Source organism: Macrobrachium rosenbergii, chromosome 8, assembly GCF_040412425.1.
Source record: "Macrobrachium rosenbergii isolate ZJJX-2024 chromosome 8, ASM4041242v1, whole genome shotgun sequence".
Lineage (NCBI taxonomy): Eukaryota > Metazoa > Arthropoda > Malacostraca > Decapoda > Palaemonidae > Macrobrachium > Macrobrachium rosenbergii.
The window spans coordinates 52,917,548-53,061,726 of record NC_089748.1 but is presented as its reverse complement, the minus strand read 5'-3'; the positions used below and the strand labels follow the sequence as shown (position 1 = coordinate 53,061,726).

The 144,179-nt window shown below is 36.1% G+C and overlaps 4 protein-coding genes and 2 long non-coding RNA genes across 7 annotated transcripts in view; 5 read left to right on the top strand and 1 right to left on the bottom strand.

The window, feature by feature from the left end:
• The first annotated feature begins 3,149 nt into the window (after positions 1-3,149).
• sad (Cytochrome P450 family protein sad) lies at positions 3,150-13,177 on the top strand. The gene is made up of 6 exons (XM_067107807.1): positions 3,150-3,750; positions 7,308-7,495; positions 10,082-10,304; positions 10,610-10,778; positions 11,854-12,099; positions 12,602-13,177. Exons 1-6 carry the CDS (start codon positions 3,293-3,295, stop codon positions 13,034-13,036), a joined length of 1,719 nt encoding a protein of 572 aa, XP_066963908.1. The 5' UTR covers positions 3,150-3,292; the 3' UTR covers positions 13,037-13,177.
• A 15,124-nt stretch (positions 13,178-28,301) lies between these two features.
• Positions 28,302-42,776, top strand: LOC136840860 (uncharacterized). 2 transcript variants are annotated; one of them, XR_010853759.1, is made up of 4 exons: positions 28,302-28,425; positions 38,416-38,594; positions 42,197-42,299; positions 42,641-42,776. It is a non-coding gene; the product is annotated as an uncharacterized lncRNA (long non-coding RNA). The 2 variants fall into 2 exon arrangements; XR_010853758.1 differs by lacking the exon at positions 28,302-28,425 and adding an exon at positions 33,578-33,726.
• LOC136840858 (ATPase family gene 2 protein homolog A-like) lies at positions 42,513-72,448 on the bottom strand. The gene is given in 14 exon segments (XM_067107806.1): positions 42,513-42,799; positions 48,362-48,526; positions 49,374-49,613; positions 51,592-51,732; positions 52,631-52,747; positions 53,004-53,276; positions 54,606-54,656; positions 54,658-54,724; positions 54,872-55,064; positions 55,822-56,655; positions 59,200-59,385; positions 60,153-60,335; positions 61,028-61,161; positions 72,430-72,448. Coding segments are annotated over 13 exon segments (2,787 nt in total). The 5' UTR covers positions 61,152-61,161; positions 72,430-72,448; the 3' UTR covers positions 42,513-42,586.
• LOC136840859 (uncharacterized) lies at positions 68,503-70,571 on the top strand. The gene is made up of 2 exons (XR_010853757.1): positions 68,503-69,510; positions 70,107-70,571. It is a non-coding gene; the product is annotated as an uncharacterized lncRNA (long non-coding RNA).
• A 1,701-nt stretch (positions 72,449-74,149) lies between the features above and the next one.
• eIF1A (eukaryotic translation initiation factor 1A) lies at positions 74,150-96,157 on the top strand. The gene is made up of 6 exons (XM_067107805.1): positions 74,150-74,294; positions 82,681-82,775; positions 83,873-83,968; positions 87,455-87,587; positions 89,300-89,406; positions 95,531-96,157. Exons 1-6 carry the CDS (start codon positions 74,279-74,281, stop codon positions 95,534-95,536), a joined length of 453 nt encoding a protein of 150 aa, XP_066963906.1. The 5' UTR covers positions 74,150-74,278; the 3' UTR covers positions 95,537-96,157.
• A 29,554-nt stretch (positions 96,158-125,711) lies between these two features.
• The window catches only part of LOC136840856 (facilitated trehalose transporter Tret1-2 homolog), a 203,411-nt gene continuing 184,943 nt past the window's right edge, over positions 125,712-144,179 (top strand). Inside the window, exon 1 of the mRNA XM_067107804.1 lies at positions 125,712-128,644. The gene's annotated coding sequence lies outside the window, so the exon portion shown is untranslated. The remainder of the gene's footprint in view (positions 128,645-144,179) is intronic.

Sequence of the window (144,179 nt, the reverse complement as noted above, 5' to 3'; positions counted from 1 at the left end):
CAATACTTATGAAGCACAGGTTTGATAATGTTGTACAACTCTTGTAGAACTCTTAGTCTACACACTTAAAGGCCTTTAATAAAGATCCAAGTAAAAGTTATGTACTGTGAACTGACAATCATTCAGTGTGAGTGATTTTACTGAACGCCAACGTAGATCTTTTGTCATTCCAAAACAAATAATGAAAATCCGGCTGGCATAAGCCTTAGACTTATCATTTTTGTTTTCGTTCGGTGCACCCCCTGAAAATGCACACACATTTTCATCATTTATAGCATTATTTTAATCGCTATTACAGTGCTATGTTGTGTGTGCATACATGTATCAAAGCTTTCCAGTTTCCTCTCTTCCAAAAAGCTATTTCTAAATTAGATTGGCTTTTCAGAACTTGTGCAGTTTCCAGAAACCCGTCTCGAAAGGCTCTGGCCTACGAGAGCGACGTGGATTCCGGTTCTTGCTTGAAAGGGCTCATCTTGACAGCTTATTGCAAAACGTCAAAATCGTGGCCCTCTGGGATGTCTCTGCGAACCTTTCAAAAATCTCTTAACAAAATATTACTAATGCCTTTATTTATTTATTTATCTATTTATTTATTTATTTATTTATTTATTTTATTTGTTTATTTATCTATAAACTGCTAACATTCGGTACGTGAGAAGTGTATAATAATAATAATAATAATAATAATAATAATAATAATAATAATAATAATAATAATAATAATAATAATAATAATAATAATCATATTAAAATTCCACAATGAAATCAATAAATTGCATTGATCATAAAAGATTTTTATCTTTCATAAATAATACATTTTAATGATTTAACTGTGGATTTTTAACATACAACAATTTAATCGTGATACTGTGAATTTCTTAGTAATAATACAATAATAATAATAATAATAATAATAATAATAATAATAATAATAATAATAATAATAACGAGCAAATATTCATGGAAATTTACGACTTGATAAAGGTAAATTATTAATTAAGAGAGATGATGGTAGCAGGTAAACAATAAATGGTATTACAGCTGACTGAAATTAAGAATCAAATAACGTTTAAAAAGGAAAAGAAGAAATAATCCACCGGCAATGAATTAAACAAGTAAAAAATACACCGAAGTCTCTTCGGCGCAATTGAGTTTTCTGTACAGCCGCTACAGCGTATAATCAAGGCCACCGAAAGTAGATCTATCTTTCAGTGGTCTCGGTATAATCCTGTATGAGCCGCGGCCCATGAAACTTTAACTACGGCACGGTGGTGGCCTATCCTACGTCGTTGCCAGAAGCACGATTATGGCTAATTTTAACCTTAATAAATAAAATAAAAAAAAACCACTGAAGCTAGAGGGCTGGAATTTGGTGTGTTTGATGATTGGAGAGTGGATGATCAACATACAAATTTGCAGCCCTCTAGCATCAGTAGATTTTAAGATCTGAGGGCGAACAGAAAAGTACGGACGGACAGACAAAGCCGGCACAACAGTTTTCTTTCACAGAGAACTAAAAAAGAAATAAGAAAATACCTTGCTGTTTTCGCATTTAGTTTTTTAATTTTGCCATTTCTCATTCATCCCCCTTTTTTCCTTCTTCTGTATCTTCTTCCTTTTGTTCTCCTTCCTTGCCCTAGATACAATTCCATCATCCAGAATTAAATTAAACGGCATTAAGGAACCCAAGGTACGATAAACCTAATCAGAAGTCGCTTGAAGGGGAATCTGCCATCATTACCAGAGGAAAAGGGGAAAGGTTAAAGTTTCAGTCACATCCGATGTCCCATTTTAGTCAAGGCCATAATTAGGACGTCTGGGGCAACAGAGACTTGTCCCTTCTTGTACAGAAAAGAATCAAAACAAGGTCACGGATGATGAATTTATATTCAGAACAGCGCAAGTTTCGTCTTTCCATCTTGTTTAGCAAAATGGAAAGTCGAAATATTGCATGTTAGTTTCACTATTAAGGGCGGAGCTGCGAACCTCAAGACTTTCATAAGTCTGAAATATTAAAAGGCACTTTTTCGTAGTGCAATAATGGTCATATTCATAGTAATTGAGGTGTTTTCCACGAAACTTATCTGAAACATCTTCACTGATGACAGCCACGGGGTCCATTGTATGGAAATAGTCGTACCCTGAATATTTTCTCCAAATTTCATTGGTTCTTCAGATGTCACCCACACAGACAATGACAGGAAAAAAAGAGATCTCCTTCTAGAGCCAGCCGTTGTAATACGTTGTACCTTTGGTTGTTCCGGGAACACGCTTTCAGCTACTGTAGTAATAAATTTACTCAGCCCTTTCATGTCCGCTTTACGCAGTCTGCGCATAAATGTAAGAATTTTTATTTTTCTGCATACCGTCACGGTTCATTGTATGGCAACGTGCTAAAAAATGATGCATGCTGATATTACGATAAAATACTTATATCCAATAATGAATATGTGTATATATATAGTATATATATGTGTGTGAGTCTCATTTTCTTTTGTACATATATACATGTTTATTGATATTTATATATATATCTGTTGTATCATGTATATATATATATATATATATATATATATATATATATATATCTGTAGTATGTATATATATATATATATATATATATATATATATATATATATATATATATATATATATATATATGCAGGTACGTGTATATGAAAGCGTTTGCGTTGTGAAATATTTTTCTTCTGCATTCCCAGCGCTTAAACCTTTTGCTGGAGTTGGCACCAAACGTAACCTGGTATTCAGAAACTTATCCGAGTTCCCTTTAGCGGTTGTGTAACCTGTTGATGTATTTTGCGCTTAGCCCCCCAACCCCGGGCCCCCGCCCCCTCAAAAAATGTTAGAAGGTCGATAATTACATATACAAATGTATTTAAAGATAGAGAGTGTTCTTGGCAAAACGGTCATCATTTAAAAAAAAAGGTAAGTCAATGCGATTTTTCCACGATCGGAGTGAGAAAATAGGCCAGTGGGCGGAGTTGGCGAGGGGGAGAGCTTGTCGTCAGGGGCGGGGTGAGGGGCGTTCTCCACACACATCGTTTATAAGCACAGGACGTCGTAGCATATTCGCTCAGTCGGCCTTCCAGACCATCAAGAGAAGCATCGCCGACGTGGGCAGGAGACGACGGTCAACCACGAGTCCTCAAGTGCGCTCCTTCCTCTCGCTCGCTCTAGTACGAACTTTTCGAAAACTCTTCGCCATCTGTCCTAGACGAACAAACACCTTTCTTCTGAAACTACCGAACCACAAAGCACAGTGAACGCCAACATGTCAACTGCTGTTATATCCTTGTTTCGCCGTCAACTGCGCCGGGCAGGCAGCTACCTGAAGGTGCTGCAGCAGAGGAGACAGAGAGCCACTCTCGCCACCCCTTTCGAGGACTTCCAGCCAACCCTCGCCCCGGGCGGCGTCGTCAACGGACTCGCATCTCCGAAAACCTACAAGGAGATGCCCTCGTCTGCCGGCATGCCCATCCTCGGTACCCTGCCGGAGTTCGTCGCCTCCGGAGGGGTACAGAACCAGCACAACTACATCGCCAAAAGACACCGAGAACTGGGCAGTGTCTTCAAGGAGTCTTTGGCTGGGCATGAGCTGGTGTACGTCTCCGACCCAAGTGTAGTGAGGGACGTGTTCGCCAACGAGGGCCAGTACCCAAAACATTACATTCCGGAGGCCTGGCTCCTGTACAACGAGGACAGACAAGCTAACAGAGGACTCTTCTTCATGTGAGTTATTCTATGCTATGTTTCTTCATTATTTCATTATTTCTTTTTGAATAACGCGTCACATAAATATACCCTCTAAGCATTCCAGACTGTTGACAACCTTGTAAAATATAAGAAGAAAAGTAAGTTCACATTTAATCTATAGTTTTGTTAGACTGCCATCGAATAGTTTGTTGTGTAAATCTTTTAGCAACATTATTTCAGAGTGACATTTATTCCTTCAGAGAAATTGTGCCCTAAATTGTATGCATTATAATGCATATATACATACATATATATATATATATATATATATATATATATATATATATATATATATATATATATATATATATATATATTATATTTATATTTATATATATATATATATGTATATATAGTCCTATAGTGTGTGTCTGGATATATATATATATATATATATATATATATATATATATATATATATATATATATATATATATACGTGTGTATATATGCAGGTTTGTGTACATGATTATCACTGCCTCTCTGCAATAACTTAAGTTATTTGAAATGTCAATCTTGAAACAAATGACTTCAGTTTCGAAACTGTGAATGAATCCCAAAATTACACTATTCCCGCGTTAAAGTTTAGGATTTCGTTGTTTATATAATTTTTTCCCATTTTTTCCATGGCAGTTGTGTTTGTTATCAATTATTACATTTACAAGCTAATGTTTTACGTACAACAATAAATAAAGTTACAGGAAAAGAATGCATCAAAAGTAAAGTAACTGTAAAAACCGCATTGTTCAAGGTACCGGAAGTGAATGCAGCGAAAGAGCTTTTACGAGCACAGGTTCACTGTCAGGTTAGAAAGCTGAGTCAGTCAGACAACAAAACCGAACTCAAACCCAGCAGACAGCGAGGCTCCTCGTAGAAAACGAGATTCAATGTCAAGTACAAGGTCGAGAGCCGATTCAATTCTGTTTAGCAACATAAAATTCCCGCGGATTCCAGCATCTTTTCTGTTACTTTCAGCAAGACTCTCAGAAGAAGAGAAAAGATTTTATAATTACTTGGAAAAGAACCGGGAAGGGATGCAAGAGCTCTCGGAAACAATGCGCGTTAAACTGATTAGTATCAAGAGGCGCCGTCATAAAGGCAAAACCATCCCGAGCGTCCTTGTTTTGTAATTAAATACCTGGCGTAAGTGAATAACAGGCACAACCAAAGGTAAAATTAGAACGATTAAAGGGGCCGTTTCAAAGGCTATTCCCGAATGCTACTACTCCTACACACTACTACTATTATGCGCGCTCGGACTGCATATAGCAGGAGCCGTTTCAAAGGAAATCACGCTTATTACTACTACTACTATTGCTACTAGACGCTTTCATTTAAAAAGCCCTGAGTGTTCCTTCCTCCTTTTCTCTCTCTCCCCAAAGTAAAGGAAACTGCAGTGGACCGTTTCACGCAGACCCTTTTTCTCTCTTCCCTGTACGTTATCTTGCCACACTTGTCATGCTCAAGGTGCTGTGTAGTCTCCTTACTCTATCTCTTTACCTTATCTGTTTTTCTTTCAGCTATTGTTAGCTCTTTTTCTTCTTTTCATTTCGTCATGTGAGTAAGCAGAAAGGAGTTATATACCAGTTGCTAGGGAACTCTTCCCCCCAACCCTGGGTGGTTCCTATTATATATATATATATATATATATATATATATATATATATATATATATATATATATATATACATATATATATACATATATATATACATATATGTATATATAAATTATAAAATATGACTCAATATCTACATTTAAAATCTAAATTTTGTATTGTCAGAAGTCTGATTATTTAGATAAAATTATTGAAATACTCTCTGACAATACAAAAATTTAGGATTTTAAATTTTATATATATATATATATATATATATATATATATATATATATATATAAATAAATAAATATATATATATATATATATATATATATATATATATATATATATATGAATGTGCCTGTTGTAAGAGGGAGACTGAGAGGAAATATGACTTAGGATGGAATACAAGGCAAATGAAATTTAAGAGGAAATTTAGATCGAAACAAAAGACGAAAAGGTGACAAATAATATGTACACATCTTCGGAAACTCAACGAAAGACAAACATACTCGTATACGATAAACAAGCAATCCCCTACGTTTCACGTCAGCTATTACGTATGTTTACTCGTCTTGGTAGTTAAGGATATGTGACATGATGATATAAGGCGACTCCTTGTGTGTGCTCGTGTGTTTGTAGGGAGCGGGGGTGGGAGGGATCGTGTGGCGGGTGTTGAGGAGATAGGAAATACAATGTAGCCAGTGGCTGGAAACTCAAAACCTTCCTTCTTTCGGAGTAAGAGTAATCGACTTTTACATCAGGAATGTTTTCATATATATATATATGTATATATATACAGTATATATATATATATATATATATATATATATATATATTATGTATATATGTGTGTGTGTTATGTATGTATGTATGTATACATATATATATATATATATATATATATATATATATATATATATATATATATATATATGTGTGTATATATATATATATATATATATATATATATATGTGTGTGTGTGTATATATTATGCGCATAGCGAGAATTGGATCTATTCATTTATTGATTTTCATTTCATCTGTGTGGAAAATATAAGTAAATAGAAAGCTTCTATTAATTTGACGTTTGTTTACAGCAAACAGTAAACCGTATAACCGATAAAATACACAAGCCTTCAAAACAATTAACAATATATTCCTAGCCACTCTCCAAGAGGAGAATGTCAGCGAAAAGGTCACATTTCTCTTATTATTTATTTATTTATTTATTTATTTTTGCGATATGACAGGACCAGCTTTACATTCATCAAAATTTTTGTTCAGGTTTATATTCAAGTTTTATCAAATGGATTGTTGCTGCATCTAACCTAAGTAACGACGCATGAATCAGCATTTCCTTTTAAATTTCGACGCCTTTCGTCATCGAAGCGTGGAAATTGCATATCCTTCGCCGAGACCACCTCGGGAAGTGTCAAAGAACCTACATTAATGAAATTAAGCCCTGCCTGGAATTTCCAGCCGAGTATCGACGCCATTAGCTTAACGAAGTTCCCATCTCTTGGATTGTTGTTATTCGAAATCACTTTCTCTCTTTTCAGTGCATTTTGAATTTGTAAAGTGATGTTATTTATTTTTAACGTGAATCGGATTCCTGTTATATGATTATACATCAACAGTTTTCCCTAACTCTCGAAATTTTCCCAAGAACATGAAGCTCTCTAAACAGAAATTTTCAACGTAATTAAAGTATCTAATATTGTCGACATGAAAAATTAGCCCCCAAATCATTCTTCACGTTTATTCTTCGATTTTTATAAATTTTACGCTGCTGACTTTATATTTTTAGAAACTTTATGTGATCACTCGCAAATCAGGAATATTATTGGAACTTCCTTTCTGTCTTTCTCGCTTGGCGATCTCTTGCAAATCAGGAATATTATTGGAACCCCCTTTCCATCTTTCATAACAGGGAGGGAGAAGAATGGAAGACCAACCGCAGCATCCTAAATCGCCGACTTCTGCGTCCAGACTCCATAAAACCCCACTTCGACAACTTCGGAGAAGTGAGCGACTCGCTGGTGCAACACTGGTCGGCTTCCTATGCTGGGGGAGTCGTCACGAACCTGGAGAAGGAGCTGTACCGCTGGGGAATTGAATGTAAGTGGTCTGATTTACTCATTTTTTTTTTTTTTTTTCTTGCACCTCAGTTTACCGTTATCATGTCCTACTTTTGTCGGTGCTCTCACCTTACTCGGTCGGTCTTATGGTCTGCCAATAAGCTGAACCAAAAGAACTGATGGTATTAAAAGGGACTATATCTATTTTACAGGAACCTGTTTTCCCTTTGAGGAATCTTATAGAAGGAAATAGATGAAAATGAATGAATTACCCGCTATTTATTCACTGCTATAAAGTCTGTTCCGTGCCATTACAGATGAAGAAATCTCTCTACAACTACGACGAATTGTTATAGGCGTGCTTCCTTATACTAAACTGAAGTGTCGCTCGTTCCGTGCAGTTAATTTCCTCTTGTAATGTATATGTGATTCTTTATAACATGAAACAGAAGTTTTCTTTCTTCTATCGGACACAGATAATACAACATTAAAAGATCAATAGTTCATTTAGTCATAGACTCTTTGTTAAAGGAATTTATTCTCAAGCGAAGTCAGTTAATCAGTATTCTTAATCTAACGGTAAAGTCATCCAGTGAAACGGGTTGTTCAAGAATGAACTTATTCAGAGATAAAAACAAAAGCTCAGTTACAAATTCAATAATAAAAAAGTCATTACATACGACGGATCATTCCAAACAGCGCAGATAATTCATTTGAAGATAAATGCAATATTCATCCATTTACCCCAAATCTAGATCTCCCTTAGAAATTCCGTCAACTTTCCCCCCTTTCTACTCTTGTTCTCTCTTTGATGGCCGTGACGTCAACACCGCGTCCAGAAGGAATCCATCATTTCCCTTTGAAGCTGAAGAAAAAATAGAAAACGTTCGACTAAATCTAGAATTGCAACACAGCGTCCGCGTACTGGCCTACTTGATCCCGGAATGCGGACTGAGCTGCAAAGCTTCACACGCTATGTTTATATAAACTCTGAACAAACAGATCGTTTTCATCGAGTTCAGTAATTGCTGGGTTCAAGGTAAAGGCTAAAATAAGCGGCTGAAAACATCGTTTGCGTTAATATATCTGAATAATGAGAATGATAAGCGCCCACTGTGAACTTCGCTACTCCAATTAGTTTATGATTATTATATGAAAGCTCTTAAAAACATCAGTTATTGTAATCAAATTAAAGAAGAATTGTGCGAGCAACGTGACCTCTTAATTACGCGTCATTAATTTTAATGGACGCTTTGAGTGTAACGAGAGATTTGCAGGAACGAGAAATCGCTAATTATTAAAAAACAAGTAAAAACTGCGCCGAAGTTTCTTTGGAGCAATCGAGTTTTCCGTACAGCCGCTACGGCGTATATCAAGGCCACCGAAAATAGATCTCTATCTTTCGGTGGTCTCGGTATAATGCTGTGTGAGCCGCGGCCCATGAAACTTTAACCACGGCACGGTGGTGGCATATCCTATATCGCTGCCAGAAGCACGATTATGGCTTTTTAACCTAAATAAATTACTGAGGCTGAGGGCTGCAATTTGGAATGTTTGATAATTTGAGGGTGAATGATCAACATACCACCCCAGCCCTCTAGCCTCAGTACTTTTTAAGATCTGAGGCGGACAGAATAAAGCGCGGACGGACAGACAAAGCCGGCGCAATAGTTTTCTTTTACGAAAAAAAAATTAAAAAGGGAATTAAATTGCAATGACACATCTTGAGTAAAATAGTAAAATCTATCATTTCTGATTAAACTTGTCAACGAAGGCCTTCATGACTAAATAAAATTTTGTTTCCTCACACTTGTTAGAGGTCGCTCAGGGATCTGTTTATTAGCTGATATTACAAAGAAATAAACTCTCGCGGAAACAGTCTGTATTGAAGGTTCTTTAATAAGCTACGAGTTTCTGAAATGCTGTCAACATGGCAGTGTCTCTCTCGTCATGAGCTATTGCTCATTTTATAATTTTGGAAATAAACAGATGCACTGGGAACATTAACAATAACTGTAATTTTATATATATATATATATATATAATATATATATATATATATATATATATATATATATTATATATATATATATATATATATATATATATTCGTATTTCACGAACTGCCGCTTTATGTCACAGATATGCTTTCAAGTAATCGAAGATTATTTTCATATCGAAATCGAAAACCTCTTTGATTTCTTAAGACATGTCTTCGACAGTCTTTTGTTTCCGCGCTAACATATCAATGGTTTCCATGTTCCGCTTTGATCATTCGTGATTTGAGAGATATTTCAGACAGCCAGTTCTCTCACGCCTCCTATGAACGGCCATTGGAATAGCAGAATTCACCTTTGAAGAAATATAGACTCAGACTTTTGAAAATTGAATATTATAAAAGAAATTTGCAAATTACAAATGTTTAAGCCCATTTGCATAGTATTTAATCCAGTTACGTCATGCAGTAGAAGACATCAAGTTTACTGGTACAGCAATCGTTTTCTATGGTTTTATTATGTCTGAGCTCATACTAAAAAAACAAATGAAGAGAACACCCCATTTATTTTAGTAAGGACATCATCTTAAAAACAGAATTTCTCACGGAAAATTGTTTTCTTCTCCGCAGCTCTGGGCGTGATGGTTTTCGGTAACAGATTAGGCTTCCTCAATAACAAAAGGTCTCCGCCGGACGCCTCTTCAGAAGATAACATGGAGATGGAGAAATTCATCTCCGCCATTCATGGCATCTTCAAGGAGACGAGTGCCATGGGCATGTTCCCTCCGGCCTTAGCCAGGGCCCTGAAGCTACCCATGTGGACCAGATTTGCCGAGGCTGTTGATCGGGCCTTTAGATATTGGTAAGGAAGCTGAGCAGCTTTTCAAGAAAGAGTAACACATTAGGTTTAAACAAATACTAGGCAATGTTAGACATTTTTAGGCTTATAAAATTTTTAAATAACTCTCGGAATCAAAGAAGTACCGCCAAATGAAACCTTTAATCTACGTGCTTCTACAATTTTGAAGATATTTGCTAATATTTAAGGGGAAACGCTTGTTTATCGTTCAAGGAAACCAAAATTTAAATCAGGCCAAACCGTTGAGCAACATATCGATAAATAGCTTGTTATTTTCATTTCATCTCATCTCCGCTTTCGTCTGCAGGCCAAGAAATGGTACTAAAAGGCCTGCACGACTCCAAGACCCGCCTAGAGAAAGGAGGGGCTCCTAACAGCCTCCTGGACCAGCTGCTCATTACAGAGAAACTAGACGAAGAAAACATCGTGAGACTCCTGACAGATCTCTTCCTCGCGGCAGCTGACACGGTGAGTAGATATCTTCTTGTTCTTTTAGGTTATTGACGCCGTTCTTTTAGGTTAAAGCTAGGTATCTGCAAAGGTAAAGATATGTAACGCTGAAGATCAGCAAAGAGGAAAGTTTGAAAGACTAAGGGTGTGCAAGCTATAAATCCCTACGCTTAAAAATATAAAAAGCTGTTGAGCCTAACGCCTACAAAATTAAAGATTCTGGCTAAAGACTATTAGACACAAACGTCTATAGAGTTTTAGCTTTGCGATGATAGAATTATGGTAACGCATTATTTGAAAAGATAAAGAAATTCCAAGATTAATAGCTAGTCAAGTTAAGCACCTGTAGAGCTGACAATGTGCAAAACGAAACATGTGCACTGCTAAGCATCTGAAGCAAACATAACGGTAATAGTACCAGAGAATCTATATAATGCTTAACGCTCTAGAGAGAGAGAGAGAGAGAGAGAGAGAGAGAGAGAGAGAGAGAGAGAGAGAGAGAGAGAGAGAGAGATAATCAGAGGTCATCTGTGACAGGCGCAGAATAGTTTTGCGACTTGCGGCTTATTCCAACAACACTTATCATACCTGAAGCTTCGCCTTTCTTCCTTTTGAATGTCACGTCCCATATTTCTATTTTTCCATTGCACCACGCGGACTTCAGCTTCAGCTATCTTGTTTTGCCTTTTCTCGTTCTGAAATGGTGCTTGCTTGCATGGAAATCAAATAAATTCTGAAACTTCTGCACTCGTAACATCGTAACTTGGACACTTGATGTGGAGTTGCATTCACTGTTGAAGAAGAATCTTCGTAAAGCTTAAAATGTCGTTAACAACAATGGAAAAGGAAAAGATAAGGTTTTCCTTTGTCGATTCTCTCTGATTATTCATCGCATTCTTTCCCTCTGCAATTTTTTTAACCAAAACTTGCACCCTTTTAGTCGACTCAGTTCACGTATCTTCTGCGAGCGGAGCTAACATTGCACATAGAGCTGAACTTCCCAGCGTATAATTTGAAACAATTTATCTTACGATACGACAATAGACGGCTCGTTTATTTTCAACTCTTCTTCTTCTTGTTTCTTTTCATGAAGACTTCACACACTGCCATCTGGTCCCTCTACCTCCTTGGGCGCCACCCAGAAGTCGTGAGTAGAGTCCGGCAGGAGATTCACAAGGCCGCAGGAAGCTCGAAGGTAGTCAAAGGAGAGCATCTCTCTTCCATGCCATACCTCAAGGGCGTGGTCAAGGAGTCCCTAAGACTGTATCCCGTAGCCCCGTTCCTGACCAGAGCCCTCGACAGAGATACGGTGCTCGGAGGATATTTAGTGCCAGGAGGGGTGAGTATCCTAACACTTAGGATTTTGATTGATTCTCTGTTATCTTTATATTTATTTTCTTTCGTTTCGATATTTCATTAGACCCTAAGCAAAAATTTAACTGTCATGAAAGATGTCATCGATGACTCATTAAATCTTAACATTAATCAATAGTTTACTAGTTTTTAAGCTACTTACATCATTTGATCTTAAAAAAATTCATGATTTAATTCTTTCGTCAGACTACCCGGTCCTTTTGAGTTGCATTTAAATAGTTATTTTCATCCACTAATAACAAATATGTATATATTCAAATATGTTTATATTTAATGCACAAACACATAAACACATACACACACGCATATATATATATATATATATATATATATATATATATATATATATATATATATATATAGTGTACAGTACATATCGATACCGTTTACTTAGCTATGTTTATCCCTTCATCATATCGCATTTAAAACCATCAAACTCAAGGACACGTATTTGTTACCTTCCGCAGACGATGGTGATTCTCTCCGTGTACTCAACCGGCCGGGACCCGTCCTACTTCCCCAATCCAGACGCCTTCGCCCCGCAGAGATGGGTGAGAGACGCCGCCGCAGACAGCAGCACAGGTGGTCCCCCGAGCAGGCAAGCAATTTCTTCGTCTTCCCCGGCGTCCTCCGCTTCCTGTCCCTTCGCCGCGGCCGCCAAGAGGGGCAGTAACAACGCCTCCGGAAAACTTCACTCCTACGCCTTTATTCCCTTCGGCATAGGGGCCAGATCTTGCATCGGGAGGAGGATCGCCGAGACGCAGCTACACCTCATGCTGGCCAAACTCGTCCAAAATTTCGACATTCACGCACAGAACGAAGTCGATATGGTCATGAGGATGGTGGGAGTCACTTCACAGCCCCTCGAACTGGAGATTACTCCGGTTTCTAAATGCAGATAGACAGGAAAAATAACAACAACAACAGTCACAAGAGTTACAACAACAACACTTGACAATCAGACGTCTTGAACAACACTTCAAGATGAGAAGTCTTGCAAGAAAAACTATTCACACTACACGAACGAGACGCAGGAAAGGCTGGCGAGAAGAGATGAAATGTCTTAAAGCATAATGCTTGAGAAACTTGCTTAATATTCGCTGATTCATTAATCCTGAACTCTGATTTCCAAACAATGATGTATTCTCTGTATGACCTTGACATTTAGTCTCGTACTGAGAAGACATTCGACTCTAAGTACCTGTTTAATTGTGATCTCATACATCAGAATCTTATTAAATGGAATAAGATTAATGTATATTTTTTAGGTTACTTTCCCCATCAGTGATGGCTATTTTGTACATAGAGTAATAATGAACAAAAAAATCGTATATTACTGATTATAGACTATAAAAAACCAAGAGAAATATATATTCACTGCTAAGCACTGTACATAAACCCAAAACCTTCATGATCATTTAATGTTGAAACGTTATTGAAATTAAAACCTTGACACAATTGTATTTGTTATTTGCCTTTTTTTTATCTCAGGAAGAGAAGATTATAAACTATATTTTGCTCCAGAAATAAAAGCTTGGCAGATCTAGTCGGAATAATTCAGTAAAATATCTTATTTTGCCTGAGGAAAGGCTTTGAGAGGAAAAGAGCATCAAGCATTATTATAATGTGAAACCCCATTGTATTAAAACGGATAATATCACAATCCCTGTTTCAAATTAACCTGTATGAGCATACATACTGTTTATGCTTAATACTGTTAATGCTGATTTATGTATACACACCTACATCGACACAGGCATCGATAAGACAAAATTAAAGTATGTTTATGTACATATAAACTGGAGATAAGCACAGAAACAAGACGAGGACTTATCCAAGTTTAACCTATTTAACCCATTGGTTAACTGATGTTATTTTCTCTATTTTTCAAAGAAAATCTCGTGGCAAATTGACCTGACCGAAACAGGAGAAACAAACCCCTTAGGGGGTAGTGCCGTCAGTGCACCTCATGTGGTGCACTGTAGGCAGTACTTAAGGTTCTTTGCAGTGTGCCTTCGGCCCCTAGCTGCAACCCTTTTCGTTCCTGTTACTGTACCTCCCTTTCTTCCATGTTACGTTCCACCCTCTCCTAACAACTGACTCATAGTGCAACTGCTAGAGGTTTTCCTCCTGTTACACCTTTCAAACCTTTTACTGCCAATTTCCGTTTCAGCGTGAATGGCCTCATAGGTCCCAGTGCTTGGCCTTTGGCCTAAATTCTACATTCAATTCAAGTAGAAACAAACCACATACGAACTGTTTATTATATGTTCGTAAATCCGTTTCAAATCTCACTTTACGGAAAATGCTAAACCCGACGGATCTATGAGAATTTAAGACTGGAAATACCTATATTAGTTCAGCCTGGTAACTGCAGCCAAAACTGTGATAAAGATATGAGCAAAAACTTTTGAACTATCACGATCTTATCATCAAGGGATTTAGAGGCTTGATAAGACTTTTGAACCCATTTCTGTCGTTTTATCTGTTAGCGTATTATGCACTTGTCGCACAGAAGTATGGAGGTGCGTGTGGGATTCTAACTACGAAAAACTTCATAAATATCCTTGAAGTTTTATTTTCATTTATTATATGTATTCACAAAGTTCCTGAAATTTCTATTAAAACCAAGCCCGTTGTTTTTCTCTTAATGTATGTATGTACGTACGTATGTAAATATGTATGTATGCATGTATGTACGTATGCAAATATTTATGTATGTATGTATGCATAAAGCATCAAATGTCCAAGACATAAAAAGGAAAATCTAGAATATATTCCAAGTTGTATTTACCTCGCAGTCAAGTAAGAAATATATCATGCTAAAGCCTAGCTGATTCTTTGACATTTACTAATCGATTAGCAATGTAACAGTTATTCAGGATGCAATTTTTAAAAATTTTAACTCTGAATGACATTTCCAGGATTTCACTGCAACCTTTTTTTTCAAGTATGAATAATAAAAACCGATGAATTAAGATTTTATTGTAGCGTTGCTTTCCAAGAAAAATATCTGAAACTGTATTCGCCTCTACCCACGAATATAATATCAGTAAATCCTTCTATGAAAATTTGGTGTACGTAGGTGCGCTTAAGTTCAAGTAAAGTTTTTCAGTCTATATTTCTTCAGGAGGAAAGTTTACCATCACCTGGAGAGAGTGATCTGCTTATACATTTACATTTCCTTATACCGAGTTTTCTACTGAACCTTCAGGTTGTATTAGCTATGATTTGTGATATCCTTGTCATGTGTAAATTATCTCAGCATATTAACTTCATATTTATATTTGAGGATAATTTTATTTTATAATATTTTATGCAAATTCGGCAGATTACTCACCGGAAGGGGCAAAAGAAAAATATTAAATGAAAGAAATTCATTATGTGACATCACAGAATTATAAAACGACTGTGTGGAACAGTAACCAATATGACCTGATAAATGCGAGATTCTGACCTAGTCCTACGCAGCAAGAATTTTATTGAGTATTTTACAATGTGGGAATCGATAGGCCGGCTAACTTTATGCCCTTTTGTAGCCCAGATTTGGTTTAAACAAGGAAAATAATGTAGAAACAAAAATGGGGGAGCGATAGACTATCTTCTTGGAAGACAGTCTAAATTCAGTTTTGCTGAAATCGTTAGAAACTGCAAGAAAAGTCTGAAAAGAAAGCTGCCACCCAAGATTAAATAAATATCTGACCTATGACCTTGTTCTTTACACTGCACATCAAGTTTAATAGTGGATCATGTTTGGTAAATTTGACATCTGTCTCGAATATTTCAAAAGTTGTGGGCTTAGTCAAATTCCTGTTATTCTTTGACCTCTGAGCATGATCTGATACTTGACCTTACTGTAATGCATCGTAAACAATTCTTCGTTAAAAGTTGCTTGAATGCACAAATTTGCAACTTGCTGGGTGCAGCTGTTTTGAAAGAAGAGAAGTATATCTTAGTTTAACCAGACCACTGAGCTGATTAACAGCTCTCCTAGGGCTGGCCTGAAGGATTAGACTTATTTTACGTGACTAAGAACCAACTGGTTACTTTAGCGACGGGACCTACAGCTTATTGTGGAATCCGAACCACATTATACCGAAAAGTTAAGTATATCTTAGTTTAACCAGACCACTGAGCTGATTAACAGCTCTCCTAGGGCTGGCCCGAAGGATTAAATTTATTTTACGTGGCTAAGACCCAACTGGTTACCTAGCAACGGGACCTACAACTTATTGTGGAATCCGAACCACATTATGGCGAGAAATGAATTTCTATCACCAGAAATAAATTCCTCTAACATTATACCGAGAAATGAATTTCTATCACCAGAAATAAATTCCTCTAATTCTTCATTAGCCGGCCGGAGACTCGAACTCGGGCCTAGCGAGTGCTAGCCGACAACTCTACCGACTCTCCCAACGAGGAACTGAAGAGAGACATAAACATACACACATACAGACTCACGCACCAGCGTTCTCAGTTACATAATGAAGAAAATAAGCAAACATTCTCTTCAGTAGATAAAAGAGTAGTGATAATAATTTACAAAACCATGATTTCGTACCGAAAAGATAATGATTGCCAATAATTTGCGAATTCAAAATATTCGAGAGATCACTCAACTCTTGCTTGTAACCCAGAAGGTCAAAGCTACCGCGGAATGTGCGTACGTGTGCGTGTGTGTGCATCCGTATAAATATGTATATCACTGCTAATTGCCTTTCAGACTTTTCAAGAGTTAGTCTCATCAAGCTTTGGCCTGGGTATAATTACCGAGCAGAGAGTCTGAGGCACAAAAAAAAAAGAAGTGTCACCACCAGAAAGATAAAAGATGAGATTAAATGAACAACCGCCAACTTCAAAGGAAAGATTTAAAAAGCCAGGTTCGACATCCTTCGAGAAGGTAAAGAGCTTCGCTTGCAGCAACAGAGCAGCAACAGCAGCAGCAGCAGCAACAGCAGAAAGCTGGGCGGACGAGCAGACAGAGACAACAGCTCAGAGGACGGAGGATGACTTCCATAATCATGCAACTTCCACCACCACGGTCTATGTATACACAGACCGTAGCCACCGCCGCTGCCAAAGACCTCAGATCACCGCTCGCGCCTCGTTGGGCGTTTTACAGACAAGATCCCATTCTCCTCTAATTGCTCGTCATCGTGATTAACGCCACCATCCCCGGCAGCAGCAGCAACAGCAGCAGCAACACCATCTTCATGAGCATTTCGTTATGAGTTATTTAGTCGTTTCGCGGAAGGCTGAAATGACAACGCTCGCTATGATGAGCCTTCAAGGTGAGGGACATCTCCGTGTCAATTACCGCTCATCGTTAGACTGTCATCAATTTCATGTTTGTCTGCTTCGTCTAATGGTCTTGGCGAACTGCGTAACAAAATAGAGATTACAGAGAAATTTGAGATTCCTTCTGAGTTTAAAGTACGTCTGTATCACAGATTTACTAACAAATTCTGATAAAGTTCTGTTAGTATCATCACGCTAACACACATTTATACTTATACTCGTATATTCGTATGTGTGTGTGTGTGTGTGTGTGTGCGTTTGAGAGAAAAAGAGAGACAGACAGACAGAGAGAAGAGGGGTATATGAAAGGTAGAAAAAACGAAACTAATGGAACAAGGTGAAACGTTTTTGGAAAAATGATCACGTCAGAAAGTAAACAGATCGAGGCAAAACCAATTGCACTCTTTTTATTATCTATTTTCCTTTCGGAAATTGTTTACTACAAACTTTAATCTCACTTCCTCTCAAGTTCTCTCTTTCATTATAATTTGTCAAGACATTGTTTAATTAATATTCTATCTTGGAAGTAATTACTTGTCCATGGGTTATTTGGTGATGGTTTTCTCTTTTTTTTTTAATCTTTCATTTTTATAACCATAACAAGAGATAATGAAAACCTCTTTATCTCTAAGGAGAGAGAAAACCAAATTACCGGGAAAGTGACATCCAAGCTGGCTAAAAAAAATTTCGTTATTCGATTGTCTAAGTTACATTTGCTGTTGAACAGCTTACGTTCAAGATGAATCACTTTATCCATTCGTTTTATAATCTTAGAACATTCTGACAGACAGACACAAAAACTGGGTTTTCAAGTCGTTGCGTAAAGGTTCCATTACGTAAGAAAACGCAGAGAGAGAGAGAGAGAGAGAGAGAGAGAGAGAGAGAGAGAGAGAGAGAGAGCTGAATACTAAGTCAACGCTAATGGCGCCAAGGTCGCTCTTAGTATTTTCAACAATTATCATTATGCCGCTAATTCATCTATTCTAGAGGCAAGTGAATGAATGGATAAAGATAGAAATGAAAGCCTGCAATCGCTTTACGACTTGATAACTTAAATAATAATAACAAATTATGTACAGCGGACAATTACCCTTTTGGGTCGACATTCGCGATCGTCGAATTCAGATCAAAAGCCAATATTTCGTCCCCTTTGGCTCGGGGAAAGAAGACCATCAAACGCCTATCGGCTAAAACTGGAGGTGCGAAAAACAGAAGCCAAAGGCTGGCGTTATTTCTCGCTATATTCCCTCCTGCTGAACTTTTCTGGCGACTTTTTTCTACATGGAAATAGCTTCCATGACGGAATTCCGCGAGATTAAACTTGTAAAAGAACATCTATCGACGCTCTCACCTTTCGCAACGGCGAAAGAGTGTTCAGCGATCTATTTCTGTTCAGCCTCGGCGACGCTTTTTTACGCTGTGAGGTTTTTATGAACCAGGAGGTTTTCTTGCAATAGACTGGAAGAGGGGTAATGTATTTTCCTGTTACCAACGAATGTTTACTTTGAAGTGCGATCAAGATCGCTTGAGCTTGCGCTTTAAGTAACTCATATGTCAAGGTGAACTAAAGAATAACCCATTTTATTCGGTGGAAAACAAATGGATCTTTTCATAATGATAATGTTACCAGCTCATAATTTCATTTTTGCTTAGTTCATGAAATCATTTGGAATTATAATAATAACACAGTGAAGATGTTTTTTCATAAGCCATGTTCAAAAAATCCATCAGGATGATAATTACTTAAAAAGTGCAAATATGTTTCATAACACATTTTCACAATGTCCATCTAAATGATAATTCCCTAACGTCAACTCCAATGTGCTTTACAGATTTTGTTTAACTTTCATTAGACGATTTTGCTGCAGGTAACTGTGACAAAATTCCTTTGAAGATAAGGCTGCTGCGGGAATGAAAGTGCTGAAGTCAAACTAAAATGGCTTTTAGATATATTTTGGGGCCATTGATAGTCTCCTCCCTCCCCCTCAACCTCACTCGGCCTGACCCTTCCCCCCCCCAAAAAAAAAAAATGAAAATGAGACTGGATATTGAAAACGAACAAGAAATGCCAATTTTTGTTAAGCATGCACTTCCAACTGAAATAGAAAACGAGGTTAAAACGGGGTAAGTGATTGTACGCTCTTGAGTTCCTGGAGTTAATGACTGAAGTATTATTCGTTCATGCCGGAAACGATAGCAGAAGAGATTAGAGGTGAGGTATTTACAGACGGTAATCTTGACCTCTTCCACAGATGTGTGAATTACATGCGCCAAGTGGCTGGATGATAAGTATGCCTAGATACCGAACTGCACTTCCTGAATGTGAGCGCTGATACGGAAACATCAAGAAGAAGAAAAAGTGGAAAGAAAAGAAGAATGAATTATGTCAACAGCAACTGCTACTGCTACATCGAAGATTATTGAAAGACACTGAAATATTCTCTCTCTCTCTCTCTCTCTCTCTCTCTCTCTCTCTCTCTCTCTCTCTCTCTCTCTCTCTCCTTTCACACATGCATACATGTGCAATTGCGCGCGCCCTCATTTACGCACATTTGTACCTAACTAAATTATGCAATATCCAGTTGAAATTTCAGGTGTTTGGAAAAGCACTAAATGCTCTAGTATTCCAGATGATTTTACTCCAATGTTTGTCGAAGATCTGATGAAAATGGTAGGGAATATAATATATTTTAAGGCTCCGTGTATGTGTGTGTGTATGAGAGAGAGAGAGAGAGAGAGAGAGAGAGAGAGAGAGAGAGAGAGAGAGAGAGAGAGAGAGAGAGAGAGAGAGCAAAATCGGTCACGCAAATCTGTTACTATTATGCCATGTTTGTTACAAGCGACGTGGGAAGGAGAATGTGTTGTCTTTCGTGTCTTGTTCTTACATTTTCGAACAACAAGTCAATATAACCCGCGAAAGACTCACTTCACTTACGCAATACTTTCACTTGCGGTCTGTGGAAACATATAAAGGGTTTATGTTCCAAACAAACCGTGTAAACAATCATTAATTTGCACGGTACAGACATTTCCTGCTCGTTACAAAATTGACTTTAACCTACTTTATTTTCAAAACATAGGCACGCCCCCCCCCCAAAAAAAAAATGTAGATGAGAAAGAAATAGTTATCTTGTGCTTCAGTGATAAGCCTTTTTCGATGGATTCAAGCCAAGCTATATAATGCATTTTTAAGCATAGCAAAACCTGCTTAACCGTTCATGGATGTAGTTCGGACCCGGTCCTGGTCGTTTCGGCCGTAAGTCACTTTAGGCCGTAACATCCAAAACCATGTAAGACGTTATGTTTATGGTATTTACCGTTATGTTTACGGTATTTACCATTATTATTTCATGTTTTACGTACATCCACAAGGGGCTGGTACTAAACACGGCTTCCATTTTGCACGTAAACGTGCTTACGGCCGAAACGACCCGAATGCGTTCGGACCAAAACAATCGACAGCTCTTTGATAGTGTAGTGCTCAATAATTGTTCACTGGAAAATTAGTTACTCGCAGAATCAATAAGCTTTTGTGCCACTGGGAAGCAAATCCCGCCTGCAATACGCGAAACTCTGGGATGCGTCTATATGCTCAAGTTATCCTTGATGACATAACAAAGAATTTTCCCGCATTAGTACACTGGCCGCCACGGTGGCAGAATTCCATGAAACCAAAGCTTCGGGGCCTGGAGGCCATTTAGTTGGTCGTAAGACTGGTTTCTCAGTCATGACTTCTCAAGCAATTGTGGTAAGGCAGTAAGTGTTGTAGTTTCTGTAACAGTTACGGCAAGCAGTCCTATACTGCTATGTAACCGAGGGTTTTGAATAGCCAGCACTTCTTCGCCGTTTCACTTTCGGTAGAGATACCCTTAAACCTTTGATTAGATTACTAACCAGCCTTCTGAATCCCCAGGGCGTTCTAAGCATAAGGCGCTGGCCATGCCTTATGCATAAAATTGTCATATAACATCTCTTTATAAAATGCCATAAATAATTGCTCAAGTAGATCCTTTAATTTGTTATTCACTGTAAATCCAATACAGTAATATTTAGTACCTATTACCCATTGGAGTAATTTACTCATATAACCGGTTCATCAGCAAAAAGCATTATAATTAGCATTAAATCACACAATCTCAGCACAGTACACTACGATACATGTTATCGTAAAGAGCTTAGGCAGTGAGGTGGGGCTAGCTCCTCCACTGGCGCATTGGAACAGGTATCGTCACAATCGTACCGCTCTGTAATAGCCATTTAAACCCAATGCCAGTCTAGGTAATGTAGTTCAGTCGTTTAGTAACGTCTTATTGTGAAGGGTGTGTTCACATTCCACTGTTTCAGTGCTCTGGTGCGGCGTTCAGTGGATGCTATAGGAATACTGTCGTGCTAAAGCTTACGGACATTTTAAAATTTTCACAGGTCGAGGCCAAGTCTATTTTCAATATGGTGAAATTTCGCGTGAAACTAAACTCCGTCTTGGAAAATTGATTGTCACTGTACCTGCCACAAGTGCAACAACAGGAAAGAATTTTTCTGCTTTGTAAATAATTAAAACCAACTGCAGAAGCATACAGGGACAAGAAAGGTGTGACCCTGACGTCTACTGAAAAACTCTTCTCGGGCTGTTGAAAATGAGACGCACATTTTCTGATAAAGTGACGGAGAAGTTTACAGGAAAAAAACAAGCGGGTAGGATTCAGCTTTAAATAAAATCCTGAGAGAGAAGAATAAAAAAAAACAACATACCGAGTGGAAGGTAAGTAATGTGCATTTTTATAAGTGGCTGATACCGGTATATTGTATTTTCACGCCGTCAAGTACTAAAATACAATTAAACGTTTTACAGCTTTATTTCAAGTTTCGTATATTATTTGATTATTATTTTTACGACTTCTTAACCTGATATAAAGAATAGGTAGTAGACTAATTTATTAATCCAATGATCTGCGCAGGACTAATTGAATAAAATAGTTTACACAACGATAGTAATTTTGCAAATCTTTGTGCTGATAATTTAAAAGAACATGTTCATATATTTTCTGCAATTGCATCATACCCCGCTCTAATAAGCAAAGAGCATGCCCAAGACCTTAGGTCAGGAGTCACAACTGAGCTATCATTTTGTATACATTAAAAGTATCCCGATCACACTGTACGAAAAAAAATTCAGTTGCTATCAGAAAGTTCGGCATCGATTACCTGTTTGACACCAGATGTATAACAAATCAATACAACAAAACACCGCCTGAAGTGAAGATTATACAAGAAGAAAGCAAATTTAAGTAAGAACTAAAGACTCTCCTCTTCTGCAGGAGCTAAGATACTGACGGGAAAACTAAGACAATTATAAAATATGAGAAGCGCCTTATTTTGAAGACGTACAAGGGCCCGCCAGAGAGGGAATCATCCCTGTGGAGGGCTGTACATAAAACCAAACAAAGTGAAAGTGAATTAGCTTTTTGTTATAGAATGTTGGTGGAAAATATTCTTAGACATATACCCGTTAACAGCATGACATATTTGTCTCCCTAAGAAGTAATTTCGATTCTTTTTTTTTTTTTTAGTTTTCATGAACGTAAAATCAAAACTCATTAAATGTATTATTAAAAAATTTTAAATGTTCCTCATTCTTAAAGACTTGGAGAAAGTAACTCAGCTGACAAAAAATCTTATGAATCCGTTGTCAAATAAACTCTCTATTTTTCGAGAAATTAAGTCATTTAATCTTACCGTTAACCTCATGCGGTTAAACCTTTGATTTACGATCTTTGCTGAGCACAAAGCATAAAGTAGATAGATATAAAGGAGGTAAATCTAAAGGCCAGGTTGTCATGGAAACGGAGTGTGGTAACTTCTGTGTTGGGGGAAGACAGTACAACTTCTTTTCATTTTCTCTGCCTCTGAAGGACTTTACGTCCCGCGTGGTCCAGTGGTTAGGAAATACACCGTAGGGCGCGGATTCGATATCTGAACTCGGGATTGCAATTTCCTGTGGTTCTCGTTGTATGCAGCTTTCGTTTCATAAATGACGAACTTGCGTTCAGTGTCATGAAGGACAAATCACAGAAAGCCTCTGTCAGCCTAAGCGGTGACTTATGCACTGGTTGTTAGTAGACTGTTGTGAGCTGCAGCTGGTCAAGAAGAGCGACAGACAGACAAACTACAGACGGAGAAAATGTTAAAAAGATAGAAGAATAACGGAAAAGAATAATCACTACTCCGTCTTTGTGTATACCATCGTATTATGATTAAAAGAAATGGGTGGGACTTAACGATATAGTCCTCACCCAACCGGGGTTAAACCGTTTATCAGATACTCTCTCTCTCTCTCTCTCTCTCTCTCTCTCTCTCTCTCTCTCTCTCTCTCTCTCTCTCTCTAGAACACTGAACCTAGGTTAGAGTAAAAGGTTAATGTCTTCGTATTATAATAAATTAGTCTTTTGGCTCCTGTTATTAATCATATATTGAGAAAAGAGAAAGGTTTTCTCGAGAGACGAGGGGAATTGATCAGGCTCGACAAGTTTGTCATTCATGACAACAATTGAATGTTTTGGCAAACACCCTCTGTGGCGTGATATCCAATGTATTTCGTAAGCGCTGGTAATAATGAGATTTCTATTGAACTGGCATAAGGTTGATTGGTAGCCTAGCTATCCTCCTTTGTTAAAAATATTCAAGAACCATTTATGTATTTTGCTAGGGGTCAGAAAAAAGCGTACGTGATAGAAAAATATAGATAATTGTATAAGCAAATGATTAATTACATTATAATAGCGGTCAGAAAAATTCATACATGATAGAAAATATAGATAATTGTATAAGCAAGTGATTAATTATAATAGCGGTCAGAAAAAAGCGTACGTGATAGAAAAATATAGATAATTGTATAAGCAAGTGATTAATTATATTGTAATAGCGGTCAGAAAAAACGCATACATGACAGAAAAATATAAATAATTGTATATGCAGAAGATCACTCATGTTATATTAGCGGTCAGAAAACAAATATGATTGGAAATATTATAGATAACTGTATATGTAAAGACGTTCTGCATAAGAAAAGCTGAAAGAGAGAAAGATGGGTCAAGGAAAAAGGAAAGCTGTCTTAACGCAGAATATCATGGACAAAGCTCTTTTAATTCTTGACGATGCCAAACCAAACAGAATAGACTGGTAGCTCAGTTTTTATGTATTTGCTGAATATTCATCCACATTCACACACAATGTTTATGTATCTGCTGAATATTCACCCTCTTCCACACACAAAGTTATTGGTTCCTGAATATTCATCCACACTTACACACGAATTTTATATATTTGCTGAATATTCATCCACATTTACGAACAAACTTTGTGTTTGATAGGTATTCATTCACATTCACGCACAAATTTTCTGTTTGCTGAGTGAATGTGGATGAATATTCATCAAACAAAAAGTTTGTTCGTAAATATGGATGAATATTCAGCAACTATATAAAATTTGTGTGTGAGTCTGGATGAATATTCAGTAAACAATAACTTTGTGTGGAAGAGGATGAATATTCATTTCATTTATTTGCTGAATATCCATCCACATCCACATGAACAAATCCGGTTCCTCTGATAAATGAGGCAGTCGGTGAAAATCCCTGCTACCTGGCCAAGAGCCTATGAACTTCGCCTCCTCTCACCTATCTTATCTCACTTCATGCTGAGCAAACGCGAAATTATCATATAAGGGAAGGAGAGAGCTCTTCTCTCCATTCAGAACACGGACGCTGACAGACAACAAAACGACGCAAACGCGCGCCTACGCTCGCGCATTCGCGAGTGAATCTGACACACTAACCGACATACATAAGCAGGCTTTAATGCCAAAACTACTAAATGCGCGCCTCATGCATGATTTGCTGTGCGCTCACAGGTGAAAGTCTACTCACGAGTGCGCGTATACATACACACACACATGTATGTATGTATGTATGTATATATATATATTATATATATATACATATATATATATATATATATATATATATATATATATATATATACATATATATATTTATATATATAAATATATATATATGTATACACGTATGTACTGTAGGTATATGTATATATATGCATATACAGTATATACACACATATACAGTATATCACAAGACCGTTAGGGAATTTCATTTCAAATTAACCCCGTATAACCACTCAAGATCACCGGGGGATTAAACACGGAGGTTAATTTCATTGCACCTCCCATCTTTTTTTTTTTTTTTTGTAATACAAATCCTCATCTAAATTCACATCAAACAATCCCATCTCTGATTGGACCATTCTCATGTCGTGTTGATATAACAAGCACTTGGTCCGAACGATTTTTGAGGAAGTTAACTACGCTCTGATAATACTGAATTCTACACGATGAGTTTCAATGAAGTTTCCTTTTCTTCAGATTCCCCTTAGAAGAATTTCGCGTTTTAAATCACACGATTTAATGAAAGTAATAATAATGATGTGTTTATGAGATCTTATTCTTTTTTATCTTAGCTATTTTGTAGCATTTTGTGCTGAACTTATAATTTTTCCATTGAGTGAGCAAGTAACCAGACCTTTGTGGTCATAGTACCTTTGCAGTTAAGATATAACTCCAAACAATTTTATGATTAATCATTTGGTCTTCAGCGCAAAACTTTATGTGAATTTTTACTATTAAGTAGCTGTGAAAGAATAAGACTTTGTACAGTTGTAAACAACAGATTCTCTCTCTCTCTCTCTCTCCTCTCTCTCTCTCTCTCTCTCTCTCTCTCTCTCTCTCTCTCTCATACAAAATTGTACGTGAATTAAATAGCAGTGGAAGAATAAAACCTCGTACAATTGTAAATTAATCTCTCTCTCTCTCTCTCTCTCTCTCTCTCTCTCTCTCTCTCTCTCTCTCTCTCTCTCTCTCTCTCGTATAGTTCAGATCATAAAGCAGTATACGCCCTTGGCGAGTGTTTTCTCAAAGACAAACTGTACCAATAAAATTCCGAACAAAATGACGAGGTGTTTTTTAAACTTTCAGATACAAAGGGTTCATTGTTCGAACAATGAAAACACCAGCAAGCTTTTTCACTTTCTTTTTATATCAGGCTGAAGTCATTGACGCTATGTTATGAACAAAGATAACCGTTTCCAGAGGCCACGACGAAATTCGTGATCAGTCCCCTTTCTCTGAAATAAATAAATAAATAAATGAATATAATAAAATAAAAAATTATTTTAGGCGTGAAGTTTAGCTAGAGACAAGGACTTGTTGGGGCAGGTGATTGCTAGTATTACTGTTTTGCAGAACTTTCTCCTTCCATTTTTAGGATTTTGATGTTTTTATTTCATTGATTTTGTGATTCATGATAATGCAAAAGCAAAAACATACATATACACACATACATCCATATATATATATATACTTATATATATATATATATATATATATATATATATATATATATATATATACATATATATATATATATATATATATATATATACTATATATATGAGCCCTATAGTGTATACTTTCACAAACACACACACACACACACACACACACACACACATTATTATATATATATATATATATATATATATATATATATATATATATATATATATATATATATATATATATATATATATATATAACTCATGAGTATGAGTGTAGTGTAACCTATTTCGTATTATCGAGGAGTCATGTGTCAATGAAATAAAAACAACATCAAAATACTAAAAATGGAAGGAGAAAGTTCTACAAAACAGCAATGAAAGTAATCCCATGTCGCCACAAATTCACGTCTTTTGCTAAACTTCACATAAAAACAATTGTTTTATTTTATTCACTTATTTCAGAAGAAAGGGGATTGATTGCAATTCTATCGTGTCTCTGAAACGGTATCTTTGTTCATGTCGTACGCCAGCCAATGACTTCAGCGTGATCCTTTTCTTCTTCTCCTGTAAAAAGCAAAGAAGTGAAAAGGCTTTGCTTTAATATTTTGTTGTTCGGCAACAGAGCCCTTTGGCCATCTGAAAGTTTCGCCTCTTCCATTATTCGGAATTTGTGGTGCAGTTGTCTTTGAACACTCGCCAGGGGCTTATACTTACTTTTCATCTATACTGAAGAAGAAGAAGAAAGAAAGAAAGAAGAAGAAAGAAGAAGAAGAAGAAGAAAAAACATATTACTATTTATGTTTAACATGCATACATATATATTATATTATATATATATATATATATATATATATATATATATATATATATATATATACATACAGTAAATGAAATATTCAGCAGAGTCATTCTATGTCATCTCAGTCATGTTTTATTTAACGTGGAAAATCCAATAACAAGTATAATGAAACTTAAAACACCGTGATAATCGGATTTTTATTCTCAGTTTTGTTGATCCCTAGCAATCCTTAGAGCTGAAAAAGCAGAGCTGTGTATTCAATCAGTGTAATATTTACCAAAACGCGGACCGCTGCCCTCATTTTGTTTACAGTTTTTTTACAAGTTAGCCGAATCTTAATTTTACACAGAAAACGTAACCCAGACAAACCAAAGATAAGCGGGTATAAATCTAAATGCGATAAGCCACCAGGAACCTTTAATGTAAGATCTAAGTTAATAAGTAGGGATGAAAGACTCGAGGGTAAGAACATTTACATGAAAAAGCTTGCCACTGGAAAGTCTTTGATCCTAAGAAATATTGTAAGATTAATGAACATTAATGCATCCATATAATTCACACTAAAAAGCAAGGCGATATGTGATGATAAAAGGAGATGAAGGGAATTTCCTCATTTTAATGTCAAAGACTGGAAACAAATTAGTAAATCAATCTAATATTACAGGTGACAAAAGCGCAATGAAACAAGAGGCTGTGGGTCAGTACTATGAAGAGGCAATTCTACGCAGTAGACCAGTGTATACAAGAGCACGAGATGACCAAAATTGGCCCACAGACTTTGATGAGGTAAGTCGTTTTCTGTCATACCTGTTAATAGTGACCTTCATGGGCCATTCTTTCTCGTTAAGACACTGAACGCTTTCACTTAAACCTAATACAGCCTTCAGGCCGTTAAAGGCCTTGTCTTGTTCTGATCTGTAGATAAGGATACAATCTCACTGAGGGCATCGTCCACAGAGATGTACTGTTGCTACTAATTAAAGATACTTCTAATAAACAGCAATGGTCAGAATTATGCTCAGTCAAACATTTACAGGAAAAGATAAACTCTTCAAAGAACTATGCTAAACGCCAACGCAGATTCTCCAGGTGTACAATAATGCGTTTTGTTGGCCATGTTCTATACTTCATAAGTTGCAGAATGTTTCGTCCTTAAAATAGTTTTCAGATTTTCTTTAGGACAAGGTTGTGAGCCTCTTGCTCTTTTCCACAGTCGACCTGCTACACATCTCTTATGTATCAGTTTTAACCGTCATGTTTCGAACTTACCTTTAAAATTCGTAACACAATTATCACATTTTCAAGGCGGAGGGGATATTACGTCATACGACTTTTAACTCGTGTCAGTGTATGTTTAACAAATATATAAAACTAAAAAAGGAGAAAAGAAAATCTTAAGAATCATGGTCCAGCGCATACAGGTAAAAAAATCTCCTTAAGACTGTCCCAGAAAAAATGTTTTATATTACTAAAGTTGCTCAAAAAAGCAGAAACCTGTCTTGAGGGAAAGCAGCTTAATGTAACAACAATCATTTCGGGTTCGCCGTCAAACTCCTGTGAAATTCCCTCAAAATCGACTCGCAAACATATCTAAATCCTCCAAAACCTCACGAGAAATAGCGAAATTTCCCCTAAATCGACTGGCAAACAAAGTCCGTTTACCGCTTCCTTCCGTGTTTCCTCCAGGGGTGAAATGACCTTTGGGTATGTTTCATCGTACTAGTCCTCGGAGCACGAAGAAGGGCTCCTGAATGCGCAATAACTAAGTAAATATAATTTTTTTCCTAAGTAAATCTAAGTCTTTATAGTGTGGGATTGATCCGATATTTTCATCAGTTACTTCACATGGTTATCTAACCGTTATTGCGTGACTGGTCATCAAAAGCTAATTGAAGAAATAATTATTATATACCGTAACCAGGCATTTTCAGTGATGTTTCATGTTCACTGACAAAAAAGTAAAGAAGAGCGAACTCATCATTTTTCTTCTTTTATGAACAGATTTATACGGTAGAATGATATCAGAAGGCTTTCAACAGCACTCCCTCTTACTCCAAACTCCACCAAACACACACACACACACACACATACACACAACACAACACAACACACACACAACACACACACACGTTACCTTCACCACATTCCTGGAAAAAGAACGACTCAATCTGGTTGCAAAACGAGTTGTGTACTTGTTGACGCAGCTGCACTTGGTGACCCCGCCGAAGTACTCGACGTGGAACTTTAGATCGAACCGGGATTACTGGCCAGAAAAAAAAATGGAAAAGACGTAGAATAAATACAAAACAATACGCATAAGTTTACCTCAAGACTCGCTTTGAGTTTTACTGTAGTCGTCACCAATCAGTATCGGATAACGTGAATTGTACTACAGAAAACCAATACAGAAAACAATGCAATAAATTTAATGGAATTTATGAAATTAGAGCAATTTTCAAGGCGAAATCGCAACAGACAAAACAGTGTTGGTGCAAATGTTAGGATACGCACAGTCAGTTTCGTCTTGACACAGCAACATTTTATACGTTTGCTTGAAAAACACCCGGGTGTTATTCTTTGGTGACCGTGGTGTGTTTAGCTGTTCTTGTGCTTTTTTTTTCGTCGTTGTAGAATTTATTTTAAAGTCAGAATAATTGTGTTTATACGTACATCGTAACCCCGTAAATGGCAGAAAATTCTCATAATTTATGGATATTTTAGCATGGTTGTCATGTAGTAGTTCCTTGAGTTTTATTGGCAGAGAAAGAAGAAATTAAGAAGGCAATGGGTTTTGTTGTCCTTTCTTTTTGTTATTTTGTAACATACGCTGAAACAGTTGAACTGTATGGTGTTGTCGTTATGTCAAAAGGCTAATCTTTGAATCTTCTCCAACGCTGCACATTGGTAACTTGTCCCTAACGATAGTTGTTCCCAGACAAATCTTAGGACTTTTACTGCCACGTTTCACACAGTAAAGCTCTGTATAAAGTTAAGTAAACCTTAGTTTAACCAGACCACTGAGCTGATTAACAGCTCTCCTAGGGCTGGCCCTAAGGATTAGACTTATTTTACGTGGCTAGGAACCAATTGGTTACCTAGCAACGGGGCCTACAGCTTATTGTGGAATCCGAACCACATTATATCGAGAAATGAATTTTCTATCACCAGAAATAAATTCCTCTAATTCTTCATTGGCCGGCCGGAGGATCGAACGCGGGCCCAGCGGAGTGCTAGCCGAGGGCGATATCGACCCGTCTAATGAGCTCTGTATAACCGTAGGGATAGCAGTGCCGCCAATGCACCTCACGAAGTGCACTGTAAGTATTACTAAGGGATGTTTGCAGCCTTCCTGCGGCCCTGAGCTGCACCAACTTTTTAGCTTTTTACTTTACCTTCGTTCCCGCTTCCTTTCTTCAGTCTTGCTGTCCAGCCTCTCTAACTGTTACTTCTCAGTGCAACTATGGGTTTTTCTCCCAGTTCCACCTTCAGAGGCCTATATTCCGTCTCCTTTACTTGCTGTCCAACCACTCCACCTCCTACTTTTCACTTTCTTAGCGTGGAATGGCCGAAAGTGCCGCAGTGTTTTGCTTGGCAGCCTAAATTTCATACATAAAATCAAAGTAAAATTCCGTAAACACACATGAATGCATAGAAATATTTTGTAAGAAATACTATGCAGATATTTAGCTATAAGTGAATAAAGTACTGGAACTTAAAGTAGGTAATTGCTACTTACAGCTAACTGAATTTTAACGAGGAAGGTCAATCACAATTCCGACCCAACAGTAAGAGAACACTGATCTGTAATATTTTTACTGAAAGTCTTATCTTTCTTAAGAGATCACCATAAACACTCCAGAGATCCCCACAAAAAATGTCAAAGCACTTGTATGGAGGAGTTCAGGAGTACACGACGTGGGAGGAACAGCGGGTGTCACTCCAACAGGAACCACAACAGCAAAATGAGTGTCAACATTAGTGACCTGTAGAGCATGAGCAGCAGGAGATCCATTAGCCAGCTAAATGGCCCAGAAAGGTGGAGAACAAAATATCCCTGAGAATGGCCGGGGAAGGTCATAATCCTTCAAGTACTCTATAATATAGACTCAATAAGAACCCCAGAACTGCCGGCATTACGGGAGCAGAAGGCATAGGCTTACAGTTAGAGATCACACTGAGAGAGATCACTAAGCAAGCACCTGTCTTTCCACAAACAAAGAGCACAAGCTGGAAATTCTCCTCACAGGAATTAGAAGAGTAAAGCAGATAAAACATCTAAGTATTTCAATCGATAACTCAGAAGACTGTTTCAGATAATAGCTGAAAAGGACCTTATCAAGTCAAAGCAAATGGCAAACAATGCTAACTCGCAACCAAAGTTGTAGCATGGTAACGATAAACTGTATTAGGAAAAGACTGACAATGCCAGTTTCATGAATACCATGGAAATAATGAAGTTCAGCCAAAGAAAAACAAAATGAAACAAATGCATTGCAAAATATAGATAACCAAGTTTACAGGAAAGTACTGACATCAAGGACATGGCAAGTTGTGCTTTACGGTCTGAAATAGGGCCTTCGTCCTGCCGCTCAAGGGATATGAAAAACAAACTATTTTGTCAAAATAGTTTGACAGTAAAAACAAGAACACATATTGCAAATTGAAGAGTACATTAAGGAGATACGTTTAGATTCAAACAAAACTGGGTGGTTTAAAGAAGACCAGTTAAATGAATGCTGAAAAAATTGAAAAAAAAAACATGGAAAAGAGACAAATAAAAAGTCAGCATTATAAATCCACACGAAATTTAAGGAAAATATGAGAGAAGAACTTTGGTATGATGACACCGAAAATACTATGCTGATTGATATAGCTACAACGAACACCCTAGAACTAAGTAGCAGTGTTCAGATTGTGAAGAAGTAATTGAAAACCTAGGAAATATCTTTCGTTGTTGCCCAGCTTACAGCATTTTAGGAACAGATTTAGACTCGTGCAGATGCCAAGTCAGATTAAGAGGAACTAATATGTAGCATCTAACTATTCACACATTTGTCTATAGAGTAGACTGAAAATAGTAAAGAATGTATCAAAAACATATGGTACCATAAGAAAATATACGTAAACATAAAACGAGCAAGGGAGAGGTTTTATAAGTTATTGTATATCCAACTACTACTACTATCATGTACTGGCCCTTTTATATTTTATTTCTAAACGAGCAACTGATGCCAACAGAGTTGCCATTCCAGCTCTTTACTCGCTATATTTAGCGTTTTATGAGATAGTCGGTAGGAAAATTTGGCGTTTAGCGCGGTTGCGCTTTTCTACGCTTTTTTATCAGTCTTGCGCCAAACCTACTACGCTACTAGTACTGTAGCTCTCTTTTCAATAGGAATGATAACTAAACAGTACACGAAATTTGTATTTTATATTCATATTTCACGGCTTAGATATAGGTTTCATTTGTCATTTAGTTTAATTCGTGTTGCAGATTTGTGAAGTTCCTCTTTCGTATTATGTAATCCATATTTTTAAACTTCTAAGCACCGTTGGCCGTTTTGCCTTCCCCCATTGGTTAGAAAGTATGCCATTCTCTGGTAATTTATGTTCGCTGTTACAAATTTCAGTGAGAAAGGAAACTACATATTAGCAACGAGAGAATAAAATTTTGGCTGAATAAACTGTTGAAGATTTTTGCTGTTAAGAATAGACCAACATGTGAGAAATATAAAACTTAGTGTAAACTAGAAGTTGCAATAAAACAAGGAAGTATATCAGTACACTTAATATATTTCATGTCTGTCATTAATTAAGTTTTCATAATTCTGGTGATGCATAGTTCAAATTTTCCAAAAATAATGGTAATTTACTATGCTATTCCAAAAGTATCCTCCGTTTTCTTAGGTATATCAAGCGCTTTATGAAAATGTAAGGTGGCAATACTGATAAGTGCCGTTGCAAAGACAAAGCCTCCTCCAACCCTGAAAGTTGTTCTATTATGTTACCCAGAGTTTTGGAGAGATGTTGAAACTGGAATTGCTTGAATGGAGATGGTGTATTGGTCCTTGGATGCGCGCTGAACAGGTATTGTTTTTCTAGTGATCATTAAGAAGAAGAAAAGGCTTCTGGATTGATTTTTAGGTAGTTGTTTAGGGCAGCGTAATAGCTACCCTATAGGCTAGGCCTAGGTTAGGACTACCCTGGTCGGGGAACTTTTGAGTAGTTAGCTTACCCAGGCTGTTCTGCCATAGGCTTTGGCTAGTCAGAGATTGCTTGGGTAGATTGGCCGGTAAGGTACCAATATATATTTAAAATTTTGTCATTTTTCCACGGGGGAAAATAGGCTAATCATGTATAATGAAGGCCGAAAGTAGCAGCATCGTTCGTGAATGTCTTGTAGGTTAGATTCCATTGAAATCTATATGAGGTAATTCTAAGCCGGCTGTCTGCGGTGAGTTAGACTATGGCAATTGACGTTTTCTATGTTTACTTGCTTTACAAGAGTTTAAAGTAATATTTTGTCAGCCGGCTGTAACTGAACTGTAATTGACCTTTGAAGCTACACAGCTTGAATTACCTGGCAGGGTAGGTCTAAGGCATCCCATGGCGGGCCCACCACCCCCTCCATAGCTAAGCGGCAAATTGGCAAGCAGTAAACACCCCTCTGGTGCATTAGGTTGGCATTTTTATGGGTGTTTGCACTGGATTTACAATTTTGCCGGTATTGCTATGGAGGTGAAGTGGCTCAGCTGCAGAATGCCAACAGATCTACCCTGTTGATAGTGCGGTCTTCAGATCGTTTGCAGTTGGTTACAACCCGGCTGACAAAAATATGACTTTAAATTCTTGTAAGGCAAAAAATAAAATAAAAGAAACGTCGAATTTATGATCTTTCTACCGCTGGACAGCCGACTAAATGCCCTATATGAATGAATTTTGCTTGGGTAAGTAAAATCCAGAGGCTATGGTAACGAATTAAGCCTTAACAAGGCTAGGTAATTCTATATATTAGCTCCACACCTGTTTTTACCTTTTCAACTGGTTTTCTACACTTTTAGGGGTTCTGATACTGGCAGTGCATCTGTTTGTTGTCGGCCAAATGGAATGTCCCTTCGCGATGTTTAGTACTGGCCAGGGGGTTGGATACCCTCGTTAACAAGTTATTGCACTTGCTGGAGCGGGATATGAACTGTTGAAACAGATGTACCCGATGCTCTGTCTTGTGAAGATCGCTTATGAAACCCCTTGTTGGATGGACTTCGGGGGTTACTTACAGGTTAAGTGACTCGGCGCCAATAATGAAAGATAAATTCATAATTAGCAACCAAAACTGAAAAAGTCAAGTTATAGTGCCGTCGGCTGACGAACTACCTATGGTTGTACCCAAGGCTATGGTAACAGATTAACAAATAAACATAATGTATGTTTATTTGGGACTATAGGCCTAAACTATATATGCAAGTTAGGTTTTAAATGAGAATAAATATTCATTATGGCAAAATAACATAAAACAAGAATAGGCCTATAATGTGCCTGTTCATGATTATGCATCATATATGCAATTCATTTTTAAAATGAGAACAAAATAATATTCTACTTTCTGATGAAAAAACAAAACAGTAGTAGACTAGGCCTATGCATGATTATTCTTTGCTCACATCCCATGTAAGCCAGTTTTTAAATGAAATTAGACTAATAAACACACAAATGAAACAGAGGAATGGTAATAAACTGTGGATGTCCATTCATTGTAACACATCATAATAAAGTCATTCTTAAAATGAAAATAAATCAGTATTAAGCATTTTAATGAGATAGAGAAAAACAATATTAGACCTATATATGTCAGTTTTGAAATTAAAAACAATTACTAACTTAACTAACACAGTTTTTTGAAATGGAACTCTTCCTTCATTCGTAAAACATTCAATAAACATTACGAAAGTCCTTGGGGCCAAACTTAAACTCTTTTAACAAATTTGCATGGGAGTATTGAATTAGTTTTTTACACCATTTTACACCACTTTCACTGGACGTCTTACTTGACGTTTATGAAATTTTTTTATGATATTAGCAAGGCAATTACAGCCAGAGAATCATGTGTTGATGCCATGGCTGCTAAGGAGGACTGAGGAAAAAGACTGCATCATTAGTGGTGAAGATTTGCCTGCACAGGCCGATTGTGCAGGCATAACTGCGCGGGTATAACTGAATGTTAGTGGTGGCCTGTAAAGAGGATGAGATGGGCTGGGTTGCAGGTTGACATTTTGACAAGATGTTCAGAGACTAGCCAGATTTACAGGGGAAGGGTTTAAGAAAATTAAACTGGCATTTGTGATTGGTTTTCCCAGTCGTGTATGATAGCACTGCAACAGATATTGAAGATTGGTTCCATACTTGCATTGATTTGGTAGGCAGGATTAGGAGAGAGAGAGAGAGATGTTTACAATTGTATGAGGTTTTATTCCACTGCTACTTGAGTCACGTATGTTTTGCATGAGAGAGAGAAAGAGACCGAAGGGTGTAGCTGCAGCTACTGTAAAGGGGAAAGGCATGAAACAGCAAACTGTGTCAAGAGAGGAACTGAGGGGGTGAAGTGAGGAGATGGGGATGTTCAAGGGTCAGCAGTTCAGGCACAGTAGGCTTTTTTATGGTTTGCCTTAACAAAACAGGCCACATAGCAAGTTCTTGTGAACAGGGAAATGATGGAGATCGGCAGTTGTATTAAATAAAAATATTCCCTGCTAGTAAAAAGGGTTCATTTTGGGGGAGGGGTCTGAGGGCCTTTATTGATACAGGCTGTTTAACTAAATTCCAGATTCTACAACTGATGGGCGATTACAGTGGAAAATGTTGCTTAATGGCAATTGTCTGGGAGAGATGTTAGATGTGAGTTACTAGTAATTTAGAACTGGTGATGTATAGGTCACATTTCAGAGTCCTTACTTTGGTAGATGACAGCATCACTGAAAGTATTGATGTAATAATGAGTGTGAATTGATCAGCCAACTCGTGGGATTTTAGTTACTGAGGATGGAGTGGTGTTTTAAACGTCTGTGGGCCATAACCTCTATTAGAGCACCAGGAGGTAGACTTAGTCCTTAAGGAAATGCCTGATGTCTTGTTGCACACACAGTTTGATGGTCAGTATTGGACAGTCAAGTGGTTTTAGAAAAAAAGAGGCACCTCCAATGTTAAAAAAGACAAGTTATGGTGAATGGTCAATAAAAAGAGGGATGAGAGAAAAGTATGGGATTGAAAATGGCAGACTTGTAACTAGTTGGAGGCAGTAGGAAGTGGAGTGCTGTCACAGATGGCAGTCATTCACTCCTGAAATGGTCAAGTTTGTTCAGTGTTGGATTTTTATGGGCTGAACACTCATGACGAGTATCTCATAAGTTTAATCTAATGGGTGCGTATAATGAGTCTTGTGTGTGTGTGTGGATTGTGTAGGTGACTGGGTCCATGACAGTTAATTCAAAGTCAGACTACCTACTGCTCTGTATAGATAAGCTGTGGAGATATCAGTTGAGCATGAAGTATTGCCTAGTGAGGTTGGGGTTCAGGTGGAATTCAACATTTCTGATCATTGCAGCTGTCCTCAAAATTATTTTGGGGAAGGTAAAAGAGTGAAGGCTGGTACTGACGTACATTGATGATGTGTCAGTTGCTGAAATAGTGGTAACAGCAGAAGAGGTCGTAGTACTTTGGTGAATTTTGGGCTTACTACAAAGCCAATAGAGCCACTTGAAAGGGGAGCTACTTTGGTATTCATGTTGAAGACTGATGTAAATAGTTTGTGGTGATCGAGCTAATGGTAGTGGCCTGGTATCTGAGCTGCTGTCATTAATGTCAGAAAATGCACTGCATGGGAATAGTCTAGTTATTGGAGCTACTAACAGACCACATGCCTTAGATGAGGTAAGAGATATTGTTCAGTTAATGTTGGGTACAAAAGTATCAAACTGAAGTCATCCAGAACTTGAATCATTAATGGTAAAAATTGTGAATGCAGAGTTATGTGAATTTTTCTTAATTTTTTATTCCTTGACTTATTGTACTGTATACCCTACCAGTAGTATGATTTGTGAATTCTTCCTTGCAGCTGACTATTGTGAATTCTTCCTTGGAGCTGACTATAGAGCCAGGCATATAACATCTGTTTATGTGGTAGTACTGTACTACTCTGTATATCAGTCAAATTTCTGTACTATTTATTACTATTGCTGTTATATATTAGTTTGTTTCTTTTATATTTAACATTGAGAATAGTTTTTAAGTGTTACCACAGTTTTCAGACAGGAAGATTAGACTCAAAATATTACTAAGTCCATCTGAAGATTAATTACTAGTATCATAGTAGATAGAATTTTTATTTTAAGTACTATTAGCTTTTATGCTGTTAATAAGACTACAGTACTACAGTTAACCTAGAAAATTATTGCTATAAGATTTAGGATGAAATTGCATCATTTTTAAAAGTTTCTGTGTACTTTCTCCAGTTCTATGAAGGATGATAGTTGGTCATTGTTGTGAGCTAAGATGGAAGACCTTATCTGGAAGTTTTAATCTTTTCCTTGCTCTTTCTAAAATTTGTCAATTTCTATATAAAATGGTATTTTTGAAAACAATGCTGTGGGTTCTGTATTCATGAAAATGTATTTGTATGTCTTGTACTTAAATAATTGTTCTTGATTTGAATATGTATCCATATACAATTATACATACTGTACATACATATACTATGTATTTAAATTAGAATTGCATCAACAGGCACTTTTAAAACCTGGATGCCTTGAACAAGTCATCCACATAGATTTACCTGACTTACCCGACTATGACTGTCGTTGTGCAATGTGGACCGGTATACTCAAGGATGTACAGTACCTTGCTCTGGTGAGGTTGATACAGCAGAACTAAACCAAGCCAGTGAAGGGTATTCTGGAGCAGAGGTAAGTTGAGCAATTTTTTAAAACAAAGATTGAAAGTAGGCAGAGGGGACAGTATATAACCGGCCATTTGTTAAAATATTGCTGTATTTGTCACCATACTTAATGTCACTCTTCCAGTATTTATGATAAACAGTAATTTTATGATTAGATTTACATTGATAATCTTTTAGCAAACAGTAAATATGTTTGTAATTATAGTTTCATTTCTTTATGAAAAATGTATTCACTACATACATAAATCCTCACTTTTTATATTATTTTTAAAGTTTGCCTTATTATATCATTTTTACATTCCATTTTTGTTTAATTGTATATCTAGCTCAGCCTTGTATATGCATCAGAAGGAGAAAGAGAAGAGGTCCCAGTTAGTCAGGTGTACATTAGGGCTCCAAAGCATCTCTGGTGGCTGTAAATGTTATTCTTTGTCTGATTTTCAAAACTTTCATTTGTATTTTGGCATTTTTCTTCTTATATATAGGGTATATATTAAAATTGGTACAGATTCTGCAGCAATTCATTTTGCTGAATGGGCTTTCTCAAATGGTTGGGTTAACCAGTGATTGTCATATATTGTTGATATTCTAGACTCCTGTAAATTACACTTGTCTGTCTTGAATAGCTACTCAGTTTTCTCTGTGGTATTTAGTGTTGTTATTGTTAATTTGCTAAAGAATTAATATTATTCAGTCATGTCTTGTGTATACTTATCAGTTTTGGTACTGGGTATAATGTCAGGGTTTGGCACAATTAAATCTGCTTCTTGCTTAATGTCTTTTGCTGTTATGCAGAATTGAGCACTACCTCCATCTTTCCTTTTTCATTACTTCAATAGTTATTTTTAACTACTTATTTTTATGGCAGGTTCTTTTACCATTTTCTTTCTAGTACTTTGCATTAGTGATTAACTGTCATGTCTTTTGTAAGATTACCTTTAGCTTGATTTCTTAAGTAATTTTTTACTTTTTCATTCTGATTATATTGTTATTCTCTTGTTCAGTCATTATATTGTTACTCTCTTGTTCATTCAGTCACCTATGGGCATTGCCTCTGATTTATCTATTGCTTTGATTAAAAGTTCATTCAGCACCTACTTCTTCGAAGCATGCCTTATGTGATATCCATGCTCAAAGCTCTAGTAGCTCTTCGAGGCATGGACATTCCTCAAGACAATCTTGCAGCTCAATTCATGCCTGAGAGATAAGTGATTCCTCTGCTACTAGAGGTGCTTCTGCACAGTCATTCTCATGAATCAAGGTCCAGCAAACATAAAACACCAAGGCATAAGTCTTCCTCATATAGCAGAGCCTTGCATTATCCTCACCAGTGCCATGTTTCCAGTAGCTTGCCAGGCTCTAGTGGCTGCTCAACACCTATGTAGGCCTCCTTTGCTATTGTTACTAGGGCTTAGGATTCATCTTTTGATTGTGGTCCTTATAACATCTAGTCTCCTAAAAGATCACAGAGCCTCTGGAAAGTCTACACTGTTGTTCACCTGCAATGTCTAGCTGTGACTCTATATGCTCATGCAGAACATGGCTGTACCTGTTCGTGAAGCTGCTTGTAATGTAGTGTTAGGTCAGAGTGCAATGTTTGGATTTAAAGAGGCAACTTGAGTCTCCTTGTGGGTTCTGCTTCTCAGCCAAGATCTGGCCTGATAATGGAGAAGCTGTGCACAGGTTCTGAACTTTGGTTAAGAAGGTTTAGATTTGGTTGCGAGAAACTCAAAGTGACGGCTATACAGAAACACTGAAAGAACGTGAGTTAATATCAAGTACGTGACAATTGAAATATATAGTACTACTATAAAAATAAGCTTATGATACTTGCAAGAAGCTGGCAGTAACAACACCAATTGTAATGAATAAAAGTTACTCAAATGTTACAATCCATATAAAGAAAATAAGATAAAAGTTTGGGTAATCTCTCTCTGTCTGCTATTAGACAGCAGATCCTTTACTTTATCAACAGGCTAACCTGACTCAGTCCCAAGAGTTCATGATATTAGAGCTGTGGCCACCTCCAGTTAATTACTTTCCATTACATAGATTTCACGGATCTTACCAGGTACGGTTGGAAGTCACCTTGGTTTCAAATGTCACTATTTGAAATCCTTGGAAGCTCTTAAATTCTCAGCAGTCGCGGCAGGGGAACGTTGTTCCTCCCTCTGGTTCCTTTCTGATTCCTAGTCATTTCCTCCTCCACTGCCTCAGTTATCCCCTTACGGTCATTTCAGTCGGCTGCCTTGACTTCTCACCTAACTGTGTTATCTATGTGTTTGTCTAAATGACACATTTAAGTTATAAGGTTTTCAATATTGTATAGTTATTTTGTTTATGTATATTTTTCATATTGTCATGTTAATTTTAGCTAACATCAGTTTCTTTTGGCCTTATTGTTGTGTTACTAGTGATTAAAATTTCTTTGGACCTTCGGTCTTCTGTTCCCCCTTAGAATTATTATCTCTTTAGTTTAGAATGATATTTATTTCTCTGTTAATTTTTCACCCGGCTGACACGGGACCCGATCAGAAAGGGATTTTGACAGGAAAAATCTATTTCTGGAGAGGGACCGGCGTGTCTTGATGACCACCTCCATCATGTGTCATGTCCCTCCCATAGTAAACATCATTCTGGTGAATTGATGCTTTCATGGAATCATTAGCGGTGTTTTGTGTGCTGTCCATGAGTGGTGCATGGGTTTATGTGGCACCTCATAATGGGACTTTGACTTTGGGATCTCTATAGGATAAGGTTCCGTGTTTTGTAGTTCACCCTTTTCCTGACTCCATCTGATGGGCTCGCTCTGAAGTAGTAACTCCAGCATTTCATTTAGCTTTCTCTGGTATCTAACGGAATTACCTAGAAATAAGTGCTGAATGGACTTTTTCACGGGTGACACGGTCCCTCTCCACCAAATTTTCCTTCGTCAAAATCCCTTAAAAGATGTGATTAGTTATGAAAGAGAGATTTATAGTGGCAGTGAGAATTTGTTGAAGATTGCAAGCAAAAATGGGAAATTCCAGAAGGCGCTGCTGTTGACAGTAATATAGAATGTAAGACTATGAGGAAGATAATTTGCACCTATGAATTAGGTCCACATAGTCTGTAGAGAGATAGTTGCTCTTCAGTCTGGAAGAGACAAAAGATGGACTGAGGACTGGAATACAAATATGATTTACGATATGATTGATTTGATATGTAATCTTTTTACTACAGGTAACTTTAAATAATTATTTGGTGTTTTGATGCTGCATATATTATTTGCAGAATGAATAACAAAATTAGATATCCTTTTTCAAGAAGTGTGTGCATCATAGGCAATTTTTATTTTTTATTTTATTACCTTATCTGCCTGGCAGGCCATTGTTTGCTCTCCTTGTACTGTAGTATATATATGTAGCTTACAAATTTTATTTGAACCATTAGATAGGACTATTGTTGCACCTTTTTGGAGTAACTTAAAGTCTTCTTTGCTAACATTGTTTTGTTGAAATTTTGTGTTATGGATTATTTGTACATTTGTTAACACTCCAGCCTTATTTATACTTGTGTAAAGTATCATGTTATGTACTAGTGTGGTTCAGTATGTTTGTTGTCTTCCAGGGAATGCCTTATTTTCAATGGCATAACCTCATCCAGTACCACATTACTGTACAAAGTGTAAAGACTAGTTCTCCAGGGACAGCAAGAGACTTTATATGACAATGTAAGGAAATCCTCAAAAGTCTTAATGGTGTAGGTGATAATTATAACAGTATAAACAAAAACTTTGATATCTTGTTGAAATAAGCTGACAGCTGTTAAAGTATACAGTAATATTACCAAAGCATTATAAGTTCCTGAATATTAAAACTTCTGGTACAAGAACTTCCTTAATTTCACTATTATCTGATATATAGGAGGTATAAAATAAAAAACATTCAAAGGGTATACTTTTATTGTTTATAACAAAATAAATTTCTTAATTAATATTCTTAAATAAAAAGTGCTTTGTCATCTAGTTGACAAGGAGTTTCGACTGACTGAAAATCCTTTAATTTTTTCAAGCAAAGTTACTGGAGTTCGAGGTGGCAGAGCTGCTATGGATTCCAAGATGCAGTTTTCACTCATGGTAACACAATGAGTATCACCAACTTTTTCTTGTTCTTTTCTTAAGGCCAAACATGATATGATGGACTGTGCTGCATGCTGGTAAACTCCTCTTATCTGTTTTAAATGTTACTTATTAACAATCGGAAATTTTAAAGTAAATAAATATTATACTTCTATAACAATGCAACTGATTATAAGACGTGTTAAATGTTTGGTAATTATGGTCAAAAGCACCATAATCTGTATCAAGTAAAAGAGTGTACTGCACATACGTTTTTATACTACCTATAAACTGTAGTATAAAAAACAATTACTCTAACAAAGTTGATGAACTGATGTTTTAATACTGAAAACATACGTACCAATCCTAATCTGAGTCTAAAGCAACACTTATGATTACGCTAAAAACATAAAAAGTTCTAATTTATTTAATTTATTACAGAAATATTTTGACTGCAAGCCTCCAGCTCTACCTTACATAACAAGACTGCTAAATGCTTCACCTATGAAAGGCAAGTTTCAGAGTACATACTAGGTGGTAAAAATGATAAACAAGGTTCTTAGGCTCTGGTATTCCAAATTTGGCAACTACTTGATCATTACTAAAAGTAGTTTCATCTGCTGTAATGTTAAAAAAAAAAAAAAGTATGTATGGCAGTACATTGGAAATACAGTATATGGTACTTCCTAAAATATGCTGCAGTAAAAAGTTCTTAAAACTAAAATTGATAATATTCATAAAAGCATTACTCATAATAAAACCTCTTTTCATGATCATGATCATGAAAACAGAAAATCCCAGCTATATCAGTCACCTGTAGAAGAAAAAGTAAGATCAGCAGCAACTTGTAGCTCAGCACATGACCATAAGGATTTCCAGGTCCCAAGTGACTAGCTGTCTAATTTATTGTACAGATTGATCCAGATAAGAAATCAGAAGGGTTGGGTAAAGAGCAATTGCATTATATGTGCTGTAATAGGTTTGTATTTAAAATTTAATTTGTTTTTAAAACAGATTTATTTCACCACAAGCCAATGACTCTTATCCATAACAGAGATTCGTGGAAGAAAACGAGAAAAACCACAACTAATACGTGGGGACAGGCAGTTCCTGGCTAAGGGGTGGGGGGGGATTCCGTTCCTGGCCGAGCGCCACTAACCGAAAATCGGTGATAATAGCAGTGTTGACCTGCTTAATGGCGCATAATAGCACTAATGAAATGCTTAACAGTGCTGCTAGCCGGAGATCAGTGCCAAAAATCCAGTGAATAAATAACACAAAGTTTCATTTCAGGTGCATAAAAACACATTAAAATGTTGAAATCCAGCCTGTTTATCTCCTTAACCATGGGCTGGAAACAAATATCAGTTGATAACATCTGCTATTCTTTAACTTATCAAAGTATAAGGAAGATGGCATGAGAGGACCTCAAGATCACATCCCTCTTCAGGTCAGTGTTTGCTAATGAATACATCATCATACATATATTTAAAACACATGGACGGCCTAGTGAAACTACAAATCTCGTCATACCATGGCCAAGTTGTTGGGTTATCGGTTGCATCATCAAGCAGTTCACTCATGACTTCCAAAGCTTACTCTTGCCACAAACATATTTCTGAAAAACTTATCATGAGTTCATGACTACTGGTCTCAGGCCAGTGAATCTATTCAAGGATGGGACTGATGAGCATGGATCAAGCACTCAGCACATTTACTGTATATACTTGTGTAATGCGCAATCTTGTGTATCGTGCGACCCCAAATTTTCACCCGTAAAAGATTATTTTATCTTGTGTCTTGTGCATCGTGAGTTCCTTTTATGAGACCAAATTACAATAGACTAACCTCTTTTTCTCCATCTCTTTATCCCATCTTGTTAAATAAGTTGAAAAAGTAATAGAGAATGATAAAAGTATCTTTGGTAACACTATACTCGTTGCATGAATGTGCACAGCCATAAACAACCGAACAAGAAACAGCTGTTTTACTATGAACAGCTGAATTGGATAACAACAGCTGTTTTGCTTGCATTTCAACCACTGTATGATAGTAAATAATTGCTGTAGTTATGTTACAAATGACGTTAAGTAGAATAGAACTGATATTTTTACATTATACCCTTATTTACTATGGAGAAAAGATCGGCAAGGAAATATACTGCTTAATTTAGGCTGCAAGCTGTAGCTGAAGCTGAGAAAACAATGTTCAAGCTGCTACGCTGTTTGGCATCAGGGAAAGCTTTGTCCAAAGCTGGAGAAAACAAAAAAAATATTAGTGGTTACTCCTTATAAATGTGCAAATCGTGTATCTAAATGTAAACGGCCACATTTAGAAGATAAAGTGGCAAAGTGGGTGTCCGAAAACCGAGAAAATGGTTTTATAATACAATCTAATATAAGACTTTATGCATTCAAGAAGCAAGAAAAATGGGCATTCCTCAGTTTATAGCAAGTGCGGGATGGTGTACTCAATTTATGTAAAGGCATAAATTCATCCTAAGAAGAAAAACCAAAATTTCACAAATACTTCCTAAAGAATTGGAAGAAAAAATAATTTCCCAAGTTTTTTGTAATCAAGCACCACAAAGTTAATGACTATAAATTATCATGCATCGGCAACATGAATGAAACACCCCTAAACCTCAATATGCCATCAATCAACTGTAAATAAAATTGGAGAGAAAAGTATTTTAATCAAAACTACTGGGCATGAAAGAATGCATTTTACTCGTTTTAACACATGGGGCAGATAGGACAAACCTTTCCTCCATGGTTATCTTTTAAACGGAAATTGATGCCTAAACAAAAATTTCTGAATGGTATCATTGTCCATGTTCACGGAAAAGGATGGATGAACAACGATGGCTGCAAGAGTGTTTGGGCATCAAGGCCAGGTGGTTTATGGCAGGAAAAAATTTTACTTGTTTGGGATATGGTTAGGTCACATGTAGTGGACTCAGTTTTAAAAGCTGTTCGAGAGACAAACACCCGATATAGCGGTTATTCTGGTGGTTTGACTAGTGTTGTTCAACCTCTTGAAGTATCCATCAATATGCCATTTAAAGACAACATCTGAAAGAAATGGAATGAATGGATGTTGGAAAGGAGAAAACATTTACAAAAGGAGGGAGGATGAAAGCTCTGGGTTTGCCTCTACAGTAGAACCCTGGTCCTCGACACTAATCCGTTCCAGAAGCAGCGTCGATATGTGATTCAGCAAAAATCCGAATCAATTTTTCCCATAAGAATTAACTGAAAATGGATTAATCCGTTCTTGACCACTAGTCATTACCCTAAACTTGCCTTTTTATACAAAACATTGCACATAAATTACAATTGAATAAGTTCAGATTTAAATAACTTACCATATTAAACACACTTTTTCCATTTTTAAGTGTATACTGTATCAAAAAAACTGGCCTATGTCCAATGTGGCCGTATTACCAATGGTTGACCGAGCGCCATGGCCTACGCTAGACGAGGTACCAGTATGTATTGTAACGGGTAAGCACAAAAACTGTTGTTAATATAATAAAACATTTTAAAACAAGCTTAATTGTTACCATAAATTAATAAAATATTAAAATAAGCCGAATTATGTCTTATCACAAACTTTAAAAAATTGCTTAAGTTACGTCTGCTGCTTGTGGCATGAGCGGATATAAACAAACCAAAACGCCAACCTGGTGGCCTATCATGGTAATACAGAAACATTGTTTACGTTCAGTATTAATTTATGGTAAATTTCATACAGAGAGTACTGGAATGGTGTAAACAAAATCACTTTAAAATATCTTTCAACAAAGCAGGCTTTAAACGACGTGTGGGAAAAATGCCAACTAGTGGCGGCTTACCGAAACACTTTTGTTTACAAACATCATATGATTTCATCGGGCTGGATTCCCGTGGTTGTTCGAGCTCCGATGCAAAATTTACTTGAAATTTCAGGTCGAAATCCAATTATGTCGAGTTCTGATAAGGTCGAGAACTGGGAATCTACTGTAATGTGTTTGGGCTGAAAGAATCATGGACTGAGATAGATACAAATTTGATAGTTAAAGCATTTAAAAAATGTGGGATAGCAAATGTTTTGGATGGTAGTGAAGACGATGCCTTGGTGACAAAAAATTCAAAGCCTTATTTAACGATTTGGACACAGAGAGCGACTTTGGAGAATCTTAATTTAATAACTTTATATGTTTTTCACTTTACCTTTGTATGCTAAAATAAAAATAATATTTTTCAAGCAATAATTGCTTATTTTAGCAAGTAAAAAAAATCCTTCGGCAGGTTGCCGCAATCAACTGATTTGGAAATTATAGATGGTTAGCTAGTCTAGAACATCTAAACACCTTGTAAACCTACACAATGCAAATGGCATGTGATCACTATGTTTGTATTTCATAATACAATAGTAATATGAGAATACACACAATATTATTGGATACAGTGAAGAAAAAGCATAACTTTTTAAAAGATCTACTGTTTTCCTTCGGTAGTTTACCGCAAAAGTCAATTTGGAAAGCATAGACGGTAGTCTCGATCAGTTAAATATCTTAACGTAAACAATGGAAGAGATAGAGTACATCTGCTAATTTTTATATCTTGTGAATGATGCAACCCCCTTAAAATTGGCTCCAAAATTAGGTCTTCAAAAGTCATATGATACACGAGTATATACAGTATAACATTGACTGAGAAGCAGACCCCACAAGGAGACTTAAGTTGCCCTTCAAACCCAAACACTGCGCTCTGACCTGACTACATTAAAAGTAGCTTCACAAACAGGTACGGCCATGTTTTGCACAAGCATATCAAGAGTCACAGCTAGATGTTGCAGGTGAACAACACTAGAATTTCCGGGGGCTCTGTGATATTTTGGGAAACTAAACATAAAAACCACAATCACAAGTCGAATCCTGAGCCCTAGTAGCAATAGCAGACGAGGCCTACATAGGTGTTGGGCAGCCACTAACGCTTGGCAAGCTACTGGAAACATGACACTGGTGAGGATAATGCAAGGCTCTGCTATATGAGGAAGACTTATGCCTTGGTGATTTATGTTTGCTGGACTTGCAGTAACACCTTGATTCTCATCACCTTGATTCATGAGAATGACTATGCTAAGAAGCACCTCTAAAATAACTATTGAAGTGATGAAAAAGGAAAAGCACAATATAAATGAAAGTTTTGGAAAGCAGACAAAAATAACATTTACAGCCACCGGAGATGCTTTGAAGCCCTGATATACAGCCGACTAACGGGGATCTCTTCTTTTTCTCCTTCTGAAGCATATATAAGACTGAGATTGATGTACAATTAGGTTACCATAAAGTGATGGGTTTGTGAGAAAACAAATGGATAGTTAAAAGAAAATGGAATGTAAAAATGATTAAATATGGCAATCTTTGAAAATAATATAAAAAGTCTGAGGATTTATGTAAGCAGTGAATAGATTTTTCATAAAGAAATGAGACTAAATACAAACATATTTACTGTTTGCTGAAAGGTTACGAATGTAAATCTAATAAAACTACTGTTTATCATAAATACTGGAAGAGTGACATTAAGTATGGTGACAAATACAGCAAATTTTAACAAATGGCCAATGGTTATATATCTGACCCCCCCCACCTACTTTCAATCTTTGTTTTAAAAAATTACTTAACTTACCTCTGCTCCAGAATACCCTTCAGTGGCTTGGCTTAACTTTGCTATATCAACTTCACCAGAGCAGGGTACATCCTTGAGCATTCCAGACCACACTGCACAGCGACAGTCATAGTCAGGTAAATCTATGTGGATGACTTGTTCAAGACATCCAGGTTTTAAAAGTGCCTGTTGATACAATTCTAATTTAAATACATAACACAGTATATGTATGCATGTATATATTGTATAAGTATACATATTCAAATCAAGAACAATTATAAAAGTACAAGACATACATTTACATGAATACAGAACCCACAGCATTATCTTCACAAATACTGTTATATATTGACAAATTTTAGAAAGAGCAAGGAAAAGATTAAAACTTCCAGATAAGGTCTTCCATCTTGGTTCAGAACCATGAGCAACTATCATCCTTCATAAAACTGGAGAAAGTATACAGAAACTATAAAACATGATGCAATTTCATCCTAAATCTTACAGCAATATCCTTCAAGGTTAACGATAGTAGTCTTATTAAAAGCATAAAAGCTAATAGTATTTAAAATAAAAATTCTATCTACCATAATACAGTACTAGTAATTAATCAACAATATACTGTTCAGATGAACAGTAATATTTTGAGAGTCTAATCTTCCTGCCTGAAAACTGTGGTAACACTTAAAAAATATTCTCAATGTTAAATATAAGAGAAACACTAATATATAACAGTAATAGTAATAAATAGTACAGCATTTTGACAGTGATATACTGAGTATTACTACCACATAAACAGATGTTATATGCCTGGCTCTATAGTCAGCTCCAAAGAAGAATTCACAAATCATACTACTAGTAGAGGTATACAATAAATCAAGGAATCAAAAATGATTAGAAACTACAAGGATATCTTTGGTGACCAAGAAAAATTCATATAACTGCAATACACAACTTTTACCGTTAATGATTCAAGTTCTGGATGACTTCAGCTCATACTATTGTACCGTAACATTAACTGAACAACACTTCTTACCTCATCTAAGGCATGTGGTCTGTTAGTAGCTCCAATAACTAGAATATTCCCAGGCAGTGCACTTTCTGACATTAATGACAACAGCTCAGATACCAGGCCACTACCACCAGCTCGATCACCACATAAACTATCTACTTCATCCATAAAGATAATGGATGGACAAGCCTGTCTTGCTCGTTCAAAAACTTTAACTAGTGATTTTTCTGTTTCTCCAACATATTTGGACAGGAGATCTGAACACTGAAATTATAAAGCAAAATACAGTTAACCATTTACAAATGCCTAAATGATTATACGAAAAAAAAAAGCTTGAAACAATGTGTATAGTTACCCTGAAAACAATTTAAGGAAGCCTAATACTGTAATAGAGTTAATAATATTTCTATTATTCGTAAAGTAATAAAACTTGCTTATACAATTTTTTTTATAATATTGTTGTTAATAGCCCTGATAGTACTAAAATTGTACCAGAAGAAATGTATCCAAATTTTAATAATCTTCTACAAGAAATCATTGAAGCAGTTTAACTAAGTAATTTAAGCAGTTATATTTGAGTGAAATCCTGGGATTAAAACATTCCAAAATTTAGGCTGATGCTACTAATAAATTAAATTTTGAGTACAGTCTTTTATATATATGATTTGGTAATGAATTTATAACAAAACTGGCCTTTAAATGTGGGTACAGTATTACTGTATTAATAAATTTTGTACATATTTTGTTTTGCATTTTTACCATAAATATAATAATTCTCTAGCAGTTTTATGCTATTCAGTTCTTCAACTGCAGAAACAACCTGCAGCCTAAGTTTAGAGGTATACAGTACTTTCTTAAGACCTCCTCCACTATGTGAAGTATGAATAAAAATTCATTTTATTTTTACTTTTAAAAAACATCATTGAGAATTAGCAAGTTTTTAACTAGTAAACAACTGTAACGCAACTCTTAATGTGTAACAGTTACAGTAACCAACAACTGAAGACATCTGTTTTTCGATTCAGTTGTTTATGTTTTGCATGAAATACTAAATGGTTGTTAATTATACAAAACAGCTATGAATTATTAGACAAGCTGTAAGTTTGTTTGGTAAGCGTGGTTGAATGTATGAAAATTTGCATTTACGTAAGCCTATTACATAATCAAAAGCTAACTTAAATGTAATATGCATTATCAAAGGAATCTACTGAAAATGAGACAGGCTCAGTAAGCTTAGCCTTGTATAATCTACCAAAATTGAAACAAATTAAGCATAGCCTAGAAAAAACTACCGGAAATGCAACTTGCACAATACATTAGCTATGAAAGGAAATCATGTTTTGGGGACAAAATTCTAAATCGCATGATACACTAGTAGTATATGTGGTAACTACGGTTCTACTGATGCTATACATTTTTGAGTTTTACAGAATGTTCTTGTTAAAAATAAAATGTTTCTGCTAGAAATAAAATGTGTTAGTGTATTTAAGGTGCAAGCTTCAGTTCAGAAATCTGAAAACTGAAACATAGCTGGCCTTAAGTCAGAGACTTTATTATCATGAAGGGTATAGCTTTTTACTCAGATGCTGGAGTATAGTGAAGTGGCTGAGTTAATGTAACAAATACTGATCATAACAGATTCACTTATGTTTTATATTTTACAATATGTTTTATTTGTATTTTTATAAATTGTTTTTAATTATTTTACAATCAGTTATTTATTCATTTATTCTCTCATTTACTAGAATTTCAGGTTATTTGGAGTGAGTACCTGTGTGACCCTTTCAGGTATTAAAGGCAGTCCTTGTAAAGGACGAGAAAGGCCTTTTATGGCACCTCTATTCTAAGTCAATAAACCCAATAAAATATATGCAACTGAGAGATAATTCCTACTTTGCATAGAAGTCTCATACAGATCTCAAAGAAATCTGTACCACTTTATGAATAGTAACTTTTTTCTAATTCAACACTAGCTATTCTATGCCAATGCTACAGAGAGATATGGCCACTTTAAACTACAGATGACGACAACACTTATGGACGAATCCCTCATTTTCAATGCACCAAAAGCTACTTAACTGAAATGTACAAAACAAGAATGTAAACTAATCAAGTCATTAAGGTAATGCCATCCCTTACCTTACATAATGCATAGAAACTATTACAGAATGGGCTATGGTGCTTTAAGAAATAGATAACTCTGTCAGCAACTGTCAACTAAGAGATCACTCTTGATACATACCTTCACAGGGAAGAAGCTGAAGCTGGTTTCAGTTACCAAGGCTTTCACAAACATTGTCTTAGAACATCCTGGGGGCCCGTAAAGCAATACTCCCCTTAATGGATAATTCTCTGGTTCTGCAATGTGCAACTGCATCACTGTCTGAAAATACAAGATGGCAATGTTAGTAAGCTTTTCATGTTATTCATCTCATATTAAGTCATGTCAGCCATATGATTCCAAGATTATTCTGAATCCTAGACCATCTTACACCTACAATGAAACTACAGAGATTCATTGCAGTGTCACTCCACCCTGCAGCAGATGTAAAAAGAAAAAAACATTAATTGTGCAATGAATTTTGAAAGAATTAAGGCTGTATTTCTGTATGATACTTTCAACAAGAAACCCACCTGAACTGTTGTTATATGATATTCCAATATTATAACAAAATCTGAACTTTACAAAGCCTGTATATTTCATTGTAATAAAATATGTACATGTAAAAATAACTATAAAATAGTGCAAAAACATTCAACGTATCAACATTGTAAAATGCTACTTAAAATGTATGTTATGTCATCACATTTCTAGGTCAAAGAGCAACTTGTCAGCTACAAATTTACGAGTTGTATTAGTACCTTCATTCACTTTACCAATAGAATATAAGACTCTTTGCACTGCTTTCTGTGTGTCTAGATATCACATACTGTACATAGGTGAAAGTCCAATAGTACCATTAGATTTCTCTTTTCTTCTTTTACATTGGGCCACCCAACCAGAGATGGGTTATTTTCCCAATCTCAAGTTTTCACTTGAAAGAAATATTCACAATGAACATCCAATAAAGACCTGCAACATACTGTAAAGTACATATGTAGGTAGTACAATAACACCTCCTCAAACCAATGCCAGTAGTTACTGAAATTAAATATTTTATGTTCATGAGTTATCATTAAAAGCACATCTACCACTGACATTTCAATTCCAATCTCTTTTAGGAACATGGGTTGTTTACATTGAGGTAAAAACATATACAGCACAGGGTTAAAGTTATTACCAAAGAAATAGCTTGGTAGTTTTGTCTCAGTACTGTAGGCGAAACTCCTGCCATCCCTGCTTGAAGATCCTCTTTACTCAAAACAAAATCCACTTCTTCATCCTCATTCTTCTTATTCTGGTGGGAAAATATTGAGATAATATCTGCATTGTATGTCTAATGAATCTTGACTAAATACATCAATCATAAAATAATTTTTAAGATGCACTAATCATTCCTGTAATATCTTAACAGACAACTGATTTTGAAAACCATAATAATTTTTTAAAATACTTTCACATTTCATATGAAAAAGCTATCTTATGAGTCTAGAAATGTGACTTAGTTGTCTTGTTGAACTACTGAATAATTACTAATAATAACTTTCTTTTACCTTTTGGACACATCTAAACCAAGCACATTTCAACAGTAAATTAAGATCTGCCCCTGAAAAACCATATGCTTGTCTTGCTATAGAGGTGATGTCTTCTGGGAGCACATCATGACGATGAGATGATATTAGCTTATGCAGTATTTGAGATCTTTGCTGAGCAGTGGGTAGAGGCACCAATATTTCTTTATCAAATCTTCCAGAGCAGCGTAGTTTCTGAGAAACTCCTTCAATCCGACTTGTTGCAGCAATTAAGAATACAGGATTATCTGCAGTCTGAAATGCAAGAGCATCCTTGAAACACATTAAAGAAGAAAAATAAAATTCTACATGTGACGCTAGGATCAACACACAATAAATGCAAAAGCAAGGACCATTGTAAAATTTGACAAGATTCTACAATAAGCATATAAAATATAAAATTTAAGAAATTTATGTACTGGGTTTTTTCTGTAATACTAAAAAGTTGTTACATATCACTTTGCAAATGCACATAAAAATATTTGTAACACCTGACCAATTTTCTTTCAGAGAATGAGATATAAACATTGTGCTATTAAAGAACTGCTTTATTTTAAACCCTGACAATGTTTATCATGTAAAAAGCAAATCTGGCTCCAAGTTCTATTTCAGCACCAATTACGATTCCCTTTGCAATGTTAATGATTGCATTCTAGTTTAGCAACAATTACAATTCCCTTTACAATGTTAATGATTGCAAAGTCCAGAATTGTTCAAATTAATTGTTGTGTTAATTCTGACCTTGGTTTCAAGGGCATTTTGTCTTCAAGTCAAAGATTTCTGTTTTGGTAGAACTTTAATTCATATTATATAATGCTGTCAAAACTAAATAATGAATTGATTTTAGGTTCCTATATCTCCAAGAGACGATATTATTACCACATGCTCCAGATATTTTGATGTATCACTGTAAAATTTTGTTCTACTGTATTTAAATGTTAGGAATATGCTGGTAATTTTATTTTTAAGGCACTACTACTACAAAAAAATAGTAGGTTCCTTTATTCATCAATGGTAATTAGAATTTAGATCACTATCCACTAGCTTAGTTTAATACACAACTTTCCCCGGTAGTGGGGTATAGTGCCACCAGTGCAACTCATGCAGTACACTGTAGGCATTATTTAAGGTTCTTTGCAGCATGCCTTTAGCCCCTAGCTGCAATCCTTTCATTCCTTTTACTGTACCTCCATTCACATTCCTTTTCTTCCTTCTTACTTTCCACCCTCTCCTAACAATTGATTCATAGTGCAACTGTGAGTTTTTTCTCCTGTTACACCTTTCAAACCTTTTACTGTTTTTAATTTCCGTTTCAGTGCTGAATGACCTCATAAGTCCCAGCGCTTGGCATTTGGCCTAAATTCTATATTCTATATACTAATACACACCTTTCACTCTTTTAGATCCTAAGCCACTATAACTCATGCATGCTATGTACTCTGTACTCACTGCTCCACTGAAGTACAGTACCTTCTCAACATATGTCCATGTATCCAAATGTTACATAGACCTCAAAAATGATATGCACAATATTTTAAAAATGGTTTCACTTTCCCATGCAACATAACTGTCATATAGACTTACCTTTAAAAGCTGAAATGCATTAATCACTGCTCTAGTTAGATCTTTATCTCCGAGAAATCCTGTGATCCCCTACTGGACATAATGAGTCAATCTCATCAATGAACAAGAAGGATGGTGCCCTAGGAAAAGAAAGGTTTTTGATAATTAAAGCATAAAGAATTAACAAAACAATAAAAAGTTTGTAACAAGTACCTTACCAGATTGATGAAACCATACTGAATGGCAGTTATAATCATAAGTATTGGTTGTAGAAAACTAAAGATTACCTTTCAACAGCCAATCTGAATTTTTGCCGCACACTCTCACTTCCTCCACTAGATGACCCAACAACATCGGCTAAAGAAAGTGCCACAACAGGAACATTCATGTCATGTGCTATTTCACCAACAAGGAGAGTCTTCCCCGTACCTGGTGGACCATACAGAAGAACCCCATTCCATCCACTTAAAAATGGATTGTCTGGAAAGTCATTCCAAAAATAAAATTTCAATTATGATTTTCTTAGTACAAAACAATTACAGTATCATTAAAACAAGAATAAAAAACTATCCACCCATCCTCTATATTTTCAAACTCCTGTCTAAAAGACACATCAGATTGGTAAGATTACTGTTATTAATATTAAACAATTTAATAAGACCATTTAGTCATATTTCTTGAGTCTCATAACACTCAAAAATGATTTGTACTTTAATGAGAATTAAAAATTGGAGCAAGGTAAAGCCAACTAAGAAGTGACAGGAGGGCCAGATGAACAACAAGAGGCTGAAAGCAAAGCAGCTGGTGCTTCATAAAGTGGTGACACTTACACACCAATTTGTGTAGCACAATAATAGTTGTAGTATAGGTTCCCTTCAGACTTTGCTGCTTTACTTACTGCCTTTTACTTTAATCCATTCACCTTGGTTATTGACGTTAATAGAGCAACAACAATAAAAATTACACCTAAGAGCATCACCTATCTTCCAGTGCCTTGAAAAGGTATTCAAGCCTTACAAGATTATTTTGCTATGACTAGTATTTATGCAAGATTAAATTACACCAAAATTCTTAACCAATTTCTTTCATCGAAACCTCCTACCTCACAATGGAAGATAGATGGTATTGTTACTGTTTACTGAACCTTACACGACAAAATAAAAATTGAAATTTCAAGAACATTTTCATGGCAGTTTTTAAGCTTTTACTTTAAAACAACAAAATTACACATAATTACCTGTCTCTGAATTTTTCAACTTATTTTCCACAAATTTTTTCAACATGAAGTAAAGGTTATCTTTGCAGTATGTATCCCTCTTTAAAGTTTGTTGAGGAACTGGAGAGTCACTTTTGAAACTTCTTTCGACAGCAATCTTGGTGTCTCTTCCAACTCTTAACCAAAAATTTTCTGCAGACTCTTTAGGTCTTTTTGAAGCCACATCTTTTGACACTGGCTCAAGGCAAGTCACATTTGCAGAACTCTTTGAAGACAGAAGGGTTTTGCAAATATTAGTTGTATCCTTACTAAATTTTCTGTTAGGAGTAGAAGTCACAAAACATTCATCATCCACTTTTACTTCATCTAATGAATCACCTTCCTTATATTCATCTATGGTGATATATGCAGCCTGAGATAATGAGCTTCCATCATGGTCTTCATCATTTCTGTCGGCAAACAGAGATGGTTCTGATACAGAACTTTCTACATCTATGACCTCCTCAGAGCTTTGAATATGAAGAGCACTCATATCCTCCAATAACTGATCTGTTTCAGAATCAACATTAAAACATTGTTCTTGCAAAATGCAACCCTTGACAGTGAAGACCTGGGAATCAAATTCTTCGGAAGAATTAGGGTATACGAGACAATTTTTCCTGATGGTAAAAGGAGCCCCTAATGGAAAACTAGAGAACATCAATGTCTTCATGTGAATTTCCATTGCAATACATTCCTCTTTGGAGAGTGGTTGCTTTGGACTTAGTTGTATCTCTTTGGCAAATTTAACATTATCTAGTTTCCTAATTGTAATCAACGTATTTGAAGAAACAGATGAGAAATACTGCATAACACCTGAAAAGATAAATAGAAAATAGTTTTAATTGAATACAGTTTTGAAAACTGAACCTTTCACACAAAGTTTGTTTCTCTCTCTCTTTCAGCTTTCTATTAGCCCTCTAATGTGCAACAAAAAACCTGGTAGTAAGCCAGTGCTGCACAGGTAGATCCTCACAGTTTCCAAAAGCAAACGAAATGATTTTTTGCATCTCCATGCCATGCTCCTCAGATGCTATGCTGTTATTTACAACTTTACTCTTGATACTCTGTTTTTCTTTACATTTATCAGTGTTGTTATTATGTTTTTCACTTATGTGATTAAAGTAACAGGCAAGAGGCTGCTGACTGTTTTTTCCTCTGATGATGAAAGGGATAGAGCTGACTAACTACTGATGAAAAATTGGTTTGCTTTAGTGTTTATTACAAATTTATGTAAGTTGCTGGCTATTATCTTGGGTTCAGAATGATCAGCATCCATTATTGTATAAAGATTCCACTTGTTGCGATTCCCCACACTTTCTCTTGGTAAGTTCTTCATACTGACATGTGGTCTAACTAGTGAACAGTATGCTACTATTATCTTTAAAAGTTAGCCTTTATTCAGTTTTTGCAATCTTTAAGCTGTGATTCCTATGTTTTTCAGATTTCCTACCTAATCAGCAATTACAAAAATGTTTATGATGATGATGTTGCCTTGCATTCTCTGCACACAGCAACTGGGTTCATATATGGGTTAAGACAGGATAGATTTAATTCAACACAGCATTATTTTTAGTATGAAGAAGGCCATAATCCAGTAATGGGTTTGATTTGTTTTACAATGTTGTTGTCAGGTTAATTACTCTACTGACAGGATTGAATGTTTTTAATCTGGACATACTGGCTGCAGCTTTGGCCGTTTCATATGCAACTTCATTTCCCTTAATGCCACACAGGCAGGGATCCAACATATTTCAATGATTACACTAGCTTCATATAGTTTTTGTAATGAAACCTTGTTTGTGGTAACAGAGAATTTCTGGAATAATAGTTTGGAAGGGTACCTAAAGAACTTCTAGACTTACTGACAATCACAAGTTTTTGTGGCTGTGTATGTTTTATGATTTTAGCTAAATATGTTGCACACAGTTCGACAGTAATAAAAAAAATTGTTTACAAAAGTGAATCAATTTGTTTAATCAAATTACATGGCAGTAAATTCTACACCTAATGTTAGGTGAAGATTTGCATCCATTAGTATAAATTCCACGCTCAGGACTTTTGCATCTTATATGTTGCTATGTGTGTTGTTTATGACATTCATGAGTACAGTAAAAATATGCATAACTTTCATATAAGTAGTATATGTGTGTGTAATTTTACTTTGTTATCTGGGGAGGCAGCAGTTCCAGCAGGTGGGTAAATAGCATTTAAATGAGAAAACTCAATGAGTCCCTTTGCTATCACTGGGAAAGGACAATACCAGTTATTCTTCAGTCCTTTATAACAGTCTTTTGGTAGTTCTCATCTGTAACTGCTTTGTTAACATGCTTCAATGGCCAAACCAGCTTGCACAATATTTCTATATATATAAGAAATAAGGCTTATATTCTCAAAAAAAAAAAATTAAAGGAGGCTGTGTATTTCTACCATATAAACTCATTAACCTGGTTAAACTTCCTAATATATAGTAGTAACTCCATTCATCAAATATTTGCCTTTTTTTAGTAATCGCTGTAATTTGATGCATTCCCCTCACAACTTGTTTAATGCATTTTTATCATCTGAAACAAAATGTCCGAAGCCTTAATATTACATTAAATTTTGACTAAAAACCATCACAAAAAATAGTGACAAATTGGTTGATTTAAAGTTTTATTTGCTTTCCCTTTTACTCAACAATAACCTTATTCCTAAATCCTGAAGCACATGGAAAACCTTCATCATTCTTAAAATGCTGCCTGATTCAAAACAATCCTTAAAAATACTGCACCACAGAAAAGCTAAGACATTTTAGAATGAATCAATCATGACATCTAAGTTATAAGACCAACCACTGGAGCACTTTCAGCTCCTCAGTGCTTAAAACTGTGAAAAGTGAGAAGAAATTCGAGCGGTTGGACAGCAAGGTACAGTGATACAGAAGAAGTACAAGGATCTAATGGTAAAACTGGGAGAAAACCCCAAAGTTGGACTAATAAGTAACTGTTACAGTGGTTGGACAACACGATGAGAGAAAGGAAGAGCAAATGAGGCTAAGGTTAAAGCAAAAAAGTGGATGCAGTTGGGCTGAAGGGATGCTACAAACCCTTTTAGGTAATGACCTTAGTGTACCACTTATGGTGCACTGACAGCACTAATCATAGAGGGGCATTATTTTAGAGGTACTAACATGGTTATTTCCACTCCATGAAGTGGCCAAATGCATGGCAAACAAATTGAAAATTACTTATTTCATCTAATAATGCATAATCCAGCACACCAAAGATGAAAAAACATGTTTGAACTGTGTGGTACTTTCAAAATCCCCATTTAAAATCCCCATTTCCTAAAAGATACAAGCAACAATATATTTCTTACCTATGTTATGTAGCATCACATGCCCTACACGAATTCCATTGTCTGGCACTACAATGAAAGCATTTGAATTGCCAGAATGTTCCAACAAAACAGGGGTAAAAGCAGTCAAATTGCAACGTATCAGATCAACCTCATTTATTACTGCCATCCTGTAATGAAAACCTGACCATATCTTTTTGAGCCAGTCTGAAAAAGAAAATTTCTTTGATGAAAAAATTCTAAAGAAAAAATGAAGAGTAACTTAAAAGTCATGGGCTACTAAATTCTGTCTATGACTGTTTAACAGTAAACCTGCTCACAAAGTCTCGACAAGATTTTAAGAGAGCAAAGAATTGAAAACTATTTTACTGAGTACAAAAAATGTTATACAAACTAAATTTCTTATTGAGGACAAAAGTTTCACTTTTCAAGGATACCAAAATGCTAAAAACTGCATTCCTTAAGTTGAAGGGCCATGCCAGTGATGCACACAAGATAAAATCATAAATTTATTTCATATCAGTTTATATTTCCAGTGAAAACCAAAGCTTTATTATTAAGACTGAGGGGAATATCCTTACTGCTGGTAGAAAACTTTAGTTAAATACAGCCTACTATCTAAAATCTCATTAAGTGGCAATATTACAAAACACAGAATGCCAAGATCTCCATTAACATAAGAAATGGAATGGACATTTCAAGATTTTGGTCTTCTGTTTAAATAATCTACTTTACTTGTAACGCTCATACAACAATATCTATAATGAATATAATATTCACAACAGACTCAGTAAGTGCTTAATATGGTTTAACTCCTTCCTTCAATTCTCTTGTCTGCTGCACTGATATTATCTAATCTAATTTTTCATATACAGTACTGCACAGTCCTCTTAAGTACAACAACAACAAAGAAATAGGGAGCTACTGCAAGTTAATATTGAAACCAAAGTATAAAAAGGTCAAATTATATTTACCTGGTTCTTCTATGCCTGATGTTGGACTCTTCTCCTTTTTTTCTTCCTTATTTCCTTTCTGCATTTTACTAGTATTCTTTTCATGAGTTTCATTCTGCTTGTTAGCCCTGTTCTTCGTGCCACTCTCCTTTACAACTGAACCTTGACCTCCAATAATCAAAGCCTGAGCAATTAATGATGAACCTTTCAAAGAAAAATTTATGACACTGTAAGGAACAGCTGTACATGACCAAGAGCTTATATAATGACATGAACTAATATAACACTTTCTTAAACACTTACATTCAGGGGTGTTTATCATTCATATGAAATGAAAACTACAGAACATAAAGAAAGAAATGAGTTGACATAGCAGAGAATGAACAAGTCACATTAAGTATGGTAATCTTTTTAAAGTATATTGTACATTATCGGCAATGCATAATTTTCTGAAACCCAACTGTCTAAAACATTTTATACTACCCAAGAGACAAAAATGTGAGGTTTTGAATTGAGGAACAGACTTAATAACTACTCCTCATACTCTAGTTGAAACAGGTAACCCAAAACTTGTACTACCTTTTCAAAATACTGAATAGATTATCAACAAATAAGTAAATTGATCAGTAACCTGAAATTTTCATATCAGACTGTTTCTTTAACATGAAGAGGTCCCCTTTAGTTTCAACTGTGTTAATGGGTGAAAGATATACCTGATAAAATACACATACACCACTGAAAAATGAGAGCAGATATTATTTCTTAGAGTAAAATAATGCTAGAGTTGTTAATAATGTATGCAGATAAACACAGCATCTAACAGGCAAAAGTGGGAAATGCAAGTATAGTACTGTACACCGAACATAGTCATAAAATCATTCAAACAACTCACACACCTGCGATCCTAGGATGTGAAAATGACCGAAGTTTCAATACATGACATTCTGTGGCATGAACCTCTCTAACATATTGAGGGATCAATGCTTTACACTTCAAACATGGGATATATGCATCAGCCATCAGTATGTATCTGAAAAAAAAGAATTTAATTTATCAGCAAAATAGTTACATTGCATCTGTCAGTTTCCAACATTCCTAACAGAAATGTTCTTCCTATTCAAATAATTGAATCACTGGAACTTCAGCAGTTCAAATTTACTGCAAATGTTCATTTGTTGAGCAGGATGACATAAGCCTCACTTTATACAATTTGTTATTTGTCTTATTTATTTTACTTGGCTATTAATCTTACCATTATTTACTCTTACACTATGTCTTTTTCTTTGTTATATAGGTTTCTGTTTGTTCTTTACTTCTCTATTTCCTTTTCTGAACTGGGATCATTTCACCTTAGTGTTTAAGTTCAAATGTTATAGCAAAAGATGTAGTTGATCAAAAAACAATTATTCTTTACAGAAAGCCTTACTTTGATTTGGCTTATAAACCCCATTTTAGGCTATCATGTTAAGCATGGTTAGCCTAAGTAAATCAGTCACAAAGATATTAATTTAACCTCATAATCTTACCCTAAGTTAAATTGCTAATTTGATGAAAAGGTGGTTTTTCACTGAAATAAAAATATGTTGCACTTATGGATAAATGATGATGACAGGGATGCTTCTTCCTATTGAAATAAGTAGAAAAAGTATTGATAAAGAATGTATTTACTTTTATATGTAGTGGGAGTTTATAGCAATTTGCAAAGCCCATTTGATCTCAGCTCTATGAAGATAGTAACCTGTGATCCTGGAATCTGGTCTTTTGTCATGCAAATATTGTACGTGAACTTGCATTATGATGTTGTGCACTGACATATAAGCCATTATTCTATCCCATGAAGACATAGATGTCCAAAATTACTTTAATAGATGGTTTTTTTAGCAAAACTGCAGACTAATACCATGGCCTGATTCCTGCCAATTGCCAAACAGAACATTTACTGCCTTTTGTTTATGTTTGTATTTTATTCATGTTTATAATAATTACTATCTGTTCATACTTTTACATTTGTCCCTAAGGGTGGGTACTAATAAACATGACACCCATTTTGCTTGTAAAATATGTTACCAAACTAGAGGGGCACAGTAGTAGTCTGTGGTTTTACCGTTTTTTGTGGTTTTACCGTTTTTTGTAACATCCATCAATTTCACCTGCTCTATCTTACAAGAACATATACAACCTCTTTATCTATTACACAATAGGAAGCAGCTTATGTACAAATTTCTGTTAAACATCTCAAATATATTTACAGTCAAATCTTTCTGACTGGAAGACCTACAAAGTGAAGAACATTGCAGTTGACCTCCCAAAGTCAAAATAAACTTGTAGAATACACTCTGCATAACTTTTGGGGCAAGTACCTTCTGCTAACACTCCATTGATATCGTGGAAAATGTGGTTTTCAGATTCCTTGAGTGTTTCAAATTATTCTGACCGTTTCTAAAAGAAATCTCTTCTGCCCAAGTCTAACAAGGTAAGGCTATAAGGCCTAGCCTAGTACAATATGGATGGCTAATTGTTCAAAGTATCTTGGTATGCTCAGTCAGGTTAGGTGGAGGATTCAGGAAGGACAAAGCCCTACCCCTGGTCAGATGAACCCCCATGCCCTAAGTTAGAGGATGCATCCTTAAATTTTCAGATACCAGCCGATTTATGGTACATTAGGTCAGGTTAGGTGGGGCATACTGGGAAGCTTCCCACAATGGGCCCTAAATTAAGTTAGATTAAGCTCAGGAAGGTTAGGTTAAGATAGCCTACCTACATCCTCGTGTTTCACTAGCCTAGGTTATAGCTCTCGTTTTTCCCCACCCAAAATCCCCACTTCCCAATTTGGTCCCCCATTATCGTTAAAATTGGAAGGGGGTTTATTTCAAATGTTACTAATTTCCAATATCCTAAACCTACAAATGAAGGTAAAAATTGTTCATAACATTCAAAAACATAAAAAAAAAAATCTTACTTTTAACCTTAAATGTCCTGTGAGACTTAAGACTACGTCTGAGTTGTCTTCTCGAGCAATATATTAAAACAAACTGTCTGTTATGACAACTTACAAAACCAACTCAAAAGTGCATCTCGAGCACTATAATAAAATATATCGTTTAAAATGACAACTTACAAAAGCAAGTCGAAAAATGCGCTACACGTGGAGATATCATCTGTCAAGTTACTGTATCGGTGTTGCTTTGAGGCAGAGGCAGGACTGGTCAAAATTAGTAGTACAAAGGTGCAATTTTGTAACGGCTCTCTTTACTTTGATTGCACTGTGTTTGTGCTTAGTTTAATTGTTTCGCTGTTTTATCTCCTGCTGTTACAAGTTGTCTCACTAGGCCGGCTGCGTTTGTGTGTGTGTTTTTTTGCTAACTTGTAAAAATAAAAGAATGTTGACAGTTATTTAGTCTTTAATTTACTGGTATGATTGTTGAACAATATTGTATTTATATATATATATATATCTTCTTTTAATATATATATATATATATATATATATATATATATATATATATATATATATATATATATCTTATCCACAACACACACACACACACACACACACACACACATATATATATATATATATATATATATATATATATATATATATATATATGATTATTTTTATCCACATCACCGTGATTTTATATAAACATTAAGCTACAAATGTCATTTAATATATATATACATTATATATATATATATATATATATATATATATATACATATATATATATATATATATATATATATATATATATATATGCATAATATATGTATGTATCTTATCACAAGAATTAAGTCATAAATAACCCTTGATATTGGGAATAACATACACATTAAGGGAATTATAACTGATAATCACATCTACCCTGGGAAAGATTCGAACCTGTGTCCCTTTGGATTAGATACAGAGATAGGCAGTCGACTTATCCATGCAGATATCAAAAGAGATATCCACTGATTTTGACAGTTGTACATATTCCTGTCACAGTTATGTTCTGTGCTTATAATCTGTCAGTTGAATATTAAAGCTGAGCATATTAAACGCGACTTCATAAAAGTTTTTCTTGAACGAGTTATTGAAAAGTTATATATATTTTATACACCATTTTGTTTCTTGAGTATGAGGACGGCTTATTGATAATAGATGAATTGCGCTGCATAGAAGCGAAGATCTAACATTATCTCACATCAATTAACCATACTGAATCAAAATTACATTTGAATAAGAAATTACAGAAATTTCATATTACAAAATAACGAAAGCGTTTTCTAAAAAGTTTTTGTTTTTACTGTATGAGAATTTTAAGAAAAAAATATATCTGTTTGTTTCTTCTTAAATCAAGTTTATGAAATTCCTGTTAAGACTATGAAGCATTTTTACGAAAATATTTATCGTTTTCTAATGAAAATGTATCCAAGTACTTATTCACACACACACACATATACATATATATATATATATATATATATATATATATATATATATATATATATATATATATATATATATATATAAGCACTTTGATGCAGTACTAATAAGAAAACAATATATATATATATATATATATATATATATATATATATATATATATATATATATATATTATATATATATATATATAAGCACTTTGATGCAGTACTAATGTGAAAAACAATATATATATATATATATATATATATATATATATATATATATATATATATATATTATATATATATGTATATATATTATATATATATATATATATATATATATATATATATATATATATATATATATATGTAATGAACTGAGAGAGAAACAGAGAATGATATCTTTGCACATGCAGGGTGACCTTCAAACGTAGCACGAGCTTTGAAGGGATTTGGGAAACGTGGCAGGAGAAAAGTCGAAAGTAAATACTATTTTCTCTCTACGAGAAATAAAAAAAAAATAAACATAACTACAAATTATTAGGCAACGTACTGTTAGCCATATGGTGACCATACCAGCGTACCAAGAGAATGAAAACAATACTAACAAAGATAAGAGAAGTTCTGCTATAAGCGCTTCTTGCAAGCAAGGTCTAAACCTTGCTTGCAAGGACGCATTTAACCGTAACGCATCCGGTCTAAGCAAACATATCGAAGTAGTATAAGTAAAAGTCTAATAAGAACTCCAGATATATTTTCCCACTAGTTTTTTGGTAATAAGTTCCATAGCTTCTTTTTTCATTGAATTTGGCTTTCTACTTATTTGATATTAGAGATACGCATGTGAGTGATAAGTTTATTTCCATAATTTCTACAGCTCTTTTCAGATGTCGAGATTTTTGTATTTCAAGAACCATTTATAGCCGGGCGCAATTGGAGAGTTGTAAATCTCCTCCAAATTTAAAGAGAGAGAGAGAGAGAGAGAGAGAGAGAGAGAGAGAGAGAGAGAGAGAGAGAGAGAGAGAAGACGCAGGGTAATGACACGTTGACATGATCACTCCAAATCTACTATATGTAAATAAAAGTGATTAAATTGAAATATAAAAGAATTGTCATATCAATCTTCATCTGTAGAGTAATACAGGAATTTTTTTTCATTCTGCAAGGTAGATGCCATTGTAACCGCAAGCGGATATCATGACCTAACAAGACACAACGGCCACAGTTTCTGTGTAAAGGTCATACCAGGTGTCTTATCCAGAGGAGATCAGAGATTGCCTTTAGGCCTCAAGGGGGGAAACTGACATTTCACTGGATTTCTAAGAGATCTTGTTTGATGAATGGGACATAAAACTTATCAGCTCATCGGTCTTAATACGGAATGTCTCTACGGTGTCATTAACGGATCAGAGCCCCTTTTGTAAATATTTACTAGTCTTTTGTTTCTGTTTTGTTTTTATGATTTGGTTATTCTCAGTTTGTTTTGCTTCTTGAGTTGACGGATTCGTCAAAGATCTAACTTCTGGAAATGCTCGATTCTACCCTTTTGTTATAACTGAAATGTAATCTGTTTTGGCTCGAAGGAAAACAGTTAAAAGGGAGTACAGGAAAGTAACTTTAGCAAAACGAGATGTTTGTGATGCATAACAACTGCAAAAATAAAATGAAAATATATGAAAGGAAAAGATATGAAAGGAAATAGAATATTAAAAGCCGTTAAATAATTTAAATCTCTCTCTCTCTCTCTCTCTGAAGAGATGTTTTTATTAGGTCTAAATGTTATCACCTTAGAAGAAATGTGTTTTCTTAAGGCTTTTGTCTACAAGCGAACGAGGTTTCATACCTCCGGCAAATGAACAGTGATAGTTTGGTACTTACAGCTGTACGATTCCTTCATACCGGCTTGTGTACGGTTGTTATGACTCATTGCGCGGCTTTGACCCCCGTGACGTCACTAGCCGTGGCCTTGAGGCTATCATAATCTCTATGGATATGGCTGGAATTATCTCGACCTGCTACAGCTTTCTATGGGGTGCCCAAGAGCAAGAGTCCATGTCAGCACAACACTGGCTTAATCTACAACAACAACGTCTGCTATTTCTGTGACTGCGAAGCGGTCGAGACTCTCCTGTCATTAGCGGCTTGACAAGTTTCCCCATCCTGCCGAAGGAGGTATTTAATATCATTCCAAAAATTTAAAAAGGTACACTTTCCGGATTGACCTCGAGGTCAAAGTTAATCCTGAGAATGGGTATGTTGGAGAGTAGTTCAGCTATTTGTTTTGACTCACAAGCGACTTCGTCTTTAAGTAATTTGTGCATGTGTGTATGTATGCATGTACAGTACGTATTATATATATATATATATATATATATATATATATATATATATATATATATATATATATATATATATATATATACATACATACACACACACATATATATATATATATACACATGTGTGTGTGTGTGTGTGTACACTGAAGTGTGTGTGTGTGTACGTGTGTATTTTTAAGCATATATATGAAGTCATATTCATCTACTTTGATTTTTAATATATATATATATATATATATATATATATATATATATATATATATATATATATATATATATATATATATATATATATATGTACTTTTAATCAAATGTTGTATAGGGCCATATGAAGATAAAATGTACAGCTGGGGCCAAGTAGTCCAATATTTTGATCTGTGTTTGCTTTTGCACTAACGAATGGAGGGAGGTTATAGACAATTCCCTTTTTAGCTTTATTATTTGTGTTCGGGAGCTAATTCTTTTTCCAAATGATAGGCGTAGGGTGATATATTTATTTTAAGAATTTTTGTACCTAACTTGCAGTTAGCATTTTAAAGTGGACACATTTCAGCCTTATAGAGGAAGGAGTGATATATGGCGGTTGTTTTGTTTATGTGCCCTATATCTTGCTGAACATTATAAAATACTTCTGAATATAAAACTGTTTCTTCACACTATATGAATAAACTTCACAACAGAATATTGTGATCTTGAGGTCTCTTAGCTTGAATTTTGCCAAAAAGTGCGGAACAGTAAATGTTATTGTACTGAATAGTACAAGAATATTGTATCTACTGTAAGTCGTTTAAGCACCCTGCCTCAATAGGAACACTCGTTGTCTTTTCTTTATTGTGCTGAAACAGCACTCTGACTCTGTTGCATAGAATTGCACACCTGAACAACAAGTAAATTAGTTGTTCATGTGTCTTCTGCATCCTTCTAACTGTGGTTATATTTGCACGTTAAAAAGAAAACTTTAATAAAACATTTAAACACCCAGTAATCTTGTAGCAAATAGGGAAAGGCCTATTTTATGAGTTTATGTAATACAGGTACGTATATATATATATATATATATATATATATATATATATATATATATATATATATATATATATATATGTGTGTGTGTGTGTGTGTGTGTGTGTGTCCGTAATGCGTGTGTACAGGTTAAAGAAAACAGGTATCCCTATTTCTTGTACTTTCTTGACCACTGATCATTCAATTATTCCAGTTAAACTAGACTCCCGTACAACTGCTTGTCAACTCTTTGCCACGTGGGATCCTTTCTGATCCCGAGCCTTTTTCCAGTGATAAGTTCCTTTCGAAGCCCATCAGACGACCTTTGTTATTTCCTTTCATTTATTCCCCTAAGTACCCGTGACATTTTTAGAAAATGAAAAGTTTAAGATCAACACACGTTTATGTATTTATATACATTATATATACATGTACATATACAGTATATGTGTGTGTTTGTGTAATGTATATATATATATATATATATATATATATATATATATATATACATACATACATATACAGGTATATACATATATAAACAAGTGCTGATCTTAAACTTAGCATTTTCTAAAAATGTCACTGGTACTTAGGGGAATAAATGAAAGGAGATAACAAAGGTCGTCTGATGGACTTCGAAAGGAACTTATCACTGGGATAAGGCTCGGGATCAAAAAGGGAGACAGGGATATTTAGTGTTACTTGAGTTGGGGGGTTCAGGAGGGGCGAAGCCCACCCCCGCCAAGTCAGGGCACGGTGCTTACACACACTCATATATATGTGTGTGTGTATGTGTAAGTGGAACCACCGTGCCCTGACCTGGCGAGCGTGGGCTTCGCCCTTCCTGATTCCCCCAACCCAAGCAACATTGAACATCCCTGTATCCCTACTCTGCATACTATCCTTGACAGCAGTGTCTGATAAGTCCTTTGCCTGAATACGACGACGATAATAATTTAAAGTAGTGAACTTTCTGAGAGCGCGGTTATTTTAGTTGTTTTTAATCAAGGTCTAGAGAGTATATATTTCCATCAAAATTTAGCTGTCCTCTCACAAACAGATCTATTTTATAATCCGGCCGGCCTTAATCTCAGCGGCCTCCCGGAACCCACCTCCTTATGGTGACCATTCAGCAAAACTTATTGGAAAGGCCTAGAAGGGTCAGGTAAAAGGATTTACAAAAATACTCGCTAAAATAATCCTAGGTGGCCAATTGTTTCCGTAAACGTTTTTATATCACCACAGACGGAAATATAATGATTTCAATTGATTTCGTATTTGATGGAGTTAGACTATATATAAGTACGGTTAAGTGACAGACTGATTTATTATGTTAAAAAAGAATAAATTTTCCCTCAATGAACGGCCGTGGGGAGGGAAAAAAACAAGAAAGGTTCCGCCATGGAAAATCTAGCACCTTAGCCAGATTAGCCTATAAGAACGGATTTGGGTTTTGGACAACGAAGAAGAATAGTTCCTTACCAGAACTCGTAGGGAAACTACCCGTTTCCCTGGCGGAAAATACTGAGGTTCTTGTCGTGAGTCGAAGTCCTTAGTTGTGCATTTGTGCCTTGCAAGGAAGGGCGCTGTCGCACCAGGTTCTCTGGGAAGTGGTCATTCGACAAGTGAGTATCAAAATGTGATAGTTGTTTTCAGTAGGCTACTAAGAGTTTTGCACAAATCTTTGCTTCTGTGCGTTTCTAAGAAAAGGAACCAAAGGCATGGTTTCTTACAATCCTGAAAATTAAATTTGGAAAGTAGGATCATTGACTTTTAAGGGAATTGTTAGGAAAGCTTTTGAAATTACATAAATTTTGCCAATAATTCTCTTAAAAGCCCGTGGTTTTACTATCCAATGGTAATTTTCAAGATTAAATCTGCCCAACTACGTTATTTGTTGTATAGGCTACTGTAGAACTTTTCATGGCTTTCTGTTGAATGCTCTGATTCTAACATTGCTCTTTTATGTAATCGTCTGGCTGAATTTGAAATCGAGTTCCATAACTTTGTGAATTCTGAAACTGATTCCAACAAAACCGTGAGATGATGCGTCTAATTTATTGCCTCTGCATCCTCAAACTAATGCATATATTCAAACAAAAGTGGGATCTCAGGGGAAAAGCGTGTGATAAAATCATTCGCTCGGAAGAAATGTAAAAACGAAAGATCATTCGGTTTCAATATGTGCTTAATTTTTCTTGTTTCTTTATCTTTTTAACAGAAGGAAGACTTGATCATCCAGAATGAGCGGAGACCCACCGCTGCCATACGGACATAATTGTGCCCTAGTGTTTCACCACCCTGGCGGATGCACTTACTACCACTACCCTCCAGTAGATGGGTGTTTCTATTTCGAAGTATTTCCTGGCATCTTTTTCGGTACGTGGGAGGAACCACTGCCAGGGAATTACCCAATCTGGAGGGCCATACCACGGAAGGAAGAAGAGCCTGCTAAATGATTGTCCCTTTCATGAGGACGGGGAGCCGACGCTTGATGAATGTTGTCGGCATTTTCATTGTGAAATTCTAAATGTTTGTGTGATGGAATATATTTCAAACACTGAAGCTTTCTTTTGTGCTTAGAATTTTTCTTGTAGAGTGCTTAATTTTTGTGAGATGAATTATGTTTCGGATCATGATCTGTGTGAATTTTGATTGTCCTTGAAACTTTATATTGTTTTTAGTATTATCGTTGGCGAATAGTAATTTTTGTGAGATTAATATATTTCAAAAATTAATTTTTCTTGAAACTTTTGGTTTTTTAGTTTGTCCATTGTCGAGAACTAATTTTTCTAGAATTATCATTTATATTTCAAATATTGATTTTCGTTGGCAGATTACTTTGCATAGTTTTTAAATGTCAAATTTGTGAAATAAATGATTTTGAATTTAAAACTGATTTTCATGTTCCTCCACTTCATGGTAGATGAAATTACTGAATAATGTAAGCAACACAGTGAAAGTAAAGCTCTAACATCGATCGTAAAATTGTTTGAAGAAAAAATTACTGCAGAAATATTAAAGCAAAAATGACTATAGTTGTAGTTGAGAGGTTTCCATGAGTAGTTGGCCTCTAAATTTTCACAAGGTAACAGAAATGGATAAAACATTACTCAGTCCACAAGTACGATTTTTTTTTAGCAAGGTTTGTCACCTCAGTTTGTATTTCTTTGTAACAAGCCGTATAAGCTTTAAAGAAAAGTAATGAAAGTGCTGAAAGAGGCGACGAAATCTGTGGTCAGCACACTCACATCATGTCACGATTAAATTAGAGAAAATGGGAGTCTTCACTGAGTCTTGCCGGAATATGTGTTACTTAATGAAAAGTCTATCAAAGGATCTAAAACCCTGGTCGAGACGACTTTCACAATGGCGTCAACAAAATTCTCAATTAATTATAGGTGCTGTCCCTCACTGGATGCATTAAAGCGTGAAGCGTTCATTTTCATCACATTTTTATTCTGTCCCCATCAGCATACAGTAGTAATTGGATGTGTATGTGAATTAAGATACCGAACGCGGAAATCTGAATTCATTCCCTGAGAAATAAAATGGCATCCATTTGGTTCATGTGTCCTAATCTCAAACAACAAGCTGAAACAAAATTCGTTTTATTTCATTGTGACAAATATACGGTTGTCTTTGTTGAACTTTGTAACCAGGATCCTATTTGTATCCATCTCCTTAAATGTATGTACCAGTGTAGCGCCCCTTATTTTCATTTGAAATGCCATATTTCCCCCTTGTAAAAGGGAACCAGTCTAGGGCATTCGTATTACAGGAACCAGTATAAGGTATCTGTACAAGAACCAGTATAAGTTCCTATGTAAGAACCAGTTCAAACAGTCATGGAAGGAACATTAGGAATAAGTTGTTTACACCAAGTGAAGATTCGTCCGTTACGACGTCAAGTACCAGTTCAAGCTAAGAGTAGTCCGGGGTTTATTAACCTAGGCCGGTGTGTTACACTTGTTTAGCCTATGCCCAGGAAAGAGTTGTTATGTATAGGCTAGTCTGAGTTAATTGTCCTAAAATGAATGGTAGCCTCCGAATGTAAGCCATGACAATTGACATACCAAGCCACCAGTAGTATAAACAAATATTACATATGGTGAAACAAATATTACACCAGGTAATACTCAATCGGAACAACAATAAATTTTCACAGAAATCCATTATTTTCTCAGTGGAAAAACACGAGACGTTACTTTCAACAAAAACCAAATAATATAAATGGAGAGCTGGCATGACAAATCTTGTTAAAGATGTCTAATTCTCCAAATACTTTGTTCCTCGAGTATTCTAAACTTGCAATGGTCTGGGACATGTCTAGGAAAGCTGGAGCCTGCCGGGCATCTGCCGCTCCGAAAATATGTCTTAGTTCTCAGTTAGCAAGGATTCTCTTATCTTCTACTTCAATTAAAGCAAGGCTACCGGTGACCTTGGTTAAAGCTGGTTATGGCCTGACCTTCAGTTCAACCTTTTTGAGATCCATATGAAAATCCAGAGTCCCACAATCATCAAATTACCATTGTAGAACTGACCTGAGGCTTTACTGGAAGATTTGTCGAACGTCCTGGACGCACGTGGTCACAGTAAATGAAGCAGCGAAGAAAGAGGTCTCAAAATCAGTTAAGCCAAAGTGTAGTGTATCTCTTAAGATTTCCGTCCTTATGATTAAGAAAAGAGATCACGTTGCGGTTGTCTTTCATAGTTTCCCCAACCTTTCTTTATGCAAATCACGTTCTATCTCTGACTGTGTGTGCATTACACTTTATGAATATTTCATATGCCAAGACTACACCGAAAGTTTTAACTTTTGGTCAAGTTAAAACGACCCGATAGCTCAACTTTAATCAGAACCAACTGTATTGAATGTTTGAAATCTCTCACTTTATGATGTAAACTCTCTCTCTCTCTCTCTCTCTCTATATATCTATCTATATATATATATATATATACACTATATATATATATATATATATATATATATATATATATATATATATATATATATGTATATATATACATATATATATAACACACACGTGTGTGTGTTTGTTTTGGGTCAGGCTTTAACAGAAAAGTTTCAGATATATGAAGAATGCATTCAATGGTGAATACAAGGGTTGCTGTAATTCTCTGTCTGGTTTTATTTTGTAAATAGTGCTTCCTGACGTGCACTAACAACAGAATAACAAAGCAGATAGCTTTATAAAATATATACTTTCCCTCACTAAAATGCTCAAGAATTTTGATATGTACTGAAAAGCAGAAATTGAGTTTTACAATCCTTTACACATTGTCTTTTGTGAGTATACATACATACATACATATATATATATATATATATATATATATATATATATATATATATATGTGTGTGTGTGTGTGTGTGTGTGTGTGTGTGTGTGTGTGTGTGTGTGTGTATAACTTGGTACTGCTTTCATTGTGTCAGGATCTATAACTAAACTGAATATAACAAATTTTTATGCCTCTGAAGTTTACTGGAGGCCAATAGTTGTTAAAAATTGTCGGAAAAAAGCACTGGATATAGCATTCAAAATATCTCATAATTCATCACCAAATTTATTGTGCTTATCATTTAAAGCTAAAACATAAATGCACAATTAATTTGAAACTTCATGTTAGAAGTAGAACATTCATATTGTAAACAATAACTATAAAACGTTATAACATTTAAAATCTTGAGAGAATCATTCGTTGGTAGACTTCGCTTGAACTCAGATGACTTACCTGAAAGTGTTGCGTCATCAATAGTAAGAGGATACTACAAAGAAAAAAATGCACACTGTCACAAAAATATATAAGCCATTAAATTCAGTCTTTAATAAACAATACTACTAGTTACGTGAATTAAATAGAGGACGTATTGATCTGATACGCTGTTTTTGAGCTTAAAATAACAAAGCGATAAACAAAATGATCGAATCCTTTGTGCGGTATTGTAGCTAAAAGATTGATCGTGTAGGAAAATCGAAAATTACGATAAATTGATAAGTTAAAAATTCAACCTTAAGAATAACTGAAGAGCAGATGAATGATTTATAAGAGCAATTGTTGAAATAAAATTATTTCCAAATAAATATTTATGCTATAAACATCCCTCGAAGTAGTCAAACGAGGCCTTAGTAACATGTTCATCAATTCAAGATATATAAATCAGGTTTATTATAAAACCCTATTAGTTTATTTATAATACCTCAAATTTTAAGAGTCACAGTTAATATAAATTAATCTGAATATAAAGGAAAATCATTCTTCCTGTCAAGAAAACTCTCGTTTGACTAGCTTGCACCACCACCATCTGCAGGCAAGACCTACGCACCACATATTTATTTGGTTTCTCAGTTTTGCGACGCATATCTCACCATGCCGAAGAATAAAGGTTTGTGAACGGGGTTTACTTCGTTTAATCGTGTTCGTGCAGTGAATTTGATTATATTGATGTGGTATGTGTATGGAGTAGAGGCAACCAACTGGGCATGTGTCATGGCAAGTGAATGGAGTTCATTTTTTGGTTTCCATTTTTTGCTCGAAAACAACATTTTCGGGCAGAGTTGTTATTTGTAGCTTCGTATCCTTAATTAATGTAGCCTGCCTCAGCTAAGTTTAATTTTTTCTCCAAAATGTATGATAGATTGGGGCTAGACCTTGGACACGGTGGCATAGAGGCGAGATCCGTTCTATCGACGGATACTAGGACGAGTCTAGGCCTATAACATCCTTCCGTTTCATTTCGTCAGAAGCTTGATGGAATTTGTCGTCAGAATTTTGCTTGACGTGACGTCGGAATTGACTATTCAACCTTGACCGGATTTTTTGGAATTATTAACCAAAGCCTAGGCCTATTAATCACCAGAAGCACCTTTTAGGCCTAACCCAGTTTCCCACTTTGTTCCTTCGTAGCCAAAGTCGATATACTGTGGATTTTTGAGAGCAATAATTTAATTCATTGACCAAATTAGACTGGTTTTTGTACCAATGTAGGACATAAATGCAAGATTAAGCCAACAGGTTGCAAAAAATCCCCGACAAACTCGTGAAATTATATAACGTTTTGTTTTAAGCAAGGCCTAGTAGTTAATTTGTAGGTTAGGAGTTATATGAGGACGTTGATTTTTGGTAAAGTTTTCTGTATTTAAACCTTTAATATCGCATTTAGAACTTGAAAATATTTTTCGCTTTTAATGTGTTCTTTCTTTGTTTCTGACTTTCTTGTATTTAGTAAATAGGCCTAAGTACCGTGAGGCATAATGGACCCTACCCTTGTATTCAAGAGTAAAATAGATAGATTCAATCCAACCTGGAGGCTGCAATCTCACCTAGCCCTAGATCCCCACCTAACCTAACCTAGGGTCAGTGTCCTTACCTAGCTGTGAGGGCATTATCCCCTGGACCCCCACCTAACCCTACTTAGAATTCCTGGTTCCAGCATAGGCCTTGATTCCTACCTAACCTAATCAAACATAATGGTAAGCTTGTGATCTAACCATACATAACCTAATTAATTGTAAATTAGGGCACCAAGTCCCTATTGTAGGGCATAATAGTTAGCTTTCTTTTGTGGTCCCCCAAACTGAGAATGTAAAGGAGGGGTCCTGTATCTCTAAAGGTGCATATTTGCTAATGAAAAAAATTTTGGAGATCATTCAGAAGACACATTAAGACAGGGAAATGATATTGGCAATGGAATGCTGTTCACAATCCCTTATCCAAAATCTGTGAGGTCCACTTGTGTTTTGATTTTCAGATTTTTTTTGTTGGATTTCGGAACTTTAGAAGCTTGCACAGTAAATACTGTCATATGTAAAGCTAAAAAATATACAGCCTCAAAGAACCGTAATTAACCAACATATTCATGTATATTGCTCTCAAGATTTTGTTGCCAAACTTTTATTTCTTCACATACATCGTGTATCTTGCGTTTTACATTTTCAGTACATTACACCAGGCTGTGCTTAATGTGTGAGTTTCGTTTTGATAGATAAACTAGTCTAGGCTTTCTGTGCCTGTGCGAGGTTTGTTTTGATAGATAAACAAGTCTAGGCTTTCTGTGCCTGCCTAAGTTGTAGTGGGTTCCACTGACAATGCATATTATATATAAGCTATTTGACAAAGTAATAGGCCAAGAAACTAAAATTCAGTTAACTAAAATGCAGACAATCATACATACAACCAGGCTTACCAAATTTGTGGCCAGTTTAGTAATTCATTATTTCTTATAATTACCATCCACATTTCTTGCAAAGCACTGGCATAAACAACCAAATCAAGAAACAGCTGTTTGACAACATCATTTACTGTAACTGGTGCATTCATTAAAGAGTTCCTGTTGACATCATTTAGTGTAACTATAGCACATTCATTAAATTGTTCTGCTGATGTCATTTACTGTAACTATAGCATGTTTATGAGGAGTTGCATTAAAATTGTCAACTTGTTAACACTTGCTAATTCTCAACGGTGACTTCCGTAAGTCAAAATATGTTCTTACTCATCCTTCATGCAATAGAGAAAAAGGTCTTAAGAAAGAACACCTCTAAATTAAAAATGCATGTTATAGCTGTTGCTGAATAAAACTAGTAACATGCAGGCTGCAAAAAATTTGGATTAGATGAAAGCAACGTCCAAACTTGGCGAAATCACATTGTTACTTTTAAAATTTAGTGTCTGTAAATAATTTGCAATTTTTAACCAAACTTTGTTAATTTACAAGAAAAATGTATCTCAAAATCTAGCAACAAATAGCAGTGAGGATGTTGGTAGTACTCAGTCATCTGAGATATTGAGAATGCAAACATTACAAAATGCAAATGGCACCTGGAGAGTAAAGATTTAATCTTAGAATGAAATAAGAGGAAATTGGAGGAAAGAAAAGTTACTAAGACGGTGAAAGTTGGCTTCTTTATGGCGTGAGACTTGTTGCAATCGGTGTCACAGTCAATGAATTTTACAGTATGTTTCTACTATGGCAGTTAGAATGTTCAAGAAAAGTCCTTTTGGATCAAAGCATATTAACCATACTGGTTTGATTGGCTCAAGAAAAGTGCTTTTGGATCAAAGCATATTAACCATATTGGTTTGATTGGTTGGATTAAAAAATTGCATGGCCAAGGGCATGACCTAAGTTGTCCTGGACATGCAGTTGGCTGGTTTTAAAATCCCAGCAACCTATTGCACCAAGCAAAGTGATAAGAAGTATTTGAGAGAGGTGCTCCTGGCTGTTTTTCATGTTGAATTGGGAGTTGGTAAAGTTTACTAACCTTGGTAAAATTAGCGATCCCTGTCTTGGATATAACTATGACTTGCATATTGTGTCTGGTCTCTTATCAGTGTATGACAAGGGGATGAATGTTGACTTTCAATTAATTTATAATCATGGAGGACATTTTAATATCTGATACAATCTTTTTCATGGACATGAGACCATAGAAATAAATACCAGTATTAAATTTATTTCATTGAATATATGGCACATTCAGCCTCCAACCACCAAGTAACGCCAACATGAAGTGCTTAAGTCAAATTTGTTCCAATGGGAAAATCAACCATTATGTAGAAGCATTCCTCAGTGCAAGCTGGAGTCAGTAGTTGAATCATGGTAAAAATTAGTTTAGTGGTGGTAGGTGGGTGAGGTCAGTGGACCCCTCTCCCCCATTTAATCATCTACTATACTGCCTCCAAGCACCTTTCTCCGGCCACTGTCAAGTTAAGACACCTTGCAGTGTTCTAATTATCAATGTTAAACCACATACATCTTTCTTTATGTAAGGAGTTTGATTTTGTTCAACATGCAATTGAACAAGAGGTGATTCTAATGGTGCTTTGGATAAGGTTGACAGTCTGATGTGCAGATAAGAAGGTTCAAACTCTCTGTTGGCCCTGGGGTAGCATTCACATGACAGCATATGTTCCTGTTCACCTGTACCCTCTACTAATTCAGGCATCAAACACAGAAAGATATAGTATTTGGTTGCCCATAGGTCAGAAGTCTGTTCCAGGTAGGGGTTTTCCATATTCATTGTACATCAAATGGTACCAGGTGCACTTATTGTGTTCCTTGTTCCCGTGACCAGGCACTGGAGCAGCTTTTATAAAATGATTGAAATATCACCACTTTATCTGCAGTGAGACTGTATTTGAGTTCAAAGTTGTATGCTTAAGGCTAGTAAATGGTCCTGTGGCGGTTCATGAGAGCTACCAACCTTGCTTTTAGCATGGGCCCATTTAAGTGGTTAAGTAAAAAGTTAACACATCTGCATTACCTTGTTGACTGGTTTGCTCTGATATCGTCGGAGGCACAGTTAGCCTACTTCTGAAAAGAAATTGCCTATTCACATTTTGTCACAACCTGGGTTTGTGATAAACTGGGAGAAATCAGGTCTCCTCCCCCAAGCAGCAGACAAAGCACCCAGGTGGTCTTTCCTGTCAACCAGCGTGGTTTGGCAGGTCTTCATGGCTCCTTGTCGTGTTTGAGGATGCATCCCACATGGTTGAAACTCAGCTCTTTTCTATGAACTGTAGCAGCACTTATCAGCTCCGAGTGATCTTTTCTCCCAGCTTGCTCTGTGAGCAGGGAGAACATAGAGGATCTCATGGTTGTTGGATGACAGGAACGTCCCCGCTGAGTTCACCTGAACTCTCCACCTACTGTAATGTGTCTGCTCACACCTGCTTTGGAGGAAGATTTTGGTGCACACCTGAGCGGTTTATTTTTCCCAGGTTTGCAAGCAGAGAATGGTCATAAACTGCACATCAACATTTTGGGGAGGTTGGCAGCATGACTAGCCTTGCAAGAATTCAAAGACTGTTTGATAAGCGACAGGTCTGTAGTGACTTAAGGGGGGGGGCGCACGCTTATATAGAAATAATGCTTCAATTTTTATGAAATTTTTATGTGTTATACATGTATAAGGTGATGTTCCAGAAAAAATTTGAGTGATCGGATGATTATTTTGGATTTTATAAAAAAAATTAAAAAATTAAAAATGTTTCTCCTTCATTTTTAGAGCTATTGCAGTGCGGCTTCATACACAGAAAGTATATCATAGTAAGAAAAAAATCATGGGAGGAGTTTTTCTATTTTTCCTTTTTTTTTTGGGATGGGGTGAGGTGGGATTTTTCCCCAAAATTTGTATAGTTTGATTATCACAGGTTCCTCGTCAACCTAGAAAAAATCTAGCCCCAAAAAATATTTGTCTTTCTTTCCTCTTTCCAATGGTATATTTAACTTTAAAATTGGCCTAAAAATAAAGTAGTAGTTAGCGTTTGAAGTGCAAAAAAGTGGAAACAGAAAAACGACCGTAAAGGTCAACAAGTGTTTTTTTTTGCACTCGAGGAAAAAACTTATCTTGGAGCATTATTTTGCTTGATTTCTGGCTCCTGCTCACCCCACCTTTATAAAAAGGGGTATTATTCACTCGAGGCGAGGGTATCGTCAACTACCACCTAACTCACTGTTGCCTGGTTTGAAACTAAGAAAGTAACAGTTTAGTAGTTACCAGGCTGATATTCTTGACTCATTTTCAGTTTTTTTCACTTGTTTGGATCTTTGTGGTCTTTGGAGTGTGATTTTCAAGCCTTTTTGTGTCTCGAATATGAAGAACTTTTTCTATACTTTCACTTGTGCCAAGCAGATGTGTTAGTAAGTTGAATTTCTCATAGCCGAAGTTGTGTTCAATTTCCTCAATATTTATCTCACTCAGTTGGTGGTGCTGAGATTTTCCATAGCTAATTCGCTTTGCTGGATACTAACCGTAAACCTACACGATTGGCACTTCATTAAAATATCAGTACTGTATCCATCTATTGGCAGAGACTTCGACCTGAAATTTACCCCTGCAATTTCCTACCTTGCATCTAATACCCGACACTATTTCATCTAACTGAGATCTAGATATAATGAACTTGTCATCATATACTCCCTTTTCATCATCCTTTATTCCTTTCACCAACTGTGAGCGTATTTGTGAAGGTGAAAATATATAGATTGTACTTAGAGTTACTGGATGTAAAAAAAAAAACGGCAAAAAACACAGGAAATAGCGAAAATAATGCTCAGAGTAAAAAGTTGCCCATCCCTCCCTTTCAGTGTTTGGGGGCAACTGACTCGGCAGCCTCTCTGGCTCTCTTAGACCACGCATTCACCAAGGAATAAGCCATTGTTGTTGCCAGACGTAGGAGATAAGGTGATATAAAAATAACAATAATTAGTAAATTAGGCGAATAAAGGAAAAAATGACAGTCATTAGGAGCCAGATGTCAGCCCTACCTCACTGTGTGGGGGGCGGAAGCCCAAAACCCCATCAATTTTAGTATTTCGAAAAAATGCTTTGGTCACATGGTAATGAAGGTGTTGCTCATATCTTTCGGCCATTTAACCATTTTTTTTTTTAATTTCAAAAATATTTATCAAAAATCGAAGCGTGCCCTCCCCTTAAGACTCCACAACCAGAGGAGAAGTTCCAGTTTCTTTCCACCTGTCAGTGGTCAAAGCAGATACATAAATCGATGGATGCATTGCTATCTATGCTCTCAGAATCACAGGTGATCAACCTGTTCACCATGGTGCTAGCAATGAGCTCTTGGTTTTCTGCTCTTTATTGCTATAGCTCTGGTCTCCCCTGGAGATTATTTTATGAGGGATTTTATGAGGGACTATTGGGATGGTATTTTGTGTCATCGCTTTCCACCAACTTGGGAACATTCATTTTCACACCAGTTCTAACATTTTTCATAACTGCATTGAGTGTTTGGTTTTATCAGACGAGGGTAGTGACGTGCTTCCTAGTTGGATCTTGTCTGCAATTTCCTTACACCGTTACTGCCAGAGTTATTTTGGTATTTCCATGTACAGTGATCCCTCGTCTATCGCGGATAATGGGGGCCAGAACCCCCCGCGATAAGTGAAATTCGCGGCATTGGCCCCTCCCTAGGGAGGCATATACTGTACTGTATGTACATGGTATATATTTAAAGGCTTTATAGCCTTTCCCACACTGTTATAAACACTTCCTATGCACTTAAACACTATTACTATTTTGATCTCCTATCACAGTAATATGCATAAAAAAAAAGATCGTCCCCATATTTGTAATGTTTCGTTCTGAGAATCAGCTGACTATATTATCACTACTAACGAAAGAATTAGGAAAATCATTTTTTAGTTGCTAAAGCAAAACAAATTTATCAATGAAATTATTTTTAATTCTGTACATAAAGTTTATGATGTTAATTCATATATATATATAGAGAGAGTAGAGAGAGAGAGAAATGGTGTGTACTGTACCACAGTAGCTTGGGACGAGACCAAGTCTTGACTAAGAAGTCTTGACAAAATGGTGTGTACTGTACAGCACAGTAGCTTGGGACGAGACTAAGTCTTGACTAAGTCTTGACAAGCTGGTGATGAGAGAGTATACAGTATCCTTTGAGTTGCTTACATTATGAAATTCAGTTTTAATTATTTACAGTGATTTAGATGAAACATCAACAGTGATAAGATATTCTCTTATGTACTGTATTCTCTTATGTACCACTCACATGCCTTGTCAGTGCCTGTAGTACTATTTTGATCTCCTATCACAGTAATATGCATAAAAAAGATCGTCCCATATTTGTAATGTTTACGTTCTGGGAATCAGCTGACTGCAGCTGCTCACTACTAACGAAAGAATTAGGAAAATATTTTTTAGTTGCTAAAAACAAATTTATCAATGAAATTATTTTTAATTCTGTACATAAAAGTTTATGATACAGTAATTCATATTTCATTTGAGAGAGAGAGAGAGAGAGAGAGAGAGAGAGAGAGAGAGAGAGAGAAATGGTGTGTACTGTACAGCACAGTAGCTTGGGGCGAGACTGTATACAGTATCCTTGAGTTGCTTACATATGAAATTCGGATTTAATTATTTTTACAGTGATTTAAGATGAAACATCAACAGTGATAAGATATTCTCTTATGTACCACTCACGTGCCTTGTCCGGTGCCTGTGGGTATATAATGAAGCTTCCAGTCCCTTGATCGGTCTCGCAAGCTGTTCTCTCCGTAACATGATGAAACATCGCTGTTTTTCCGCAATATGGCTGCGATAGTGGTATTTTTAATTTTAATTTTTCGATGAATATTTCTGAAAAATCCAGCGATGCAGTGGAAGCATATTTTGTTTAATCTCATTTTGTACTGAATTATATGTCATAATGCAATGAACCCAGTACTAGCAGATATTAATAACTATTAATGGAATTAATGAAATATTTGGGTCTTCATATATTGCGACTATATTTGAAATTTTCCGGAAAATCCGCTATATATTTCTCTTATAATATACATACGTAATGGAAAAAATCCGCCAAGTCGTGAATCCGCGATAGACGAACCGTGAAGTAGCGAGGGTTCACTGTATATGTTTGCATGTTTGTTATGCAGTTTAATCTACAAAATGTGGATAAACTCCTCTCTGTAGTTGTGTGAATCAAAATTTATTTTCTCTATGGCTATGGTTTGCAGTAGTGCTGATGGGTTTAAAAAGTTTAATCTACATATATAATCCCTGAGAGTACAGCAGATAGGAAATTAGGAAGCATTTTAAGCATATTTTCAGATGCTGTTTATATGATAATGACTGCTAAGTACTATGAAACTCATTTTATTAAATTAAAAGTGTACCAAGTTCATGGCTTATATGACAAGAGTTTGTTGCACTTGGTGTACTAAAATCAGTCAGAAGTTTTATTTGAATCATAGCTTAAATTCTGTGTCGTTATTACAGGAAAGGGAGGTAAAAACAGGCGTAGAGGAAAGAATGAAAATGAAGCAGAAAAGCGCGAGTTGATCTTCAAGGAAGAAGGACAGGAATATGCACAGGTAATCTAGACAATGAATTTTATACCTATGAGAAATGTTTACGGTATGACATCACATACTTATGATCCACTATTTAGTGTCACTAATTACCATATCCTGTATCATCTGTGGCCTTTTTCCCTATTCAGCCATATATATATAATATATATATTATATGCTGTATATATATTAATTATATGTAGTTAGTATTTGTATAGGGTATTGTATATGTAGTTAGTTTTTGTTAAGGGCATTGTAACAAGTAGGTACGTTATTTGCTTATATAAATTGGTGGTTCTTTGTTCAAAAGTAGTTTGATACGTTATGGGATGGTAATGGTGAATGATACCTCAAAATTGTTTTTACAAACTTGAGCTGCTTTTTGTCATCTGCATTTGTTATTGCAAACTTGAGCTGCTTTTTGTCATCTGCAGTTGTTATTGCAAACTTGAGCTGCTTTTTTGTCATCTGCATTCAAGGCTTTTCCCCTTATGTTAGAACTTGCCTTTTTCCCCTTATGTTAGAACTTGACTATCATAATTTTTCCTAGAAAGAATTAAGATTTTTGTCATTTTTATGAATTTTTAGAATGTTATCAGAAACGAAAGTGATGGCAGTTTGTTTTTTTGATTTTCTAGGACTTAATGAAGAAGAATACAGATTTACTTTCAAGTTGATAAAGCCTTCTTCACCTGTTGGTTGCTCTTAGTTTTCTTTTGTAGTATTTAGGTGTTGAAGACAAGCCTGAAATTTGTGTTTATGTAGGTAAGGTATTTGCTGTAAGAGGTTATTATAGGTGGTTTTTTTACTGAATTTTTTTTTTTTTGTATGAGCTGCTTTGAAGTAATAGGTTTCCTGTTAGCCTAGATGTTAGTTTAAGCTTTAATATACTTTTTCTTTTTCGTGGATGCTCCTCAGTATTGTATTTTGTATCGGAATTAGTTCTTGTAACTGGGAGTAATCATCTATAACTTTGTTTTTCTGCCCATATATTGAGTGGTGCTGGTTTGCACTTTCAAGCTAATAGCAAAGTTTTTTGACCCAAGCAAATATTTGTAAAAAATTTGTAATCTCCTCCAAGAGGTTTTTGAAATTCAGTTTGGTTTACTATTTTTCAGGTCACAAAGATGTTAGGAAATGGACGACTCGAAGCTTTGTGTTTCACTGATGGCATGAAAAGGTTATGCCACATTAGGGGCAAATTGAGAAAGAAAGTAAGTATTGTTGCCACACGTATTTTATTTCTTTTTAAGATTGAAACGTTCTATTTTTATTATTTTTTTTTTTTATACTGGTCACAACATCTCTGAGCTTTAATTGTAATGAGAGCTCTTGATTAAAAATAAAGTGAAACAGTAAGAGACCTTGGATGCAAAATATGTTTAAGAGCTGACTGTGAACGAAGGAGGAAGATCTTGTCATTGAAAGACAAGTCTTGCAGAAGTTTGACCATTTTGTGTTAAATAGGCAGCTGGTTTGTTTTGTGAAGCTAGTATGGAGAAGTTAAAAGAGTAGCAAAAGCCTGGATGAAGTGGAAAGATTGCTGAAGTGGAGGCATCCATCTATGTTATTCATCTCTTATTAAGTATAAATAACAGCTTGTAAATTTCCATGTTGTTCACATCAGAGATCACATTCATCTGCAATTACACAACAAATAATGGGGGACACATTAGACATTTGAGTATTGCATCAGCATAGAAATTACAATGCAAAAATAATTCAGGCAACATTGGGTTGATTTATGGTAACCATTAGATGAATATAATGTAGAAAGCACCTGATTTAAAAGAAATCATTTAACTAACATGGATTACTCTTATCCACTATTCTTACACAAGCTCTGAAGACATTTTAAATATAACAACAAAATTGTGAACTTGGTATGGCTTGGTGGATTAACTGGAAATGGATTATGTGGTGTTCAAAGTGGTGTAGGGGACTTTATTATACCATCTTCACCTGGATGATTTAGTAATCTGGAATCAGTAGGCTTGGGCTAACCAGCTGCACAAAGAAGAATATGATGGTAAGTGTGGAGAGAAGGGTGGTTCTGGTTTCCATTACTTCTTCCAAGATTTGACCGGTTGCAGCAGATTTGATTGGACAAAATTGAGTCAAATAGACAGAGGGAGCTTGGTTGTGAATTTGCTTGCCAAGCGACAATTTTTGCCCTCAATACCACAGCTGGAGCAGATGTAGTTATATGAAAGACATTGTCTTTGTGAATTTGGGTGGTGCCTTTGTAACAAATTGCTTGCTACCCTGACACAATGTGATTCATGGAGATGAACCCTAGGTTTTCAACTTTATGCGCCAACTACATGTGCTGACCACTTTGTCATGGCTGAAACAGGCTGTGAAAGCTGCCTTGCAGGCAGTCATATATTGTACTTAAACTTTACAGATTGGTAAAGTCTTAAACTAACTTGGTCATATCCTAAGTTACATCTTCAGCCAAGTTATGTGGTCTTTACAAGTGCTTGAGAGGCATATGTGAGGTTGCATAGAGTTTATGTGCCTGTTCAGGTATAGCAGACATATTTGAAGATACATGAAGTTCAGCAGATGGTAACTTAGGCTCCAGTAACATCTTTGGTTTTCTATCTACAGTTTAAGCTTGAGCACTGCTTTTGTCATCTTTGTGATAACAGTGTCTATTGAGATGGAGAACTTAATAGTAAATAGGATGATAATTAGCAATTTTTCTCCCTTAATTTTGCATGCATTGACCTGCAGTTAAAAAAAAAATTACAGAGAAACATTAAACATTGTGATGTAAGGCAGTCACTTGATTTAGGCTGGGAGCTGATAGTATCTCCCAGCAGTGTATGCAGATTTACAGCTTGTAATGAATTGCAGCTTTTAAAAAAAATGTAACATAACTAATTTGTGTAAAAGTAGTTATGTGATAGTTCAGGTATGATGAAAACCTTAACAGACATCTGTGATTTATACTAAATATATTAAGTCTCCTTTACATTTCCAACTTGACGAGTGTGATCTGTAGCTTTCGTGTGTATGCGGGTACATGACATTTTAACTGTCTATAAATGCATATGATTTGAGATATACAGTAAAATAGACTTTGTTACAAAACTGCATTATAATGTATAGAACTGTATTTTAGGCACTGAGACTTGCTACATCATCTTTACCTTCATATAGATTTTCTCAAATGTCTGCAGTTTACAAGTGTGTGTGTGTGTGTACGCATGTGCAGAAAATTTTCCTTTAACATCATTCAAGTACAGTATATTTTAATGGTAAGCCGATAAATATATGTAATTTGTGCATTTATGGGCCATTCAACTTTTCTAGATTTCTCTACATTTCTAGTGTACAAGAGTTATCTGTGGTTTTTTGCAGATTGTTGCAAAACTCCAAAAAGTATTTCATTTAATTATTGATCAACAGTCCTTGAATAATCAAATCCTCTAAATCAAGTCTGAAAATTTCAAAGGACAACAGTAGTCTAGAAAGTGACCATGTTGATGCTAGGGAAAAAAGGTTTTGAGTGAACTTATTACTTGAAGTAATATAACGGTTTCATTAAAGATCATCAGGGTTGCAAAATGTACAAGATGTAAGTGATTTTTGGTGCCCAATATGTGTAAGAGCAAATGATTTAGAGAGGGATGTGGAGTGCTATGTTTGTATAGAGAGGTAGGAGGAGCACCATGGCTGGGTTGAACTTGACTGTTATCTAGCCTTGTTTGGGTTGAACTTTACAATTATCTTAGGGACATGTTAGATTGTTAACCAAAAGCCTGGATGAAGAGGAAGAAATATTGGTGTTCTAGTAGTAAACAAAAGGTATAACTCCTTGCAGCATAGGTATGCACTTACAGAAAAGTCGGGAAATTTTGATGCGAGATACTAGAATTGTAAGATTCATGACCAAAATGTGGTGGGAAACTCATATTATAAGGTGTGGTGCCCAGCAGCCGAAAGTAAACTGAAATGGATATGGTTTAAACATCTTAAGAGAACAGGAAGCTGGAATGGTTGTAGATAAGCTTAGTAGCTGGATGAAGAGCAGTAGGACATATTGGGAGGTAGTTCTGTCAGTGCACTTCATGTGGTGCATATAGCCATTACTGTAGTGTGGTTGCAGCAACCATATGGCCCCTGGATGCATCCACTTTTTAGCCTTGTACTTTATCTCCATTTTTGGTGTCCCAGGTTTACCTTTACAGCGTTGAACTTCACTTCCTTCTGTTACTGTATGTCTTTATCATGCTGTCCAACCACTCCAAATTCCTCCTATCATTGTCTTGAGAGACAAATGGATGAAAGTCCTCCAGTGCATCTCAAAGGAAAAATCTCCCTTCAAATGTTATGTTTGGTCATTTTGAATAATACAATCTGTAAAGTTTGAGAGGGATGTTAAGAAGAAAATTCTTAATAATTCAGTAGTAAATAAAAATAAAATAAAGGAACATTGATAAATATCAAGACACATGTGATTTACCATTTATTGCTGCAGCTAGTTAGTTAGTGATAGGGAGTATGTATTGAGTGTCTTGAGGCATGGGTCTTTCAGTCCATCGTTATGGGTGACTAAAGATTTGTTTAACTTTTATGGAGTTAGTGTCCCAGAGGAGGCCCTTGGCTTTGCACACTATAAGTTTATTTTGAGCTATAAGTATATTAATTTGAGTTTTCTGTAATTGCTAATTTTTTTTTTTATTTTGCAGGTTTGGATAAATCAAGGTGATATTATTCTTCTTGGACTTCGAGACTACCAGGATAAGAAGGCAGATGTTATACTTAAATACAATGCAGATGAAGCTCGTAACTTAAAATCCTATGGCGAAATTCCTGAATCAGGTATTTTTTTTCCCTTATGTCTTAAAACCTGTTTTACTCGTGTCATACCCTACTGGTTACTGTTACTAAATAGTAGTTAACGTGAAAAATTATAAATGTAGTTCCAGAGCCCTTATTTGAAATATATTAGCAGAGGTTTAGTGAAAGATTTAAAGAAGCTTATTTGAGGTAATTTATAGAATGTTTTTTTAACAGTGATGCAAGCTACCTCAGGTGCAGAATACAGATTTATCTGGTTATTCCACATAATTTTATTTGTTAGTGTGGCTTGAGAAACAGGAATGAAGTTTGAATCCATTGTAAATTTGCCTGTAGGTTTTCATTCTGTCTACCATATAATCAGTCAATCATATCTATGGAAGTGAATTTATCTATAGGTACAATAAGTTGAGAAAGGCCTTGCTATGCCTTGTAATACAGTTCAGGTTAGAAGGCTGAGTCCTGTCCATTTGCAGTGTGGTCACTTGGTACATCAGCAAATCAGGATGTGCTTGTTGACTTGTATGTCTCCCTAATATGTCTCCAGCTTCTGCTGCTCTGAAAAAATGTGATTTCCATGTGATTTTTTGTTGTTAGTGACAGGAAAGTGACTAATTCAGGAACATGAAATATTTGCATAGATGGGCAATGTCGTAAGCTCAGAGAATTTTTTGGTGTGTATTGGTGTAGTATTATATGGACACACAACAACAACAAAAATAAATAAAAAAAACCTACCCAGTTTCAGAGCTCAGATTTGAGAGTAAATGTTTTAGCGTTGCTTTCCTGAAAAACAAAGATCCAAATGCCTTTATTCCTGGTTGAGAAAGTGGGAACTTTACTTATAGTGAAACTTGTACCCCCAATTGTGTTAAGCTCAGGCATGTTGATAATTTTTACACCTTTGTTTATAGATATCTTTCTCTTATATTCATTTTTCCTCACTTTCTTGCAAATTAGAATTGTATATGGAGAACAGTAATATGAATTAAGTTACCCAACCTTTTGATATTAGAGAGCAAGCTTTTTATTCTTGAGACTAGTATACAGTTGGAGCATGCTGGATTGAATGTCTTCAGACTAAAGACTCTTAAGGCACTGCAAATGGAGAAAGTAAATTTGTATGGCCCCTAATTCAATAGTGAATGATGGTTTTAGTCCATGACTTGATTTGTGTTTTGATGGAGTTCTTTAAACAAAAATCTTCCCATAAAGATTGAGTACCTACAGTATACTCTCATTTGGATAATTTAACTTCAGGTTTTATTTGTTTGTACCTGTTACATCCACCATTAATTAACTGTGGCAACCCTATGAGTCTAGAAGTGACGTGGTTGGCAGGGGAAACTATTAGGGGTGATTAATATACAAATGTTTTACTTATAGTTTGACAATAGAATTATCAGTTACTAATCCTTTGCTTCTGTTTATGATGCATTTCTCCGAGTTGTTGACAATAGAATTATCAGTTACTAATCCTTTGCTTCTGTTTATGATGCATTTCTCCGAGTTGTTGATAATATTAAATAATGTCTGTGAATGATCATAGTGAACAGCCAAACTTGGTAAATAGATTTTAGCTTTCCAGTTTGGATCCATTATATAGGCAAGTAACTTTTTTTTTTTTTTTTTTTGTAAGGTTTATTGTTTTGATTTTCTCATTTTTCTATTTTGTGGTATTTTACCAGTATTTATATTAGAAAGTATTTTAACTTTTCTTTTTTCTTTTATAGTTAAAGTCAATGAAAATTCCACATTCGTAGAAGATGGTATGGATGACGACATTGAATTCGACGATTACTCTGAAGACGAAGAAGATGCTGCAGCTGATATTGATGTAGTAAGTAATTTTGAAGGATTATGTTACTTTTCTCAAAATTGTAGTAAAACCTTAATATGTCCTAAAAATACATTAACAATATAGCCCCTGCTTTTGTGTGGGAGCACACTCTTAGATCTGGGTAACATGTATTTTATCTGGTTGTGATAAAAATATTTTATTTTTATGAGCTAATAGTTCAAAAAGGTTGTGAAAGTGGAATGTTGTTGTTTCTCCAGTAAAGTTTTTTTTTTTTGGGGTAGGTTTTGCGAACTAGGTGACAGTGTTAGTAACTTGAAATGTTCAATATCAGGCAATTTGGTGGGTGAATCATGAAGTAAATGTTAATATCTTGATAATAAAGGACAGAAAACCTATTGAGTAAAAATTAAAACAAGAAATTGGAGGATTTCCTCATGATCATTCATAGAAAGCACAATTAATTAAACTTAAATCTGTAAGCAAAAGTTTATAGGATTAGAAAGGACCATTAGAAGTTGAAAACCTCTAAGACATCTTCACTTTTAATTACTGTTTTCAACAACAACAACAATAGTAATTAGCATGTGGATCTCAAGAAAGGATGAAGGGTTTCATTGCCAAATAACAGTTACAGTCATTAGATGACTTGTTCCAATTTAGATAAACAACTGTAGGATATAATGAGTTTGGAATTCTGTGGCCAAAAAAAGTCAGCTCTTCACTCCATGAGTGTTTTCCCCAGGTACTTCGGAATCTACACTGGAGAGTTCAACTCCTGTCCATTTCAGTGTGAGATGCAAAGGCTAGGATTTGTGTCGAACAGTCTCCATTTCAGGAACTTCAGTCCTGAGTGGCCGATTTACTTTATTCCCACTGTTGGACAGTCGTTATACCCCTAGACTGTTATTTACTGACTGGAATGTATGATTGGGGAAGACATGGTAGCTCAATTCTTGCCTCTTTTGACAAGAGATTGTTTCCTTAATTCATCCCTATGAATCTAAGGTGGAGATAAGGATGAGATACTGCTTATCTGATGGGCACTTTTCAGTACTATCTGAAGTCATCCACTCCCAAAGTTTGGTTTGTTGTCTAAACTCTTCACTTTGAAGCAGAGGTGGAGATCTAGATGAGGTACTGCTTAGCTGATGGGTGCTTTGTGGTACTATCTGAAGTCATGCACTCCCATACTTTGGTGTGTTTTGTTCTTTCATAAGAAGAATTTGTTTAGGAACCCTTTCTTTTGGCTTGTCTTGCATTCTCCTTTGTTCAGAATTTGTGATCAAGGTGCAAATTTCTTGGTTCCAAACCCAAGGTTTGAATCTCTCAATTCCCTCCCTTCAAGAATTTGTTGGTGTAGAGCCAGACGAAATGTAGCTGTATCTGCTTCACACCGTAATTGTTACTTGAGAAGGTTGAAAAACCTCATACCAGAGTGCAAGCACTTTTTCGTAAGTATGGGACATTGCAAAAAGGAGGTATCCAAATGCCTCCTCCCACTGGCTACAGGAGGTAATCTTCAGAGCTTAAGTCCCCTGATAGTGCAGAGGACCCTCCGTTGCACCCATGAGCTCATGACATTAGGGGGCATTGGGTCCTATGATTTTAATGGGCTTACAAACCAGAGCTTATGAATTAACCAACCTCAGCCACCCTGCTCTGTCCCTGAGGTTGAAAGAAAAAGTTGAAGGCAGATGAGGGTATTTCCCCCCCCCCACTAACAACAATTAACTACCTTGTTACAAGGTTCAGTTACTGCATCTGCTCATGCTGGTGATACATAAAAGGCTCATGGTTTGGATATATGGGAAAAATACATTACTTAAAAAATTTGTTATATTGTATAGTATGTTTTGAGGGTAACCTTACTTTAGTGCAAACTGTGAGCATCTTAGGAACATACGTTACCCAGGTCTACTGCAGGTTGATTGATGAATGAAATACATTATTATTTTCTAGATGAGGTTGTTCACAACACAAAATTATTATAAGTTTGTCATTTGAAATATTGTTTTAAACCACTAACTTTTGAATGTCTTTTCATTTCCACTATTGTTGGATTTTAGGGCAGCCATACAATTAATTTTCATCTGTTTAACATTTTTGTAAAAGTCTCTTAAAACTTTCTAGGAATTTTATTCTTATTGGCCACTTCACAACTTTGTCTTCCTTGCACCACTTTTTGAACTAAAAGAATCTGATACACAGTTAATATGAATATAATCCTTTAAATTGCAGAATAATTAATTTTTGACAATTCACAGTTCTGTTAAATTTTGTAGTTATGAAATTATAAATTGAGAAGGTAAATAGTTGGGTAGGTGATAATAAAGTAGCCCACTTTCAGTACATTTGCAAATGTAGTGTTGGTCCACCCTAGGACCACTCCTAGCAGACGTTATTGTATGTCTTAAGTAATATTGATAATGGTGAACCCTTCATAAAGGATGTTTAAATATGGATTAAGAATATTGATAATGGTGAACCCTTCATAAAGGATGTTTAAATATGGATTAAAGGCTTCTTTTCAGTTAATTTACAGTAAATATAAAGTGATATTAATCAGTCTCAGTCTTGAAAAGGACTTATGCTGCTTACAGATCAGTGAATTCGTCCTAATATAAGGAGGAACAGGGTAGCCAGAAGACACGGTGAAATTGCAGACATTATTTAGAAGTATAACGGATCATCAGGGTCACTTATCTATAGAATGACATTAAAATTAAAGAGAAATGGTAAAAAAAGTATATTGATTAACAAAGCCTAAAGGTATTAAAACAGTTATAATTGACAAAACTTGAAAAATATAAAATTATATAAAAAAAAAGAACATAAAAACCTTAAAATTATAAAAAAAATGAACATAACTGCAAATCAAAACTGACAAAAGAGCAATGACTAAGTAATAAGAGATTATGTACTAACAGAAAATACTGGAGAACTTACTGTACGTGTCGTAGTTAGTTTTCTGGTATTTTGTACTGCATTATCATTATTATTATTTTGATTGAATATTCAGGTTTTTTTTTTTTTTTTGTCAGTATCTGTCTGCTTAGTGAATTTATTTGACGATTTATGTTACTTAATCATTGCTCTTTTGTCAGTATTGATTTGCAGTTAACTTAGATTTTTATGTTCCTTTTTTTTTTTTTTGTTCCTTTTTTACTTTGATATTATTACATATTTTAAAGTTTTGTCAATTATAACTTTTAATACTTTTAGATTTAGTTAATCAGTTTAGTTGATTTTTTATGTCATTCTATAGATAAGTGACCCTGGTGATGGGACAAGTCATGCTATTCCTAAAGCTTAACTGTGCCCCTTGTTATATTCCTAAAATAATGATGTCTGCAATTTTACCATCTCAGCTGGCTATCCTGTTCCCTCCTTAACCCTTTCATATCTGTATAGTTATCCCATCACTGAGGGCACATGAGCGATGTGTCTTTGAGCTTCGACAGTGCGAAAAAATAATTATTTCGAAAATTCAGCAAAATAGAAATTTTATGCCAACAACGTTCATTTTGCTGTCCTTTTTTTCTAAATGTTTTATATTTTATGGTAAATAGTTGGAATAAGAAACCCAGCCCTCTAAATACAAAAAAATGTGAGTTATTTCCACTAAAAAATCTTATTTTTATATTTTTGTTCAGAACCCAAAAACTATGAATGTCAAGGCAAATGAATTATTTTATGAGAAAGCCAACAAAATTCTCTAAATATCTACATAAAGAATGGAAAACGAATAAGACCAGCTGGTGAAAAATTGATAGAAAAAGGCAAGAAACAGAGTGCTCACCGCGTATAGAAATTATAGCTAGAAAAAGTTTTTTGAAGGCCCTATCTCGTTATTTTCATAGAAATTACTTTGTAAATATACGAAAATGTAGAGGAAAGTTGAAGAATAATGTGAGAGTCAAGAAAATGGCTTTGATAACTTGACAACAGTTTCATTTTGATGTTATAAATTGATTGAAGCTTGAAAAAATGTTACCGTTGTCAACATTATCGCTCGTAGCTCCAAAGCTATAACAGTTAGGCGAATGGATTATTTTTTATGAGAAAGCCAAAGAAAATTCTCTAAATATTGATATATAAAACAATGAAACGAATAAGTCCAGTTGGTGAAAAATTGATAGAAAAAGGGTAAGAACAGAGCGATTTGTCCCCGTATGGTGAGAATTATCGCTAGAAAAAGGTTTTTTTGAAGAGCCCTATCTCAGTTATTTTCATAGAAATTACTTTGTAAATAACGAAAATGTAGAGGAAAAGTTGTAGAATAAAGTGAGAGTCAAGAAAAATGGCTTTAGTAACGCAACAGTTTGTTTTTATAAATTGATTAAAAGCGAAAAAAAAATGTTGCAGTTGTCAACATTATCGTCAGAGCTCAAAAAAGCTATAACAGTTAGGCTTAATGAACAATTTTTTGAGAAAGCCAATAAAATTCCTAAATATTGACATATAAAACAATGGAAGACGAATAAGTCCAGTTGGTAAAATTTATAGAAAAGAGGGTGAGAACAGCGCTCTGCCGGCCTATGGTGAGAATTATCGCTAGAAAAAGTTTTTTGAAGAGCCCTATCTCGGTTATTTTTCATAGAAATTACTTTAAAGTATACGAAAAAGTAGAGGAAAAGTTGAAGAATAAAGGAAAAGTCAAGAAAATGGCTTTGGTAACGGCAACAGTTTCATTTTGGCGTTATAAATTGATCGAAACGAAAAAAAGTTACCGTTGTCAACATTATTGTTGTTGAAGCTCAAAACTATAACAGTTAGCGAATGAATTATTTTTATGAGAAAGCCAAGAAAATTCTCTAAATATCAACATATAAAACAATGAAAAACTTAGATAAGTCCAGTTGGTGAAAAATTGATAGAAAATTAAAAGAAACAGAGCCGCCAGCCAGGCATACGGTGAGAATTATCGCTAGACATTTTTTTGAAGAGCCCTACCTCCATTTTTTCATAGAAATTACTTTAAATATACAAAAATGTAGAGAAAGGTTGAGGAAACAAAGTGAGAGTCAAGAAAAATGGCTTTGTTAACAACAGTTTTCATTTTGACGTTATAATTGTTCGAAACTAAAAAAATGTTACCATTTGTCAACATTATCATTCGTAGCTCAAAAGCTATAACAGTTAGGTGAATTGTTATTTTTATTAGAAATAACAAAATTCTCTAAATATCGATATATATGATAATGAAAATGAGATTCAGAGCCCTGCCTAAAATCAGATCGTCTCTTATGTGATGCACTAACGAATTTCCACTAGTTTCACCGTAAAAACTTTGCTGAAAGCATGTTGGAAACTGTTCTCATTGACGCGCTGTATGTAAACAGGCACATGTGTTCACCCAGCCCGTACGCATGGTCTCTGACAGAAGTGTGGCCTGCCAGGCCTGCGTGGGTGCGATCAGCTGATGTCATTGTGAGAATTTTCTGACGCCATGGATTTGCGCGCTGCACAGTAGAGGAACTAAAAATTTATAGAAAATAGAGGATACCAAACAGAGTGTTTCCAATAATGTAATCCTACATTTTATAAAAAAAATGTAAGATACGAGAGAGAGAAACGTAAGGTAGGATCAGCTGATTTCATTGTGAGAAATTTACTATGTTAGGAATTGCGAGCGCGCAGGTATAGGGACTGCTTGGCCTGGCGACGATGCCTGAGTTACAGTCCAAGGTATGCTTTAGCCTATGGAAACCACCAACTGTCCGAAAATAAAAATTTACCCCTACTACATGCATAGAAAAATGTCGGTAAATTTTACGAAATTACGCTGGGAATCAGAAAGAAGGGGGTAGGGGTTGTTGTGTAATAATCAATTGGACAGTAATGGGTTAATTGAAATTTCCTAGAAACAACAACATAACCAGTCATCCTAATATATGATCGTATGTGGCTATTTAATTGTGTTGAAAGGGTATTTTAGGATTAAATATCTTTTGCAAAGTTTTTTTTTTTTTGTCATGTCTGGGGTTTTCCTTTATTGAAGAAGTGCATGGTAATGAGTAGGACTTGAAAAATGCTACCAGTGCAGTGAATATAGTTCTTAATGATTTTAATTTAACTTTTCTTTCCTTCAGATGTTGTTGCTAGCAGTGCATTGAATATATTTTTAAATAAAATTGTAATTTAACTTGTCTTTCTCTTTCAGATATGAATTGTGTCGTCCAAAACATGTTGAAATCCAATGTAAAAATCATAATAGGTAATGTTTTGTTCTCGAAGTTCACATATATATAAAGGGAACTTACTTTTAGTCAGTGATATGAAAAATTTACAATTGTTTTAATTATAAAACTAAGGACAAAAGTTTTATTAGGTTTTATTAAAAATTCTAGTGTAGCTTCTTCATGTTATATATTTGATTAAGATCAGAGTGTTGACCTTGTAGTTACCCTTTTTGCCTTTTAGGTATTTAGAAATCATTCAAATTTGAATAAGTGCAGTATAGCTTTCAGTGTACAAATCCTCCATAATAGTATTTAAAACAAGAGTAACTCTCAATGTTGCTTTATTTATCTTATTTCTTTCATAATTTGCTTTAATAATTAAGAAACTTGAAAATGGTTTGGTATTTATTTCCTGGTATATTTTGATACAGTATTTAGTTTTTCTCCTGACAAAACAGCTGCAGTTTTTTGTATTTGTCTTATATTCGGTTAAAATGCCCAATGTATATATTTTTTATATGTGGTCATTAATGCTATAGAAAGTTGTCAGGAGTAAAATAGTTGTCTAAGTAATGTCAGAAACTCCTTAATAAATATGAAATTGTTTGCAAGATAAGTGTCTCAATATCCTTATTTTCAAAGAATTTATAAACATTTGTATGATAGTGTCTATTTTCTGTAATTAAAAGTTGAAACACTGTTTCTAAACTCAATAGTTAGTTGATATTGATTTAGTCTTAATACAATGAGTCAAATTCATTCACAATGGAATGCAGGTTAAGAGAAAATTTTATCATTTAAAAATACCACAGAATTACAGAAAATATGGAGGTTAATATAAAATAACACACCGTATACATGCACTGGCTTCGCATTGCTTGAGGTTTCCTCACACCAAGCAAGCTGTATAGATACATGCAGTGTATGGCTGTTTTTTCAGATGAAAAAATCATACTTGGCAATTAGACTGGGAGTAACAATTACAAAGTGTGCAGTGTCTCCTACTTATAAAGCAATGCAGAAAAGCACTGAAAAGTTTTCAACACAGTCATTACTTCCAGAATAACAACTATTTCTAGTTACTCAGAATAAGTCTAACCATGTTTGGGTGTGTAAGTATGCAAATTTGTATTGGTACATCCCAGTCTAACTTGAAAATTATGCATTAAAGGCAAGCCTTAAGACTGTGCTGTATCTATAATTCATGATTCTGTAAAAAAAAAAAAAAAAATGTTACACAGCCTCTTTAATGGTCTCCCAAGTTTGTCTGTCCACGGCCTTGTGTCACCTCATGACATTACTACTCTTTGATGTTAGTCTGATAACAGCGCAGTGAACAAGACTTCCTCCCCTTTTAGGGGACTGATCAAGTACTATGAATGATCCATGTTTTACAGCATATAGAGATTTGCAGTATCCGTTATGGTAAACCATAGTCTCCAATCAGTTGAGACGCCTGTCTTGGAAAAGACAGCCAAACCAGTTGAGATGTATCCACCTGGAACACCTCTCTTTTACAGCATATTTTATATGATGCAAAATGTAGTCTTCTATTCTTTTACAATAGAGGGTATCTACCAGACTTGTAGAAGAATGATGGGTATCTACCAGACTTGTAGAAAAATATCTTGAGTTATCCACATCCAGAAACCTCTTGCAATAGGTTAACCATATTAACAGCAACCTCAGCACAAGCTTTGCCATTGCCTCAGCAGATAGTGTAGATTTGACAACCTGTTTGATCTTTTTAGTTTGCCAGAATATTTTCCATCTCACCTCACTACAGTAAGGTCACCATGCCTTCCTGAGCCATTGCCCACAAGGTCGGCAAATGAGGCATTTGAAAAAAACGACGCAACATATTTGTGGTCTCATCCTTGGAATGGATAGCTTCATGTTGTCAAAGTCTTCACCCTTGAGATCACTGCATTATGCCTAAGAAAATCTGTTATGGTGGCTTAATTGCTGTTCACATTCATGTATGTAAAATGCAGTATCTGGCCAATTGTGTGGCAATCCAACTTTTTCTTCAGACAGCATTCCTGATGTCACTCTAGCATAATGTCTTGTCAATGTGATTGATCTCATAGAGGCGGCGTACAATTTTACCATCTGTTGGAGACCACATTTTGACCCACTACTGAAGACTTTGATCCCAAACTGCTGATGAGGAATATATGGCTTGGTAGTACTGTAATGTTGCTCCTTGAATGTGTACCACCCCAAAGAAAGCTGACACATCAAATGCATGCAAAGGTCTCAAAGTATATCATTTATATAATTGCTCCACGAGAACAGCGCTAAAAATATTTTAGCATCTTGGATCTAAAACTGATCCTTTACACACACAAATGACTAGCAGCATCAAAAGGCTTTAAATTGTTTTCTCTCAATTCTCAACAGCTGTTGTTGGTATGCCCTGGAAGAAGAGGTAAAGGCTGAATATCCCGCTGATTAGTACTCAAGCATGTAGGAGGAATCCTGAGGCTTTCTTTCTCAAACTCTGGTAATTAAACAAGTTTTAACAATCTGCTTCCATTTTTAATCTTTTTACAACCCATCAAACTGGTACATCTTATTTCTTCATCATCACCCACTTCATGTATATTATTTCCAACTTGAGATTTTAAGGTCTTTATGCATAAGTCCTTTGTCTTAGTGCATATTAAGTCTTAGGTAAAAAAAAAAAAAAAAAAAAAAAAAAAGCAATTCTACATCATCATTAACCGCTTCCCATGACTAAGATGGTTCTTCAAATCCACCCAACTAATGTTTACACCAAAGTGCATTTTCAAATTGTGGCAGTGTTTATACTTTCAGTTACTTCACCTGCCCAACCCCATAGGGGGGTTAGTGCCGTCAGTGCACCTCATGTGGTGCAATGTAGGAATTACTTGAGGTTCTTTGCAGCGCCTCTTTGGCCCCTAGCTGCAACCTCTTTCATTCCTATTACTGTACTGCTGTTCATATTCTCTTTCTTCCATCTTACTGTCCACCCTCTCCTAACAATTCATTCACAGTGCAACTGCAAAGTTTTCCTCCTTTAACATCTTTCAAGCCTTTTCACTGTCAATTTCCGTTTCAGCGCTGAATGGCCTTAGTTACCCCAGTGCTTGGCATGTATGCCTAAAATCTATACAGTATATCAATCAATCAATTCAGCTGTCCAACTCGTGATCCTCTCAAATATCAATCAACTTTCAAAGTGTATTCCCATTACACAGACTAAAAGAATTGTCTTATGAGGTCTTTCGTGAGGATTTTACAAGGCCGCTCAACTTGAGTTTGTTCATCATGACTTCACTCATTTTCAATTCATCAAATTTCATCATCATTAAACTTTATCCTGAACTTCATTATTCCCACCACTGCTGACACTCTCCAATGTTGATCTTGTCCCAAAAGCAATATTTCACTCTGAAGCATACGCCAATGACATGCACTTGCAATACACAACCATCATGTTCCACGGAATTTGTTTTTCATGTGTATCAAAATTTCAACATCATGTCAATTGTGACTGTCATTCCTCTGGTAAAAGACTTTGTCTCCAGTCTGTACATCATTTAAGTTACTATGACACAAGTTGTGCTACAAAGCGCCTAGACAGATGCTCACTTGACTCGGTCTTGATGTGTTCTGTTTTGTCAAATGAAAAGGATTCAAATTGACTCTTAATCCAATGTTGGCATAGATCCCAAAATGCTGGCAGATTATTTATTTTTACATCTTCCCACCTTGTTGGGAAGGTTAGATCTCACCCCCACCTTGCTGACTGATACAGTTATCTTATTCTGACTGCCAATTTCACGATGCAAAGACATAATTTTGAGGTGATTTCATATTCTCACTAATGTACCTCATTGATTGTTGACATTCATTGTCGCTTCACTATATCAGATGGTTTAAGCCAAAAGCATAAAAGCCATCACAGCAGTTGGTAGATCTAATGACCTGCTCTATAAAACTTAAAATGTATGTTTAAATTCTACCACAAACTCACAAATGTATGTGTGTACATTGAAGTTCTCAGATTCGTGGGGGGATGCAGAAACCCCGTCAGAGAGAGTAAGTATTCTCATGCTCTCTCCCTATTGCCTCCTTGGCTCCAGACTGAAGTCAAGCAAGGGGAAGGAGAGAAAAGAACAGAGGTCCTTCTGGGTAATACATAGCAACTCAGTATTAATGAATTATACAAGGAGAGGTAGGCTACACCTTCTATTCAACAAATCTTACTGGCATATAAAACCTAAATTGATGGCCCATTCAATGGAATATTAAAAAAAAAAAGAAAAACAATGAACTTTGTTAACTGAATAAACGTTGAAGTTAATCCCAGATTTTCACAGTTATCTTTTACATGCTGATAAATGGTTGACTATTCACAACTCACACCTTAAATTTTCCATAATGAGAAAAATGATTTTTGATGGTAGTAAAGCTTTCTTTGCCCTTTGGTTCTTTTTGAGTCAGCCCATCAAATAATTTCAACATAAAGTCCAACTGATGAATCTCTCCCATGTTGCTGACTACCTCTGGGTAGATTGGACCCAACTATCCCCTGTTAACTAATGGTGATTAACTATTTGATGCTGATTGAATGGAGAATGGATGACAGATGGTGGTGGGCATCACCCTCCTCTTTTTATATGAAAGCACCTCTGGCTCCATAGGCTCAATGCTTGACACTGTAGTCATTATAAAGAGGAACTGCAGTTAGAAAGGTTCATTATTTTTATATAGTATTGTTATTATGATACTGTACATACGCCAAGTGTGTCCATGTACAGTATAGTGGAATAAATATAAGGCATTATTACTACTGTATTTGGAATCTTAAGAGCATGGCTGTTTACAAGAAAGGCAAAAATGATATGTAATTCTACTCTTACATTAACCAAATGTGGAAACACTGCCTTGAAGATTGTAGAAATGCTGCCATTCCAAGGCGTAAATGAAAATCCTGTACTAGATAGGGTAAACATGAAATGTAATTCTACTCCTACATTAGCTGAAAGTGGAAACACTGCTTAAAGTTTGTGGAAATGTTGGCCTTCCAAGGCATACATGAAAATACTAAAATAGTTAACAGAATATCCTTGTATGAATATGAAAAGGTTATAGTGATCAGAAACTATAATTAATGAATGTTAAGCAATCTATAGGTAATAGGTTTTTCTGATTAAATCTTTAATCCAACCCATATGGTCACTGTGGGAGCAGAAAGGTAAGATCATGGTCTTGTTTGGTGATTACAGTACAATAAGGTTGTACATTTAGTCGAAGAACAAGACTATTACAAATTTTTGTTCTGATAAGATTGGTTTCATAAATGTTATTTTAGTGACAGCTTACCTTGCTAACTCTAATGATGACAACAACAGTTCCTCGCAAAACTTCATCTATAGTAGTGTAAAATGAAAAAATGTTGTTACTTTGTAACTATTTTTAGATCACCCTTGGCAGTGTATAATCTGCAAGCCTCCTTTGCTAATTAGCAACTAATAACCCAAAATAGGTGACCATCATACAGTATTTGGTTTGGTAAATGGTAACCTGAAGCCTCTTAGACACAACAAGCTAAATATTATAATAATATTAAAAAAACAATTTATAGAGCTCGATGTCTCGGCCAGTAGAGCAGCAGCCCCAGACTTCATAGAGGTCTGTGGCACAGGTTCAAACTGCAGCCAACCGGTCAGAGAGGGGCGGACACTTTGCTATGCGTAGACACCGGGATTATGTATGTAATCAACGGATAGGTTTGCTGAGAGCAACAGGGTACAGACTAATCCACACACATAAACAAAGCCACAACATCTAAAAACATAACAGACACCACACGTCTTTAACTGTCGACCTAACCGCTCAGCCCTCCTTGCTGCTGGGAGTGGGAGCGGGTTTGCACTGACAGCATGTACACATCTTCGCCACCGGGTCCAAGCGATGTCAGGCAGGGCAGCTGATCGAGGCCATGGCCTACCCCAACACCAACCTCAAAGTCCTTCAAAAGAAGGCATCGTGCTTACACCATATAAAAAAGGGAAAAAGCACATTAAAACAAAGAAGAAGACTAAAAAACAATTTATATAAAATTGTCTTTATAAATAAGCTTGCTCATATCCCTTTTTGTAAAACTTGCAGAACTTGAAAATTTTCCATTCATTTCATGGAAGTCAAAAAATAAGAAAAGTAAGAAATATACTTTTTTTGCATTTCTGGTTTTCTTAATGCAAAAATACATATAATTCAATGAAAAATAGACCCAGCTACCTACCACACTATTAAGAACCTGCAAAAATGTTAAAAGCAATGAGATAATTATAATGGCATATATATTGCTCAGTTTTTGTCTTATCATTACAGGTTATTTCTTTGTAAGGCAAAAATACTAGCAGATCCTGAAATTATTGTAGAAACAATATAAAATGTTAAGTATGCATGAATTTACTTATATTATTCTTCTTGTTTCTCTGTTGACAGAAAGCAGAAATCAACTTTCCTTGGTACTCTTTCTCACTAGTCTTTTTTAGGGCCAAGGTTTTACCAAGCTAAGAGCCAGTTCCTGCATAGAAACTATTCCTTTCTGCCTTCCTCTGGACAATTTTCTCTTGCTAGCAATTAAAAAGTACAAATGAGTTGATGCAGATTACATTTATGAGTCTAAAAACATATACAAAATGGCCAGCATCATGTGCACCTACTAAAAGAATAATTTGCACACATTTAACAAAATATAACATCACCCCCCTTGGTTCAATTGTAAAATATTATCTGGCTTTTGGTTTTCATAAATGGCTGTGTTATGGCACTTTTTAACCTTGTAAGAAACAATTTTGATATTCTCATAATGATAACCACTGAGTTCACAAGCCTACCTTTCAACTCAAACAATTCTGGTACAACTAGCTTCTTCCACAGTCCAAGCAAGTTTTAGCTGCTGTTTTTGCAAAGCAACAGCTAATGAATAGGAAAGGAATCAGAAATGCCAAGAAAAGTAAATTTATGTTTTGACTTCCATGAAATGAATGGAAAATATTTAAGTTTTTCTGCCTGATTACATAAAAGGCCTCAAAATCTCTTATGTAATGTACTTGCCTTGTAGCAGCCCAGGAGGTCTATGTAATGGAGCAGAGATATGGAACTGTATTAAATAGAATTTTAGTTCAGTCTGTATTCAGCAAGCTTATTTGGAATATAAACCATAAACTCGCAGCTGCCACAATAAACAGGAAAATGCTCACTTACAATTATGTTCTCTCCTACATAGTTTACCTTGCATAGTTCCATTACATGGTTCCAAAACATTTTTATTGGGGCATACCAATCATTTTCCCTTCTTTCATCCCATCCCTTTCTGTCATCAAAGTGCAAGCACTGAATTGAGAAAGAAAACTGTTTTTCATTTATTGCTGCTCTGTTTAAGAAAGTGCTGAAATGTTGGCTCTACATCTCTGTTGTCGAATATACATAGAATTTTGGCCAAAGACCAAGTGCTGGGATCTATGAGGTCATTCAGCGCTGAAAGGGAGAAAGGTTTGAAAAGGTGTAAAGGGAGAAAAACCTTGCAGTTGCACTATGAAACAACTGTTAGGAGAAGGTGGACAGTAAGAAGAAAGAGAATATGAATGGAGGAGGTACAGTAAAAGGAATGAAAGGGATTGTAGCCAGGGGCGGAAGTGCACTGACAGCACTAACCCCCTACATAGCACCAGACATTACAAGCATACCAATTAAAGCTTTTTTCCTCTATTGGTTCTGTTGTTGTTGTCCTTTTAGCTTTGAATTAACTGTCAGTAAAATAATTTGAGAATATGGATGAAAATCTGGTGTTTGATTTTTGGGTCCCTCAGTACTGATGGGGTCGGAGTGCACTACTACATCCTTCTTTGTCTTTGTGGTTGTGTAGCCCACCAATGAACATTATGCCCAAGCAAGTTCTCTTTGCTGAATGTGTGCAGACATTCTCCTGGAAATGGATTTTCTCTCTTCTTTACTTTCCATTTCATTTGTGAATGGGGAGGTGCTACTGAGGCAATGGTGGAAGGATTAAAGAAATATACATAGAATCATCAGCAAGGTATTAATATCCCATGGTGGTGGACCATCCTAGTCCTCTCCATCAATGACTTTTGGCAGAATTTTTGTATGCTTATCACTGTCCCAAAATGGTTCAACTATAAAGTAACATGGGTCATTAAGTATTGCATGTTGTTCACACACTATTACAACCTGCTCATCTTATCCTATCAAAAAGTATCGCATTGATTTAGACCACTGTCAGAATTGTTTTCTTTTCCATGGCAAGCTATCTCTTGCTGTATCATTATAAAGGTAACTCCTGTGATATAATGTACATTGCTGAATATCAGTAATAATTATGTACACACATACACACACATATCAATCAACATAATACTGTTATGAATGAATTATTACAGTATCTCCGGGTAACCTGAATGTCAGAAAACAATGAATTCTGAGAAACCCACTGAACACCTAATAATACTGGGCAACCTTCCAGTCAGCTACGAACAAAATTCACCAAATTTTGTTAATTTTGAACTAGTAGGATACAATTGTTTTCCTCAATTTATGTAAAGTATACTGTATACTGAAGAACAGCAGTTTGCAAAGAACTTTTGGCCTGTGACTAAGAGATAAAATTCCAATAGAAATTTTCATTTTAATTCATAGGTCACACATGAAATATTTATGCCAGTGCTCCCTAGCCTAGCTTCTCCCTAAAAGTTTCGCTTCCTAGGTAGTCCAGTATATCAATACAATGTGCTTGTCAAATATAAACCTATTTCAAGTTATGGCCAAGATTAATTACCTTCTGGGCAAATAAACCCGCACACAAAACATACTAACCCAACCCAACATACTCCAACTGTTGTTCTAAATGGCCTTAAAATGGCCCACAATGACAATTTCCCACTAAGGGGCCTTAAAATGGCCCAATGACAATTTCCAAGTTTATTGGTTATTCTATCCTATATGTCCATACGACAGGCCCATTCAAGTAGTAGTTAGGCTACTGATATCTCATAACAATGAAACACAGCAAATAACAAGGGATATTGAAAATGAACAGTACTCACTGACAGACACATGGGTCATAATTCATAAAAACATAACATTCATAATAATGTAACTGGCCTAAGTAGTAACAAGTTACTACCATGGGGTACTGGCGACTAGTATTATTTTACTTTAAACCATTATTGGAATTGGGATGTGTAACTGTATTTTTCCCATGTTTCTGACATTCGTTTCAAGTGCAAATGAGCACTTTGAGAGATGGTGGAGCCGACCCTTATATCCTACAATCCCAGGGTGTGGAAAAACAAGTGCAAAACAAGGGCCTTAATCCCAGTGTTAGTTCTCCTTCTGACTAAGGTAAGTTTATGGAATATTTTTAAACTATTACCGAGAACTCGGGTAAGGACCGAGTATGTTAGGTTGGGTTGGTTAGGTCATTTGTAAATGAAACAAACGTCAGAAATATTCAAAGCACACATTAAAACATATTTTAAAGTTTGAAATGCAATTATGATTTAAAACAAAATTTTACCCCGCGACCCCCACAACTCCCGTACAGTAAGTAGATGGGATCCCGCAACACCCAAGCAATATTGAGATGCCCCAAACCTACCTACTATATGTAACATGGGGTCTTAGTGCCACAAAACGCCCTTAAACTATACTCATGATAGAGTCCACAAATTCCTACCACTGGGTGTCATACAGCCAACTGCGACTGCTGTAGCAACACCACTTTTCTTCAAGAGTTAAACTCAAAATGATGACGTCACAGCCTACAACTAAGAGGAACATTTCTAAAAACAAGGACTCTATAGTACCAAAGATGTAAACTGTTTATACTGGGCCACATTGGTGGATGCATTAGGTAAGCACAAGAAGATTCTTTTTTTAAATAACCTCATGTGACTTATTACCGAAGAAGGCGACTTTAGAAAGTTTAGCTAGTGAATAATCCTTATCAACTACCAGTCTCCTTTGCTATCTCTTGCTGTCTTCGTTTGTATCCATTATTGCTCAACTGCATTTTTTCAAATATAAGGAACTATGTGGATAATTAAAGACGTCTTTGATAACGAAACTTGGCTTCATGGCAGTACAGTCGAGAAGATAACCAAAAACAGGGTAAGGGTTATGAACACAATTTAATTCTATACATGATAAATAGAACAAAACTTAATCTCTTGAAAAGTGCAATGGATATGGTTTGACCTCCCATACTTCTAAAGGGTACGTTTGTTTTCCTTGAGTTTACTTTCCACATTCTGACCATGAAAATTAAGGGCTGCTCTATGGGTAGGAGGCAGTGTCGACATGTTGCTGGCTAAAACTAGACCCACATACAGACTGTAACTAATATGCTAATATATCATAGAAAACGATATGAAGTACTTTAAAGAGAACGTTACCTTATTTATTCAAGGGAAACCATAATCAATATTTCCATTTTCATGACCACTTAAGAATAATGGACATTGGTATGAATTAAGAAAATAATAACTATTCGATGCAAATTTACTGCAAGTATTAATGTTTAAAATGACAGTTACAGGAGTTTTACTAATTATTAGTTTCACTAGATAGATCATTTTGCAGTAAGAATAAAACGGTAAAAATTGCTCTGAACAAGAAAAGAGACATTTCTTTCGTACAATATTAACACAGTGCGCATATTTTGATGAGAATTAATTTTTTTTTATAAAAATGTTAGTGGAAACCGACCTCTCCTGGAAACAAATGCAGGTTAGAAAAAAAAGTTATATAAAATCTTCGAGGATCTTAAAAAAAGAATAAGGGTCCTGTTCACACATCCTAAAGGAAGCGGCGAGAATAAATAAAAGAGGGTCAACAATTCTATCGTTATCTAGATAATTCTCGTGGCCTTCAATTTTACTGTCCTCTGGAAATCTTCCACAGTATTTGCCATCCCAGATCAAACATCCTGTACTACTTCTGCCTTATTGGGAAGAACAATGAGATACTGGGTCTGAAGTACACGTGGGACACAGAGCTAGGGATGGGTTACGCTTATAATGACAAAGAATATTAAGGGAGGGGTAAAAATGAGGCTATAAATGTAATTTTCACATGTGAGACACAGAGCTAGGGATGGGTTACGCTTATGATGACAAAGGGTATTAAGGGAGGGGTAAAAATGAGGCTATAAATGTAATGTTCACATGTGAGACACAGAGCTAGGGATGGGTTACGCTTATAATGACAAAGAGCATTAAGGGAGGGTTAAGAATGAGGCTATAAATGTAATTTTCACAAATATATCTGACAAGAATGGCGCGGGAATAGCACATAAAAGATAAGATGAATACGAATTCTATTGTTAAAAAGACGGAAGTGAAAGTGTGGTAAACCAGATTGGCGTTGTGAACGTAGACAGGTCCATTGACCAAGTTCAGTAACATGAAGAACTGCTGGTACACAAACAGCGCATGGGCACACGCAATGCACAAGTACAGGAGACGCAGAGAGATCCATTACTATTCCTAGATACAACGAACCAACGAGTCTCCCCTACCCTCCTCACTGAGGAAGTTCCAGCCGAAGAATGATCACAAGCGCTCATGGCAAGACCTGACAGCCCTCTTCCCTTGCTTCTGTCTGGCAGGGAGAAAAGGCTGACATCTATCCTACAGGACAGATATTTATTGCCTCTCACAGGATAATACAGAGGAGAAGACTCCCCAGCACTCATCCGCAATGGTTCATCGGCCAGCAGCCCAGCACAAAAAGAAGAGGGTGAGAAGTGGTACAAGGTTTAGAGACATGTAGGCTACGCTACTCACCAAACTTCCACAAAACCGTGCAAGTGCATATCAGGATTCCCATAGCCACAATGTTGGAGAGAAGCAAAACGAATACCTGTTTAAGATACTGGCAAACAGAAGACAACCACTAATGTGTTAAAACTGAAGAAACAGAACTGACGACAAAATTTCCCAATTTACAAGAAATCGCATTCTCTTTGCTGTGTAAACTTTAAGTCTTTACGACTAGATAAGACAAGGGTTGAATTATCTTGTAGGAACAATAACACATAAACTAAATTTTATTCTTTATGACTGGAGAAGGCAAAGGATGAATATCTCGTGCGAACAAAAACAGTTATACAGAACTGGAAAAACAAACAGAAACCTGAAGACTCCATCCAAGCAAAATTTTTATAAAGGATACAAGTTTATCAAAAGCACGGGCGAAACAAGCATAAACGTCCCCAGTTTCACTGTTAGCAAATCACTGATTTACAAAACAACCACACGCACACGATATGGGTATGATACTATAGCCTTAAATCCAGAGTAGTTTTCGTGACTACAGCTAAACACTGGAAGCACATTGACTCAACATGATATATAAATAAATAAATTAATAAGCTTCAGACTTAATAGTGGGTGGGTTCCTCCGCGCTCACTACCCGCACTTTGAACTGCCTTGTTAACAAGATTCAACGATCGAACAAATTGTCGCGTAAGAATAAAATCCTAATATAAACATGATGAGTTGCACTCGAGAACAAGCAAGTCTCTCAGTGCAATTATACTGTATATATATATATATATATATATATATATATATATATATATATATATATATTATATATATATATATATATATATATATATATATATATATATATATATATATATATATATATATACATATATATATATATATATATATATATATATATATATATACATATATATATGCGCATCGAAAGCTTTATTGTAATCCTATTTTGGCTTTATATGCTGAAAACAGGTCAATGTGGTTACGAGTACCTGACCAACTTGAAAGTAGTTTTAATCAATATGGCATTGCCGAAAACTGAGGTGCAACTTACTATCAGCATTAAATTCAATCATATTACAAATGTCGAACATCTGTATTTTTAAAAATAGTGCTTCTCAGTTGTGGCCTAATTTGCATACTGACTGAAATTCCAACTAGGATTTTCAAATGCTCCACCCAAGTGATCTGTGCAGCGGTTCCTGAGATATTCATAGGTTCCCATGATGGCAGCCACATCAGATCACAGGTCACACGACTAATCGTAATTACGAGATAATATCAAACTGAGCACACTGACCTGGGGTATCCACTTGTGAGTAACTGAAGTAATTGGTTGGAGCACGTTCAAGAAATGGCCAACAGAACTTTCAACGTTATATATTTCAAGAAGGGGGTCAGACAGAACCACTAATAGGTGGCCCGATCATATCAGACTGTAGTGCTTTTGGTCTTGACCACCATGTCAAATGTCGTTCGATTCAGTCAGTATCTTTTCAGTTTTTTATTTTTTTTATTTTTTAAGAGAATCTGACTTGGTGCGGAGGAAAATAATGAAAGACAATATCCCAAAAGAAATATGGGCCCAGTGTTAGTGGTTTGACCAGCGCTACCAATTTCTAAACCAGCGCAGGCTGCGTTCTCTCAGTTCCATTTATAGTCAGCTTTTCATAGATACGTTTTTAAGAGAACCCAAGAAAGTGCAACAGAAGACAAACTTAGAACGAAGGTTGAAACGAAGTTCATGCAATAAAGACTTCATGATAACCATTATATTTTGATTTTGATACATCCGTATGTACATCTAGCAATGGAGAGAAAAACGGAAGCTAAACTTGAAAAAAATATATATATATAAAATAATGCTATCTGGTTATACAGCATGGAAATCTACGTTATCATTTATTAGTGAATAGGATAGCGTACACACAATTCTAGATTCAAGAAACAAACGGTACATGTATTGACAGAGATGAGTTTTAAAGTTACAAGATAAAAAAAAGAAGGGGGGAGGGGGGGATTGATGTGGACGTCGGTTCCATTTCGAGCCCTTCCATTTACTGGTGATGTAAGATGGCGTTCAGCAGCAAAACGACTATGGTAAGGGCTTTCCTAATGCAAACATTTCAGGGTTTCATAAATGCTGCTGGAGAGTAATGCTGTCCCATTTGATGAATAGGGCGTTTTAAAACTCCCAGAAAACAGGATTGTCGAAGAGCCAAAAGATCTAGAGAAAAAGAAAGTACAGCCGACTTAAATAAGAGTTTTGACACTAAATGTACAGCGACGAAGAGCCTGGCTATGGTCGTTAAAAGAATGGGTAGATCAGTTCACGAAGGAACGCAAATGTGAGGGTATAACCGCTCATTAGGCGTTAAGATTAAGTCGAAAAATTACGTCAGACTCATTAGTATATATTACGTATATATACATAGATCTCCCCTTTCAGAAATAATAAACAATAAGCTTTTGTACTACTATACTTAATTAGATGTTAATTACATTAGAATTTTACATTAATAAGTATTTGTGACCTGTCAAGTATAAGTGGCTTTCAAGGCCGATTTTCCTTTCACTCAAGACATGACGTACGGAGAGTAGAAATACATAAATGGCTTTTCAAAAGTATGCCAATGAGGAAAAATCCTGACTGACTGTTTTACAATGTTGTTACGCGATCAAAAATCGTTATTTAGAGAGATTTTCAAGTTAAAGGCTGGTAAAAAATACTAAAATCACGTTTCTTCATTATAAAATTGTTGCATTGATATATGAATTCTCATGAATGCCTGAAAACATGAAACCTCCTGAAAACGTATTTAGACTGACATCATTTTCAAGATTAATGAACATATAAAACATTTTTCTTTCTCCGAAGCTCCAAAAATACCTATTCTATCCAGAAGAACTTAGCGAACGCTATATTAACAATTATGACATCTAAGATACTCAAAATGTTCCTTTTTAGACACGTCATCTGTTGACAATTCTGCATCAACACTACGTCTGTAAAACAATAAAAATACATAATGCTTAAAAAAAGGTAAAATATATCAATAATCTGCAATGCATAAATAAGAAAAACCCAGAAAAAAAAATATATACATCAAAATAAACGTAATGTAAAGCAATTCCGTACAACGCTGAAATAAGAAGAAACCCAGAAATAAATAAAACACATACATAATACCTAAAATAAACGCAATATGAAGCAATTCTGTACAATGCAGAAATATAAAAACAAGAAGCTCCAGGAACAAATAAATACCTTTAGGAAAAACAAAAGCTCCGTCGACCTCTCGTTATTGCTAATAGGAGATTTACTTTTAATGCCAAACAAAGCCAAGATACTCCCGACTTTACCCAGCTCCCTGGTAGACCTTCCAATGGAGTATAGAGGAAGTCTAGCAGCATGGAATGGTGGCTTTGCGAACGCCTTTTCACACTAACTGATCTTCCAATGTATTCAAACCATCTTGCGCGTGTTTGGCGCTCCACAGGGGAAAGTTAACGACAACTTTAGTGGCTTGGGAAAAAATTAAATTCCTGGAAGTGGCTACTTAGGTATGTCTCTCTGAATAATAAACGGGAATCATTCTAGCCAATGTTATCCTCATCATGAGCTTAAGTGGTTAGATGACTGTCCCAAAGCTTTAAAACCTATGTTTTAGTACGCCGTACACAGATGACATTTCTGATCTGGAGTAGCTTAACCTTAAATCAGATAACGCATTGGTTTTCACTGATTTGCCGATCATTAAGCAACAGGATAATGCCTTTCTAACTTTTATTTTAAGGAAAAAATGATGTTTAGGAGACTTCGTACTGCGTTCTCTGCATTCTTCCTTCTGATATCAAAGTGACTTCATATACTCTAGTGGCACTGTCTCTATTTAAAATTTAAGTTTTAATTTTTTTCACACAAGTACATAAACATACACACCAGTATAGAATAACAGAGAACAATAAGTATCCATTATGAAGATAAAGTCTGGATACTGAATATGAAAAAAAGAGACTTCGTGTTGAGGGAAATTTTCTGCATTGCGTATGTGAAGCAACGGGGACTGAATAAACCAGCGTGTAGAAAAACGTCGTTGTGGTAAAAAGGTAAGTAAATGTGAATTATTACTATTATTAAAATAGCTTACCCAGACCACTGAGCTGAAGTAAATGTGAAAAAATAAGTCACTGTTTTGAGGTGGTTTGGTCATGTGGAGATAATGAACGTGGATAGGTTGGAGTAATGTTTAATTTGAAGGAAGCATGAGAGGGCGAACAAGAAACGGCTGGGCTTATGGAATAGAAAATGTTGACGCTGCGTCAGATGACGTGAAATTTTTCTATACAGGTGGTCATATTGAGCTAGTGTTGATAAAGATGAAGGTTATTGAGACCGTTGTCAAGTGTTGGCCAGGAGTTACCAATTTTAAGAAAAAAGCAAACACACACACACACATATATATTTATATATACATATATGTTCTGTTAAATCAACTTTATCTTTGTTGACCAAAGCAGTGAGTTAGGGGCTTATTTATTTGAAAGGTAGTTGATTAGACCACTGAATCACATCTCAAGATTCACGGGGCTTACGTAAGGTATTTGTTGTCAAAAGAGCTGAAAATTGGAGCAAGGTAAAGTTGAAGTTAGACGTGTAAGTGGGAAGAGACCAAAGGGGACGGATGAAAGATAAATGACAGACAGCATGAAGCCAGTAATCGATGATGCGCAAAGAGTCTTTAGTACTTCTAGCAGCCCCACTATTGACTGAAAATTCGCTTGACAAGATTACATCTACACTAACTTTGCGTCTATTTTGTTCAGTATTTGCAGATATTTTTACATATCTAACGGGAATATCATAACGGTGTAAGACCTCCCATGATAGCGGCTTGTGAACACTGTCAAATGCTCTCTCGTCATCACCAAAAGCCATCAGAGGATTTTTAGTTTTCTGTAAAAGATAACTGCTGTGCCGGTTTTGTCTGTCCGTCCGCACTTTTTTTGCCCTTTCGATCTTAGAAATTATTGGAGTTAGAGGGCTGCAAATTGCGCGTTGATCATCCACCTCCAATCATCAATCATAATTGCAGCCCCCAGCCTCAGTAGTTTTCATTTTATTTAAGGTTGCTAGTGATAATCGCATCTGCCAACGATGTAAGAAATGCCACCACCGGGCAGTGGCTAAAGTTTCATTGGCAGTGTGCGGCTCACAGCAGATACCGAGACCACTGAAAGATAGATCTATTTTCGGTGGTCTTGATTATATGCTGGCACAGAAAGCTGATTGCGCCGAAGAAGCTTCCACGCTATCAGCCACAGTCTTACCTCCTGGGCCTTTCTAAACCAACTAATTCAACCTCAAGTCTTTTATCAGGTGGCCAGAGTTGAAGCCGAGGAGACAAAATACTGAACGCCATGACCTCATCCATCATCCCACTGCCAATGACTACTGGTGTTCACCCTGAGCAAGATCACAACTTCCAATTGTAGTGATACGCCCAGGCGGTCCAGCTGGACCAGATGTTCACTGAGGGTTATGTTTTTCATAACATAACCCGGCTACCCAAGGACAAAATGAACCCCGCATATCCAATGGGGATACCCATGGACCATATGGAGCCTTATGGACCATTTGGGTCCCCAGGGCCATTTGGACAAAATATACCAAAGGCGCCCACGGACAATATCTACCCTGTGAAATGTACCCAGATACGGTGCGTATTCATTGCCAAAATTACCCAAGTACTATGTGTACAAAGTGTGTCCATCACAACGAAATGAAATTATTGTGCCATTTGACTATGCATCAGCGAAATGCAATTAAGGCGTCATTTGACAATGTATTCCATGTACAAAATTGTAGTATTAAAATATTTGGTTTCACACATGACATGATATACATCCTGTATAATATTAATGCACTGTATTCACGAATATATATCATAGAAAAACTGGAAACGAAAACAGAGCAAATAATATTTTCTCCAAAAACTTTGAATTCTGAAAACAAGATGATCGACTAAAACTTTAGAGCCATTTGACCCTTGCATCTATGGCCAGGACAGGGCATTTGTGTTGCCTTACATTGTCAGTTTACACTGCAACATGGCTGCCCCGTGAACGGTTCGCGAAGTCCAGTCCAATTAGTTCACTGATGAGGTTTACGGATTTCATGCAACGATTCCAGTTTGCTTCCCTAACACCTCGGAGACACTTCAGAATAGATAACACAGTAATAACCTGTATGAACAGAAAAGCACTTTCTGTTTATATATGTTATTCTTATATATATAAAGTTTTCTATCTGTAGAGTAATCCTGTGCTTTTTCACCCACCTAAAATCTAAACGCCGAATTTTACGTCAACATTTGCAGAGAGAGAGAGAGAGAGAGAGAGAGAGAGAGAGAGAGAGAGAGAGAGAGAGAGAGAGAGAGAGAGAGAGAGAGAGAGATGTGCAACATTCCTAACCTTCACGGCTGTTATTGGAATTCCAGAAGATACCCTAGCTTCTCAAAAGGCCCTTCTCCTTTTCACTTCAGAAAAATAACATTTTATTATTATTTTTTTTTTTCGTCTCGGAGCAGTGGAAGATATTTGTAGAGAAAATCAGAATAAAGAGAGCAAGAACTTATATTCATTCTTCTTTACACTGACCCCTCTTTTGGAAAATAAGAGATAAACTTATTTATACCTTCCTGCATGGTGTCAATTTATAGATCTCTTGCCTTGAACAAAACTTGAGATTAGAGTTGGCTGATTTGTGATTGGTGTAAAGTGATAAGTAATTGATCTACTAGATACCTGATCCTGACCTTGAAAGTAATCTACATATACGGAATCCTCCCAAGTCTCCTGTGCTTTCTGAAACATTAAATTCTTATTTATTTATGAAACAGGCATTTCACTACCTACCGAAAAATTCAGATGTTCATTGGATGTCGCTGAGACTAGAGACTCATTCTGGCACAAAATCCTAATAAATTTCTCGAACACAGAAATAGAAGCGGAAAAGAGATATTGCTTGAATCCATTCTTCTTGGGGTATCGCAGATTTCGATAATACAGATGAGTAAATCTTATTACGAATGGAATTACTGCCATCCATCACAATTCGCCGAAAACCGTCAGAATTGTTGGAGACCTTCGTTTTCTTCGTGTATTAAAAATATTCGACATTTTTACTAAGAGGTCATGTTGGGTTAAGAAATCCCATTAATTTTCATTTATAGCTGGATGAAGTATGCAATATATCGTGTATAGATATACGGGAAAATTTATATTTAAGAAACCCCATTAATTTTCATTTATAGCTGGAAGAGCTATGTAATGTATCGTGTAGAGATATACGGGAAAATTTATATCAAGCAATCGAGACAGCAAAGCAGTCCAAAGGTCTAGGGTAATCTGAAGTAGCTCTTTATCCATCAACTTTTTATACGGCAGATACAACAGCAGGAGCATGCGCAGAAAAAAAAAATAGTGCAAATATATGATAAGAAATTCTGTAAAAAACAAAACAAAGTTAAAAAAACCAGACAATACAAGTCTTCAGAGGACCCAACCATACGCTTGAAAATCAGTTTCATTGACAGGTTTACTTAGATATAAAGAAACACGAGACCAAGACAGACACACAGACAGGCATTAGCTTTCTCCATTCCCACTGCGAGAACCCCAAGACGCTAACAGGATTAATGCATTGGACATGACGCTCTCAGTAATTACCGATATATCGGAAACCCTTGCCGTGGTTTAACCAGCTGTATCTTCGGCAATTGGAAGAGGGAAGAGAGAAGGAACACGTTAATGATGATGATGATGATGAGGAGGAGGAGGAAAAGAGAGAGAGAGAGAGAGAGAGAGAGAGAGAGAGAGAGAGAGAGAGAGAGAGAGAGAGAGAGATGAGTTTCGAAATACAGTGAAAGCGACACACGCCCAAAATGGAAAGGTATATTTCAGTTATAGGGTAAGACAGCAATAATGCCCGTACGCATATGATAGAAATAGCCGATGTCTCAACGCTCTCTAAAACTGACACAATGAAAACTTCTTCTTCTTCTTCTTCTTCATAGGTTTTAATGCACTACCCTGCTTATCTCCAGAACAACAATAATGAGGGACAGCACAAAAGGGGTTGTGTTTAAACGGCGTGGGGAGAAGAGGTTGGAGAGGTTCAGGGGACGGTTTAATTACCTGCTGGGCAGTTCTAAATGAATATGGAATATCAGCTCTCCTCGGTAAGCCTTTAATGAAGACCTTGCTCTCTACGCAAAGAAATTAGTTCTGTAATTCTTTGCAAGAAATATTCATAAATACTTGGAAACATTTAATAATGGATCCTGTCTATATTGCGATCAAGTATCATAAATGTTTATAATATTTGTTCATAAAAAATGCGCCAAAGTTTCTTCGGCGCAATGGAGATTTTTGTACAGCCGCTACAGCGTATAATCAAGACCACTGAAAATAGATCTACCTTTCGGTGGTCTCGATATAATGCTGTATGAGCACACAGACCATGAAACTTTAACCACGGCCCGGCGGTGGCCTATCCTATAATCTTGCCAGATGCACAATTATGGTTAACATTAATCTTAAATAAAATAAAAACTACTTAGGCTAGGGGGCTGCAATTTGGAATGATTGATGACTGAAGGGTGGATGATCAACTTACCAATTTGCAGCCCTCTAGTTTCAGTAGTTTTTAAGATCTGAGGGCGGACAGAAAAAAGTGCGGACGGACATACAAAGCCTGCACAAGTTTTCTGTTACAGAAAAGTAAATATGCAACTCATTACTGTCTGTATTTTCCGGTTCGTTCGTAGTCGTGTTTGTAGCAGCTTTCCCATCATGTCACACTTGGTGTCTGAGACTCACGCCACCGTGTATGCGTGTATGTATGTGCGTGTATCCCACGTGGTAAGATTTTATTTAGGAAAGAAAAATATTAAGTGACTGATACTGTACTCTATACATTCTAACAAATTGATTCTGATACTTTTACACACACACACACACACACACACACACACACACACACTTACACACACACACACACATAGTATAGTATATATATATATATATATATATATATATATATATATGTGTATGTGTATATGTGTGTGTGTGTGTGTGTGTGTATATGTGTGTTTGCCTGCGTGTGCCCGCGTTTTCTCCTAGGAAAAGCCCAAGCAATTTCACTTTTTAAAGTTCATCCTTCACCTTCTGAATCACGGATGAGCTCTCACTGTCCAGAAATATTCCACAGCTTTAGCCACTTCTTGTACTCAAACAGAAGGCTCATCAGCAGTGCGTCGGCACCTAAACATACTGCGACATCTGCCTCTAAAATGCTAAGTGAGACCCAACTGTCTCGTGGCATCTTCCACCTTAGCAAGCCCTAATTTTCCGAGTCCCCCCTCTTCTCCTTTTTCCTCAGACTTACGAATTATATACGCTTTTTAACCAGCCTTAAAATACTGATTCATCTTTTTACTTATGTTATCCTTTTTAACCCATTACCTTATTTATGCATTTACCAAACCTTGAATCGTGATGACTCAATTTGCAGTATGTATGTATGTAAGGTATGTTTATATACATATATATGTATTTATATATATATATATATATATATATATATATATATATATATATATATATATATATATATATATATATATATAGAGAGAGAGAGAGAGAGAGAGAGAGAGAGAGAGAGAGAGAGAGCAGAGATGAGCACAGCAATTAACCATGCTGGGATGGTAATAATAATTCTACAGTCTACTCCTAATTACGTTGTCTAAATTAAGCGTCTTAATTACAGTTTTTTTTTTGGGTGAAAAACTAAATGAAAACAAATATTTTACAGAATGGCAAAACATTATTTTTCTCCTAATTAATAAAGTCGCATCATGTACCTTAAAAGACACGAGTACGAGGCAAAAACCTTTATTTCTTAAGGATAGTATACGTAAAAAATTTTTTGCGGCATTACAATGACCTTCGTTGTAACTCACAGAAAGAAAAATCTTTCGTAAAAACTCTAAATAAATGTTATAAGAGGATTCCATGAAAACTTTTATGGCAAGAGCAGACTAGTGAAAAATTATTAGTCGAATTAAATGAAAAACTATTTTTTGTTTAATGTCTGCATACACCATCGCATTTCTTCAAGGAAAGCATCCCTTGCGCAGTACAAAAAGAAGCCTTGCATGTGAGAAAGCTAAGAGGGTATATATTATTTTTTCTGTGTGTGAAAAAGAGAGAGAGAGAGAGAGAGAGAGAGAGAGAGAGAGAGAGAGAGAGAGAGAGAGAGAGAGAGAAAGTCTAACTGACACCAATCACGCCACTGGCAAGCTCACTGTATGGCAAAGTTTTCATTTACACATACTGTACACACACACACACACACAGAGGGAGAAAGAGAGAGATTAAAGTTTGTTCGTATTTTCATAACTAAGCCCATCCATCTTAACGTTACTTTATTATATCTTACCTGTAATGAAATTATTCCAAATCCATCTGCAATCATTTTCATTTTCCTATTTTGTGCCGAGATATTTTTAGTCCCTACTATTTAAAAAAATTAAAGCCTTTAACTCATATAAAAAAATTAGTTACGCCTTGTTTGAAAAAAAAGAGAGAACAGAAGGTGAAAAAATCCTTGATGAGATATAATTCAAACGATGACTCAAGATCTCAGCAAAAGGAAGGAAATTAGGAAGAGATATGAAATAAGTTAAACGAGTAAACATAAATATACCTCAAAAAATACTGGAAGTTACAAATGCAAAATACTTTGTGATTAATGAATATCCTAACATGGCGTGTAAGATCTCTGAGGAAAAAAGCAACATAGTTTTTGATTTTGTTGCTTCTCGGAGACGAGAATGCGACAAGCACTGCTGTTCAAATCTAGCTTTGTATATGAAAGAAAATAGAGGGAAAATAGGCAGTTTATTCAATAAACACACAGGAAGTCTGGGAAAATTTGTTGGTAAATCTTTGAAAAAACAAAAATGATTAACAAGAGAGACTTAAGCTGTATGAGTTTCATATATAATTAAAGTTATGCGGCAACAGAAATAGCAATTGAAATATTGGTTCTGAAGCGGGAGTATGTACTTTATATCGCCAGATCTCTTTTTATATTTTCTTCTATTAACACTGTGTCTTTTTACCATATAAATAACCCCACATCCCGTAACATGACACCCCAAAGTTTCCCAATTATCTTTGAACTACACAATCTTCTTTTCAGCTTTCACCTTAAATCTCATTAAGTTCAACCAGTCATTCATCATCATCAGCCATTCTCCAGCACCAAAGGGATGCTTCTAGTTACAACGAGCTCGCTCCAGACGCAGAATAAGCTTAAATACAGAGAACGTCTACCAGATGGCTCATAATTCACACCAAACTGGGAATTTATAAAGGAGTCAGACCTGCTCCGGGGCCATTTCAGTTATAAGGCTTTGTTGCGAGTCAAAAGATGTATGCGCTTCTCAGCCGAACCTTTCGAGGTTACAAATGCTCGGCGTTGGAAGAGACAAAGTAGGTTGAGTCTATTAGTTCTGCTTCCGGTTGGCCTGGGATCTTTCATGCAAGAGACTGATGCTTTCATTTTGGGCTTAATAAAGTAGGTTAGCATTAGCTAAGGTCAAATAGCGACTGAAGAAGAGGATAGTGTACTATTAGGTATTTTTGACGGCATTTCTGTGTTAATATTTCAAAACTTTTGTGGATTCAAACGTTATCCCTAAATACGTTTAAAGTTTAACAGATTTTCGAAATAACAGCAGCCAGTTGTCCCATACTGACTTTTGATATGGGTTAGATGGTTTCCATAACAACAAACCGCTACCTCTGAAATGATTTCTGTTAAAAGCAAACATTTAAAAAAAAAAAGGTCACATGACGAGTATGTCTGTTAAATTTCATATCGAATTCTGTCCGCTCGTTCTTGCGATATGCTAAACAAGCAAAGGCAACCATGGATGAACAAATATTTGCCTGTCAATTTCGTTGCAAGAGGTAATAAGAAAGATGGCAGTTTCTTTTATAAGCACTTTGACCAAAAGGCTAAGGAATCAGCCTGGAACAATTGATTGTATAAATGGAAAACTTTTAAGTTTCTATTCTTTTTAGTTTCTTATCTAAATTTATTACGATGTCAATAAACTAGATGTTGCGACGCCAGTTTTACTAACCATAAATGAATCAATCAATCAACCAAGAGCAACGAAAAAAACTATCGGTTAATCAAAGCAGGAAGGTAAATGGTTAAAACATAAAAAATTTATTTCGTAAAACAACATTTTTAGTTAAGAACCAAAACTACTGAAACATGTAAATGAGGACATCGGTGGACAAAGCATGAAGACCCATTCACACGCCGCTTCTATACATCGTTAACAGCGGATGACAAGGGCCCCAAAGAGATTTCAAAACCGATGTTTAAAGGCTGCTCGAAGGAGACGAAAGCTGGTTTAAGTAATCGGATTATCCTCATGCTTAACAGACGCGCTTCGGCCGACGCTCAGAGGGTAAGACGACTAATCACTTGTCATGACGGAGGCGTCCTCTCCGAGTGTAACGGGGGTGAATGACTGGCAAAGAGATTACACGAAACAGGAACGAAGGGAGGAATCTTCATGAGGGCTCAACGGCTCTACAAACAGCAAGCGCTGACTTTATACTGTAACAGTTGCATGCATAACCGTATCTCCCAAAGCACAAGTAACTATAATCAAAAATAAATTTGAGTTCATTATATTTCATTAAGAAATATAAATATAAGTTCATTATATTTCATAACGATAACTAATGCTTTTATGCAGGCATACGCATTAACATAAGCAACACGTGTGAGCGCGTGTGTAAATGTACATTTACGGAGCTCTTCATAGAAAGTACACTAACCTTTGCAACTGGGGAGGAAAAGATAATTGATTAAACATTTTTTTCCTACACTGGCATTTCTCTTGGCCATTCAAGACAAACACGAGAAAGATGATTATTATCTCTTGCCGCTCTGTGACCCACGGAACTATTTCCTAAAAAGATGATTATTATCTCTTGCCGCTCTGTGACCCACGGAACTATTTCCTAAATTCAGCCACCAACTGTTGCTATCGCTATATCCGTTTCCACCTGTCTCCCGCATAAAGAGTGATCCCAGTAACAAATGGCAAACTACTCTTTCCCTTACGGTCGGCTGAACTCACAAAGTTGACGAATGTTTGCATTACAATAACGTTCCCGCTCGGCCGCGGAGCGATTCGTGTTGAGTCTTTAGTACAAGGCAGACCGTCCAACCGAATACTGACGGCAGAGCGGTATTGCTAAAATTTACTTACCGTAGCTGCAGCATATATATATATATATATATATATATATATATATATATATATATATATATATATATATATATATATATATATATATATATATATATATATATATACACGGATATACACACATATATATATATATATATATATATATATATATATATATATACACACACATATATGTACAATCTTTTCTTCTTTTAACAATAACCTGTTTCCTCCAACAAAGGATGGCTCCCGAGAAAAGCCAAGACAAAGATCACTGCCACATTCATACTTTAAGAGATGAATCGTCGATAAATCTTGTATAGATAACTCTTAGATCAGATGCTTCATACTCTTACAAAAGGGACTTATCTATGGCATGTCAAACCCTTTCTACCCTGCACGTGCTCTTTGTTTTTCCCCAATCAATGTTTGTCATTGATCAATACTACGAAATACCTTCTTTGATATACTAAGTAATTTTAAGCCCTTATTATTCTTACAATTGTCCTATCAACTTTACCATCCTGCAAAGGAACAATTATTCCTTTCTTCCATTCCTTGAGAACTCTTCCATAGTTCAGACTTACCTTACAAACCTTGGTCAGCCACCCAGTCACATGTATGCCACTGTACCGCAGTTTCTCACTTGCAGTACTCTTAACCTGACGTTTCTCCTTTACCTCTTATGATTGAGTTTTGTACTTTTTGTTTTTGTTTGTTTGGCCGTGATTTGCTGGAAATATTCTATTTCTTTTCAATATGAACTACCTTTTTGTTTTTAATTTCCCGTCAACAAAAGAATAGGATATTAATGCGCTTGATTGACTGAGTGGCTGATACACGCAAACAAGCGTCGCAATGAATATCCAGATTCGCGCTATTCTTTTCCGTTTACTTTTCGCAAAGAAAACTATAATTCTGCTTTGTGGCATTCATACTAATGTGAATAATGACCATAATCACTGCAACGCCAGAATATCTAACGTGATCAATCATATCGATTGCTTGATGGGATGTCAAGTACGAATTTACGAGAAAATACGTTAAAATGCTAGTGGAGTTTTGTAATTGACAGTAATTTAGGCGCCAAGGTTTCCGCGGTCACTGAAAACTTATTTATGAACAATTTCATGCAACATTGGGAATATTGCAAAATCCACAGAGATTTTCTTACAGCTTCACGTTTACCGTAAAGATCTCCGGGGAAATTGTGGATTTGGTAATAAATTACTTTTCTTTTTGTTCAATAAAGAAAAGTCACAAAAATCTACGGTAATATCCAATACATTTCATTTATTACAAACTTCAAAAAAAAAAAAAAAAAAAAAAAAAAAAAAAAAAAACGCACACGATTGCAACAACTCAGGACTGGGCGGCAAGCTACTTTGGAAAAAAAAATGAAATAGGAAAGAATAACAAAAGTGCTGTTCCAACAACACAACATCTGTGGCAAAATCTTCTTTTCTCTCTAAGGCTTCTTAAAGCAAATAGAAGAAGCCAAGTTAAATATCCTTCCCCCCACCGTCTATCCACAAGCAAGGACACAGTTCTGCACACTTTGTCTCCCTTGAAAGCATTGCAAATATTCACTGGATAGAGCGACCCATACGCGTGCTTCAAAACACCGCTGATTTTGGCTTAGAGGAATTCTCTCACATACTTACAATAACACTGTTTAAAAAGTAAGGGGTTATTCTTTGTCATATATCCAGCATATGTTTAAGGCCACAGCATAAATTGTAAAGACAACCTACCTACCCAATTGCTAGAAAGAAATGAAAAAAAATAACTAATGCTATGTATCTAATGCGTCTTCTACTATCAAAGCAGGCGACATGAGATTATCAAATTCAAATTCCAAACTTTATTCATATGAATACAACTAGTAAACATTTACAAAAAAACATAAGAATATAAGTAATGGTAAAATAACTTATCCCTTGGGTCTTACGAACTGATAAAATCAGCTAACACACAAACAATCTAAAATTTCTTTCAGTTGTACAAGGAATTTAAGATACATGAGCTAAAATTTTCTTTGCAGTCAATAAGTTCTTTCATTTCCGATACATTCCATTCCTCTCCAGAGACCATTAACCTGTATAATTTCTTTTTAAGTCCATTAAAAAAAGATTTTATTTCTTATGAAGAAAAAGTAGATACAGGAATTCTCTTTGTACATAAAACTCTAGCAGAGTGGAACCTTGTTACATTATATTGGCCACAGTAAGGAGAGAACTTACCGTCCGTACCATGCACGTGTTTTCTGCATGTGAGTACTTTGGCGACATTCACATACTAATGGCTTCCCCTTTTCACGTCCTGTCGTCTTTTTAACCTTTTTCGGCACAGTTTGTGGAAGGGGTTGAGGAACAACGACGCGGCAACTACTTCCTCATGACGTAATGCTTCTTAAGGCGCGGATAACAAAAGGGAATTTATTTTCATGGAAATTCCCTCGATTAGAAGATATAAGTAACGCACACAAGTTTACTACAGTTCAATGTCATCTCATTTTCTGAATAATAATAATAATAATAATAATAATAATTTTAGTGTAATAATTAGAGACGAATAATTGGTTTAGAATTATAACAGCACGTCCCTTGCCTTCTGCCTGTAAATACTGTGAAGAATCAAAAGGAACACAGGCTGGTGTGGCCCTAAGGGTTCTGTCCAACCAACCTAGACGACTCAAGATAGTTGTACACAAAGCCTGAGAAAACTAAGGCAGATTTTAATACAGTAGTTTTATAAAAAAGAAAAAAAAAATGATCCAGCGATTCTGGCGCTGAGGACGGTGCAAGTAATCAATTTCAATGTAGACGAAAGTTTTCTTCGCCGTAAGTTTAAAGTTTATTGCTAAAAGGTTCATCGGTTTTATCAGCTCTCAACTTTGACAAAACTGGAGTGAAAGTGTAGCGAAAGGGTTTTTTTTTTTTTTTTTACAGCTGAACTTTGGAAAATATTGACCATCATTTCTCATTATCTGAGCAGAAAAAAAGGATAGAAAAGGATGGAAAATAATTCTTGGAACCAGTAAATCGCTTTCGTTTTCCAAATGTGCAACACAAACTATATACGCTTTATTTTTTATTTCATTCTTGTTACCTTGCAAACCCTACAAAGGCAAAGTAACATAAAAGAAAAAATACACTCTCTCACTCACATACCATTATCATTATTATAGATATCTCATGATCGCATGAGTCACTAAAATGGTGAAGAAATCCACAATGGTATCAGCGTAAATATACCACTGTGGATTTCTTCACCATTATCATTATTATTATTATCCGACATTCGTAAATGTCGTTCAGTTGCAGAAGAAGCTCCACTGAATAGAATCCGAACGTTGAAAAAGGAAAATACCCCCCAAAGTAAAAAATTAACAATTTCGACTCGAGAACTGGGAAGGAAGTTTGGAAATTAAGATTAGTGTTACAAGGTTAGCAAGCGCGCGCAACACACACACACACACACACACACGCGCATATATATATATATATATATATACACACATATATATATGTATTTATTTATACATATATATGTATATTATATATATATGTATATATATATGTATATATATATATATAATCTATTTCGTTGTTCAATCAGGAAAATTAAGCAACCTTGGGTCTGGTCGGTAACTGGTTAGGTTACCGCTAAGCGAAGCATTAGTACATAAACCCCTTGGACATCCAAATGGACATGTATGGTTAGCATTTTATCATTCGCAATAAGGAAGCTATAAAATGAGTTGCAACGAAAATAGTCCGTGATTACATGGATAATTCTCAATGTTGAATTTGTGTCGAAAGAAAATTCAAGGATATATTCAAATTTTTCACCATAAGTTTATGAATGGAACACATGCACTAAGATTTATAATATACTGTATATATATATATATATATATATATATATATATATATATATATATATATATATATATATATATATATATATATATATATATATATATATATATATATATATATATATACATACATACATACAGTATATGATGTCTTCATGTTGATTCGGTCTTTCCTTCGTCATTCATGAAACTTCATCACGATTTCGGACAGTTTATCATCATTAGTTCATCGATCATCCGTGTCAGCATGATCTGGAGATAAAACTGAGATTTTCTGAGCAGATATTTGTTTCTTTCGATGATTTTATCTAATGTTTTTATTTTGTTCATTTTTCTGTCTAATTCTTGCTGTTAACGATTACCTGATTGAGATATTTTCTTTGCATTTTATTAGGGATTGATTTCTTTGCATATACGTTTCCATGTATATTCCTATTTTCTATCCAAGTTTCTTGTTTGCTTCAGTTATGTCTTATCTACCTATTTTCATGACGTGTTTTAGTCAATATTCTCTTATTTTCTGGTTTTCTTCATCACTGAAATTTAGCTACGTGTCTACTGCCCTTTTCCTCCCTTTACAAAACTTAGTCACTTTACATTGCTTTCATTATTCATTCCTTAACCATTTTAATTATTTTAATTCGCTTCAACGACTTTCCTTTTAAGGATTAAGTTCGAGTCGGACGGATCGTTTATTCTCAATGCACGTCATGTCTCTTTGCAATCCTCCCAGTGCCGTGTTTTGAAGCTATCTGTCAGCTTGCTCTTTTACCTTTCGACAGTTTGATTCTTTGCCAGCTCTCTCTCTCTCTCTCTCTCTCTCTCTCTCTCTCTCTCTCTCTCTCTCTCTCGTCTTTTACTGTCAGCTGTCAAATTCAGGTACTATACGCATCCGCAGTACCGCTGTTTCGTCTGTCTCACTGACTTCCGCCCTGCTCGTCTGTCTGTTTACCTTTTTCTGTGGTCCTGATTGTATGTATCACCCCCCCCCTCCCCCACAACTACTCCCCTCCCTATCGAGTTCGAGCACATCGGTACCGTCCATCAGTTAGAGCCAGAAGGCCTTGCCTCCGTCCCGTCGTCAGTCGGCAGGCAGACGCGGTGGTGGTAGTAGCTCGCTCTCTCTCTCCTGGAGTTCTCTCTCTCCCCCAAACACTCCCTCACTCTCCCCAAGACCCTGGAGGACTTGTACACGCGCGTTCATTTAGCAAAACGATTTTCTCTCTCGTCCTCATTTTTTATTTCTTTCCCTTCCTCTTTCTCTTCTCTTCCTCTCGCTCTCTTGATCTCTCTCTCTCTCTCTCTCTCTCTCTCCCTCTCTGTCTCTCTATCTCTGACTGTCTCTTTCCTGTTTACTTCCGGAGCATCTTCGTAATCACATGACTGCTGCTCTAGGATGACAGAAGTGATGCTAAGGAAAATCAGGAAGCTGGATCTGCGGTTATGGTGACCAAGAGACAAACTCTGGAAAAGTACAATGGAGAATCAATGCTTTGGGGCGTCTAGTCTCGCCTAATAAGGATTCTCGAAATCAACGGTTTTTTTGGCGGAAGGCGTCGCAAAAACATGCTTTCGTCGATCTATAAGTCTAAAGCAACCGGTGAATTGACGTGTATACGCTGAGTTTTCTGTAGGAATGAGACTGCCTCCAACTCAGACACTAGAAAGAAATATTTTCACAGATCAGAAAATAATCGAATACTGAGCAAATTGGATATAGTGCCGTGTGAATGATTACCCGCTTCTAGTGACTGTTTGATAGTTAGATAAATAAACCTAGAGATGAATAGTGCACCTTGTAAAGTAAACTTTCGATAATAATTTTTGATAGACTTTATTCCTTAAAGTATCCTACCAGGACCTTCTAGCGATCACAGTAAGTGAATTGTAGATGTTAGAAACAATATAATATAATTATCTCAAGCGCAAATCTTCCACTGGGAAGATACGTGACTCGTACATCTCGGCAGTCAGCAATTAAAAGAGTATTTATAAGGCTACACAGTGGAAATCACAGTGAATTACTGACGTAGACTTAGTTACCGATACAAGAAGGAATTCTTCTTGGAATCTGCTGCAAAGGAAAAACAAGAAGGATAATAAATAATAATAAAAAAAGAAGCTGTGGTTTTCGAAGAGGACGTCTCGCCCGGCACACAGCCAGTGTGTTCGCATCTCTTTGTGGGTCACGCCCCCTTTTCCCTCTCTCTCTCTCTCTCTCTCTCTCTCTCTCTCTCTCTCTCTCTCTCTCTCTCTCTCTCTCTCTCCGCCATGAGCCTTCTTCGGACCACAAGGGATCAATTGACTTTGCAATGCCAGCAGCAGGACTGTAGAAATATAGAAATGAACCACAGCGGGAAAGCCACATCGTCTGTCACGAGGTCTTAAGAGAGAGAGAGACTCGATTCCATGATATCCACTGTGTCAAAAGGCCCTGGTCATCATCTACTTTTATCTTCCAGAGCCTTCGGTGTTGAGGCGAGAACATTTCCATGTACTGTGATGTGGATTAGTGTTTGTTAGTTCCCTTTTTTTTTCTCCCCTAGGAGAATCTCCTCGGCTGCTGATGCTTTGGCCTTCCAAAGAAGTAAGAGCCTAATGATAATGCTATTGATGACCAAAGGCCAGAGTGAAAAGTATCAAAACCCTAAGTGCCCCTTTCGCCTCACTTTTCCCCGAGTCACGAGAAGGACAATAATAATAATAATAATACTTCACGAAACGAAGGCTTCCATAACGCCTTTCTTTTTCTCTTTTCCATGACGTCAAGAGAAAAACATTGATGATACCCAACCTTTGGCTTCCAGGTCGGCCTTTCTTTTGTATATGAATATTCATAGATGATAACAAAAAGAAGAGAGACAATTCTTCCGTTCCCTGTCTTGTTCCCCCACGGTGAACCCAAACACATCCAAACGTCTTCCAAAAAAGATCGTCTTGATGGATTTATGATCCTTTAGCTTTACGTCAACTCCGGAGGTCAACTCGAAACAGGCGCCGCCCACCACTATTCTCTCATTTCCATCAATCAAAACGAATCAACAAATCAACTTCAGGAAATATCGCTCCATATCTGATAACGTAATTTTGGTCATTATAAAAATTCGATGACTATCACTCCATATTTGTTAATTATACGAGTACATGATCTGATGTCGTAAGTTTGGTCATTACAAGAATTAAAAAAGAAACTGTCACTCCATACTGGTAATATTAAGAATTTAAGAACAATTAGTCCATATACGGTTATTAGGAAGAAAAATAGGCAAGCGATTTCGAAAATTCATTTGAGATTAAATTACACCCAATTACTCCGCACCGAGGAAATCAAGAAAGAAAACACACTGAAAACTACAAGGGAAAACTCCGGTTGAGTCATCTACTGCAGAGTGGAAAGTATGATTTAACTATATATAAAGCGAGAGAAAAAGTGCAAATCGCGAGAGGAACAATATTTGTGAAGCTTGCCACCCAGCACCATCTGTGTCAGGTGCTGAGTCAGCACCGTCGTGTGAGTCTGGGTGTAGCTCTAAATCTCAGTGGAAATAAGGAAAGAAAGAAATAGAGAGAGCTAAAGAGAAAAAAAGAACATCTCATTTCTCCACCAGAAAGCTGTTTTGTTTTTCTTTTTTTTTTTTTGGTGGTCCACTGGAAGGAAGGAAAGAAGGTGGAAATCGAGGCTATAACAGTAACTGAAACACACAAGCTTTCACTGAAAGCAAAAAATGAAATGGAAAGGATTTCATCCATGCGTCTGAGGAAAGCTTAGTGAAGAAGGGTGCAGTGAAAACAAGGGGGAGAGGAAATCGAAAGTGAAAGAGAGGAAAAAAAAAAAAAAAACAGATGACACGTCTAGTGCGAAGAGAAAATAATGACAAGGCAGAATTCATTTCTGTTCGTCAAATTTCTGTGAAGAGGGTTCTATAGTCCCGTCGACTAACAGAAGCCTGTCCGTGCGTCACTGTTGTTGAAAAAGCTATCGCCACCGAGGACTCGTGTATAGCTGTGCCTAGGTAAGTACTGGTAATCTATTTAACATAGTTTATAAATAATCTTCGATCATATCTATTCAGAGACTTGGTAAGTGGTCAAGTTGTCCTTAGTTTGACGAACGGGCGTAAACCATTTTTTCCTCATTCTGAGAAAATAGCCTTCAAGGATATTTATATTATTTAAAGCTTCTAATTATCTCATCTTCCGTGGAAATTTTGTTGGAAAATCTGACAACGCAGACAGCTGGAATTCTGTGTTACAGAGTATCAAAAACTGAGACACTTTGACTAAAAAAAAAAAAAAAAAAAAAAGGATGTACCAGTTCGTCAAAACAGGGACAGAGTATTCGCTCGTTGTAAACTGAGAAGATAAATTGTATATCATATCTGGATTTTATCATTTGCAAAAATGAAGGCGGATAAACGCGATTTTTCCTTTTCATTGCAAATAAATACTAGTTAGAGTCACTGTGACCATCATATGGCTACAGTATAAACTATAATAATAATAATAATAATAATAATAATAATAATAATAAAATAATAATAATAATAATAATAATTATCATCATGTACATCCTTGCTATTACAGGTCCACCGTGTGTGTTAAACAATATCTGAAAGGGATACTCTGATTCTAACTGAATGTCTAGTAGATCGAGACTGAAACAGCAACTTCAAGTATCAACTGAGTTTACAGTTTGCAGCTGCAGTCCCAGTGACCTGCTATAATTACCTGAAGCTTAACCACTTAATTAATTGCTTTCGAAAGCACCCAATTGAACCAGCTTTCTTATAGCCAACTTCTCTGATTGGCTCTGTTTGCTGCGGAAAGTATTTCATGAGAGAGAGAGAGAGAGAGAGAGAGAGAGAGAGAGAGAGAGAGAGAGAGAGAGAGAGAGAGAGAGAGAGAGAGAGAGAGAAGGTTGTTTTACCCAATAAATCTATCAATATTTTTTTCCGTGGGAACAGACGATGCCATCTTCATATAAAAACATAAAAAATACTCAGTAAATATACAACAAGTCGTTTGACAGAACCTTTGACATAATCAACACATCTCTCACAATCATCGAACCCAAGCACGTCTGTATAATATACCTTTACTTCTTAACTAAGATCGGAGATGAATGGGGTATGTCCTAACTGTTATTTCCTTCACAGAATTTATTGCCATCCAAATGTTTTTCGTATGGCCTAACAGCCACTAAGTGTGTAAGAAACTAGAAGGCATTTACGATGACTTGATAGATTTCACTGTTCAGAGGTCTATGACAGCCTTGGCAATGGATAAGCGTCCGGACCTGATCAATATGTGTTTAGCGATGCTTTGACCCTAATAATCAAGAGGCTTTAATATGAACGGTGATATTAAGTTTACTTGGCTTCTATCACTTTTAGTTTTCTGTAAAAGAAAACTGTTGTGCCAGGTTTGTCTGTCCATCCGCACTTTTTTCTGTCCGCCCTCAGATCTTAAAAACTACTTAGGTTAGAGGGCTGCAAATTGGTATGTTGATCATCCACCCTCCTATCGTCAGATATACCAAGTTGCAGCCCTCTAGCCTCAGTAGTTTTTTTTTCAAATTTATCTAAGGTTAAAGTTAGCCATAATCGTGTATCTGGCAACGATATAGGCCAGGCCACCACCGGGCCGTGGTTATAGTTTCATGGGCCGCGGCTTATACAACATTATACCGAGGCCACCGAAAGATAGATCTATTTTCGGTGGTCTTGATTATACGCCGTAGTGGCTGTACAGAAAACTCGATTGCGCCTAAGAAACCTCCGCACATTTTTTACTTTTTTTTTTAATAGTGTCAAGACTTATAATGTGAGTACTTCTCTATCCCAGCTAATGAAAAAAGGAAGTAGCTGCTAGCCTGAATGGAGAACTGGAGCAGGTTAATGAGTGTGTATGGTGAACTTTAGCAAAACCAGGACTTAAGTGATAAAAACCGATCTCGTTCCACACATCTACTCCACGATATCACTGTGAGTTGGTAACACTATTCTTTATGATTTCAAATAATTGACAGACACTGACGCCACATTCGACTCGAAAATTTAATTTCGTGAGCATTTTAAACGAAACTCAGGGCCTTCACAAATCTAGGCATTGTTCAATAAGCTTTCTGATTTCATACATATATTTTCTCTGCCACTGCTGGAATACTGTTCCACAGTGGAAATGTCAGCTGTGTACTGGGATCCTTTGGAAGGTATGTTCCTTGAGTGGAATTGTCAGCAGAGTACTGGGATCCTTTGGAAGATATGTTCCTTGAGTGGAATTGTCAGCAGAGTACTGGGATCCTTTGGAAGATATGTTCCTTGAGTGGAACTGTCAGCAGAGTACTGGGATCCTTTGGAAGATATGTTCCTTGAGTGGAAATGTCAGCAGAGTACTGGGATCCTTTGGAAGATATGTTCCTTGAGTGGAAATGTCAGCAGAGTACTGGGATCCTTTGGAAGATATGTTCTTGAGTGGAACTGTCAGCAGAGTACTGGGATCCTTTGGAAGATATGTTCCTTGAGTGGAAATGTCAGCAGAGTACTGGGATCCTTTGGAAGATATGTTCCTTGAGTGGAAATGTCAGCAGAGTACTGGGATCCTTTGGAAGATATGTTCCTTGAATGGAAATGTCAGCAGAGTGCTGGGATCCTTTGAAAGATATGTTCCTTGAGTGGAAATGTCAGCAGAGTGCTGGGATCCTTTGGAAGATATGTTCCTTGAGTGGAAATGTCAGCAGAGTGCTGGGATCCTTTGGAAGATATGTTCCTTGAGTGGAAATGTCAGCAGAGTACTGGGATCCTTTGGAAGATATGTTCCTTGAATGGAAATGTCAGCAGAGTGGTGGGATCCTTTGAAAGATATGTTCCTTGAGTGGAAATGTCAGCAGAGTGCTGGGATCCTTTGGAAGATACTTGGAAGATATGTTCCTTGAGTGGAAATGTCAGCAGAGTGCTGGGATCCTTTGGAAGCTATGTTCCTTGAGTGGAAATGTCAGCAGAGTACTGGGATCCTTTGGAAGATATGTTCCTTGAGTGGAAATGTCAGCAGAGTACTGGGATCCTTTGAAAGATATGTTCCTTGAGTGGAAATGTCAGCAGAGTGCTGGGATCCTTTGAAAGATATGTTCCTTGAGTGGAAATGTCAGCAGAGTGCTGGGATCCTTTGGAAGATATGTTCCTTGAGTGGAAATGTCAGCAGAGTGCTGGGATCCTTTGGAAGATATGTTCCTTGAATTGAAATGTCAGCAGAGTGCTGGGATCCTTTGAAAGATATGTTCCTTGAGTGGAAATGTCAGCAGAGTGCTGGGATCCTTTGGAAGATATTTGGAAGATATGTTCCTTAAGTGGAAATGTCAGCAGAGTGCTGGGATCCTTTGGAAGATATGTTCCTTGAGTGGAAATGTCAGCAGAGTGCTGGGATCCTTTGGAAGATTTGTTCCTTGAGTGGAAATGTCAGCAGAGTGCTGGGATCCTTTGGAAGATATGTTCCTTGAGTGGAAATGTCAGCAGAGTGCTGGGATCCTTTGGAAGATATGTTCCTTGAGTGGAAATGTCAGCAGAGTACTGGGATCCTTTGGAAGATATGTTCCTTGAGTGGAAATGTCAGCAGAGTACTGGGATCCTTTGGAAGATATGTTCCTTGAGTGGAAATGTCAGCAGAGTACTGGGATCCTTTGGAAGATATGTTCCTTGAGTGGAAATGTCAGCAGAGTACTGGGATCCTTTGGAAGATATGTTCCTTGAATGGAAATGTCAGCAGAGTGCTGGGATCCTTTGGAAGATATGTTCCTTGAGTGGAAATGTCAGCAGAGTACTGGGATCCTTTGGAAGATATGTTCCTTGAGTGGAAATGTCAGCAGAGTACTGGGATCCTTTGGAAGATATGTTCCTTGAGTGGAAATGTCAGCAGAGTACTGGGATCCTTTGGAAGATATGTTCCTTGAGTGGAAATGTCAGCAGAGTACTGGGATCCTTTGGAAGATATGTTCCTTGAGTGGAAATATCAGCTGTGTACTGGGATCCTTTGGAAGATATGTTACTTGAGTGGAAATGTCAGCAGAGTACTGGGATCCTTTGGAAGATATGTTCCTTGAGTGGAAATATCAGCTGTGTACTGGGATCCTTTGGAAGATATGTTCCTTGAGTGGAAATGTCAGCAGAGTACTGGGATCCTTTGGAAGATATGTTCCTTGAGTGGAAATGTCAGCAGAGTACTGGGATCCTTTGGAAGATATGTTCCTTGAGTGGAAATGTCAGCAGAGTGCTGGGATCCTTTGGAAGATATGTTCCTTGAGTGGAAATGTCAGCAGAGTGCTGGGATCCTTTGGAAGATATGTTCCTTGAGTGGAAATGTCAGCAGAGTGCTGGGATCCTTTGGAAGATATGTTCCTTGAGTGGAAATGTCAGCAGAGTGCTGGGATCCTTTGAAAGATATGTTCCTTGAGTGGAAATGTCAGCAGAGTGCTGGGATCCTTTGAAAGATATGTTCCTTGAGTGGAAATGTCAGCAGAGTGCTGGGATCCTTTGAAAGATATGTTCCTTGAGTGGAAATGTCAGCAGAGTGCTGAGATCCTTTGAAAGATATGTTCCTTGAGTGGAAATGTCAGCAGAGTGCTGGGATCCTTTGGAAAGATATATTCCTTGAATGGAAATGTCAGCAGTGCTGGGATCCTTTGGAAGATATGTTCCTTGAATGGAAATGTCAGCAGTGCTGGGATCCTTTGGAAGATATGTTCCTTGAGTGGAAATGTCAGCAGAGTGCTGGGATCCTTTGGAAGATATGTTCCTTGAGTGGAAATGTCAGCAGAGTGCTGGGATCCTTTGAAAGATATGTTCCTTGAGTGGAAATGTCAGCAGAGTGCTGGGATCCTTTGGAAGATATGTTCCTTGAGTGGAAATGTCAGCAGAGTGCTGGGATCCTTTGGAAGATATGTTCCTTGAGTGGAAATGTCAGCAGAGTGCTGGGATCCTTTGGAAGATATGTTCCTTGAGTGGAAATGTCAGCAGAGTGCTGGGATCCTTTGGAAGATATGTTCCTTGAATGGAAATGTCAGCAGAGTGCTGGGATCCTTTGGAAGATATGTTCCTCGATCATATTTCATAATGTATACCTAGACGGGACTTTGCTGTATCACCTTTAGTTCCAATGCCTCTAGAAAACAAATGTGCTATTCTTTTCACGGACCGTCAGAATCCAAAAGCGATTTCATGCGCCGAAGTTTCACTGCAAGTTTGAATCTTCCTGGCAGTGTTTATAATAATAATAATAATAATAATAATAATAATAATAATAATAATAATAATAATAATAATATTATTATAATAATTTAAACTTGGTGAAGCAATTCTTCGATGATTTCACATGTTTTTCACTAAAGATATTTAATCTGCGGAAAATTCACCCAGATTTCAGTTTTGGACAGGTACTATTGTTTAAATATAAACTATCCATTTTTTATTAATTAACTTCGACAGAGGGAAAGCTTGTCACCCAGGTGCACTTTAACTAAAATGTAGGAGCGCTGAAGAAAAACAAATAAAAAATGCGCCAGAGTTTCTTCGGTGCAATCGAGTTTTCTGTGCAGCGTATAATGCTGTATGAAACTCTCAGCCATGGCCCATGAAACTCTCAACCGGTTGTGGTGGCCTGTGTTGTTACACTGCCAGACGCACGATCATGACCATCTTTACCCTTAAATAAAATGAAAACTACTGAGGCTAGAGGGCTGCAATTTGGAACGTTTGATGATTGGAGGGTGGATGATCAACATACCAATTTGCAGCCCTCTAGCCTAAGTAGTTTTTAAGATCTGAGGGCGGACAGAAAAAGTGCGGACGGACAGAGAAAGCCATCGCAATAATTTTCTTTTACAGACAACTAAAAAAACTGGATACGATCTATTTAGACGTTTCAGTTATATCTTTTTTAAAGCTTTTAGTAATATATACAGTTTTGAAACTTTTGCTTCCCAATCACGTTCCTATTATCAGCAATGACAATAGAACTCCAAAATGTGTTTGGAGTTGTAGTGATTATAATATTAATCCCGGAATGAGAATTAACACTGCTGGCCCGTCGGTGTGTTCTCTGGCTTTCCTATAGTAATTAGGTGTTGGTTCCTCAAATGCATCGTTCCGATAGTCTCCTACAGCTTTTACTACTACTACTACTATTACTACTACTACTACTACTACAGCCAACAGCAAGTAGTAATTACCGTAGATGTTGGTTCAGTCTTTCCTACTACTAGTACCATGTGTAACAGTAACAAAAGTAGGAGTAATAAAGGTGGTAATGTTGTTCTGACAATAGCATTGTTGATAAGGAAATCAAAAACACAGGCAGTGCAATTCCTAGCAAAAAATAATGCAGAGACAAATTCGATTAAGACAACAATGATTCAATCAACACAGCCTCGGCTTGAGCATAGCTACGATAGTCTCTTATTCATTAACGCTTGTGACATTATGTTAACTGAGATCGTAAATCACTACAAGGACGGGATTTTATTATATAAAATGATGGAAAAATGAATCACCCACCACATCAGAATTCTTCCATTATTTTGATTTTCTTCCATTATTTTGATTAAGATGAAATTGTGGATCAAGATCCATATTCATAAGCTTTCGGGTTGTCACAGTAACGACTTATTGAGGCAAATCCGATGACAAACCATCTACGATATCTTTACCCTTTATTTTCCTCGCTAGTAAAGCACTGTCCCTGAATATTTATCAACATTTGCATGTGAAGGAAAAACAATTTTGTTTTCGTACAAAAGAGAAACATGGCTTACAACATACTGGACAACTGGAGTATATATCACTACCGTTTTTTCTAAGAATGGTGCAGATGATTCTAAAACGTATTTTAAATTTGAGTAACTGGTTTGATCATTAGTTCGGAGAGAAAACAGATCCATTTCCAAACGTGCTACACTAGACTTTTTCCTTTTTTTTTTAAGTTAGTATTTCAAAGCAAAGTTAGATTGATTCTGTGATTAACAGCTCTTCTTATAATTTACTCAAACTAAAATCCACTTGCTCCAGTATCTAGTAAGTCTAATCTTCCTGGTGTAGATATTTTAGTTTAAAACATTTCATATCTTGAAAATAGGGGACTAGCTGCCACTGAAGATTAAATGGATGGAACATGTGATTTAAAATAAGCGTGTGATTTTAATCGTCTTTATTTACTCTACCATGTTTATTTTCTCAAACCAAGCGCATGTTTGACAAGTAGATTGGATTTTCTCCTCTGGTTTATGCGTTCATTGAAAATAACAGCCAACTGGTTTCCTGAATATTCGATCCAAGGTCCTTAAACTAGTTCGTAAGCGAAGACGAGAGATCGCAAGCGGATCTATCGCTTAATTAGAAGTTTCGCTTTCACTCGCATAGCCAAAGTTAGAGCGGTTGTTGGTTGTAGTTTATCTTACGATTAGTGACAGATAATGCAGTAAATCTAGGTTGAATAGTTTAGCCATTTATGCAAAGCTGGAAAGGCTGAATCTCCTAATAAGTAAGCGCAATCTTTTTCTTGATTTGACTTAACAGGAAATTAGTCACTCATAATGGTATCCGAATTTCAACAATAATTGGTACTAAATTTAACTTAGGAGAGCCAGACATCGAACAAGTTCTATTGCTGACAATTAAGACTGTATTTTCAAACTTTGCTTGCACGCACACACACAGACACACATAAAACTTTGCTTGCACGCACACACACAGACACACATACATACTTATATATATATATATATATATATATATATATATATATACACATATATATATATATATATATATATATATATATATATATATATATATATATATATATGAATGGCACAGACTTTCGGTTTCTGGGCGAGTCTTTATGGATGAAGTTGCGAATCACAAACTTTTTTTTTCCCGCATCCCTGCAGTAGTAGGTGGGCAGTACGCCAGATTCACGGACCTACCAAACGTAAGCAGAGGGCTGCACCCCTCTAATAACGCTCCCACTCTGGTTAACTGCAGCTTCCATGAATGGGGGGTGGGGGGTTATCGCTTTCCTACGCGAAGTTTGAATGTTACAGCTCTCAGCTCGCGTTTGCCAGGTCAGTGGTTCGTTCCTGACCTACTATACACCTAAACATTCAAGAGCAAATGGGGATAGAAAAAAAAATCGGTGAGTAGGGCTACCAACCTCATCCTACAGACTTCAAAGGGAAGAAAATCTTTGATATATATACAGTATATATATATATATATATATATATAGTATATATATATATATATATATATATATATATATATACACAGTCTTCTTCTTCTTCTTCTTTTAACGTGCTTTTTCCCATTTTTGTATATATATACGATGCCTTCTTTTATTTGATTTGTCTTTATATATAGTATATCGGCTATGATGAATACCCCGGTAGCGTATGTTTCATGTATCATAAATATTAGGATAAATTGCCAAAATAGTATGAGATGTTTGTTATGTTTTATCATCTTTGAATTTTATAGAAATGTTTGTTTTTTATTTGATTACATATATAACTGAGTCAGATAGAAGTCTGCCTCTCTGTCAGTCGGCTGCGGAACCCGCGCCACAGACCTCTACGAGGAAGCTGCTGCTTAACCGATATATATATATATAGTATACCATAAATATTAGGGATAAATCCAAAATAGTATATATATCGAATTTTTATAGAAATGTTAGTTATTTCTTGCTATGAGTCAGTAGAAGACTGTATATAGTTATTCCTGATATATATATATATATATATATATATATATATATATATATATATATATATATATATGGGAAACTTATAAATATAACACTAGCAATCCTTTTTCTTCTTCTTCCACCTTTAAAAATAATGTAATGAATGCATCACACAGCTGTGTAAGTCAGCCTTCCATAATAATTTTCCAAAGCTTACACGAAAGCGTATTACTCGGCATTAAACCCCCCGGCCAAAGCCCCGTGAAAAGTGTAAACGAAATTCATATTCCCAGCATTAATCTGAGAATTTGGGTACTGCATAAACATTTAGAATCACCTTCGGTACGAATGTCTATCAAACATTCAATTTATATTTCCGCTTCCTGTCGCTCTGAAATACGTTCAGTGGTATTATGGGGGATTTTAGTTTAATTTCTCTTCCGAGGTGGAAAAATGGAAGGATATCTGACGGGTACTTTGCAAGATTTTCAGCATAAGGTCTCCAGTGAAATGCATGCATGACTAAGCTTTGTGAGTTTCATGAATGATACTTATCTGCAACACGTCTCTTTCCCGTATGATGAGTATCATTGTCATTACGAGGAAATTATTTGTGATCAAGTACAACAAGTAAAATATGCTCCGGAGTTTCTTCGGCGCAGTCGAGTTTTCTGTATATCGTGTAATCAAGGCCACCGAAAATAGATCTATCTTTCGGTGGTCTCGGTATAATCCTGTATGAGCCGCGGCCCATGAAACTTTAACACCACGGTCCGGTGGTGGCCTGGCCTATATCGTTGCCAGACGCACGATTATGGCTAATTTTAACCTTAAATAAAATAAAAAGTAACGAGGCTATAAGGGTGCAATTTGGTATGTTTGATGATCGGAGGGTGGATGATAAACATACCAATTTGCAACCCTCTAGCCTCAGTAGTTTTTAAAACCTGAAGGCGGACAGAAAAAAGTGCGGACGGATAGACAATGCCTGCACAGTAGTTTTCTTTTCAGAAAACTAAAAGGTGTCTAGTACACTGGATCCTAACATCAGGTTAGATGGACTGGTAGGGCCAGAGGACCAGAAATGCAATGACTAGATAAACAGTGATAATATGAATCGCATAATTTAGGACGAAACATGTCCCAAGTCACATTCAAATTTGATATATAGATAGTCACAGCCAATTACGAGAATCAAGTAGGCAAAACTTAAAAACCTACGGCTTAGTAAAGATAGATAGACCGATATACATACAGATAGACAGCCCGACATATAACTAGATAGAAAAATAAGTAACACAAATATAAAAGAAATAAACACCACAGTACTAAAAACAGTCACTCAATCACAGTTTGGAAATCGCTTGAAATCGCTCCTTCCTTTTGCCAAGCAACAGTAGCACGTCGGAACCAATTCCGTCAAGAGGGTTTTAGGGGTCCTGGGAATGAGGGGGAGGGTGAGGGCAAGTCGGGGGTAAGGGGAAAGGGGGATCCACTTAAGAATTCTGAAAGTGTAGTCAGCAGGTCTAACATCTGAAAGAAATCAACGACCGATATATTGACTTGGAGAAAAATGGAAAAGGGCGTCTCTTTAACTTTCAGAGAAAGAATCGTAACTTTTGAGAAACTTGACCCTTCAAAGAAGAGGAAAAAAAAAATATACGCCTTGCTGCAGACGGAGTCCGATATTCGTCTTTCGTTTGTTTGAAGTAAGGAACAAACAGGTTTTATACACACACACATATATGTGTGTGTGTGTTAGTGTGCGTGTGTGTAAAGAAATTGAGGATTAAAGAGTTCCTTCTGGTTATTACAGAGACACACACAGCATATATATATATATATATATATATATATATATATATATATATATATATATATATATATATATATATATATATATATATATATATATATATATATATATATATATATATTGTGTGTATGCATATTTAAATGTATGACATCAATTAGTCACATTCAGCAGGTTTAACGAAATGTAACGGCTATTCAACGAACACACACATATATGTATGTATATAATTTCAACATGCGTATATGTGTATATATCCACATTTACATAAAATCTGCCAGTCATTTTTACCATATTATCTAAAGAAATATAACAACCATTCAATGAAGACTAACTCCGCGATTCCCCGAGGCTTTTTGGATACGATTTCCACTCGAATTCCTTTGAAAATCCGAATATGAGATAAAGTGAAGAGATTCTTTTCTCTGGCGAACATCGAACCTGACCTCAGGTCAATATGTACGCATAAACTTTGATCACTTCTGATCCTTCGTCGGAGAGTATTGGTCAAAGCGCTGGATCGCCCCTTACGAGAGTTCAAAGCTTTGCGTCGGAAAGAAGAAATATTTCATTTCGTTTTCTGCTCGGATTTTCATAGGATATGAGAGGAAATCGTATGGACTACCTGGAGGCTAACCGGACGGGCAATCAGAGAAGGTTCATTATAATATAAGGTAACTTCTTCAATGCAAGTTCCAGTTTTGTGGTAGAAGAAAATAATCAACTATAAAAAACATAAAATTTACGCCGAACTATCTTCGGCGCAATCGAGTTTTCTATACAGCGTATAATCAAGGCCACCGAAAATAGATCTATTTTCCGGTGGTCTAGGCACAGTGCTGTATGAGCCGCGGCCCATGAAACTTTAACTACGGCCCGGTGGTGGCATGTCCTATATCATTGCCAGAAGCACGAATATGGTTAATTTTAACCTTAACTAAAATGAAAAAAATACTGAAGGTAGAGGGCTGCAATTTGGTATGTTCGATGATTGAAGGGTGGATGATCAACATACCAATTTGCAGCCCTCTAGCCTCAGTAGTTTTTAAGATCTGAGGGTGGACAGAAAAAGGGCGGACAGACAAAGCCGGCAAAATAGTTTTCTTTTACAGAAAACCAAAAGTGGATATGTTGATCATCCACCCTCCAATCATCAAACAAACCAAATTGCAGCCCTCTAGCCTCAGTAGTTTTGATTTTATTTAAGGTTAAAGTTAGCCATAGCCGTACTTCTGGCACAGCTATGGGTAACAGCAACACAGGCCACCACCGGACCGTGGCTGAATTTCATGGGCCGTGGCTGAGGCCACCACCGGACAGTGGCTGAGTTTTATTGGCCGGGGCTAAGAGTTTCAATGACCGTGGCTGAAAGTTTCATACAGCATTATACGCTGTACAGAAAACTCGATTGCGCCGAAGAAAATTCGGCGCAATTTTTACCTTGTTTACTTTTTACGATGTTGTTAATAGGTTTAAGACGGCATTCTGAAAACCAAATGATCTTACTTAACATAATCTTGATATAGAGAAAAGGAAAAAAAATAAATGAATGGTGCCTGATCTGGAGGGAGACAATAGATCACATTGTTTTTTAAGTTGGCCTTATGCCAAGACAGGTTCTTGCTCATAGAGCAGCTGCCTGAATTCTATAATCTGCTATCATTCCAGACGAGAGTCGACTATTTTGATCTTGTTTAGGGAAACTGAAAGCAACTTTGTGTTTTTCTATAATCTGCTATCATTCCAGACGAGAGTCGACTATTTTGATCTTGTTTAGGGAAATTGAAAGCAACTTTGTGTTTTTTTCGCTCCTTATCTCTGTCAGACATAGTATAAGTAAGGGCAAAGACAGAGAGAGAGAGAGAGAGAGAGAGAGAGAGAGAGAGAGAGAGAGAGAGAGAGAGAGAGAGAGAGAGAGAGAGAGAGAACTTAGGGAAATTAAAGGCAACTTTTTGATTTTTATCGTTCCTTCTTGTCTCTGTCAAACATAGTTTAAGTAAGGGCAAAGACTGAGAGAGAGAGAGAGAGAGAGAGAGAGAGATATTAGGGAAATTAAAGGCAACTCTTTTTGCTTTTTATCGTTCCTTCTTGTCTCTGTCAGACATAGTATAAGTAAGGGCAAAGGCACAGAGAGAGAGAGAGAGAGAGAGAGAGAGAGAGAGAGAGAGAGAGAGAGAGAGAGAGAGAGAGAGAGAGAGAGAGAGAGAGATTAAGGAAATTAAAAGCAACTCTTTGTGATTTTTTTCCCTCCTTGTTTCCATCAGACATAATATGAGTAAGGGTAAAGACTGTGAGAGAGAGAGAGAGAGAGAGAGAGAGAGAGAGAGAGAGAGAGAGAGAGAGAGAGAGAGATTATGGAAATTAAAGGCAACTTTTGCTTTTTACTATTCCTTCTTGTCTCTCTGTCAGACATAGGATAAGTAAGAGCAAAGACTGACTGAAAGAGAGAGAGAGAGAGAGAGAGAGAGAGAGAGAGAGAGAGAGAGAGAGAGAGAGAGAGAGAGAGAGAGAGAGAGAGAGATTAAGGAAATTAAAAGCAACTCTTTGTGATGTTTTTCCCTCCTTGTTTCCATCAGACATAATATAAGTAAGGGTAAAGACTGAGAGAGATAGAGAGAGAGAGAGAGAGAGAGAGAGAGAGAGAGAGAGAGAGAGAGAGAGAGAGAGAGAGAGAGAGAGAGAGAGATTATGGAAATTAAAGGCAACTTTTTGCTTTTTACTATTCCTTCTTGTCTCTGTCAGACATAGGATAAGTAAGAGCAAAGATTGACTGAAAGAGAGAGAGAGAGAGAGAGAGAGAGAGAGAGAGAGAGATATTAGGGAAATTAAAGGCAACTCTATTTGCTTTTTATCGTTCCTTCTTGTCTCTATCAGACATAATATAAGTAAGGGCAAAGAGAGAGAGAGAGAGAGAGAGAGAACGTAAAGACCACAGTGGGTTGAAAAGTTACCAACTTGAAGGAAACACGACGCCCGCCTCCGTCTTATGAAATTCCGACATAAAATTTTTCAACCGGGGCGAAGAATCTGGCTACCTTTAATTTTAGGGAAATATATAAAGGCAAAGGGGCGGCTTGCTATTCAAGGGACATAGCCGTACAAGACACCATCCACGGTATATGAACTCCGCTGGAAAAATTCTCTCTCTTCTCTCTTCCTCTGCTGACGCACACTCACTCACTCACTCACTCACACATACACAAACACGCACACCTAAAGCCACCATTCACTCACGTAACGCATATACAAATATATACATACACACACATATACTGTATATGTCTATATATATATATATATATATATATATATATATATATATATATATATATATATATATATATATATATATATATATATATATATATATATATATATACATACACATATATATATACACACATATATATATATATACATATATATAAATATATATATATATATATATATATATATATATATATATATAATTATATACTGTATAATACATGTGTGTGCGCGCGTGTAAACATAGTTTGTCACGAATGTGGAATGCCATTACATAAATATATATCAATATTTTTGGAGTAAGTGAAGAAGTGACTATCCTTAACCACCTGTTACTGTTAACTGTATTTTATTCATCTGCGCCAGTTTGAGCAGAAAGTTAAAAAAGGATATTTTATGATATAATCATACACATTAAGGATGTCACAATCTACATGTCATTACATTTGTACATGGACGTAAAGCATTTCATCTCTCTCTCTCGGGGACATTATTGGCCCCCATACTTCTGGTGAACAGAGTGCGTCATCGAGAGTCAGCCAGGGCAGTAAGTCCCAACAGCTATAATGTTCTCCTTCATTTTGTGTCGGTCGCCAGCGTGATTTTTCCTGGAATGGCTTTTCCCCTGTTCCCCTTTCCGTTTATATATTGCCTAAGCTCTCTCTCTCTCTCTCTCTCATTTTATATTTTTTTAGGCCCTTGCTTTACTTTGTGGTACACGTTGGTGTATAAGTCTTTCTTTGTTACTTTCAGATTTCATTCCTATGCACAACAATCAATTATGAAGATCAATTGGGTTAATGTTTATGACATTATATAGCTTTCAAAAAAGGAATATCCTCTCTCTCTCTCTCTCTCTGTTTATAAGGTCTCTGTTTTCCTCTGTGGTATTTTTGGAATATACATTCTTCTTTACTCTCACATTTCATTATCATGTAATATAATCGATTATCTTGATCAAATAAGTTAATTTATCATGACGTTATTTAGCTTTCAAAGGTCTAATACGAAGGATATTCCCTTCAGAGTGCCTTCAGTTACATAAAAGCTTTTGCGTATAAGCGTATCTTAAGAAACTTGGAACACCCCCTCTTTTTTCATTTAAAATGAAACAGCAGTTTTCTACGCATAGTCCAAAGGCACGGCCCACCTAAATCCTTACCAAGCCTAAAAAAGAATAAAAAAGAATGGCTCGAGGGGCCGAAAAGTAATTTCATTCTTTTTTTAGGAAACGAACTTTTCTACTTTGTTTCTATTTGAGTTTTTAACTTCAGTGTAAAGCACAGAATAGCATCTTTTGCTCAAGGAATGCTGAGCCGGTTTCTACAAACTTTTAACACTGTTCATGTCTGCTGTGACACTGAAAAATTTTCGTCAATAAGATTATGTTGTACATAAATTGAGGAGTAACATGTTTTTAATTCAGAAGAGAATTATTTGAAATATACAATTTATCAATGTCTAATCTAAGAATCTAAGAACATTTTTAATCATCATTTTGCTCTTGATGGAAATTACGATTGCTTTATGAGTCTGATTTCACACTTTTCTATAAGACTCTACAAGATACTGCTGTGTTAGTCTGGATAATTAAACTTGCAAAATGAGTCCTTTGAACTGTTGAAAACTGTCATATGACAGTAAGTCATTAAGAACAATGATGATAAAGTAGTGGACAAAGAGTGACAATAATAAAGTTACGAAATATGCACATGGCAAAATAAGAGGCATGAAATAAA

Excerpts from the sequence above, each read along its gene's own strand:
- sad (XM_067107807.1), top strand. The coding sequence starts at position 3,293 with ATGTCAACTGCTGTTATATCCTTGTTTCGCCGTCAACTGCGCCGGGCA. Across the intron at positions 3,751-7,307 it reads AACAGAGGACTCTTCTTCAT|GGAGGGAGAAGAATGGAAGA; the intron begins GTGAGTTATTCT and ends CTTTCATAACAG. Across the intron at positions 12,100-12,601 it reads GATATTTAGTGCCAGGAGGG|ACGATGGTGATTCTCTCCGT; the intron begins GTGAGTATCCTA and ends TACCTTCCGCAG.
- eIF1A (XM_067107805.1), top strand. Across the intron at positions 82,776-83,872 it reads AAGGACAGGAATATGCACAG|GTCACAAAGATGTTAGGAAA; the intron begins GTAATCTAGACA and ends ACTATTTTTCAG. Across the intron at positions 87,588-89,299 it reads TGGCGAAATTCCTGAATCAG|TTAAAGTCAATGAAAATTCC; the intron begins GTATTTTTTTTC and ends TTTCTTTTATAG.